This window comes from Pelophylax lessonae (assembly GCF_965119305.1).
Source record: "Pelophylax lessonae genome assembly, chromosome: 1".
NCBI lineage: Eukaryota > Metazoa > Chordata > Amphibia > Anura > Ranidae > Pelophylax > Pelophylax lessonae.
The window spans coordinates 186,499,259-186,643,437 of record NC_138768.1 but is presented as its reverse complement, the minus strand read 5'-3'; positions in this window follow the sequence as shown (position 1 = coordinate 186,643,437).

Below are 144,179 nucleotides of genomic sequence, written 5' to 3'. Positions count from 1 at the left end.
CATCCTGAGCACAATGAGCAGACCTCACTAACAGATCCTGCTCTCTGGTAAGCACAGAACAATATAGGTTTTCCTGCAGCTCCTCTGGTAACCAGACAGAGCTCAAACTATACTTTCTCACTGATGGATGTTATATGAACTTTTCCATGGACTAATCATTTCTTAAACAAATGCACTTTATACATGCATATTTTTGCACATATGTTTGCACAATTTTGATACATTTTTCCTATTTTTTAACACATATGCACTTTATACATGTATATTTTTGCACGTGTTTGCGCAAAAAAAAAATTATATATACACATGATGCACGTTACTTACATAGTTTTGCATATGCACTCACTTATCATTGCAAAGTGTATATTGGTTTGCTTTTCACCCATGCGTATTTGCATAATTTTTGCATTTGTTTGCACAATTTACTGGGTTTGCTTTTATGTAAGCATTGATTCGCACTTTATATTGTTTTATCAGCGCTGCATTGATTTATTCATTTCTTTTCACAAATTGTCGTTTGTTTTTGTTGGCTGCAGTTTTTAAGTGTTTGGCGCGGTATACATTTCCAAAAAATATACTTTCTCACAAGCATCTACCTGCTTTACTGGTAATGGATCAGTGCTGGAGTCTCCTGGTCTGAAGAAGGATCTTTTTGTCCCTTGAGGATCTCCTGTGGAAGGTGAATGGTACACAGCTCCTGTGACACTGTGAGTAGGACTCAGTTTGGGACTTTCGTGTGTGAGGATTTAGTGTGAAGATTTTCTACTTGTTGATTGCTATTAGGGCTGCTTTTAGAAATCACAAGGCCACATACACCCTAACTGACAGCCCCCGCCCCCCCTTAATCAGTTAATCATTAATCAGTCTCTTTCTTTGCAGCTTCAGCAGCACAGATTAATGATAATGAAAAAGCTCTGAGGCTTCCTGCTCATTCACAAACTGAAGCATAGTAAGCGCAGTTTATTATGCTTTAGTGATGAATGGACTCATGAGTGATTGGTACTGATCACTCACTGTGTTCATTCAGGAAAAGAAGTGGCCAATAAATTACATACTTGCCAGCCCCTCCCACAACTCTGTATTCTGAAATATCTCCCTTTGTGGGAGAGGAGAGGAGGTAAGACGGAAGTGCTGCGGGGGAAAGGGGTAAATGGGGGTAGGTCTGGAAAGCAGGTGGAAAGGGCGCATGTGTTAGGACAAATGCAGCCCGAGGGAGAAAGAGAAGCTGGTAGCACTGCAGGGGGAGGCAGAAGAGGAACGGTGGCTGCAATAAGAAAGTACAGCAGGCCCTCCTGCTCAGCAGATGCCTTGGCCCCCCTATTTGAACTGATGGTGCCTGGGCCCAGTACAGGAGGGCTGGCTGTACTGCCTTATCAGCGGCCCTGAATGCTATTATCATGTTTAAGTATCCTGGGACCCTAATCTTGTCCTGTTCAAGTTATTCCGCAATCAGTTTTAAAAATACATTCCCTAGAGTCGACTGAGCTTGTATTGTCTGTGTGCATGGAGCTGTGTCTGTGGCAGGCAGCCTTTGAACTACTTTGGGAGAACCTGGGTATATTTTCAGTGACTCCTGCAGGGGTGAGCACTAGATAAGAATTTCTGGACTGTCTCCACACATACTGGAGACTCAAATGAGCGATCCCTCATTAACATACAATGCAAGAGGGTGGGTTTCAAAAATGTTAACCCTTAGTTAGGACTGTAAGTGTTCACATCTAGCTTACAGCTAGAAATGAAGAACTGTGGACACAGTACAGACAGGGTTATTTTATTACCATTTCTCCACAGCCCCCTCCTAATTTTTACAAAGTACAGAGAGCATGTAGACATTTTTCAGTAAGTAAAAAGCACTTAACAAGGTAACCTGCAATTTTTTTTTTTTTTTTTATTCTTAGGTTATGCCATGTTAATGGGGACATTTACCAAACATAAAGTAGGTTTTATCCTTATATGGCTGCAAAAGTGGAAATATACTTTAAAATACCAGCTGTAACCTTGGCTAGCCTGCAATCTAAAAAAAAAAAAAAAAAAAAAGAAAAAAATCCTCCTAATGGCAGTGATGGGGAGAAAGAGAGGAGATGTCAGAGATGATTCTTCCAACCATCATCTAACCATTATTCTGCTTCTTTTTTTACAGGTACCAAGAGCCAGGACCATTGCAGGTATGAGGTCAACAACTGATACACGAGTAGCATCACAGGGTGAAGGTACAATATTAACAAGTAAGTGAATGGAGGAAATATAAAAAAAGAGGGGCTAGAAACAGAACAAATGCAAATGGCAAAGGATGCTGTAATCCCATGATGGGAGTATTGCATTTTCTTTTGCACCTATTTCAAGGTATTATAGCCATAAATATTTAACCACTTGCCGTCGCTGCACTGCCTATTTACGTCGGCAGTGTGACTCTCCCAGGCAAAATCAGGTTAATAGGCGTCATCTGCCTGGGAGGCCACTAGGGGGTGAGTGCGCGCCGCCGCCGGCGCGCTCCCGCCCCCGATCGTCAGCGGGGAAGCCAGTGCGGGTGTCAGGTGGCTCCGATTGCCGCCTGGCACCCTCGATCTCTCCCCACTGACAGAGAAGGATGGACGGCTGATCTAAACACAGCCGTCCGTACTTCTCCCTGCAATGATCACAGAGACCATGCAATCCTGCTATATAGGATCGCATGTCTTTATGATCATTTCAAAAGCCCAACCCCCCCACAGTTAGAATCACTCCCCTAGGCTTACATTTAACACCTTGTTCACCAATAGTATTAACCCCTTCCCTGCCAATGTCATTATTACAGTAGCAGTGCATATTTTTAGCACCGATTAGTGTAGTAATGTCACTGGTACCCCCAAAAGTGTCAAAAATGTCAGTTAGGGGTCCAATCTGCCTGCTGCAATGTCGCAGTTCTGCAAAAAATCGCAGATCGCCGCCATTACTAGTAAAAAAAAAAAAAAAAACAATAAAAATGACATAAATCTTTCCCGTAGTTAGTAAACGCAATAACTTTTGCACAAACCAATCAAAATACGCTTATTGCCATTTTGTTTCACCAGAAATATGTAGCAGAAAACAAATTGGCCTAAAATGGTAAAAAATTTTGATTTATAATTTTTTTTTTTGGGGGAATGTTATGAAGCAGAATGTGAAAAATATTGTTTTTTTTTTAAATTGTCACTCGTTTTTTTGTTTATAGGGCAAAAAATAAAAATCGCACAGGTGATCAAATACCACCAAAAGGAAGCTCTATTTGCGGGAAAAAAAGGACGTCAATTTCGTTTGGGTACAGCTTAGCATGACTGCGCAATTGTCCGTTAAATGAACGCAGCGCCGAATCGCAAAATAGGGCCTTGTCATTAAGCAGGAAAATCTTCCGGTCTTAAAGTGGTTAAATAAAGATTGGAAATATAGATCAGAAATTAACTGGCCACAACCTTTATTATTGGTTTGATAGTTTATTTATATTAATATTTTATTTAACTAACTACATTTATCATTATACTGTATTTTCTTCAACATCAAAAACCTATGAATAACCAATGTAAAATTAAACAAACAGAAGTTTAGTCACTATTATTCAAGTTTAAAATAATCACATATAACCTAAACTAGTCAACTAGCCAGTATCATTAATAACCAATACTGGAACCCACCCTGATCATGGGCAGTTCAATATAAGTCTGCAAACCAAGATTTAAAATGTCAAGGCTAATATTCCACAAATTTATGCAAACAGTCAAATAGAGGCATGGCAAACCTTCTTCCATGTCTACATGACTAAATCATAAGCAATTTATTTTGGACATAAACTTAAAAAGTCAATGACTCAACCTCTTTCTTATCTTTTCCAGATGTTTCATCGGTGGAAACTCCAGCCAGAGCAAACAAGGATTAATTTCGGAAAGTGCAAGCAATAAGGTAAGGAATGTTAAATTGAAATAATGTATGTAAATGTCAAAATAAAATATCTAAGATTTTTCCTCCTGAATGAAGTATTGAATTGGCCAGCCCCATAACAGCTCGCAATAAGGAAGAAACGAAGCTCCAACATGTCCCGTTTTTCCAAACCATAAAGCACTGTAACAGTAAAGGTAAAACCCCATGTTCTCTGTGTACATCCTCCATAGTTACATAGTTAGTGAGGTTGAATAAAGACATCAATCCATCCAGTTCAACCTATAATGCATGTGTGTGCGTTTGCTGTTAACCGTACATTGTATACCCCTGTATATTGTGGTCTTTAGGGTGCCCATCTAATAGTTTTTTGAAATTATTGATGCTCCCTGCTGATACCACTGCTTGTGGAAGAGAATTACACATCCTTACCACTCTGACAGTAAAGAACCCCTTACGCAGTTTAAGGTTAAACCGCTTTTCTTCTTCGGGAGCCGACAATACATTACAGCAGCGAGCAAGTTTAAATGTCATAAGAATAAGCCCTACACTACACTGCACTGCTTGATATATAACCGATAAATATGTATATATATATATATATATATATATAACCTACCCTGCCTGATCTATTACTGGATACAATGCACAATCCACTAACTACCTGCCTAATCTCACGCCTATCTCGCCTAACACACTATACACGGCTGCAGTTTTATAAAGTGTGAGGCGTGGACTTAGCCCCTGAACTATAATTGGCTAAAGGCACCCTGCCTTTGCCAATCACGGACATTGTGCTGTGATTGGCCAAAGCATTCAAGTCATGTGCATGCTTTGGCCAATCATTAGACAATCACTAATTTATTCACTGCACCAGCGCAGTGCATTATGGGATGCTCATCGGTGGGCAAACTTCGTGCCGAGCGCCCCATTTGTTCATGTGTTCAGCGAACACATGAACGCTCAATGTTCGAGTCAAACTTACATTTGACTTGAACTCAAAGCTCATCCCTAGTTACCACATCCTGCATAGAAGATATTGGCCTGCTTAGCTTAGTATCCGTCCGCAATTACCGAGATTGTGCTAGATATCCCCTTCTCTAGGTCGTTTATGAAAAAACTAAACAGAATTGGTCCCAGGACAGATCCTTGGGGGACCCCACTTTCCACACCCGACCAATCCGAGTACTCGCCATTTATTATCACCCTCTGGACTTGCCTCTGGAGCCAGTTTTCAATCCAGGTACTCACCCTATGGTCCATACCTACGTACCTTAGTTTGTACAATAGGCGTTTGTGGGGAACTGTGTCAAACACCTTTGCAAAGTCCAGACACACCACATCCACAAGCCTTCCTTTATCTGGATGGCAACTCACTTTTTCATAGAAGGTTAATAGATTGGTCTGGCAGGAATGATTTTTCATGAATCCATGCTGATTACTACTAATAATACCGTTTTCATTACTAAAGTCTTGTATGTAGTCCCTTATCATCCCCTCCAAAATCATGCATACTACTGATGTTAGGCTAACCAGTCTATAGTTCCCTGGGATATATCTCGGCCCTTTTTAAATATTGGTAACACGTTGGCTTTTTCCAATCAGCTGGGACCATTCCATCAGTAGACTATCCATAAAGACTAAGAACAATGATCTCGCTATCACCTGGCTGAGTTCTTTAAGGACCCTTGGGTGTAAGCCATCCAGTCCTGGTGATTTATTTATGTTAAGTTTTTCAAGTTTAGTTCTAAATCTGTCTTCTGTTAACCATGACGGTGCTTCCTGTGTTTTTATTTTTTTATTTTAACATTACAAGCTGGGTTAGTGTAGCCCCCAACTTTAGTTAGTCTGTTTGTGAACCAATATACAGGAGCTGCTAAAAATCCGCACCACAACTCTGTAACCTAAAATAACCAAAATCATTCACACAAGTTAGGGTAAATGTATGACTTAAAACAACTAGATTACCAACCCCCAACATTGGGAATAGTATCTTCAAGGTGACCAAATTTAGCTGCTTTAGGAGCCACTCCAATTCTGAAGAAGTGAGAAGATATAAAAACAGACTAAGCCATGTGATTATCACATTTCCATATTATAAAAAACAAACGGAATGGGGACACTGTACTGCTCTGGGAAGGTGATCAGGATTTTATTTTCACTATGATTGCTTATTGATCTGATCACTGTTATAAGCAACCAATTTTGTGAATGGCATCCATTCATGTGCCATTGAGTACTATTGTAAAAGCTGTGTTTGGCCACAGCTATCACATGGTACAGGTCCACTGTGATTGGCCCCTGTACCATGCTAAGTTGTAGATACTTCAGAACGAAATACTAGAAGAACTGAATTCTGTAATTCCTAAATTGTGCACATCAATGTTTAAGTAGCTACTACTATTGAAAAGAGTTTCAACAAAACATTTTTTGTAAACTCTTTACTGACCTAATAAGGACACTATTGGCCACAACACCAGTGTCCTTGCCAAAAAAAAAACAGAAAATTTAAAAGCAGCATTAGTAGATAAGCTGAAATTTATATTCAAAACAATTTTTTTTTGCCAGTTAGTGACTACTGATGAAGCTCATGGATGAAAAACCCACTTTATAAACAAAAGACAGGTGAAGGTGAGCATGAGAAAAATACAGTATAAACCAGAACTAGCTATAAAAAAAAACTATTGGAAAAATATGACCCATCAGAATTACACAGATGACAAAGGCCAAGGGACCAATAACAATTGCATCTCCTGGCATGTGCAGCACCAAAAACCTTAGCTTATTAATTGTGTCCAAAGGAAGTCTAATTTCATGAGTATCCTGTTGATGAAGAGGGAAAATGCAATGATTTATAAAAAAAAAAAAAAAAAAAAGTAATTTAAAAAAAAAAATCTGATAATCAAACACTTTAGAAAGACTACGTAAGTGCTGATTGATCAGCTTTGATTAAAAACTTAAAGTGCAAAAATCTATCAGCGCAATAATATAGTGAAATATAGTGACACAGTAACCACAAGGTGTCCGGCTGCTAACACTACTTGTGTTCTTACTTCACAATAACAAATCAATAAATAACCAAAAAGTGTAGCGCCAGAATCAATATGTGCAATAAATCAAGAAATCCGAGGAAATAATTCCAAACAAACTACTCAAATATTAAGTACAATAATATCATCAAAGGACAGGCTTATTAATACAGAAAAGATATTATAATGTGTACCAAATTATATCCATACTGAATTATATATGTACATATAAAATCAAAGTGCTCTAGGTATCCAAATAATGTGGATGGTGAAAGCAAAACAAAGTCCTATTAATCTCAGAACAGTCCAACATTGCACCTCCGTGAATGTGCTCCAGTGAGCCACCACCAAAAGATGCCAAGCCTCTCACCTTAATTTTTGACCCAACGGTCACCCCGGGTCAAATACAGCTATGCCCCACTGGGGTCAGTAGATGGTAGGAGGGATTGTATAAGGGCTCCAACGGCCGAGTTTCCCTGGACCAGGTAACACTTACCCACATGGAAGGATCCCAGGCATGGAAGGAACAAAAAGAGATCTAAGAGTCCCTGCTAGATGCTAACAAACCATTTATTTAAAATCTTTGCACTTACAAACATAGCACTCGATAGTGCATGTAAAATCCCAGTTCCGTACTAGGCTCGAGAGGATTTGACGTCCAGAAGGCAGGCCCTGCCCCCTATACGCGTTACGTCATCGCGCTAGGCGAGGACTTCTTCAGTAGAGGCCTCTAGGGGTGTACTTATTATTTGAGTAGTTTGTTTGGAATTATTTTTCTCGGATTTCTTGATTTATTGCACATATTGATTCTGGCGCTACACTTTTTGGTTATTTATTGATTAAAAACTTGCCTTTTCACCAGGGGTCGATTTTTTTCTAGAACATCTTATAAGAGTAAGAAACTGAACTTAGATCAGTGACAATATTATCATTGAGTGAACCAACTATGTGGAAAGATAGATGGTGAGTGACCCAAAAGGAATAATGTGTTTTTCTGGGCACAAGGCCCAGAGGAGGAATTCTAAAACTGGCAAAAGTTGGAGCTGAAAATAGACCTGCTGTTCTAACCAAAGAAAGTTCTTGAAAACTTTTATCTACAGTACAATCCATGTTCTATAAACCATGATTGGAACTTAGCCGCTTTAGCCTGAAGGATTTGGCTGCTCAATGACCAGGCCCCTATTTCAACTTGGCACTGCGTGACTTTAACTGAAAATTGCGCTGTCATGCAAGGCTGTACCCAAACAAAATTTATGTCCTTTTTTTTCCCACAAACAGAGATTTCTTTTGGTGGTATTTGATCACCTCTGCGCTTTTTATTTTTTGCGATATTATTAAAAAAAGAGCAAAAATTTTGAGAAAAGATGGCATTTTCAACTTTGTTTTTTTTAAAAATATCCAATATACTCAATTTATGTCATATATTTTGGCCAAAATTTATTTAGCTACATGTCTTTGACAAAAAAAATCTCAATGAGAGTATTTTTATTGGTTTGCGCAAAAGTTATAGCATCTACAAACTATGGTGTAAATACTGGAAATTTTGTAGCTTTTACTTTCTGATTGCCTATCTCATTTCATGAAGTGCTAAAATGGCAGGGCAGTACAAAACCCCCCAAATTACCACTTTTTGGAAAGTAGACATCCTAAGGAATGTCCTGAGAGGCATGTTGAGCTCATTGAATATTTAATTTTTTTGTCACAGGTGTTTGAAAAATGACTAAAAAAACAAATTTTTTTTACACAAAGTTGTCATTGAAATGATATATTGCTCACGCATGCTATGGGTATATGTGTAATTAAACCCCAAAATATATTCTGCTGCTTCTCCTGAGTACAGGGATACCACATGTGTGAGACTTTTTGGGAGCCTAGCTGTGTACGGGACCCTGAAAACCAATCACCACCTTCAGGTTTTCTAATGGCGTAAATTTTGATTTCACTCCTCACTACCTATCACAGTTTCGGAGGCCCTGAAATTTCAAGATAGCACAAAACCCCCCCAAATGACCCAATTTTGGAAAGTAGACACTCCAAGCTATTTGCTGAGAGGCATGGTGAGTCCATGGAATATTTAATATTTTGCCACAAGTTCCGGAAAAATTACATCTTTTTTTATTTTTTTGTAACACAAAGTTGTCACTAAAAGATAAATTGCTCACACATGCCATGGGTATATGTGGAATGACACCCCAAAATACATTCTGCTGCTTCTCCTGAGTACAAGGATACCACATGTGTGAGACTTTTTGGGAGCCTAGCTGTGTACGGGACCCCGAAAACCAATCACCACCTTCAGGTTTTCTAATGCTGTAAATTGTGCATTTTACTTGTCACAGTTTCAGAGGCCCTGAAATTTCAAGATAGCACAAAACCCCCCCCAAATGACACCATTTTGCAAAGTAGACACTCCAAGCTATTTGCTGAGAGGCATGGTGAGTCCATGGAATATTTTATATTTTGCCACAAGTTCCAGGAGAATTATTATCGTCAGAACCAGGGCTTTTTTGTCAGTGGCAATGTGGTGATGCAGTGATGGCACCACCAGCACTGAATGTCTATACTTTAAAGGAGTGTTTTTGCATGCAAAATACCTCTTAGCACACCCAAACAGCAGCCTGCAGTGCCTTGAAAAAGTATTCACACCCCTTGAAATTTTCCACATTTTGTCATGTTACAATCAAATACGTAAATTTATTTTATTGGGATTTTATGTGATAGACCAACACAAAGTGGCACATAATTGTGAAGTGGAAGGAAAATGATAAATGTTTTTTTACAAATAAATATCTGAAAAGTGTGGCATGCATTTGTTCCAAGTCCCTCAGTCAGTACTTTGTAGAACCACCTTTCCCTGCAATTACAGCTGCAAGTCTTTTTGGGGATGCCTCTACCAGCTTTGCACATCTAGAGGGTGACATGGTGGTGGTGGTGTTTTGAGCAACTTGAAACCAATCCGGCGGTCAGTTTAAAGGCGGCACTCTTGGGGTCTTTTTCTGAACTCAGCAATCTGGTCTATAGGGGTCCCAGGTCCAATTCTAACCATAACTCTCCCTATGAAGACCACTATATTTGTTTGGAGACAGGTGACCAGGGCTCTGGGCGAGCCCCAAACTGCTTCACCCCATACTCCGCTATGGGGTAACCCCAACTTACCCCACTTAAGAACTGTCTCGGATCCACAGATGTGGGCTGGGCAGGGCATCAGGACTTTGCGCCATATTATACCTGAGGGTCATCTTTTATCTTTTGATGAGATGAAACACCATTTCAAATTACCCTCCTTGATATTCTTCAGGTTCTTACAACTAAGACATGCAATTCAGATGCAGTTTCTGTGTTCGGTTGGCCTGACCTCGCACTCAGTGGAAAAATTGATTGATAGACCGTTGTCTTCCATTTATCTCAGACTCGTTGTTTCTACAGACCTATAACACAACCAACTATATTAGAAGTGGCATAGGGACCTCCCTTCTTTAACCAGAGAGGACTGGGATTTTGGCATCCAGCAATACCTGCCTCTGATGGTTTCGGCCGGAGATCAATTAGCACAAGTAAAGTTTCTCCACATGGTCTATTATACTCCTCAGAGATTGTCTACCATCTACAATACATCACAAGCCAACTGCCCCAAATGCGAAACAGAAGTGGGTAGTTTTATTCATATGGTCTGGTCCTGTGCACATATTCAAGACTTCTGGGAGAGGGTGGTAGCTGACATAAATAAACTTGTTGAGGTACGGATTACGTTAGACCCTTTAATTCATATTGCTGGGCATAACTGAAAACTTGCAGGCCTCCACACACCAAAAACGGTTTGTATTGCACACAGCTTACTATGCAAAGAAAACAATCCTTTCCAAGTGGAAACTAGCTGATCCTCCTATAATTTGCTATTTGCCCTATCGGATGTTGCAAGTGTACTGCTGTAATTCCATTGTAGCTCTGGCTGTATGTTTAGTGTCATTGTACATTAAATCAGGGGGCCCTGAAGGAGCCCAGAATCTTGTCCAGAAAAAGGTTCATAGACCTTGAGTGCAGGTGCAGAAAGTGCAACTGTTGCTGCCACAACCGTTGTGGGACCAATGGCATACTCTGCAGCGGTAGATGTGAGGGCGGGGCCTACTTGCTCTGTGGATGGGGACCTCTCTGTAAATGTGCTCACTAATGCACTGGACCAGGCGGGGTCACGGTCATAGGAGAATCAGCTTTAAGGCGGCACCCCATGTTTAGAAGTGAGATATTCACCTTGCACAGATACACATTGAACTTTAAGCTCTTCATTGTGAAACACCTTTTACATTACACACCTTATCTTTCAAGTGCAGCATTTTGGGGGAACACTACAGAGCCTGTGTCCCGCTCTACCTGCTCAGCTTTCCTGTCACCTCACTCCTAGGGGCAAATTAGAGATCCGACCAATGCACTGAGAACAGATCTCTTTATGTGTAGTTTAACTCTTTTATTCTCCTTTTTAGGTATTGAAACTTTACTAAGCATTCAGTAACACAAATATCCAGCGAATATCCGATTGCCTCTTTGTGGTTCAGGAAGGAAATTATTTCCCCTGCTGTAGCAAATTGGATCATGCTTTGCTGGGGTTTTTCGCCTTTCTCGCCTTGCTCTGGATCAACTGCGGGTATAGGATTGTGTATATGGGATTGTATGGTTGGGTTTTCTTTACTGTTTTTTGTTTTAATTGGTTGACCCAGATGGGCTTGTGTCTTTTTTCAACCTGACTAACTATGTAACTATGTAACAGTCCAACAGCACAATGTACATAAGGCCCAACCCTAATTAACTAATGCAGGCTGCCCAACTCATATCTTTCCCCCTAAAAGAGTCCATTTAGCTAAAGTGCAATATTGGTATGTTCCTGGTTCCAAGGAGAATCCCAGCAGGGTGACCCAGAAAGAGAAACCCGTAAGGGGAAGGGGTTAACTGTGTCTTTGATATTTTTCCCTGCTGAGGACAGCAGGGGGCAGGACTCAAGAAAACCTGGGAAAGATTTGAGACACAGTTAACCCCTTCCCCTCCTGGGCAGCCTGATGTAACTACATAAAAACAAGTACCATAGCAGAAATAAGTTAAGAGGTACCCTGTAAGTACCTGTGTACATATGAACCCATGGTGCTAGGGGCTGCACAAGCTCCCTGAACCTTTTCAACTGAAGAGTAACAGGTCTCTGTTAATTTTTAGCAATCTTAGATGGGAACAGAAAACTAAAGTGAAGCATCCACTTCCCTCAGCAACCATTGATTGCCAATGAGATCTCTAAATGGTAGTGACCAGGGCTTTTTTTATCATAGAAAAGGTGCAGGAACTCCCCTTTCAAGTCACCCCTTGTCTCCGCCCCTACCCACCTCTGAGCACCATCCTTTGATTCCTCCCTCTATTCACCTCCCAGTTCCACCAAGTATAATTTTGTATAATTTTATGGAATTTGTTATTGATAAGCCATAAAATATATCCACTGCATCCAGCAACAATATACCCCCCTTTCAACAATAGTTTCCCCCAGCAACAAAGGACCCCCCCACAACAAAGTATCCCTCCAGCAACAATAGATATCCTAGCAGCCAGCTTCAATAGACCCTCCAGCAGCCAAAAGTAGACCTCTCCCTCAATAGTAGATACCTCCCAGCAACAAATGTATCCCTGCAACAATAGATTCTCCGGCACACCTCAACACCCCTTGCCATTTCATGCATTCAGTGCTAGAGGTGCCGGAACTGCGTTCCCCCGCGTTCCCGCTGAAAAAAAGCCCTGGTAGTGACCCTTCTAATGATACAGACCCATAACACGGCAGAACTGACACCATCACATCCTACTTCCCAATGTCCTGCTGGGTCTGTTTAGGCAGAGCCCACCTATATGGCCAACAAAGTCTGCTCATCTAACAGGGCCAACAATATTCCCATGGGCATGGGACAAGCAAAACCCAGCAGTGGGAGGGCAGGATTGGGAAGGAAATGATAGCCTGGCTAGAGTGCACAGCCATTCCAGGCAGCTCAAGAGCCATTCCAGATGAGTGGCAGCATCTAAAGCATGGGTGTCCAACCTTTTGGCTTCTCTGGGCCACATTGAGTGTAGTGAAATTTTCTCGGGCCGCATATAAAATATATACTATAGTTAAGGTATATAAGTAATAAAATGCCACCGCGCCCTCCCGTGCTGTCGCCCCCCCCCCCAGCACTAATTTAACACAACTAGTGGATGATCCCCTCCGAGGTAGCCTCTGTGGCCGTGCCCCCGACTCGACTTCCTTCCTCCCGAGCAAAAAAAAAAAAAATTGTCAGGGGGCAGTGGGCCGCATTGCCTGCGGTTCCGGGCCGCATGTGGCCCCCGGGCCGCAGGTTGGACATGCCTGATCTAAAGCAAAGTGGAGCGAGTCTTAGATTTTTTAGCCAGGCTTTCCTGCCCAGCTCAACCTTTCATTCAATAAGTCTGTGAAGAAGAGACTTCAAAGGACTTCAGTCTTTAGAATAGTTTAAAAAGCTGTAAAGGGACCCTGCCATCCTCTGTCTATCATAAAAATATTGGGAGCTCTAACACAAAACACAGGATGGTTCCATTACTTTAATTATAGTCATTAATGTGAGCATTCCTTTCCAGAGTACAGCTGTTTGTCCTTTGCCAACTATGCAAAAGTCTGCCTGATAATCCATTTATAGCAGAACCACTAAGGCCCTGCCACTGACTTTTATTCCTACTGCTTGGAGGTCAAAATCCGTTAATATTGTGTACTTTTGTACAACAAAGAAAGTGGTCAACATGCAAATGAAATAGGCTTATATTAAAGCTTAATTAAACTTTCAGTTGAAATCAGCTTAATACATTCCAAAGAACATCAAAACAAAAGGTGTTTAAAGTCCTACAGTTTGTGCTCTTTAAAAAATCAGCCACAGCCTGAGTAGAAAAGCATGCACAACATTGCTTCTTTGTTATTAGCCTTTTACAGCCAAAGTTTAACCTGCTTATATTTTGTCTTGCTTGGTTCCCCACATCAATTTGCCAATTACATTACAAAACAAAACCTTCTCTCTTTTATTACATACATTATTTTAGACCTAGTGTTGTCATCACTAAATCTTTGTGCTTCTCTATGCAATACAGGCAGATTAGTGTCGGTCCTGACCAGTAATGGGACAAGATCTGCTGGTGCCCAAGGCAAAAATGCCATACTGCCCCCCATACCAGTTTATTGCAAATTAGTCAAGAGCATATTTTGAACATAATATTTGAAATTAAGTTTATGGCCGGGTAACACCTGAATCGCACAGATACACTCTGGATTACTGTGCAACTCATTGCAGTGCAATTTTCAGCTCATTCATTTAAATGGGCTGAAATCACACTGGATCTCACAAAAATGTAATGCATGTGCTACCTTTTAAAAAACGTATTGCACCAAATTGTATGGAACTGCGGTACCATGAGATCCAGGGCAGGCAAACGCACTGCGATTGTGTTCTGCATTAGAGGTGTCCTTAGAAAAATGTATATACACCCGCAGGAGATCACACACCCAGTGCGTTTTAAACGCAGTGTGGGAAACGCACACGGAATGTGGATTTCCCGCTCCACCTTCAGGTATGAATGAGGCCTTAATTTATATCAGATATCACTCACAAATTATAACAATATTTATTTTAGTAGTTCCAATGCTCCCATAATTTTCTTGTATTCCTTTTCTATGGATGCATAGAACACTGTAAATGTAATTTTTTTTGCAGCAAGGCACATACAGAAATGAAAGCAGGAGTAAAATAAGCCCGTTTGGTAATAACCTTCAGCAATAATGTCAGTGGATGCAATATTACCTCCAGAGTTGGTGCCAGTGGATGCAATATTACCCCCAGCATTGTTCTCAGTGGAAGCAATAATAAGCCCTAGCATTGGTGTCAGTGGATGCAATATTACCCCCAGCATTGGTGTCAATAGGAGCTGTATAATGTAAAGGGGTCCAGAGGTGCGGAGGCTGTATAATGTAAAGGGGTCCAGAGGTATGGAGGCTGTGTAATGTAAAGGGGTCCAGAGGTGTGGGGGCTGTGTAATGTAAAGGGGCCCAGAGGTGTGGGGGCTGTGTAATGTAAAGGGGTCCAGAGGTGTGGGGGATGTATAATGTAAAGGGGTCCAGAGGTGCAGGGGCTGTGTAATGTCAAGGGGTCCAGAGGTACAGGGGCTGTGTAATGTAAAGGGGGTCTTCCTACATTTGCGCAGAGGAACTACACGTCAACGTCAGCGCATCGACGTGTGGTGCACGACACTGCCGTCTGGGGGGTGCCAGATATAGGATCGGCCCTGGGTGCCAAATTCTCTAGGTACGCCCCGGAATGCAAGCAGTTGGGGGGCTCTTGGGAGGAGTTATGCAGATATTCAAATGTGTTGATAGGAGCATGTCAGTCTAAAGAAGGGTATTGCTAGGCAGGCTACATTTACAGGTTACATTTTGAATACTGCCTTAGGTAACACCTACTTATGGTGCTAAGCCTCCATGATTAAAGAATAGTGATAGGCTCAGGCGTGTTCGGGATCGTAGTCCCAACCCACCTAAGCAATCCTGCTAGGAAGCCGACACTGCACACCGCTAATCATAGGGCAGTGAGGCATTTCCAGGTCTATGCAGCTGCGAACCAGGAAATGCCTCACTGCCTTTGATTGGTGGTGTGCAGTGTTGGCTCCTGGCAGGAATGCTCAGGTAGGTTGAGACTTCGATCCCAAACACATCTGAGCCTATCAATATTAAAGAACTGAAATGCAATTAATTAGGGGGTGGAACAGAGACAGTAAGGTTGGGGAGGAAAGCTGGACATGATGCTGGACATGTTCAAGCCAGGAAATGTAAAGTATAATATATTGTGCAGCTCTATACTCGTAGAAAAAAGTCAACAGATACAGGGCACACAAACTCCAAAAGGTACAAGAGATGTGCATTAAAAACAGCCACTCTGTGGGTCAATCCATGTGCAGGCTCCACCACATACACTTACAGCCACTCACCTCAATAATTGGACCCCTGAGTCAACAGGTAGGTCGTAAAGGCATGCCCATAGAGGGTATTAATCCTTACGATGCAGCAAGGGATGCTATCCTAATCCAGCTATACCATCCAGAAGCATGTGGTTACTTGCTAATCAGATGTAAGTCTCATACAGACGTACCCAGGAATAACCTCCTTGTAACCAGCAGTAACCAGCACGGAAGATAACTCCATAGATAGATAATCCGGTATGCAAAGACAAATAAGAGCAATATCGTGCTCTCTGCTAAAAGTACATTTATTGTGATAAAAAGTAAAAGACTTACAAAGCCGGCACTTCAACCAAGTGCAAAATAAAGAGCGCTCTATACATAAAATCCAGACAAGATGGCCGCGGGTGATGTCACAAGGCTACTGACAAAGTCCCGCCCCTGGGACGTAACCCATATGTTGTACCCTCTCAAGTGCCATATTTGTAAGTCTTTTACACTTTACCCCAATAAATGAACTTTTAGCAGAGAGTACTATATTTCTCTCATTTGTCTTTGCATACTGGATTATCTATCTATGGAGATATCTTCCGTGCTGGTTACAAGGCGGTTATTGTAAACAAAAAAGGGGTGGATATTGCGCTCAGCAATCAAAACTCACAATAAAGTGCTTATGTGCATAATCAAGCCGATATTGTAACCATATTTAGCAACAACTGCAATATTAGGTAGAAAACACAAATCAGCTGGTATTTAAATAAATAGATAAATACATATAATAAATAAATAAATAAAGTCCTTCTTAAGGTGATTATCGTGAGTGAATAAATAGATAAACAGTCCTTAAAGTGCTCAATGCAGAGTGATGTCTCAGCAATTAGGTAGACTTGGACTTGATGGAAAAGCCTTCACCACTAAAACTCCACCCAGTGCTCTGATTAGATACTTCTTACCAGAGAAATATGACCCCTTAATTATAGGGGGTCGTAATCAGCATTGATCTCCAAAGGGGCTCCAGGCCGTCCTTAACGCTGTCTCCTCATCAGCAAGATATCAAGACCAATTGCTTTCTCTCTTTTGCCCTTAACCACTTGCCTACTTTGCACTTAAACCCCCTTCCCATCCAGACCAATTTTTAGCTTTCAGTGCTCTCACACTTTGAATGACAATTGCGCGGTCATGCAACACTCAACCCATATAAATTTTCCGTCCTTTTTTTCATAGAAATAGAGCTTTCTTTTGATGGTATTTATTCACCGCTGGGCTTTTTATTTTGTGCGCTATAAATGAAAAAAGACCGCAAATTTAAAAAAAAAACGTTTTTTTTTTAGTTTCTGTTATAAAATTTTGCAAATTAGTAATTTTTCTTCATAAATTTTGGCCAAAATGTATACTTCTACATATCTTTGGTAAAAATAGCCCAAATAAGTGTACATTATTTGGTCTGCGTGAAAGTTAGAGAGTCTACAAGTTATGGTGCTAATCATTGAAAATTGATCACACCTAATGTACTGACAGCCTATCTCACTTCTTGAGACCCTAACAAGCCAGGAAAGTACAAATGACCCCCAAATGACCCCTTTTTGGAAAGTAGACATTCCAAGGTATTTAATAAGAGGCATGGTGAGTTTTTTGAAGTTGTCATTTTTTCCCACAATTCTTTGCAAAATTAATTTTTTTTTTTTTTTACAAAATTGTCATATTCAACAGGTTATTTCTCTCACATGGCATATGCATACTTACAACTACACCCCAAAACACATTCTGCTACTCCTCCTGAGTATGGCGATACCACATGTGTGAGACTTTTTTACAGCCTGGCCACATACAGAGGTCCAACATTGAAGTAGCACCTCCAGGCGTTCTCGGAGCATAAAATACACTTTTCATTTCTCAACCACCTATTACACTTTTGAAGGCCCTGGAGCACCAGCACAATGGAAAAGCCCACTAAATGACCCCATTTTGGAAAGCAAACACCCCAACGTATAATCTATGAGGCATAATGAGTCTTTTGAACATGTCATTTTTTTCCGGAATCTTTCGGAAAATGTGGAAAAAAAATGAAAACGCATTTTTTTTACACAAAGTTGTCAATTTATAAGATATTTCCAACACATAGCATGTACATAGCAAAAATGACACCCCAAAATACATTCTGCTACTCCTCCTGAGTATGGCGATACCACATGTGTGAGACTTTTTTACAGCCAGGCCACATACAGAAGTCCAACATTGAAGTAGCACCTCCAGGCGTTCTCGGAGCATAAAATACACTTTTCATTTCTCAACCACCTATTACACTTTTGAAGGCCCTGGAGCACCAGCACAATGAAAAAGCCCACTAAATGACCCCATTTTGGAAAGCAAACACCCCAACGTATAATCTATGAGGCATAATGAGTCTTTTGAACATGTCATTTTTTTCCAGAATCTTTCGGAAAATGTGGAAAAAAAATGAAAACGCATTTTTTTTACACAAAGTTGTCCATTTATAAGATATTTCCAACACATAGCATGTACATAGCAAAAATGACCCCCCAAAATACATTCTGCTACTCCTCCTGAGTATGGCGATACCACATGTGTGAGACTTTTTTACAGCCAGGCCACATACAGAGGTCCAACATTGAAGTAGCACCTCCAGGCGTTCTCGGAGCATAAAATACACTTTTCATTTCTCAACCACCTATTACACTTTTGAAGGCCCTGGAGCACCAGCACAATGAAAAAGCCCACTAAATGACCCCATTTTGGAAAGCAAACACCCCAACGTATATTCTATGAGGCATAATGAGTCTTTTGAACATGTCATTTTTTTCCAGAATCTTTCGGAAAATGTGGAAAAAAAATGAAAACGCATTTTTTTTACACAAAGTTGTCCATTTATAAGATATTTCCAACACATAGCATGTACATAGCAAAAATGACACCCCAAAATACATTCTGCTACTCCTCCTGAGTATGGCGATACCACATGTGTGAGACTTTTACGCAGTCAGGTCACATACAGAGGCCCAACATGCAAAGACACATAGCATGCACATACCATGAATTACCATGAATTACACCCCACAATACATTCTGCTGAGCAAAGGGTAAACAAAAGCTTACCTGTAGTTTTAGAAGCGCAGTTGTCCACAGGAGTTGAGTCCAGGCAGCAGGCAGGGACTTGGTCAGCAACAGTGCATGCAATTCTCCAGGCAAGGATACCAGTCCAGTGTCAGTGCATGCGGCAGGCAGAGGCATGATGGCAGTAAGTCCTGCAGGCAGAAGTAGGGCCTCTGTCGGGATAGAATGGGGACAGGGGTAGAGGCTTCTCCCACCCAAATCGCTTTGAAGCCTCCGGGATCCAGACCCTAATCTGAGAAGAAGAAAAACAAAAAAAATTGTTTTCTTCATCCAGAAAAACATTTCTGGTCCCCTCACATATGCGAGACCCCTGTGGTATGAATCCCACTACTTCCAGAGGCAGGCAAAAATCGTGGTCAAACAGTCCAGGGTCAGTTCCAGAGCAGGCAGAGGTAGGTACAAAATCGGCAGGCAAAGGCGTGGTCAAATAACAGTCCAGGGTCAGTTCCAGATCAGGCAGAGGTATGAACAGAATCAGCAGGCAGAAGCATGGTCAAAAAACAGGCCAGGGTCAGTTCCGGAGCAGGCAGACATAGGTACAAAATCAGCAGGCAAAGGCGTCGTTGTATAACAGTCCAGGGTCATTTCAGGAGCATACAGTGGCATAAGGGGTGAAAGCGGAGGACTACGTTTACCATACTAATAATTTAGACAAGTATGGTAACGGCGGAAACAGTCGTCTACACAGAGGCCTGGTTGGGAAGGACACTGGGGACAATAATAGCGGGTGTCTTTTCGAATTCCTGCCTTGGTACACACCCTACATTTTTTCTGCCGTTTTTGGTCTCTTTGTGTGGGAGGGATTTTACTTGGAAAATGGCGTTCAGACAGTCTGCTTATTACGTCAGATCTAATGTTTTCTGGTGGGCCGTTTGGAAATATGAGGGTTGTGAAGATTTCCTCCAGGTAATAAAGGAAGGGTTGGGGGCTTTCGGTGGATTTGCGGTATAAAATGTAGGAATTGTATATGGCCAAATGAAAAATATAAATTGCTACTTTTTTGTACCAATGATAGGTACGTCTTGTGGGTAGATAGGGTTCCATCATTTGGTCGTTGAAATCCACTCCCCCCATGAATAAGTTGTACTCATGTACACATGTTGGCTTTCGGACTGGGCCATTCCTTCGTCGGGATTCCACATAGTTGTCATTGTGGATCGAAGACAACATGTACACGTCTCTTCTGTCCCTCCACTTCACAGCCAGAACTTCCTCATTTCTCAGACTCGCCGTCTCCCCTCTTCTCAGCTTGGTGTTTACTAGCCTTTGAGGAAAGCCTTTCCGGTTTTTTCGGACCGTGCCACATGCAGGAGTCTTCTTTCTGTGAAGGTTTCGGAACAGGGGCAAACTGGTGTAGAAATTGTCTACGTACAGGTGGTAGCCTTTTTCAAGGAGGGGGTAAATGAGGTCCCAAACGACTTTCCCGCTTGATCCCATGTAGTCCGGACATTCAGGGGGATGCAGCTGGGTGTCCTTCCCTTCGTACACCCTGAAGGCATAGGTGTACCCTGTGGCTCGGTCACATAGTTTGTAAAGCTTCACCCCATAGCGGGCCCGTTTGCTGGGAATGAATTGTTTGATGCCCAGCCTGCCAGTAAATTTCACAAGGGACTCATCCACACATATATTTTGGTCTGGGGTAAATAATTGAGGGAATATTTCTGAAAAATAATTTAGAAGTGGCCGAATTTTGAACAGCTTGTCAAATGCTGGGGAATTTCGGGGAGGGCACTGGGTATTGTCGTTGAAATGGAGGAACCTCATGATCATCAGATACCTGGCCCTGGGCATTACTGCAGAGTAGATGGGCATATGGTAGATTGGTTTGGTTGACCAATATGCTTGCAGTTCGTTTTTTTTATTGAGTCCCATGTTGAAGGTGAGGCCTAAAAATATCTTGAACTCCTCCACCGTTAGGTCTCTCCACTCAAAGGGATGGGAATAAAAAGATGTGGGGTTACTCTGGATAAATTGATGTGCATACAGGTTGCACTGGGCCACAATGGACGTCAGCAGGTCCTCCGTAAAAATTAAACGGAAGTAGTCAATTGGGGAAAAGTTCTCAGTGTTGACCTGGACTCCTGGCTGGGCAGTGAAAGGGGGGATCATGGCTTCTCCTGAGTTGGGAGGAAGCCACAGGGGGTTCAGAAGGGCATAGGGAAGGCTGGCGTTGGTCCTAACCCTTTGGGGGCGAGGTGACACCCCACTTGAGCTTGGCCTTTCTTGCCGAGGCACTGTGGTGCTGGTGGATGGCACTGCGGAGCTGGTGGATGGCACTGCGGAGCTGGTGGATGGCACTGCGAAGCTGGTGGATGGCACCGCGGAGCTGGTGGATGGCACTGCCTCCTCCTCACCAGAACGCCTTCGTTTGGCAGGCGGGCAGTATTCCTCCTCGTCGGAGTCGGTCTGCGTCCCGCTGCTAATGACCGGCTCGTAATTTACTTCGGAGTCAGACTCTGACTCCGAAGATTCCGAAGCAGAAAGCTCCCTGTCCATGTCCTCACTGATTATATTGAAGGCCTCCTCGGCTGAGAAAATTTTTTTTGCCATCGTTGGTGACACTGATGGGCACGGTGACACTGATGGGCACGGTTAAACTGGCTCACTGATGGGCACTGTGATGGGCACACTGATGGGCTCTGTGGGCACACTGATGAGCACACTTATGAGCACTGATGAGCGCTGTGGGCACACTGAGCACTGGGCACACTGATGAGCACTGGGCGGCACTGATGAGCACTGGGCGGCACTGATGAGCACTGGGCGGCACTGATGAGCACTGGGCGGGCACTGATGGGCACACTGGTGGGCACTGGGCGGCACTGGTGGGCACTGGGCGGCACTGATGAGCACTGGGCGGCACTGATGAGCACTGGGCGGCACTGATGGGCACACTGGTGGGCACTGGTGGGCACTGGGCACACTTATGAGCACTGGGCGGCACTGATGAGCACTGGGCGGCACTGATGAGCACTGGACGGCACTGATGAGCACTGGACGGCACTGATGGGCACACTGGTGGGCACTGGGCGGCACTGGTGGGCACTGGGCGGCACTGATGAGCACTGGGCGGCACTGATGAGCACTGGACGGGCACTGATGGGCACACTGGTGGGCACTGGGCGGCACTGATGAGCACTGGGCGGCAGTGATGAGCACTGGGCGGCACTGATGAGCACTGGGCAGGCACTGATGGGCACAGGTGGGCACACTGGTGGGCACTGGTGGGCACACTGGTGGGCACTGATGAGACTGGGCACACTGATGGCACACTGATGGCACACTGGTGGGCACACAGATGGCACACTGGTGGGCACACTGGTGGGCACTGGTGATCACTGGTGGGCAATGGTGGGCACTTTTTTTGCACTTACAATCTCTCCTCTCCTCACACTGCAGTCTGTGTGTGAGGAGGGAGAGCTGGCAATGAGTGATGATCTCAAATGTTTACATTTGAGATCATCTCTCATTGGATGCCTCGATCGTGACGAATGGCCGCTGTGATTGGCCATTCGTCACGATCTGTGATTGGCTGTGTCCAAGGGACACGGCCAACACAGATTATCCCCGGTGCGCGCTCGCGGGAGCGCGCGGGGAGTCTGTTACTACCGAGGCAATGACAGATGATCTCATATGTTTACATATGAGATCATCTCTCATTGGATGCCTCGATCGTGACGAATGGCCGCTGTGATTGGCCATTCGTCTCGATCTGTGATTGGCTGTGTCCAAGGGACACGGCCAACACAGCTTCTGCCCGATGCGCGCTCGCGGGAGCGCGCGGCGGGCATGTTTATGGGAGGCCGTTTAAAAACGGCCTCCCGAAAATTCAAGTCCGCGCTGCAGCCGTATATAGGCTGTAGCGCGGATGTGAGAAGGTTAAGTAGGGTTTTGCCCAGTAAGGGCAAAAGAGAGAAAAGCAATTGGCGCCGCACCGGAAGTGACGAGAGGGGCCGGTGCAGGCGCATTCTGGGAGAAGAAGACACGGAAGAGGACGCAGAAGAGGATCGCGCTGGCTTCAGCTGCCCACAACAGAGATGGCAATGCTGGAGAAGAAATTTTAAAAGTGAGTATTTCTTCTTGCAGGTAAGTGCGAACGGGGACAGATCAGAGGCTAGCCATTGTGGAATGTACTAGCCCTGACTGTCCAGGGTGTATGCTCATTGAAATTTTGTTTTTGTGGCCGGAACTCCGCTTTTAGTCGGATAGCAATCTATGCAGTGAAGTAGTCTCCTCGAATTGCATCAGTCTTGTTTTTGAAGTGATTGGCAATCTCATGAGTAGTGAGTGAGTTACTGGGTGGAGGTGGTGGTGGAGAAAGTAGAGAGTTAAAAATAAAAAATTAAAAGTAATAAAAGCATTCAGTCACATCCTGATCTCCAGCAGTGCTATCTTTAGTGAATATAAGTACCCATCTTATTTTTGTCCAGATTTTCTCTGAATTGTCAAAGTTTTCAGGATCAAACTGTGACTGGATTACAAGCTGATATATTATAAACCAAATATTGCAGTGTTTGAGTTGACTAGTATGTGTTCGCATTCCAGCCACATACACAGCTGTAATACGCAGATGTAGTTCTTACATGTGGACTTTTTAATTTGTCATAAGGATCTATATTTCTGTTAAGCCAGTCTTGTGATCCATATACTCCTGGCAGATAGTACAGCAGGATCATGGACCTCTTTACAGGATACACTGCAGTTAAGCAAAAGAGCCTGCTTGGGGAAATACCCAGCCTGTGAATGCTAGTGAAGCAAAAGAAGGCTATCTCTGTCATTTTCTCTCCTCTAAATATGTTTGGTGTATTAGACCGACAGCATTGTGCAAAGCAATTGAGCCCTGATTGGCTAACAAGGGTAATATCAAAACTGATTAGATATCTATGGTAATTCAATGTAAAAATTTGTGTAATGATTTTTAAACAAGAATTCATAACTAGATTGTGTGGTGTTTTTCACCTTTACAAGGATTTTGGTGAATTTAGCAATATTAAATGTTGGTGGCTTGGGAAGTATGTCCTATATTAGAGAAACTAAAAGTACACAAAAACATATGAAATATTGGCCTGCTTAGCAAAAAGAAAAGCATAATATGCTCAGCTACAAAGCAAGCATGTGAACTGGTCACACAGGAGGTCTATTTATAACATACTGTGTAAAAAATATTTAAAATATAATACAAGATAATTATATAAATTTTACTATGAATTCTTTACAATTTGCACAGGAATAATCCCCATAATATGTCCAATATGTGTATTTCCTATGATCATCAGCTCCATCTAGTGGCCATAATGTGGTAGTTTTCTGATTGCAGCATTTTATAAAAATATGCCTCAATATGGCCACTAGAGGGAGCCACAGTCATAGAAATACACATATTTGACACATTACAGGGATTATTCATGATGGCTGTGCAAATGCCTCAGCTACTGTAAATTTTGTTATAAATTGAGCCTGTAGTATTAAATTATCAAAGGTGTTGTAGAGTATTAAAACCAGTAAAATAAAACTATAACACTAGCAGCGTTAAAAAATAGAACTGTTGTGTAAAACAAAGTCCTTAACAGCCCATGTGATATACAGGCATAGAGTCCATACAGTGATTAATCAAGCAAAATCCATCAACCAGGGTAGGGGAGTGAAGGGTCTTGACTGTTCACCAAGCTTCCACCACACTTCGGTGCTCCCCCCCTTATATGGAACACTCACCAGAAAGCGGTGAACAAAGAGCCTTCAGATATATCCACCAATCAACGGGTATAGGAATCACTGCTGGACATCACCTAGCTCCTTCCTCCTCCAATTTTCCTCCGTTCAAATCACATGCAATTGAACAAAGTGGGGGCAACCATAGTGTAATTCCGCAAAATATTTATTTAAAAGAAAAACTCAATTCCAGCCCCTCTCCCCTCCAGATGTCTACTTACAGGAGGGCAATGGAGTGAAGGCATAAAGCTAAAAATATGCACACCGGATGGCCACCATAAGTAATTCCTGCAGCTTGTTAGGAATCCTAGAGGACGTCCTGTGTGAAGTATTGAGCGACCGCGCACATCAGCTCTGACGTTTCGTCTTCTCGACTTCTTCATGGTGCTGTTAAGGACTTTGTTTTACACAACAGTTCTGTTTTTTAGCGCTGCTAGTGTTATAGTTTTATTTTACTGGTTTTAATACTCTACAACACCTTTGATAATATCTGTTTCTGTATAGCAGCTGCTTTGAGACTTTAGGTCTTCCTAACATTTTTCTATCTCAGTTGCCATCAATTCAATTCAGTGTTGTGCGCGGGGTGAGTTATTACATGAGAATGGTACTCTTGTCAAACATATTTTGACTCTTTGTGTTTGTGTAGTATTAAATTGGTTATGAATAGGGTTGAGCGGACACCTAGATGTCCGTGTTCGACGGGTTCGGCCGAACTTTAAAAAAAAGTCCGGGTCCGTGTCCCGGACTTTTACCGAACTTTTCCCGGACACCGAACCCCATTGAAGTCAATGGGGACCCGAACTTTAAGGCACTAAAATGGCTCTAAAACACAAAAGGAAAGGGCTAGAGTGCTGCAAATGGCAGCAAAACGTAATTAAGAGCATGGCGAAAAGACGGGGATCCTCCCTGTAAGGGGCGTGGCTGAGGATATGGCGCCGTGAGACAACTCGTGGCGGGGCTCCGTGTGCGCTGGTGAGCGGCCGCTCTGGGGAAAGAAGCCGGCGTTCCCTACAGGACACAGCAGTTGCTCAATCCAGAGGAGTGAGGGGAGAGAACGGGAGTCAGACAGCCTGGTGAGCCAAAGGAGCAACCCGGGATCCGTATCGCCCTGCTGTTAAACACAGAGCCGAATCGATCCCTGGAGGTCCGCAGCGAGCCGTACCTAGTTAGAGGAGAGTCTGATGCCAAGGTGATCAGAAGCAGCCCCAGACATCACTTCGGAACTGTAAGTGAATTTCCTTAAAATAATATTTCTCTAAAAGGGGGAACTGACTCCTGAGAAAACAGCCGAAGCAATACACTGGGTGGACAAAAGCTGTATTCTGGTCTATGAGTGGGGAAGGGGAGAGAGCGGCTGTTAACACGCCGGTGAGACATACAGACATTTCTCAGTACTTTATTCGAACCCCCCCCACACAAGAAGAAAGTGTTTCTTATTCCAAAATGGCACAGACACGCTCGGGGTCGGCTAATATAAATGCCTCAAAAAAAACTGGCAGTAATCAACGGGAACCTGCTGAAATCCCATTAGGGAATCTCAATCAGCAAGGGACGGACAAAAACACGCAGAGAACTGACTCCCCTACCCCCCAAAACTCCCGAACACAGGACAGTTTAAACGTGGAGTTGAAAGACTTATTGGCAGCTATACCCACAAAACAGGACATGTCGGAAATGGCATCCTCAATTGTCCTGGCATTGACACAAGAAATCAATTCTCTTAAAGGACAGATGGATGCAATGTCTAAAAAAATAGAAACGGTGGAAGTGGAGACAAACGCTTTAAATGCTAGAGTGGTTCATATGGAAGACACACATAAAAATTTAGCTAGGCAATTACTGATCTTGAAACTCCAACAAGACGATGGGGAGAACAGAAACAGAAGGAACAATATACGCCTTCGGGGGTTAACGGACGCAGTGCAAGGCCCAGATTTAAAAACTAAAGTAATGGCTATATTAAATATATTCTTAGAAATCACTCAAAATGAGGAGATAGAAATAGACCGAGTCCATCGGGTTAAAGCCCCCAGAAGCATGGGAATAGACTTTCCCCAGGACGTCCTTATAAGGATCCATTACTTTTCAATTAAGGAAAGAATTATGAAAAACGCATGGAGAAAAGGCCCACTTGATTATGAAGGTTCAACAATACGGCTGTTACCGGACCTATCAAGACAGACACTTAGGATGAGAGCAACCTTAAAACCAGTTTTGGAAACCATACAGAACGCTGGGGCCAAATACTATTGGGGCCACCCTTTCCATTTAATTGTGGTTAAAAAAGATAGTTCTTACATTCTACGGTGGCCGGATCAACTACCGGGTCTTTTTACATTTCTCGGAACCCCCCCTGTAGTGGTGCCGGACTGGCTGGAGTTGCAGGGATACAAAGACTCCCTGGGGCTCCATATGCCCGGGAAGGGCCTATAAGAAGGGGCTAACACCCCGAAAGGGGTGAGACCCCACATTGGGCCGTGGAAATGAAGTACACACCGAGGGGGATTCACCCCCGAATAGAGGGACCTAAAATGTTGTGTTTTCTGTTTTTGATTTCCCTTTTTAGCCTAGAGGGAACAGGTAATATGGCTTGGGGAGCAGGAATAGCACGAAACAGACTAGAATTGGGTATTTTGTACCGACCATAAGGGGGGGATAGACCTTTAATTGGCCAGATAAACAATTGGATAATTCCCCCTCAATGAGGGACCATACGTATTGGGCTTAAATCAATCTTTTTAGACATCTTTCGTGCTGTCCTGCTCTTCATAAATAAGTAAAGTCGGAGCGGCTGCTCGCCGGTCCTCAGGGAGCAACGCTTATAGTTTGAAGTGGGAAGACTATTGTATTGGGTTGTTTTTTCCTGTGATTTTTTTTTCATTTTTTTCTTTTGTCTTCTCGCTTCCTATAAATAGTATAGGTCCCACGGAACGACCTTCTCACTCGCCCCGAGAGTAGATAAGTGCATAGTTGCGCTTCGGTCAAGGTTTGACAATTAGGGAAAACAGGAGATTAACAGTGAGGATCGAGCATTGATATATCCCATCCCTCCATTTTTTTTTTTTTTTTTTTTTTTTTTTTTTTTTTTTTTCTTTTCTTTCTCTCTCTCCCTCCCCTCTTTCCCCCCCCCCCCCCGCCCCCTTATATTGAAAAGGTGGAATAAGTTAAAGTTACTGGGGATTGAGGAGGGGGAGGTAAAATGGCCAGGGCGGGCAGAGCAGGTTTAAAGATGACCTCATTAAATGTAAGGGGTCTATCTACCCCCGAAAAACGCATGCGGGTATTGAATGACATAAGAAAGGGCCATACGCAGGTAGCCTTCTTCCAGGAGACATACTTTAAAACTGATAATATACCTAAACTGTGCAATAGATTTTATCCATGGGCATACCACGCCCCCTCACCAATATCAAAATCAAAAGGGGTCAGTATGGTTATAGCGAAGGAAGTAGACTGGATACACCGGGAATCAAAGATAGATCCACAGGGAAGATACCTTATGATAAAGGGTACAGTGGGACAAAAGGTAATAACACTGATCAATGTATACTTCCCAAATGTGAATCAATTAACATTTTTACAGCAGCTATTACCGATGATCCTTGATTTTCGGGAAGGAATACTGATAATGGGCGGAGACTGGAATTATGTGGCAGAACCCCTACTAGACACTTCACGAGGCTCCTCCCACCTGTCTTATGCAAAACTCAATGGTCTGAGAAAAGAACTTTCTCTTCTCGATTTGATTGATCCGTGGAGGATTATGCATGCAGGTGAAAAGGACTTCTCGTATTTCTCCGCATCGCATAACATGTATTCAAGGTTAGATAGATTCATGATCCCTCAGAGTGAACTGGGAAGGGTTAAAGCTACTGCAATTGGAACGCCTATTATGTCGGACCATGCTCCAGTACACATAGTACTGGATTTGCACTCTGTACCATCAAAACCCCCCACATGGAGATTAAATGAATCCCTTTTACAATCCACGGAAATAAGAACAGAAGTAGAACTCGCTTTGACAAATTACTTCAAAGAAAATAATGGAACGCAGATGTCACCGTCTATGACGTGGGAAGCACATAAATGTGTTATTAGGGGGACGTTAATGATGTTAGGATCACGGCGTAAAAAAGAATATGAAAAGAGAATATCGGAATTGTTGACACAGCTAGGAAAACTTAGTTCAATGCATAAAAAATCATTAGCGCAGGTACATTTGCATGATCTTACTAAAACTAGAGAAGAACTAAATACCCTTCTATATCAAAAAACAATCAGAAGTTTAACACTCATGAGGAGGCAAATATATGAATTCTCCAATAAACCGGGGGCCATGTTGGCAAGGGCGCTACGTGGACCTCAAAAAAAAACAACAATTGCTCAGATACAAACAAAAAAGGGTGAGAAAGTTGTAAGGAAAGAAGAAATTGTGAAGGAGTTTGGTAATTTTTACCAATCTCTTTACAATATAAACACAGGGGGAGAAGTAGATAAAGGAGACAGAGATCAAGTTATAAGAGCAAGGGAATATGTGGAATCTTCTGGGATGCCCTCACTAAAGAAAGAACAAATAGAGGCAATGGAAGGAGACATTTCAGAGGAAGAATTAGATTATGCTATAAATCAAAATAAACCCCACAAAGCTCCGGGCCCGGACGGTTTAACCTTACCATACTATAAACAGTTCTGGTCCCAGTTAAAACCCCCCTTATTAGCTCACTTCAATAACATTTCTAAAGGAAATCAGGTCCCTAGAGACAGCCTTCGAGCATACATTTCCTTAATACATAAAGAGGGTAAAGATCCCTCCTTATGTGGAAATTACCGCCCTATTGCGTTATTAAATCTGGACACAAAACTTTTTGCTAAGATCATTGCAAATAGAATTATAACATATATCCCACAGCTAGTGCAATTCGACCAAGTGGGATTTATCCCCTCAAGAGAAGCAAGGGACAACACAACCAGAGTAATCGATCTCATATCTTACGCCCAGCGCACACATAGGCCCCTAATGCTCCTATCGGTGGATGCCGAGAAGGCCTTTGACAGGGTGGCCTGGGATTTTATCGAGGCCACCCTGTCACATATTGGGCTGGGAGAGGGAATGAGAACAAATATCATGGCATTGTATTCTGGACCTACAGCTGCAGTGAATGTAAACGGATGGAGATCAGATTTTTTCGAAATCAAAAACGGAACAAGGCAAGGCTGCCCGCTGTCGCCGTTAATCTTCATCCTGACGCTAGAGCCTCTTTTGTGCTTAATCCGCAAAAACACAGAGATCAAGGGGTTACACATGGGGGGAGGGTACCATAAATTAGCGGCCTATGCGGATGACCTAATTTTCTTTACAACAAACCCAGTACAGGAGCTGCCTTTAATTTTAGAAACAATGCAGAAATATGGGAAATTTTCACAATTTAAAGTAAACCTAGCAAAATCAGTGGCAATGAATATTACAATTCCAACGGAGATTTGGAGGGAACTGCAGCCCTCTCTTTCCCTTCAATGGACAACAAAGTCATTTATATATCTAGGAGTGCATATCACACCCCGAACAGAAGATCTATTTGAGGCTAACTTTCCCCCTTTCTTGAGAACACTTAAAAAAGATATTTTGAAGTGGCAGACCCTGGCTTTGACGTGGTTTGGTAGAAGCAGCTCTTGGAAGATGAATATACTCCCAAGAGTGCTCTATTTATTACAAGCTCTGCCAATAGAAATTCCAGAATATTTTTTTATGCAAATGAATACCTTGATGAGAACTTTTGTCTGGGCTAATAAAACTCCAAGAATAGGAATAAACATTCTTACCCGGCCTAAAATCCAAGGGGGGATAGGTCTGCCGGATTTGAAACGCTATCACAGGGCAATACATCTTACAAGGGTGCTTGACTGGCATTGCAATGAGAAAGCTAAACAATGGGTAAGCTTGGAAAATGCGTTGACAGAAAGCCCAGTTCCCTGGGGCCCTTGGGTACCGATATCTTCTGGCGACCCTATCTTCTCGCACCCGACGATAGGGACTACAATGAAGGTATGCAGAAGTATACAAAAAAAAGTACAGATTGCACCTCCAATATCCCCTATGTTACCATTAGTAGGAAATAGAGAGTTCCTGCCGGGTCATAATAAGGGCATGATCAGAATCCTATCACAGAGAGGGAAAACACGACTGGTAGATATATGGACGCAAGAGAATCCCCCTACGGTGAGAGAGATTATGACCGGGTCAGAGGAAACGATGGATATATTTTCTGCGTTCCAAATTAGACATTATTTGGTGAAATTACAGAAACAGGGATATTCCCCTCGGCCCCTGACATCTTTCGAAACTCTATGTAAAGGAGGTAATACAATTCCACATGCTCTATCGTTCTTTTACTCCCTTCTGACCAAGGAACAGGACGAACAAGCATTACCCTTTATGGTCAAATGGGAAAGAGAACTAGGAACTAATTTTAACCCGCAACAAATAAAAAAAATATTAGCACTCGCACATAAGGCCTCTATAGCTAATAGATACCAGGAGATTAGTTATAAAATTATGACGAGATGGTACAGAGTCCCAGTAGTATTGCATAAGATGGACAAAAAAAAAAACCCTGACAATTGTTGGAGATGCGGAGAAACGGGGGGATCAATGCTTCATATCTTCTGGTCTTGTCCCCGGATCAGAGGCTATTGGTCAGAGATAGCGAGAGTGATTAAGGATCTCACTACAATCGAGGTGGGAGAAGATCCGGCTTTATGCCTATTGCACTTGACAAAGTTATCAACCAGGAAATATAGAAATTCCCTGTTGATCCATTTGCTTAATGCGGCCAAGGCGTGCATCCCTGGGGTATGGAGACAAATTACACCTCCATTATTACAAACTTGGTTCGCTAAGGTAAACGAAATATACCGGATGGAGACATTAATAGCAGCACGTAACAGTAGGGAGGAAAAAGCCCGCATCTGCTGGCAGCCCTGGACCATTTATACAGCCTCGGAAGAGTACCTGAGACTGCGAGAAGAGGAGATGGGAAACGGAGGGTAGGGGGGAATGTCGTTTTTCTTCTTTTTTTTTTTTTTTTTTTTTTTTTTTTCTCTCTTCTTGCAGGATGGGATATATCAAGTGTATCAATTATTTTAATTAGGAGAATAGTTATGGAGGATAGGAGATTCAAAGTGTCTGGGGGAATATGAAGGTGGAGTTTTTTTTTTTTTTTTTTTTTTTTTTTTTTTTTTTTTTTCCTAAACACTTGGGGTAACTGAATAGTAATATACTGAAGGGGAAGAGATAGTATATTTGATTTATGGTTTTAATATGTAATCACGTTTATGTTCTGTTAGATTTGTATTTTCCACTGGGTGGAATGTGGTAAGGATGAAGTGTATCACTAATAATTGATGTGCAGGGAGGGGGGGTGGAACAAATGGGTAGGTGCTTGTTTGACCTACCCCCCCCCCCCCTTTTTTTTTTTTTTTTTTTTTTTTTTTTTTTTTTTTTTTTGCTCACTTTTTGAGCACTAGGGGTAACTAAATAACAAACATATGGAAGAGAAAGAGAGAGCACATTTTGACTTATGGTTTAACATGTAACCACATCTATGTTTTGTTAAGATTTGTAATCTTCACCGGGTGGATTGCGTTTTGAAAGTAGGGTATCACTACTCACTGAAGTGAAGGGGAGAAAGAACAAAGGGGTAGGATTTTGTTCAATCCTACCCCTTTTTTTTTTTTTTTTTTTTTTTTTTTTTTTTTCTCTTCTCTCTCCCCCTCTCTCTCTCCCCCACTTCTGTAGAAACTTGGGAGAATCTCCTTTAGGGATTTATATGTTGATCAGAATGGACATTTATGCAGTAAGCTTTCTGAATATTATGAACATCAGATATTGTTTGTATGTGAACGTGTTGTGTGGAAAAATAATAAAATATTGGAATTAAAAAAAAATTAAGAGCATGGCAAGTGCTCTGCAAACAAATGTGGATAGGGAAATAACTTAAAACAACAAAAAAAAACCAGAAAAATAAAACAATGTTCTTCTTCATCTCTGAAGGACGAGGCCCATATGGAGTAGGAGGGAGGTTGAGGTGGTGGTGGATGTGGCGGTGACATAGGCATGCGCACAGGGTGTGCCGGGTGTGCCTGGGCACACCCTAATCACCTAGGGCACATAGCGTTGCCAGTGAGGAGATGGGAAAGATCTCCCTCGGACCTGCTCTGCTCTATTTCTCTTTGCCTACAGGTACATGGCCCCGATACATTACTCTCCCTGCTGGCAAACACATGCATGTGTATTTCAACTTTGGGGTGCACACCTTAATGCAATAGGCTGCGCACACCTATGGGTGGTGTAGGTGGAAGCGGCGGTGGAGGAGGACCAGGGCCGGATTAAGAGCATCATGGGCTTGGTGCTGAGGATTTTGAAGGGCCTTAAGGGCCGTGCCTTGCCATGCACCCAGAGGAGGAAGGGTGCAGCCATGCATGCCTAATTCAACATGGGATGCTGTCTCTGAAGCCCATAAACACATCCATGCATCGGCAACTGTCCCTCCTTGTCCGGCCTTCGCGCTGTGTGGGGAGGTTCTGAGGGTGCTGCCTGGGGAAGCGAGCATAGAAGCCAGACTTCTGTGTTTACAAGTGACAGAAGAGCGGTAACAGTGAATATGGCCAACCCGGGGCCTATATAAAAGGTAGGGGCCTGGAGCTGCAGCTCCAATAGCCCCTACGTTAATCTGGCCCTGAGGAGGAGGACGAGGTAGCCAACACTGCTTCTTTTCACAAATTTTAAATGAGGGTACACCCCAAAAGAGTGAGAAAGAGCAAAAATGGAACAATGGGTGGGTAAGGTCGGTATCCATTGCTATTCTGCACAAGGTACGGAAAAGTCCCGTGGGATCCATGCCTGGTTCATTTTAATGAACGTGAGCTTGTCCACATTGTCTCTGGACAGGCGGCTGCGCTAGTCTGTTATAACGCCCCCAGCCGTGCTAAATACCCGTTCAGATAATACACTGGCTGCAGGGCACGCCAGCACCTCCAAGGCGTAAAGGGCAAGCTCAGGCCATGTGCCCAATTTGGAGACCCAGAAGTTGAAGGGGGCAGACCCCTCATTCACTACATGTAGGCGTGTGCACACATACTGCTCCACCATGTTGGTAAAATGCTGCCTCCTGCTAAGACGTTCCATCTGAGCTGCTGGTGCTGCTGTTTGTTGTGGCGTGCTGACAAAGCTTTTCCACATTTCGGCCATGCTAACCCTGCCTTCTGAGGTGCTGGCGGTGCCCTGGTTGCGTTGGCGACCTCCTCCTCCTCCTCCTCCTCTGCCTTGTGCTTCCACTGCGGCCCCGCTGTCAGATGGGAATGCCAGCAGCATGGCGTCTACCAGCGTGCGCTTGTACTCGCACATCTTGCGATCGCGCTCCAGTGAGTGAATTAAGGACGGTACGTTGTCCTTGTAACGGGGATCCAGCAGCGTGGCCACCCAGTAATCAGCACAAGTTAGAATGTGGGCAACTCGGCGGTCGTTGTGGAGACACTGCAGCATGTAATCGCTCATGTGTGCCAGGCTGCCCAGAGGCAACGAAAGGCTGTCCTCTGTGGGAGGTGTATCGTCCGTGTCCTCTGTATCCCCCCAGCCACGCACCAGTGATGGCCATGAGCTGGCCTGGGTGCCACCCTGCTGTGAACATGGTTCCATCTCCTCCTCCAGCTCCTCCTCCTCCTCATCCTCCTCATCCTCCAGAACTGTGCCCCTGCTGGACAATTGTGTCCCTGGCATTTGTGTGTGCAGGAACCCACCCTCGGAGCCCCTTGCGAATGACTGCCCTGAAAGCCTTGGAAATGTTACCTCTTCATCCTCCTCCTCCTCCTCCTCATCCTGTGCCACATCCTCTTCCATCATCGCCCGAATTGTTTTTTCAAGGAGGCATAGAAGTGGGATAGTTAAGCTGAGAACGGCGTCATTGCCACTGGCCATGTTGGTGGAGTACTCAAAACAGCGCAACAAGGCACACAGGTCTCGCATGGAGGCCCAGTTATTGGTGGTGAAGTGGTGCTGTTCCGCAGAGCGACTCACGCGTGCGTGCTGCAGCTGAAACTCCACTATGGCCTGCTGCTGCTCGCACAGTCTTTCCAGCATGTGCAAGGTGGAGTTCCACCTTGTGGGCACGTCACATATGAGGCGGTGAGCGGGAAGGCCGAAGTTACGCTGCAGCGCTGCCAGGCGAGCAGCAGCAGGGTGAGAACGCCGAAAGTGCGCACAAACGGCCCGCACTTTCTGTAGCAGCTCTGACATATCGGGGTAGTTTTTAAGGAACCTCTGCACCACCAAATTCAGCACATGCGCCAGGCAAGGGATGTGCGTCAAACCGGCTAGGCCCAGAGCTGCTATGAGATTTCTCCCGTTATCGTACACCACCAGGCCGGGCTTGAGGCTCGCTGGCAGCAACCACTCATTTGTCTGCTGTTCCATGTTCCTCCACAACTCCTGCGCGGTGTGTGGTTTGTCCCCCAAACAGGCAAGTTGTAAAACTGCCTGCTGTCGTTTACCCCTGGACGTGCTGAAGTTGGTGGTGAAGGTGTTACGCTGTCCGGATGAGGAGGCGGTAGAGGATGAGGAAGCGGAGTAGGAGGAGTTAGGAACAGGAGGCAAACTGAAGCGCCCTGCAATCCTCGGTGGTGGAAGGACATGCGCCAAATTGCTATCCGCCTCAGGCCCATCCGCCACTGCATTTACCCAGTGTGCCGTTAGGGAGATATAACGCCCCTGACCGTGCTTACTGGTCCACGTATCGGTAGTTAGGTGGACCTTGGCACAGATGGCGTTGCGCAGTGCACACCTGATTTTTTCCCCCACTTGGTTGTGCAGGGAAGGGATGGCTTGCCTGGAAAAGTAGTGGCGGCTGGGCACGACGTACTGTGGGACAGCCACCGACATAAGGTTTTTAAAACTGTGCGTCTCCACCAGACGGAATGACAGCATTTCAAAGGCCAATAATTTTGAAATGCTGGCATTCAGGGCCAGGGATCGCGGGTGGGTAGGGGGGTACTTCCTCTTCCTCTCAAGTGTTTGGGAGATGGAAAGCTGAACGCTTCCACGGGACATTGTGGAGATGGTTGTTGGTGACCCAGGTGGTGGTGTTGCTGACAGATCGTCTGTTTGCGGGGTGGCAGGTGCCGGTATCACTACAGATGTGGCTGGAGCGGCCGAGACTGCAGCAGAAGAGGAAGCAGGATGAGCCAGAGACGTTTCTTGGTTTTGAAGGTGTGTACTCCACTGCAGCTCGTGCTTTGCACTTAGATGCCTGATCATGCAGGTTGTGCTCAGGTTGAGAAGGTTTATGCCTCGCTTCAAGCTCTGATTGCACAGGGTGCAAACCACTCGTGTCCTGTCATCAGCACATTTTCTAAAGAACTTCCACGCTAGAGAACTCCTTTGAGCTGACTTTAGTGCGCTCGTTCCCTTGCTGCGTTGGGCAGTAGCGGGCGTAGTGTCTAGGGCACGGCCGCTCCGCTTCTGCACCCTGCTCCCTCTTCTGCTGTGCTGGTGGCTCTGTGCGACCACCGCCTCTTCCTCCAAACTACTCAGGTCACCTGCATGACGTTCATTCCATGTGGGGTCGAGGACCTCATCGTCCTCCACATCATCTTCCACCCAGTCTTCACCCCTGCCCTCCTCACACTTGAGGAAGGTGTTTCACTTGTGCGTGTAGCTGGCACAGATCGACCACGTCCTCTCCTTGCAACAGGAGCTCTACCAGCAGCACCACGACCCAGGCCACGGCCCTTATTTGACGGTCTCCTCATATTTCTGTAATTTAAGATCTTGCCCTAGAAAGGTTTTTATTGAATAGCGGAATAGGAAATATGATCCAAAAAAGTGTATGTATCTCGCACGTACAAAACCACACTAGGCCCCAATTACTATTGTTTCTACCCCTAAAAGGATGGATGAGGAGTAGGAGGAGTATGGAACAGACAGCACCCTCAAATCTTCAGAAGTATGAGATGAACCTCAAAAACTTGGAAAGGTGGATCTCACACGTACCGACACAGACTATCCCGCAATTCAATTGATCCTCAAAGGTTTTTATTGAATAGCGGAATAGGAAATATGATCAAAAAAAGTGTATGTATCTCGCACGTACACCACCACACTAGGCCCCAATTACTATTGTTTGTACCCCTAAAAGGATGGTTGAGCAGTAGGAGGAGGAGTATGGAACAGGCAGCACCCTCAAATCTTCAGAAGTATGAGATGAACCCCAAAAACTTGGAAAGGTGGATCTCACACGTACCGACACAGACTATCACGCAATTTAATTGATCCCCAAAGGTTTTAATTGAATAGCGGAATAGAAAATATGATCAAAAAGAAGGTGTATGTATCTCACACGTACACCACCACACTAGGCCCCAATTACTATTGTTTGTACCCCTAAAAGGATGGTTGAGCAGTAGGAGGAGGAGTATGGAACAGGCAGCACCCTCAAATCTTCAGAAGTATGAGATGAACCCCAAAAACTTGGAAAGGTGGATCTCACACGTACCGACACAGACTATCACGCAATCTAATTGATCCCCAAAGGTTTTAATTGAATAGCGGAATAGAAAATATGATCAAAAAGAAAGTGTATGTATCTCACACGTACACCACCACACTAGGCCCCAATTACTATTGTTTGTACCCCTAAAAGGATGGTTGAGGAGTAGGAGGAGGAGTATGGAACAGGCAGCACCCTCAAATCTTCAGAAGTATGAGATGAACCCCAAAAACTTGGAAAGGTGGATCTCACACGTACCGACACAGACTATCACGCAATTTAATTGATCCCCAAAGGTTTTAATTGAATAGCGGAATAGAAAATATGATCAAAAAGAAAGTGTATGTATCTCACACGTACACCACCACACTAGGCCCCAATTACTATTGTTTGTACCCCTAAAAGGATGGTTGAGCAGTAGGAGGAGGAGTATGGAACAGGCAGCACCCTCAAATCTTCAGAAGTATGAGATGAACCCCAAAAACTTGGAAAGGTGGATCTCACACGTACCGACACAGACTATCACGCAATTTAATTGATCCCCAAAGGTTTTAATTGAATAGCGGAATAGAAAATATGATCAAAAAGAAAGTGTATGTATCTCACACGTACACCACCACACTAGGCCCCAATTACTATTGTTTGTACCCCTAAAAGGATGGTTGAGGAGTAGGAGGAGGAGTATGGAACAGGCAGCACCCTCAAATCTTCAGAAGTATGAGATGAACCCCAAAAACTTGGAAAGGTGGATCTCACACGTACCGACACAGACTATCACGCAATTTAATTGATCCCCAAAGGTTTTAATTGAATAGCGGAATAGAAAATATGATCAAAAAGAAAGTGTATGTATCTCACACGTACACCACCACACTAGGCCCCAATTACTATTGTTTGTACCCCTAAAAGGATGGTTGAGCAGTAGGAGGAGGAGTATGGAACAGGCAGCACCCTCAAATCTTCAGAAGTATGAGATGAACCCCAAAAACTTGGAAAGGTGGATCTCACACGTACCGACACAGACTATCACGCAATCTAATTGATCCCCAAAGGTTTTAATTGAATAGCGGAATAGAAAATATGATCAAAAAGAAAGTGTATGTATCTCACACGTACACCACCACACTAGGCCCCAATTACTATTGTTTGTACCCCTAAAAGGATGGTTGAGGAGTAGGAGGAGGAGTATGGAACAGGCAGCACCCTCAAATCTTCAGAAGTATGAGATGAACCCCAAAAACTTGGAAAGGTGGATCTCACACGTACCGACACAGACTATCACGCAATTTAATTGATCCCCAAAGGTTTTAATTGAATAGCGGAATAGAAAATATGATCAAAAAGAAAGTGTATGTATCTCACACGTACACCACCACACTAGGCCCCAATTACTATTGTTTGTACCCCTAAAAGGATGGTTGAGCAGTAGGAGGAGGAGTATGGAACAGGCAGCACCCTCAAATCTTCAGAAGTATGAGATGAACCCCAAAAACTTGGAAAGGTGGATCTCACACGTACCGACACAGACTATCACGCAATTTAATTGATCCCCAAAGGTTTAATTGAATAGCGGAATAGAAAATATGATCAAAAAGAAAGTGTATGTATCTCACACGTACACCACCACACTAGGCCCCAATTACTATTGTTTGTACCCCTAAAAGGATGGTTGAGGAGTAGGAGGAGGAGTATGGAACAGGCAGCACCCTCAAATCTTCAGAAGTATGAGATGAACCCCAAAAACTTGGAAAGGTGGATCTCACACGTACCGACACAGACTATCACGCAATTTAATTGATCCCCAAAGGTTTTAATTGAATAGCGGAATAGAAAATATGATCAAAAAGAAAGTGTATGTATCTCACACGTACACCACCACACTAGGCCCCAATTACTATTGTTTGTACCCCTAAAAGGATGGTTGAGGAGTAGGAGGAGGAGTATGGAACAGGCAGCACCCTCAAATCTTCAGAAGTATGAGATGAACCCCAAAAACTTGGAAAGGTGGATCTCACACGTACCGACACAGACTATCACGCAATTTAATTGATCCCCAAAGGTTTTAATTGAATAGCGGAATAGAAAATATGATCAAAAAGAAAGTGTATGTATCTCACACGTACACCACCACACTAGGCCCCAATTACTATTGTTTGTACCCCTAAAAGGATGGTTGAGGAGTAGGAGGAGGAGTATGGAACAGGCAGCACCCTCAAATCTTCAGAAGTATGAGATGAACCCCAAAAACTGGGAAAGGTGGATCTCACACGTACCGACACAGACTATCACGCAATTTAATTGATCCCCAAAGGTTTTAATTGAATAGCGGAATAGAAAATATGATCAAAAAGAAAGTGTATGTATCTCACACGTACACCACCACACTAGGCCCCAATTACTATTGTTTGTACCCCTAAAAGGATGGTTGAGCAGTAGGAGGAGGAGTATGGAACAGGCAGCACCCTCAAATCTTCAGAAGTATGAGATGAACCCCAAAAACTTGGAAAGGTGGATCTCACACGTACCGACACAGACTATCACGCAATTTAATTGATCCCCAAAGGATTTAATTGAATAGCGGAATAGAAAATATGATCAAAAAGAAAGTGTATGTATCTCACACGTACACCACCACACTAGGCCCCAATTACTATTGTTTGTACCCCTAAAAGGATGGTTGAGCAGTAGGAGGAGGAGTATGGAACAGGCAGCACCCTCAAATCTTCAGAAGTATGAGATGAACCCCAAAAACTTGGAAAGGTGGATCTCACACGTACCGACACAGACTATCACGCAATTTAATTGATCCCCAAAGGTTTTAATTGAATAGCGGAATAGAAAATATGATCAAAAAGAAAGTGTATGTATCTCACACGTACACCACCACACTAGGCCCCAATTACTATTGTTTGTACCCCTAAAAGGATGGTTGAGCAGTAGGAGGAGGAGTATGGAACAGGCAGCACCCTCAAATCTTCAGAAGTATGAGATTGTGTTCACTGTACCCCACAAAGATTGTGTTCACTGCACCCCACAAAGATTGTGTTCACTGCACCTCAAAAAGGATTTTGTTCACTGCACCCCACAAAGATTGTGTTCACTGCACCCTAAAAGGATTTTGTTCACTGCACCCCAAAAAGATTGTGTTCACTGTACCCCCAAAGATTGTGTTCACTGCACCCCACAAAGATTCTGTTCCCTGTACCCCACAAAGATTGTGTTCACTGCACCCCACAAAGGATTTTGTTCACTGCACCCCAAAAAGATTGTGTTCACTGCACTCCAAAAAGGATGTTGTTCACTGCACCCCAAAAAGGATTTTGTTCACTGCACCCCAAAAAAATTGTGTTCACTGCACCCCACAAAGATTGTGTTCACTGCACCCCACAAAGGATTTTGTTCACTGCACCCCAAAAAGATTGTGTTCACTGTACCCCCCAAAGATTGTGTTCACTGCACCCCACAAAGGATTTTGTTCACTGCACCCCAAAAAGATTGTGTTCACTGTACCCCCCAAAGATTGTGTTCACTGCACCCCACAAAGATTCTGTTCACTGTACCCCACAAAGATTGTGTTCACTGCACCCCACAAAGGATTTTGTTCACTGCACCCCAAAAAGATTGTGTTCACTGCACCCCAAAAAGGATGTTGTTCACTGCACCCCAAAAAGGATTTTGTTCACTGCACCCCAAAAAGATTGTGTTCACTGCACCCCACAAAGATTGTGTTCACTGCACCCCACAAAGGATTTTGTTCACTGCACCCCAAAAAGATTGTGTTCACTGTACCCCCCAAAGATTGTGTTCACTGCAACCCACAAAGGATTTTGTTCACTGCACCCCAAAAAGATTGTGTTCACTGTACCCCCCAAAGATTGTGTTCACTGCACCCCACAAAGATTCTGTTCACTGTACCCCACAAAGATTGTGTTCACTGCACCCCACAAAGGATTTTGTTCACTGCACCCCAAAAAGGATTTTGTTCACTGCACCCCAAAAAGGATGTTGTTCACTGCACCCCAAAAAGGATTTTGTTCACTGCACCCCAAAAAGATTGTGTTCACTGCACCCCACAAAGATTGTGTTCACTGCACCCCACAAAGGATTTTGTTCACTGCACCCCAAAAAGATTGTGTTCACTGCACCCCAAAAAGGATTTTGTTCACTGCACCCCAAAAAGGATGTTGTTCACTGCACCCCAAAAAGGATTTTGTTCACTCCACCCCAAAAAGATTGTGTTCACTGCACCCCACAAAGATTGTATTCACTGCACCCCAAAAAGGATTTTGTTCACTGCACCCCAAAAAGATTGTGTTCACTGTAACCCCAAAGATTGTGTTCACTGCACCCCACAAAGATTCTGTTCACTGTACCCCACAAAGATTGTGTTCACTGCACCCCACAAAGGATTTTGTTCACTGCACCCCAAAAAGATTGTGTTCACTGCACCCCAAAAAGGATTTTGTTCACTGCACCCCAAAAAGGATGTTGTTCACTGCACCCCAAAAAGGATTTTGTTCACTGCACCCCACAAAGATTGTGTTCACTGCACCCCACAAAGGATTTTGTTCACTGCACCCCAAAAAGATTGTGTTCACTGCACCCCAAAAAGGATGTTCACTGCACCCCAAAAAGGATTTTGTTCACTCCACCCCAAAAAGATTGTGTTCACTGCACCCCACAAAGATTGTGTTCACTGCACCCCAAAAAGGATTTTGTTCACTGCACCCCAAAAAGATTGTGTTCACTGCACCCCACAAAGATTGTGTTCACTGCACCCCAAAAAGGATGTTGTTCACTGCACCCCAAAAAGATTGTGTTCACTGCACCCCACAAAGATTGTGTTCACTGCACCCCACAAAGGATTTTGTTCACTGCACCCCAAAAAGATTGTGTTCACTGCACCCCAAAAAGGATGTTGTTCACTGCACCCCAAAAAGGATTTTGTTCACTGCACCCCAAAAAGATTTTGTTCACTGCACCCCAAAAAGGACCTTGTTCACTGCACCCCAAAAAGATTGTGTTCACCGCAGCCCAAAAAGATTGTGTTCACTGCAGCTCACACGCAGAAAAATGGATGTGGATCACTGACACCTGCCTATCTCCTATCCCACACCACACAGCAATATCGATTGTAGTTTGTAGAACACAGTTTCCCTAAAATTCAGCAGCAGCCTCTCCCTAACAGGATTGAGAAGAGATCATAGATCGGGACTAAGTGCAGACCCCACACAGCAATATCGATTGTAGTTTGTAGAACACTCTGACCCTAAAATTCAGCAGCAGCCTCTCCCTAACAGGATTGAGAAGAGATCGTAGATCAGGATTGAGTGCAGACCCCACCCCCCACACAGCAATATCGATTGTAGTTTGTAGAAGACACTGACCCTATAATTCAGCAGACTCTATCCCTAAAATGCCTACAACTCGCCCTGCCTAAACACTCCGACCTGTCCCTCAATTCTATCCGGACACAAATGTTTTTTTCCTGCCTGTCTTTCCCTAATCAGCAGCCAGCACGTTGATGTGTGCTCTGTCCCTGATCTAAGCAGCAGAATGAAGACGCTGCGGCTGCCTGGAACTTATAAAGACTTGGTCACATGCTTCAGACGGCCAATCACAGCTACTGAGACATTTGCAGGCATGGCTGGGATGGCTTAAGGCACACCAGTTAAACGATTGTTGATTGGCTGTTGAAAGCCCGCCATGAAAAGAGCGCCAAAGCATGCAAAACCCGGAAATAAAACGACCGAACACGGATTTTTACCCGAACATACAGTAAAGTGTCCGTGTCCGTGTTCGGGTACAAAAAATCCAATTATTCGGTACGAACACGAATAATACAGTCCGTGTTCGCTCAACACTAGTTATGAAGGCAGAGGAATTCTTACCTTAATGCATTCTCTACAGTTAAGATCAAAAAAACCTTCTGTGATTACCTTCTTCCCAGCCCCCCACCCAATGCCTATTGGCAGGGACCAGCCGAATTTTGATCAATGTATAACTAGCTGGTTGTACACAAGTCAATCTAGCAATCGACTTATGTACAACCAGCCTGTCAGGTTTTTCCCAAGTGATCAGTGCAGCTGATCACTCACAGAGGAAGGCAGAATACAATAGTTTAGTGAAAGTGATTCCCCCATCCACATCGAATTGAATGGTTCATGTATGGCCTGCCTTAGGAAGAATTATAAACCCTGTCAAATTTTGTGTTTGTTTTTGTCATTTGAGTCCCATTGTGGAGGAAGTGAGAGGAAATCCTTTCAAAGTGAGGTGTAAGAATATTTAATAATAAATATCTCGAGCTCGTACTTTATTATGTCAGAAATTTATACTGCTCTGAATATAACAGTTTCTATTCATGGTTAATAAGCAAAGATCTATGAGAAAGGAGAGTCTTCACCTATTGCCACAAATAATATGTCGAGAATTCTTTTTAATTGATTAATTTCTTTTTAAAAGCATATACCAATCTTAGTGAGTACAGTCTACAGCATGGAATATATATAAAAATATTTATTCACCAGACACGTAATCACGATATATGATCAAACAAGAAATGACACAAAAAGATAACTCTAAATAAACTACTAACTTCAAACAATCAATGCAATGTGATGTTTAGCTCAATAATGAAAGTGAAAGTGAAACAAAATGAAAGTGAAAGCAAAGCAAGATTACCATTTCTTCCCAGGTATAGCATAAGCCATAAATAAATGTTCTATATAAACAGACTACAATGGTCTGCGCAATGCATAGCCGAAAGTCACTTCACTGCAGATGAGTGAGAATAAGCCATGCAAAACGGAAGACTTAAAATTGCAAATAATGCACTAAATCTGATATTAATAAAAATGTATAAAAACAAAAAACAGCTTTTTAGAGAAAAATCTACCATGGTTTATACGGCTGGGATTGTAATCTCATTACCCTTAAATATGCAATATAAAACATATAAGGAAAGAATAAACAATTGTTGAATAAAATCAAATAACATAGCAAGGCATATTTACCACACTTAAGATGGCCGCTAGCTTCAAATGGGCGTTACCAGAGTCCTAAGATGGATGCCTTTCTTAAGATGGTGGCTTCCCTTCAAGTTTCAGATGAATGATGGACAAATAGAGTATGTCTGGATGAGTCTATCGAGGAATGTAATAGCGTGTGTGGTGTAAGTGTGAGGTGTGTTGTCAGTAGTGTAAATTGATGTGTCCTATCTCTCATCTGGGTTGGTCTTTTATACAGTAAGAACAAAGAGCTATAAAAATTACCATAAGTAAAACCCAGAGGGATGAAACATTATCCCAATTGGTCGGGATATTCTATACCTAAACTGGTGAGGTCAGAGACACACCTCTTTCGATAATTAACCCAATACTTGGTATAATAAAATTAAAGGATGATTTCTCTATATGTAAGAGTAATCATAAAACACATATAAAACTTTGTCCAGACTCCCAGTACATAAATACATAAATGTCCATCTGTATCTCCATCATTCTCTTTGGCAAGTAATGCCATTTCAATAATTATATTATTTAATACAATATAATATTTCTTACATTGGAATATCTCAACTATCCCAAAACTGCATTTGGTATTTCGTCTATAGAGGGCAGCATCGTACCGTTCATTAGATTTTGTATGTAACAATAATAGAATATATTGTTATCTGATGACCTCTGACCTGTCGGCTAGTGAAAAGCCATTACTTATTTGACCATGCCATAGGGCTGTCAGACATAGTCTAGGTTGGTAGAATTTACGACACCTTGAGCACTAAACTAGTCCAAAGCAATTCTTATATAAACACTCCTACCACATGCCTTAAAATGAAGTAATTAGTATTCACTCTAGTTTTAAGTTTAAGTAAGATTACTACTATAAGGATATAAACCCAAAAGGTAATATAACATTCCTAAATATATATGTATATGCCTTACATAATATAACGACATAATTATGGCTAATATCTTCTCACATATATAATAATGTATCTATAAAAACATATATATTTCATCTTTAAATGTCGAGTATACTGGGGTATTGTCCATTGTTATATACTTATAGACAGACTGAGATATCACCCCCTTAACATAGCGCCAGACTGACTGAGTCTTATCTGATAGAGATGTCAAAAGGGCTCTTATTTACGATTACATAGATACCAAGACCTCTGTTTAAATTCTATTCTGTTTTGTAAGCTTGTAAGAGACATTTTGTTTAAAAAGTACGTATGTGAACTTTGTTTCACCCTGAAAACAAGATGGAAGCCATGCCATTCAGAATCTTATATGCATAATATGACTGAATATACATGGCTTCTAAAATCATTTTTTTTACCTATTATTATTTGAATCAATCACCCCCAATAATCCCGACAGAGGGAATGCCTGGTTGTCACCAGAACTAGTGTCATCATTGGAAAACACAAATTTAGGGTCTAATGGACTGCCTGGTACCCAGCCTGGGTGCCTCCATCAAGATACTGCTTTCTCCACGCTGGAACCAGGAACCAGGTAATTTAACTGAATATTGCGCCCACAAACTAGACGACACTAGCTCAGATGCAAACTGGAACTGACTCTTTATTGTAAATTCACAAAGAATATATACGTACCACACAAAATCAGGTAAGAGCTTGACCACATTATCCTAAACAATGCAAACTTTGAACATGAACAATATCAGTACATCTAATGAACAGCTAACATAAACATAAACAGTAATCTAATTAAACAAATAAGCTATTTAACAACTAGTCACCTAGACAAACCTAGGTGATTCAAGCCAGTGACCACCCAGACAGTTTGGCACCAGTGTTCAAGAAGACCCAGGGCTGTCCATGTTTCATTAACCAGCTTTCTTTTCACATGCATCTTCTCACTGAGTTGTCTGTTAAATGTGGTAATGTAATCTTGCATTATATAACAGGACATCTTCCTGAATGCTTGTAGCTCCCTCTCAAATAGAGAAAATAAATCTCTCCAACAGGGATACAGGCAGCAATAAAAACTGACAGCTGTTCTAATCCCTCTCCACTCTATCCAAAAAAAAGTTTTCACTTTAGTTATACCTTAATCCACAGTGAAATATGTGTGATCCCCTTCACAGCATAAGCAACCTGCAAACCACTCAGTGCTTGTAGTGCAGCTCACTCACCACGACCCCTTAAGGTCATAGAAGGATTAGGTAAAAAAGTAATTGATTTTCCTCTTTACACCTCTCTCCTCCAGTGTGGACTATTATTCCACAGTGTAGCCCCATATACTGTATATTAATCACTTGGCGACCTGCCACAGTACATTTACATGCACAAGCGCACCTGAAAGCTTTAGCTGGCATTCGCTGCAGCACAAGCCGACCGGTGGGTCCCGGCCATTGATTTATGGCTGGCACCTGCTGATCAGCTGAGTGAATGACAGAAGAGAGTTCTGTGTTGGTAAACAACACAGAGCTCTCTACAGACAGTAGTGGTGTGCCGTTTCTTTTCTCCCTGCAAAACAGAGATTAATAGTCGCACATTGCTTAGTAAAAACAGCACATATTGCACACATTTACACCTGTTAACCCCTTGATCTACCTAGAAGTTAACCCCTTTCCAGACAGTGTCATTAGTACAGTGACACTGTATATTTTTAGCACTAATCCCTGTATTAGTGTCACTGAAGATGTCAGTGGCAGTTAGTCAGTTTCCACAAAGTGTGAGTTAGTGTCAGATTGACTGCCGCACTATCGCAGTCCCATTTTATAAGTCAGTGATCACTGCCATTACTAATATAAAAAAAAATAAATGAATACAAATTCCAATATCTATACCATAGTTTGTAAATGCTATAACTTTCACACAAACCAACCAATATACACTTATTGGAATTTATTTTTAGACATGTAGCAGAATACATTTTTGCCTAAATTTATGTAGAAATTTGATTTTTTTTTTTATTGGATATTTCTTATAGCAGAAAGTAGAAAGAAATCAGGTTTTTCGAAAAAAAAATTTTAATACAAATTTTTTTGGTCTTTTCTTATGTAGCACCCTACAGGTAGGTGCTAGGTAAATGTATAGTGGGCATTGTCTGCCTAACAGCATGGCCATGATTTCTTTGGTTAGGGTGTCATGGTTTCCAGGTGTGCCTGCTGAAGGGGAAGTCTCCCCACTGGCTCCTGTGAGAGGCTTCTCATAGGGCAATGGAGGAAGCCCAATCAGGAGACACATTCAGCCTTGTAACTACCCCAGATGGCAGATTATGCTGCAAAGGATTCTGGGAGTGGGTATAAGTTTGGGGGAAGCGCGTGACCCAGCGTCTTTGGCGGTAGCAGAGTCACAGGAGAGAGAGAACGGCTGTCTCTCCTCCTGTTTGAGGAAGAGGATGTCTCGGGGTGTCGCTCGAGGATCCAGAGAGTGCTGAGTTGAGCAGAGGGGATCCGATGTGCCGAAAACCAGCATAGAGCGAGTGGGGTTCAGTCCCAGGAAAGCCTACACAGGTCGTGAGTACTGAGGATTGCCCCTGGGGGGTCTACCTGGAGAGTTAGAGGAGACCACTCCGGAGGTGGTTCTGGGATCCAGTGTCAGCTAGCTGTAAAGAGGGTACCTAGGTTGAGGACTCTGAAGTAGCAAAGGGGGTGCATAGTCAGTGGAACATGAAGAGCTAAAGTGTAAAGGGGGCGCCTGCGGTTTGGGCCCTGAATTGTGCAGAGTGCCAGTTGAGAGTTGCAGCTGTACAGTAATTCACAGTGAGCTACCTCAAGACAGTGCCAGGCTGGAGAGTGTGGTCAGTGACTTTGCAGAGCAGCAGTGTCAGTAGTTCTATGCTTCACAGTCTTGAGTCTTCTAGATACAGTGTGTTCTAAGCATCAGTGAGCGCTGGCTAGAGTTGGCTGGCGTCAAGGCAGCGTTAACAGACATTTTCTAGATAAAGTCCCGAATTGTACTTAGTTAAGCCTAAAGGAGTATCCCACTCATTCCTTCTCCAATCCCCTTTATCTACAATAAAACCACAAAACCCAAGATGCCAGAGTTGTCAATGTCTCAGTTCTCACACCCAGGGTCGCAGCTCCTATGGGCTGGAGAGGTAACCGGTAACAATGGCAGACCCACATCAGGCCCAATGCCTGGAAAACCTGCTACATTTGGGGGCTCGTCCGGGATTTTGCCATTAGTTACTGGGGCAGTTGCCCTTGGCAACGGCAACAAGAAAAGTCCAAAAAATCCCTTTTTGTGTCCAGAACTGTTATTCAATGCCAGGCCGGGTGTGAGCTTGCAACCATGGGAGGCAGGGAGAGTGGGTTGAAGTTAGAAACCCACATGGAAGGATGTTTGTGGCAACGTAAACGTTCTAAGAAGAATTGTGATGTGACAAAGACTTTTCATGTGGATTATGAGATGTATTCTGCTTATAGAAAATGGAGAGCAGGAGGCAAAGGTGTCCAAGTGTATGAATGTTGCAACTGCTTAACAGTGAGGAGCCACAGGGTGGCAGTGAAGATGGCGTCAGGGGTCCCAGGGAGGACAGAGAAGTCACCCAGGTTTCATCTTCCAGCACCAGCAGTGAGGGTGGGAGATGCCCTGTTAGAGTTGATTCCCCATCATTTTACATGAAATACGGATCATTTGAGGATGGCATGGATGAGTGGGGATCAATGGACGAGACCGAGTGGCAATGGGGTTCAGAGGCTGGGAGCAGCTCCCCAGGTCCCGAAGTGACTGTGCCCCTAGACCCGGAAGCCATGGAAGCTATTGAGAGGGGAGAATTGGCCCATAAATTGGGGTTCTGCGACGCCTATGTTGCAAGAGTCCCAGACCTTACCACACCGGGGAACATTGCCAGGGCCAGAGACCAGAACACAGCCTATGAAGAAATGATTCAGAGGATATACACCCCTTTTTCTCCACCTGGGAGAGGAAACCGGAGGACCCTTTCCCGGTTATCTAGAATGAAGCGGTGGATGCAGAAAAAGGTTGCATTGGAATACAGGTATGACTACCCTTATGCACCAAGGGAAAGGATGTTGTTAGTAGAAAAGTACAGGGACTTTTGGTGCGATGAACTCATATGGGATTACCGTATATACTCAAGTATAAGCCGAGATTTTCAGCATGTTTTTTCATGCTGAAAATGCCCCCCTCGGCGGCGCGATTTTTAAATCGAAGGCGCCTCACCGAAAGGTAAGGGAGACTCCTCCGCAGCCCCTGCATTTCTTTATGCAGTGCTGCGGGCATGGTACAGGACATTCTCCTGTACCATGCGCGCAGCACTGCATCTCCTGTGCCATGCCTGTACATACTGTGCCATGCCTGTACCTACTGTGCCATGCCTATACCTACTGTGCCATGCCTGCACATACTGTGCCATGCCTGTACATACTGTGCCATGCCTATACCATGACCTGTGCTATGCCTATACCATCTCCTGTACCATGACCTGTGCTATGCCTGTACCATGACTTGTGCCATGCCTGTACCATGACCTGTGCCATGCCTGTACCATGACCTGTGCCATGCCTGTACCATGCCTGTACCATGACCTGTGCCATGCCTGTACCATGACATGTGCCATGCCCTTACCATGACCTGTGCCATGCCTATACCATGACCTGTGCCATGCCTATACCATGACCTGCGCCATCTCCTGTACCATGCCCGCAGTCCCTGTTTTGTGTCTCCTGGTGGTCCAGTTGGGTCCAGTAGCTGCTGCATTTCCCACCCTGGACTTATACTGGAGTCAATAAGTTTTCCCACTTTTTTGTGGTAAAATTAGGGGCCTCAGATTATATTCGGGTTGACTTATACTCGAGTATATACGGTACCTGTATGTCCCAAAATCCTACTGGGACTCTCCAGAGGAAGGACTAAAAGAGAAGTTTAAAAAAGTAAAAGTCCAGTGGTATTACGGGCGCTCCATCTACATTGATAGGGTGGAAATCCGCCGCCCGGATGGGTCCAGACATGCATGGTCCATCCGGGTCAAGAATGAACAAGAGGAGTATGTCAAAGTTCCCCACCCTGAGTAATACATCTGAGGACTGCCAATGTATTCAAAAGGAGGAGATTCAGAAGCAGAGGAGGATTGTGTGGCCGGCTGGCTATCACAACTGACCAAGGAAACTTTTAAAGTGATGTAATGATGGAAATTCAAGTTTACAAGTGATTGAAGTTTAAGACTGACCCCTTGGAACATCGGGCCAGGGTCCTTGGAAAAAGTCACGTGTTGTAATATCAGACCTTTGGGACCATCAGGTCCGGGTCTTCTGGGAGATTAGTTTGTGTGCTAGGTCCCTTGGGCCATCGGGGCAAGGACCTTTTGTGGATTACAAATGGCTTTGTGGGACTTCATCCACAGTTTGTACAGATGAAGATGTTGCCACAAAGTTCACGTGTTCAAGAACTTTGGTGTGGGGTGTCCCGCCGGACCCCTGTGATGTTTCTCTGATTCAGCAGGACTGTAGGTCATGAGAGACTGCGACCTGCCCTGTTTCCTCACTGAAGTGCTCAAAAGGACAGCAGAGGGCACTGTAATTTACTTCAACAAAAGAGGACTCTGTCTAGACAGCTAGTGTTAGGGGACAAGCTCTTCCAGTTAAAGGAGGACCCCGACGTGTCAAGACACCGGTCAGCAGAGGCAGTCAGGGAGGGAGAGGAAAGGTCGCCCTTACATCTAATGGAGGAGGATCTTTCAACTCAACTGTTCATATAGTTAGGCTTGTATTTCATATGTGATGCAGTTGACTAACTTTTGCTTCCTTTTTCTCTATACAGGTGGGACCACCTTAGAGATAGACAGTCAGGATGTTTGCATTGTATTTTTCTTTGTTGTTATCCACCAGGTGAGTTCATTTGGTGGGGGGTGCATCCGTTACCATGCACCTTAAATTGTATATCATACATGTATAGCAGAGTGTAAAGATATATTTTTTCATGTTAACTTATTTGTAAATTTGTTCTTCCCTTCTCCCCCTTTCCAGGTTTGTGGGATACTCCTGATTTTTTTTGGCAGAGTTTTGATAGGAGGCGGCTGCCTCGGAGTCAGAGGGACCTGACTCATTTTGGTGTGGGGTGGGTGTAGCACCCTACAGGTAGGTGCTAGGTAAATGTATAGTGGGCCTTGTCTGCCTAACAGCAGGGCCATGATTTCTTTGATTAGGGTGTCATGGTTTCCAGGTGTGCCTGCTGAAGGGGAAGTCTCCCCACTGGCTCCTGTGAGAGGCTTCTCATAGGGCAGTGGAGGAAGCCCAATCAGGGGACACATTCAGGCTTGTAACTACCCCAGAAGGCAGATTATGCTGCAAAGGATTCTGGGAGTGGGTATAAGTTTGGGGGAAGCGCGTGCCCCGGCGTCTTTGGTGGGAGCAGAGTCCCAGGAGAGAGAGAACGGCTGTCTCTCCTCCTGTTTGAGGAAGAGGATGTCTCGGGGTATCGCTCGAGGATCCAGAGTTGAGCTGATGGGGTATGGGAGATGATTACAGCCACACATGCCAACACAGGTTGAACTGGATGGACTATTGTCTTTATTCAACCTCACCTACTATGTAACTATGTATGTAACTATGATACGGTGTGCCGAGAACCAGCGTAGAACGAGAGGGGTTCAGTCCTAGGAAAGCCTACACAGGTCGTGAGTACTAAGGATTGCCCCTGGGGGTCTGCCTGGAGAGTTAGAGGCGACCACTCCAGAGGAGGTTCTGAGATCCAGTGTCAGCTAGCTGTAAAAGGGGTACCTAGGTTGAGGACCCTGAAGAGCTAAAGTGTAAAGGGGATGCCTGCGGTTTGGGCCCTGAATTGTGCAGAGTGCCAGTTGAGAGTTGCAGCTTTACAGTAATTCACAGTGAGCTACCTCAAACCAGTGCCAGGCTGGAGAGGGTGGTCAGTGACTTTGCAGAGCAGCAGTGTCAGTAGTTCTATGCTTCACTTTCTTGAGTCTTCTGGACCTAAAGTCAAGGATTCAGCACTTCAGTCAAGATACAGTGTGTTCTAAGCGTCAGTGAGCGCTGGCTAGCGTCAGCTGGCGTCAAGGCAGCGTTAACAGACATTTTCTAGATAAAGTCCTGAATTGTACTTAGTTAAGCCTAAGGGAGTATCCCACTCATTCCCTTCTCCCATCCCCTTTATCCACAATAAAACTACAAAACCCAAGATGCCGGAGTTGTCAATGTCTCAGCTCTCACAACCAGGGTCGCAGCTCACATGGGCTGGAGAGGTAACCGGTAACAATGACAGACCCACATCAGGCCCAATGCATGGAAAACCTGCTACACCTATTTATATCGCAAAAAAAAAAATCTGTGATCACCGAGTCCATGGGACTCGGCTTATCACAGATCAGAGTAAAGGGCCTGATCCCGGCCCTTTACCACGTGATCAGCTGTCAGCCAATGAAAGATACTCACACGATGTAAACAGAAGCTGGTAATCTGCTTTTTTTTTGCATATGGAGAAAAAAATAAGTTGATTACCAGCTTCTGTAAAAGGGACATCAGTCCCACACAGTGGCCACCAGTGCTGCTAACCAGTGCCTGTCAGTGCTCCTAGCCAGTGCCACCTACCAGTGCCCATCAGTACTGCTAACCAGTGCCCACCAGTTCCACCAATCAGTGCTGCCAATCAGTGTCCAACATTACCTCAACATCAGTGCCACCTATCAGTGCAGCCTCATCAGTGCCTCCTGATCAGTAGCCACCAGTGCCACCTCATCAGTGCCGCCTCATCAGTGCCACTTATCAGTGCCCATCATTGCCACCTTATCAGTGCCACCTTATCAGTGCCCATCAGTGCAGCCTATCAGTGCCCATCAGTGCAGCCTCTCAGTGCCCATCAGTGCAGCCTCATCAGCGAACATCAACGAAGGAGAAAAATTACCTGTTTGCGAAATTTAATAGCAAACTATGAAAACTGTTTCAAAATGTTCAGGTTTTTTTTTGTTTGTTTAGCGAAAAATAAAAAAACCCAGTGGTGATTAAATATCACCAAAAGAAAGCTCTATTTGTGTAGAAAAAATATAAAAGTGTCATATGTGTACAGTGTAGCATGACCGTGCAATTGTTATTTAAAGAGTGACAGCGCTGAAATCTAAAAATTGGCCTTGGCAGGAAGAGGGTATATGTGCCCTGTAAGGAAGTGGCTAAAAACCATATTTTGGCTGCTATTAGTATCCAGTCAGGTACTCCTGAATGTCACAACCTCTTGACATGCTCTCAAACCTAGGAGTACCTGATTGGATACTAAAAGCGGCAAGTATATGGTCTCAGCAGAATTCCTCTTTTCCTAATAGCAGTTGTAAAGGAAGTGTTTCATAATAAATGATCTCTTTAAATATTGAGAATGAGGTCTAGAATCCTAATGAAATGACTTTCATTTATGATCCTGGGTGAATATATACTCCAAAACAGCAGTATGAATTTAGGGCAGCCTTTCTCAACATTTTCAAACACAGAGGAACCTTTGAAATAACCTTGTGGTCTCAGGGAACCCGTGCTAAAAAAGACTATATTTATAACTCATGATACCCGCGATGATCAGTGGGAAGATTGCTGCTTACACTTGTGGTCATTGGTAAGAATTATGTAAAAGGATGGGATGCGCCAACTCAAATTGGGGAGCAGCAACTAGAACTCCCTGAACTTGGGGAGAAGAAAATGGAATGTATATGTGCTAGTGCGCTCTAAATATTGTTCACATCTTAACATATAATTAAAAAAAAAAACTAGAAGGGAATGCAAGAACATTCGATTTCAGTGAATCAAATAAAAATAAAAATAAATATGGCATTACAAAAAAAAAAAAAAAAAAGAAAAAGCAAGTGCTGAGTGCTAAAGTGCTTGTGCACCAGTGCACAAGCACTTTAGCACTCAGCACTTTTTTTTTTGTACTTTTGCACAAAGTCTGAACACTGATGCAAAAAATTCTGAACACTGATTACAGCTGCTGTTAGGAAAACAGGAACTTGCCGCTATTAGTTTCCAATCAGGTACTCCTAGGTTTTTATTTAAAAAAAAAAACAGTAGGGAATGCAAGAACATTCGACTACAGTGAAATAAATAAAAATAAAAATAAAAATGGCATTGCATCAGTGTTCAGACTTTGTGCAAAAGTACAAAAAAAAAAAAAAAAGAAAAGAAAAACAAGTGCTGAGTGTTAAAGTGCTTTTGCCCCAGTGCACAAGCACTTTAGCACTCAGCACTTTTTTTTTGTACTTTTGCACAAAGTCTGAACACTGATGCAAAAAAGTCCAAACACTGATTACAACTGCTGTTAGGAAAACAGGAACTTGCCGCTATTAGTATCCAATCAGGTACTCCTAGGTTTTTATTAAAAAAAAAAAAAAAAGAATAGTAAGGAATGCAAGAACATTCGATTACAGTGAAATAAATAAAAATAAAAATGGCATTGCATCAGTGTTCAGACTTTGTGCAAAAGTACACAAAAAAAAGTGCTGAGTGCTAAAGTGCTTGTGCACTGGTACAAAGCACTTTAGCACTCAGCACTTGTTTTTTTTTGTTTTTTTTTCGTACTTTTGTACGAAGTCTGAACACTGATGCAATGCCATTTTTATTTTTATTTATTTCACAGTAATCTAATGTTCTTGCATTCCCTACTGTTTTTTTTTAAATTACAAGTTAAGTTGTGAACATTTTTTAGAGTGCACTAGCACATATACATTCCATTGGGAAGAATTATCCCCCCTAACAGATAGCTAAAAAGATCAATGGTGTCATTAGGAACTCATCTGAGAGGCAGAAATTGCTTGTTGCTCAAGGAACCTCTAGTAACCTCTGGAGGAACCCTGGTTGAGGAATCCTAATTTAGGGGCTACCTTCTACTGTACATTGTTTCCAAGCTGCAGTCGTGCCTTGTACAGTATGTAGCAGATTTACTTTCAGTATCCACGTTCCCTTTAGTATATCAGCTTCACACCATAAAGAATTTATATATCCCTTAACGGATACACATTTTTGTAGAAATTTTTAGTCTCCCACTACAGCGTTGATGTAGTTAAAGGCTCGCCATACAACAGCTGTAGAATGATCTGTGCACCCTATTGAGGATGGATATGTTCTTTTTCTTCTTAGAAAACATTTCCTTCCACAAAACGAATGTTCTAAAGCCAGACCCAGGAGGACAATATCCTCCTCCGGATGCTCAGCACCTTCACTGCAGCTGTTTATCATAGAGAAAACCTTTCACAAGCTCACACGCTGAAATATTGTTCGCTGTATCTAAGTCTTGGATAAACAAGAGAAGGGCTTTTATCATTTATATACACAAATTCCTTTGCACACATGTAATATGTCATGCTTCTGTTTTTGTTTTGGTTTTATCGCACAATGGATCCAATTAAAACATAGCGTGATTAAAGAACTATTGAGGTCTAATGTAAAAAAAAAAAACAAAAAACAGCATTTTTCTTAAAATGGGGAGTTGTTGAAATCATTAAATATTTTACAGGAAGATGTTATACCAAGGTTATGTTCCAGGACATGTGTGCGTAATTCAGATTAGTCGAAATTTAAGCAATCATTTCCCATTAAATAATGCCAACTGTTATTGTTGTGAATTCTGTTCATCATTTTGGCCATAATTGCTCCTTAAGGCTGTGCATAATGTGATGCATATACTAGATACCTTCACATCATCAGCTTACTATTAAACTTTAATACAAATACAGAATTCAGTAATACCTTGGATTCATAGTAACTTGGTCTGAGAGTGTTTTGCAAGACAAGCACATTTTTTTTTACAAAATTTTGAATTGATAACTTGATTTCTTGGTATTAGATGTTTGCATCTTTACTGGTCTCACGATTCGATTCGACTTACGATTATCCTGTCAACGATTTGATTTGATTCTGCGATGCATCACGATTACTGCCCATGGATTTCATTAAAAAAAATCAAGCAGTCAAAAGAACTAGACTCTTTAAAAAAAAAAAAAAAAAGATGACATTCCCTGCATGTACCAAAGTCTGAACACAGCAGACAACAACTTAAAGAGGAGCTCCAGGCTCCCCCCAAGAGCTGGTCAGAGACTGCAGACATGATGCAAAAAATGGTCAGAGACTGCAGATATGATACAAGAGATGGTCAGAGACTGCAGACATATTGCAAGAGGTGTTCAGAAACTATATACATAATACAATAGATGGTCAGAGACTGCGGACATGATACAGGAGATGGTCAGAGACTGCAGACATGATACAAGAGATGTTCAGAGACTGCAGATACGATACAAGAGATGGTCAGAGACTGCAGACATATTGCAAGAGGTGTTCAGAAACTATAGACATGATACAATAGATGGTCAGAGACTGCAGACATGATACAAGAGATGGTCATAGACTGCAGATATGATACATGAGATGGTCAGAGACTGCAGACATATTGCAAGAGGTGTTCAGAAACTATAGACATGATACAAGAGCTGGTCAGAGTTTGCAGTCATGATACAAGAGATAGCCAGAGACTGCAGACATAATACAAGAGATGGTCAGACACGGCAGACAAAATACAAAAGGTGTTCAGAGACTGGAGACATGATACAAGAGTTGGTCAGAGACTACAGCCATGATATAAGAGATGGTCAGAGACTGCAGACATGATACAAGAGATGGTCAGAGACTGCAGACATATTACAAGAGGTGTTCAGAAACTACAGACATGATACAAGAGATGGTCAGAGACTGCAGACATAATACAAGAGGTGTTCAGAGACTGAAGACATGATAAAAGAGAGGGTCAGAGACTGCAGACATGATACAGGAGAAGATCAGAGACTGCAGACATGATACAGGAGAAGATCAGAGACTGCAGACATGATATAGGAGATGGCCAGAGGCTGCAGACATGATATAGGAGATGGTCAGAGACTGCAGGCATGATACAGGAGATGGTCAGAGACTGTGCATATGATACAGGAGATGATCAGAGACTGCAAACATGATACAAGAGGTGGTCAGAGACTGCAGACATGATACAAGAGGTGTTCAGAGACTGCAGACATAATGCAAGAGGTGTTCAGAGACTGCAGACATGATACAAGAGAGGGTCAGTGACTACAGACAAGATATAAGAGATGGTCAGAGACTGCAGACATGATACAAGAGCTGGTCAGAGACTGCAGACATGATACAAAAGAGGGTCAGAGACTGCAGACAGGATACAAGAGATGGTCAGAAACTGCAGACATAATACAAGAGGTGTTCAGAGACTGCAGATATGATACAAGTGAGGGTCAGAGACTGGAGACATGATACAAGAAAGGGTCAGAGATTGCGGACAGGATACAGGCGATGGTCAGAGACTGCAGACATGATAAAGGAAATGGTCAGAGACTGTACACATGATACAAGAAATGGTCAGAGACTGCAGACATGATACAAGAGACGGTCATAGACTGCAGAGATGATACAGGAGATGGTCAGAGACTGCACAGATGATACAAAAGATGGTCAGAGACTGCAGACATGTTACATGTGATGATCAGAGACTGCAGACATGATACAAGAGAGGGTCAGTGACTGCAGACATGGAACAAGAGAGGGTCAGAGACTGCAGACACAGACATGATAAAAGAGAGGGTCAGAGACTGCAGACATGATACAGGAGATGGACAGAGACTGCGGACATGATTCAGGAGATGGTTAGAGACTGCAGACATGATACAAGAGATGGTCCGAGACTTCAGACATGATACAAGAGAGGGTCAGAGACTTCAGACATGATACAGGAGATGGTCAGAGACTGGGCACATGATACAAGACATGGTCGAAGACTGCAGACATGGTACAAGAGATGGTCAGAGACTGTAGACATGATACAGGAGATGGTCAGAGACTGTGCATATGATACAGGGGATGGTCAGAGACTGCGGACATGATAAAGGAAATGGTCAGAGACTGTACACATGATACAAGAAATGGTCAGAGACTGCAGACATGATACAAGAGACGGTCATAGACTGCAGAGATGATACAGGAGATGGTCAGAGACTGCACAGATGATACAAAAGATGGTCAGAGACTGCAGACATGTTACATGTGATGATCAGAGACTGCAGACATGATACAAGAGAGGGTCAGTGACTGCAGACATGGAACAAGAGAGGGTCAGAGACTGCAGACACAGACATGATAAAAGAGAGGGTCAGAGACTGCAGACATGATACAGGAGATGGACAGAGACTGCGGACATGATTCAGGAGATGGTTAGAGACTGCAGACATGATACAAGAGATGGTCCGAGACTTCAGACATGATACAAGAGAGGGTCAGAGACTTCAGACATGATACAGGAGATGGTCAGAGACTGGGCACATGATACAAGACATGGTCGAAGACTGCAGACATGGTACAAGAGATGGTCAGAGACTGTAGACATGATACAGGAGATGGTCAGAGACTGTGCATATGATACAGGGGATGGTCAGAGACTGCGGACATGATACAGGAGATGGTCAGAGACTGCAGCCATGATACAAGAGGTGTTCAGAGACTGCAGACATGATACAAGAGATGGTCAGAGACTGCAGACATACTGCAGTAGATGGTCAGAGACTGCAGAAATACTACAGGAGATGGTCAGAGACTGCAGACATACTACAGTAGATGGTCAGAGACTGCAGACATACTACAGGAGATGGTCAGAGACTGCAGACATACTACAGGAGATGGTCAGAGACTGCAGACATACTACAGGGGATGGTTAGAGACCGCAGACATGATACAGAGATGGTCAGGAGGTAAGTATTAGATCTTTTTTAATTTGAAAGAAAAACTATTAATACCCTTTAGAGTCACTTTAACAAATCATTGATCAGTCTTTTGGCAGCAACTTGGATAGACAACAGGTCAACATCACTGCAAAAAAAAGGCATTCTAGTTCATTGAGGGAACTATGAATGCCAACATGTACTGTGACATACTGAAGCAGAGCATGATCCCCTCCCTTCGGAGACTGGGCCACAGGGCAGTATTCCAACATGATAATGACCCCAAACACACCTCCAAGACGACCACTGCCTTGCTAAAGAAGCTGAGGGTAAAGATGATGGATGGCCAAGCATGTCTCTAGACCTAAACCCTATTAAGCATCTGTGGAGCATCCTAAAACGGAAGGTGGAGGAGCGCAAGGTGACTAACTACCACCAGCTCCGTGATGTCATCATGGAGGAGTGGAAGAGGACTCCAGTGGCAATCTGTGAAGCTCTGGTGAACTGCATGTCCAAGAGGGTTAAAGGGGAGTTACGGCCTCAAACTATTTTTTCCGATAAAAATACCCCCGGGACAGTCAGGGCTAGTGCATTTCAGCAATGATAGCCTCTGAACTGTCCCCGAGTTCAATTACCTTTTAGAAGAAATGCCTACCTTGAAAATGTCTTGTCCAGCGCTGCCATCTCAGGTGTGGGCAGCTGAAGCCAGAGGGTCCTCTTCGGTGTCCTCTTCGGTGACGTCGGAGTCCCTGAATGCCCTGCACCGACCCTGCTCGTCACTTCTGGTGCAGGCACGTCATCCCTGCACAGCTTCTGGGCATGCCCAGAAACTGTTTAGCAGGGAATGATGCGCCTGCACTGGAAGTGACGAGCAGGGCCGCTGCAGGCGCATTGACTCCTGGGAGCGAGGACGTTTGGCTCCCAGGAGTCAATGCAAGCAGGAAGTCACGGCGCGGGCCACGGCCGCAGAGGGAGGAAGTGGAAGGATGGTAAGTATATTTTCTCTAAAAACAAGGTAAGTAAAGCAAAAGAAAAATTGTGATTATCCAATTCTTTTTCAAGTTACTTAGAGCAAGTGGATGTCAAATTTCCTTTTGAGGCTGGATCTCCACTTTCAGGCATTGCTGGAAAACAATGGTGGCCACACAAAATATTGACATTTTGGGCCCAAATTGTACATTTTCACTTAGGGGTGTACTCACGTTTGTTGCCAGTGGTATAGACATAATTGGCTATGTGGTGAGTTATTTTGAGGGGACAGCAAATTTACACTGTTATACAAGCTGTACACTCACTACTTTACATTGTAGCGAAGTGTCATTTCTTCAGTGTTGTCCCATGAAACAATATAATAAAACATTTACAAAAATGTGAGGGGTGTACTCACTTTTGTGAGATACTGTATACGTGATCCTGTGCACAGCTGCCGCCCTGTAGCAGTAAAAGTGATTAAACATTAATTTCCAGCTAACCTTCCTGTCCTCAATAACTCACCAATCTTTTTTCAGGATCTCATATCTCTAGGCCTTAGTGGTTGGTGTAAACCCCAAACCCTTTAACTTCTTACAGCACACGTGTCAAACACAAGGCCGAATGCAGCCCCCCAGGCAATTTCAAGTGGCCCTCGTACCTCTCCTGCAGCTGCGGCACACCCCTTGTCTCTGCCCCCACCTTGTCTCTGTAGTCAGCAGCAAAGGACGGAACTCATTTGCCAGATCCTGCAGTCCTCTGCGCAGCTGCAGAAAGGCTCGTCTCTGCCCAATAAGTGTATATTGATAAGTTTACGCAAAATCTATAGCGTCTACAAACTATGGGATACATTTTATGGACTTTTCTTTTTTTTTTTTTTTATTGTTTTTACTTGTAATGGCGGTGATCAGCTATTTTTAGCGGGACTGAGACATTGCAGCCAACAAATTTGACACTTTTTAGGAACCAGTGACACCAGTACAGTGATCAATGGTAAAAAAATGCACTGTTACTGTATAAATGACACTGGCAGGGAAGGGGTTAACACCAGGGGTGATCAAGGGGTTAAGTGGGCTCCTAGGGAGAGCTTTCTAACTGTGGGGGGGGGGGAGTGGATGCACTAGAGGAAAAGAGAGATCTGAAACACAAGACTCTGTGACAAAACAGAGGACTGCCTTGTTTACATAGACAGACCACAGTTCTGTCATTCCATCGCGGCCGCCAGACACACTGATTGGCTCCTGCTGTGTCCAATCAGAGTGGGTGCGGCACTCTGGCCGTGCATGCGCGCACCCAACATCTCATGCGCAAAATCATGTACATGCAGGTGATTTTGCGTAGCCGGGCCGCCCTGCTGCAGTATATATGTGGCAGATGGTCTGGAAGTGGTTAATGTGGTAATACACACACTGAGCTAATTTGGATACGAGCAATAAAGCTTATACCTTCCATATTAAAATAAAATCTGACATTTTGGTATGGACCCATCATTTTTGTTTATTTTCAACAATGGGTGTCATTTTTAGAAAGACAATGAACTTGCTGGTATGGAATGAATTGATTAAATCCTTTCAATGAGGGGCAGGTCAGGACATACTGGGGTGTGAAGGAGCAAGATGACATTGGATGTATCTGAGCCAAGCGATGAGGTGGGCTCTCTCTATCTGACATGTTGCAACTTCTAATGCACACTGTGAGAAGCTCAGTGCATGCCATGCAATTGGAATAATTTCAGGACAGAAGAGGAGCATGTTCTTTTTTTGCCTTGCTTTAGAAGGCAGAGTTATGCTTTAAGAATGTCTTTTGGCTGGCATTTAGTGAGATGAAGGGTAACCGTTCAGAGTATAGTGGTCATCAAGCACCCAGAAACAGTGGTGTCAAAAGCAATGTACACAGCTAAATGCATATATCCAATCTTCTAAGTTTACAAAGAGTTGTGAAGGACCTTTTTTGACCTTAGGAAATGTTGGTTTATATAACCTCTCCGTTTAAATCTTGCTTTATGTGCATGCACCCAGATTTTAGGTCTTCCTGCATTGTATACGACATATTCTTTTAACGTTGCCTTTATCTAGAGGCTATCTTGTCACAAGGCAGGTCACATTGGACGTTCAGTAGTCCATAGTCTAATACACCTAAAAGGCAAGAGTCAGAATGAATCAGAAAACAGCTTGTGCCTTTAAGTAAATTTGGCTTTGCAACCTACAAAATACTATCAGTTAAAGTTTATTTATTCACCTTAGTTGGAACAAATTCATGAATTCTTTTGATTAGCCATGCAATACTGGGTTACCAGTGTCAATCCATTGTTGCTGTAACTGTATGGATTTTTCAATCCTGACGACTGTATGTTTCATGCATCATATACATTCCATCCGGAAAGTATTCAAAGCGCTTCACTTTTCCCACATTTTTTTTTTTTAAAGGGTAAATGTATTGATATTCAATAAAAAGACAATTATAACAGTATCCACAATGCAGAAAGTGTAGTATAGAATACAGGTACTAGTACATTCAATCACATAGTCTTGCAGTATCAAAATTTACAACAGTAGTACATCTTTCATGTTACAGATATAGGAGACAGGTATAAGAAAGTCTGCGCATTCTTAGGACGTAGCCCTTTGATTACTGTAGGAGCATATAGAACTTAACATAGAAAAACAAAAAAACAGTAAAACTAAATTATAGCAATTGTTTCCACACCGAGTGAATATTTATAGGTTGTATCAATTTTCCATAAAATGGTCCATTTTTCCATATATTTCCACTTTAATATATACCACATCTACACATCTTTTAGACATTAACATCCCTAGAGCTTGAAGTGAGCCAACCTGCCCAAATTTTCGCAAACTTTTTGGGGCATCCCCTAGAAATCTACATTAATTTATACATAGGTAGTGCTTTGTTAACCAGGTCAATCCAGAATTTAAGTGTTGGGGGGGGTAGGTTCTTTCCACTCAAGTGCCAGGGCTTTTTTAGCGTAAAAAAATATTATCCTAAATAAAGCCTTTTTAGAGCTGGTAAGATCCTCTTCCCCAAAGTCCCCCAAGAGACATCTAGCTGGGAAACAAATATTTGGAAGAGCTAATTTGGCTTCTAGGAACCCAAGGATTGCCTTTCAAAATCTCTCAGTATAAGCACACATCCAAATCATGTGGTAGTAGTCACCCACCTCAACATGACATTGATGGCGTTCTGGTGTGGTTGCTTTACCCATTTTATATAAATGTGCCGAAGTATAATAGACTCTGTGTAGGAAATGGAATTGTATAAGCTTGTCTCTTGCTGATATTACAGAGGGCAGCATAGACTCCACTACCCCCGCCCAGGATTCCTCCATTAGTCAGGGCATGTCAGATTTCCATTGATCAGCTATCCTATCCATACTAGAAGAAGAGGAGCTCAGAAGGAGTAGATAGTATCTGAAAATAGGTTTTGAATGGTCATCCTCAAATAGGAGCTTCTTTAACCACTTAAGCCCCGGAGGATTTGGCTGCTCAAAGACCAGGGCCTATTTTGCGATTCGGCACTGCGTGAATTTAACAGACAATTGCGCGGTCTTGCAATGCTGTACCCAAAGAAAATTGACGTCCTTTTTTTCCCACAAACAGAGCTTTCTTTTGGTGGTATTTGATCACCTGTGTGATTTTTACTTTTTGCGCTATAAACAAAAAAAGAGCAACAATTTTGAAAACAATAACAATATTTTTCAAATTTTTTTATATGACATTCCCCCAAAAAAATGTAAAAATCACATTTTTTTAACATTTTAGGCCAATTTGTTTTGTGCTACATATGTTTGGTAAAAAAAATCGCAATAAGCGAATTTTGATTGGTTTGCGCAAAAGTTATTGCAGCTACTAACTATGGGAAAGATGTATGTCATTTTTATTGTTTTTTTTTTTTTAACTAGTAATGGCAGCGATCTGCAATTTTTTTTTTTTTTTGTGGGACTGGGACATTACGGCGGACAGATCGGACCCCTGACTAACACTTTTGACACTTTTGGGGGTACCAGTGACATTACTACAGTAATCAGTGCTATACATATGCACTCTTACTGTAAAAATGACACTGGCAGGGAAAGGGTTAACTTTATTAGTGATCAAGGGGTTAAGTGTATCCCTAGGGGCGTGATTCTAACTGTAAAGGGGCGTGGCTAGTGATGTAACCACAGAGACATACGATCCTACATAGCAGGATCGTATGATCTCTGTTCTTACATCAGGGAGAATGACAGGCGGTTTTCTTTACATTAGTCACCTGCCTTTCTCCCTCTCCACCGGGAGTTCGCAGGTGACCGACGGACATCGGAGCCACCGGTCACTTGCGCGGACATGTCAAGGAACGAGGGGGGGCGGGAGCGCGGCTCCGGCAGTGCGCGCTAGCCCCCAAGAGGCTCATAGGCGAGCGACGTAGCCCTACGTCGCTTTGCCTGTACGGGGCTGACTGCCGCAGTAAATAGTCGGCAAGCAGTTAATGTAATCTCTGTTAGCCCAAATTCTGCAGCTACCGCATGACCTAGTTGCAAGTATCGGAAAAAATATTGATTAGGGATCTTATACTTGATCTGGAGGGCCCTAAATGTTCTGGTATCTTGTATATTTCAGTTAGTTGGGGATTATGCCATAGAGGAGCATTTTCTTTTTTTTTTTAAAGCCCGTGGTGTGTGAACTCACTCAGACTAACACCCGGTGCATAAAAAAGTGCACACACGCAAACGTGAGCAACACAAAAAGTGCACAGGGTGTGCGAATGGTCCACCACTGAAGAGGATGGACCCTTACCTTGATCCCCCCGGGGCGCAAGACTCATGACAGGGACTGAGGTACTCACTGGTTCACCTGGCTGAAACCAGGCAAACCCCTTCTCTGGGAGGACTGCCGAAGCACCCCACCCCAAGTATTAGGTGGGGCTCCCCCAAATGGGAGAGGGTGAACTAAGCTTGAAGGCCATATCCACCCCCTCCCAAGACTTTCAAGGTAGACCCGAGGACCCACACCCTACTAATCATGAAAAAGTGAGATAGAAAGTGAAAAAACTACAGAGAAAAAAACACACAAACAAAAGAGTGGGGAAGGGGAAGTGGAGAAGTGCTTAGTGTCAAGGTGCAAGTCCTTGCCAGGCCCATCGGCCAGGGATAAAAAAAATTCCTCTGATTCCAGCCAAAAGGCCCATCCCTAGAGGCAGGTGTGAAAAAAGTGTGTAAGTGCAGTGACCAAGGTGCCAAAACACTCAAGATGAGCTCCCCCCACCTGTGAGAATTAAGGCACCTCTGGGCTGCCACCCCAGAGGCACATACACCACAGGCTTCTTTTGGGTCCCAGCCTGCAGCCAGACCAGGGAAGCCCTATCCCTACCAGGAGGCATCAGAACTTAGACAGCTTAGGGAGAGCCTGCCTTCAACTGGGGGCAAGCATTTTTCAAGGCCAGATTCAACCCAGGAGGAAAAGGCCCTCCCACCGCCATCACCATTCCTTTACCAATTACATCCAGGAGCAGTACTAACTGGCTCAGGATGGCTTTCTCGCTCCCTTCAGACTGATAAGAACCGATACTACATTTGATCTTAGCCAAAAGGCTGAGAAGCGATAGAGGAGCATTAGGTGAGTTGCTCAGAGGAGTACCCACTATTCTGTTATTACATACATGAAATATTTTGTGTGATAGTATAAAAATATTGTCCTCGACTTAGGGGTAGGAGCCGTTTCTATATAAAACATTATTTAATGCCTCATAAGAGTGAACCACAGTGACTTGAGTAGCTACAGAGGCAATCTGTAGATTAGGAAAGAACCACTGATGTATATGTGTTAATTGAGATGCCAAGTAATAGCATTGCAGATTCGTCAAAGCCAAACCTCCAGCCGTAGTGGGCAAATGCAACGTGTCAAGGGAGACTCTAGGTGGTTTAGGACCCCATAGAACTAGGAAAGTATATTGTTTATCTCCTCCGAACAGTTTTTTGACATTTTGTGACATGTGACAACACTGAAGAAATTACACTTTGCTACAATGTAAAGTAGAGGGTGTACAGCTTGTATAACAGTGTAAATTTGCTGTCCCTTCAAAATAACTCAACACACAGCTATTAATGTCTAAATTGCTGGCAACAAAAGTGAGTACACCCCTAAGTTAAAATGTCCAAATTGGGCCAAATTAGCCATTTTCCTTTCCCTGTTTCATGTGACTTGTTAGTGTTACAAGGTCTCAGGTGTGAATGGGGAGCAGGTGTGTAAAATTTGGTGTTATCGCTCTCACTCTCTCACACTGGTCCCTTGAAGTTCATCATGGCACCTCATGGCAAAGAACTCTCTGAAGATCTGAAAAGAATTGTTGCTCTACATAAAGATGAACTAGGCTATAAGAAGATTGCCAAGACCCTGAAATTGAAGCACAGTGGCCAAAACCATACAGCGGTTTAACAGGACAGGTTCCACTAAGAACAGGCCTCCCCATGGTCGACCAAAGAAGTTAAATGCACGTGCTCAGCATCATATCCAGGGTTTTTTTTTGTAAACAGACATATGAGTGCTGCAAGCATTGCTGCAGAGGTTGAAGGGGTGGGGGTCAGCCTGTCAGTGCTCAGACCATGCTCCGCACACTGCATCAAATTGGTCTGCATGGCTGTCGTCCCAGAAGGAAGCCTCTTCTGAAGATGATGCACAAGAAAGCCCACAAAAAGTTTTTGCTGAAGACAAGCAGACTGAGGACATGGATTACTGAAACCATGTCCTGTGGTCTGATGAGACCAACATAAACTTATTTGGTTCAGATGGTGTCAAGCATGTGTGGCGGCAACCAGGTGAGGAGTACAAAGACAAGTGTTGTCTTGCCTATAGTCAAGCATGGTGGTGGGAGTGTCATGATCTGGAGCTGCATGAGTGCTGCCAGCACTGGGGAGCTACAGTTCATTGAGGGAACTATGAATGCCAACATGTACTGTGACATACTGAAGCAGAGCATAAACCCCTCCCTTCGGACACTGGGCCACAGGGCAGTATCCCAACATAATAACGACCCCAAACACACCTCCAAGACAACCACTGCCTTGCTAAAGAAGCTGAGGGTAAAGGTGATGGACTGGCCAAGCATTTCTCCAGACCTAAACCCTATTGAGCATCTGTGGGGCATCCTCAAATGGAAGGTGGAAGAGCGCAAGGTTTCTAACAGCCACCAGCTTCCTGATGTTGTCATGGAGGAGCGGAAGAGAACTCCAGTGGCAACTTGTAAAGCTCTGGTGAACTTCATGCCCAAGAGGGTTAAGGCAGTGCTGGAAAATAATGGTGGCCACACAAAATATTGACACTTTGATCCCAATTTGGTCATTTTCACTTAGGGGTGTACTCACTTTTGTTGCCAGTGGCTTAGACATTAATGGCTGTGTGTTGAGTTATTTTGAGGGGACAGCACATTTTCACTGTTCTACAAGCTGTACACTCACTACTTTACATTGTAGCAAAGTGTCATATCTTCAGTGTTGTCACATGAAAAGATATAATAAAATATTTACAAAAATGTGAGGGGTGTACTTACTTTTGAGAGATACTGTAAGTATTCACAGCCTTTGCCATGACACTCAAAACTAAGCTCAGGTGCATTCTGTTTCCACTGATCATCCTCGAGATGTTTCTACAGCTTAATTGGAGTCCACACATGGTAAATTCAGTTGATTGGACATGATTTGGAAAGGCACATTCTGGTCCATAAAGGGTCCTACAGTTAAAAGTGCACGTCAGAGCACAAACCAAGCCATGAAGTCCAAGGAATTGTCTGTAGAACTCTACGACGGGATTGTATTGAGGCACAGATCTGGGGATAGGTACAGAAAAAATTCTGCAGCATTGAAAGTCCCAATGAGCACAGTGGCCTCCATCATCCATAAATGGAAGAAGTTTGGAACCACCAAGACTCTTCCAAGAGCAGACTGAGCGATCGGTGAAGAAGGGCCTTAGTCAGGGAGGTGACCAAGAACCCGATAGTTGCTCTGACGGAGCTCCAGCATTTCTTTGTGAAGAGAGGAGAACCTTCCAGAAGAACAACCATCTCTGCAGCACTACACCAATCAGGCCTGTATGGTAGAGTGGTCAGTCGAAAGCCACTCCTCAGTTAAAGGCACATGACAGCCCACCTGGTGTTTGCCAAAAGCCACCTGAAGGGCTCTCAGACCATGAGAAACAACATTTTCTGGACTGATGAAACAAAGATTTAACTCTTTGGCCTGAATGGCAAGCGTCATGTCTGGAGGAAACCATATGCTCATCACCTGCCAAATACCATCCCTACAGTCAAGCATGGTAGTGGCAGCGGCATACTGTGGGCATGTTTTTCAGTGGTAGGAACTGAGAGACTAGTCAGGATCAAGAGAAAGATGAACGCAGCAATGTATAGAGAAAACAGTTAAGAAAACATGCTCTATAGAGCTCTGGACCTCAGACTGGGGCAAAGGTTTATCTTCCAACAGGACAATGACCCTAAGCACACAGCCAAGATAACAAAGGAGTGGCCATGGGACAACTCTGTGAATGTCCTCGAGTAGCCCAGCCAGAGCCCAGAATTGAACCCGATTAAACATCTCTGGAAAGATCTGAAAATGGCTGTGCACCGATGCTCCCCATCCAGACTGATAGAGCTTGAGAGATCCTGCAAAGAAGAATGGGAGAAACTGCCCAAAAATAGGTGTGCCAAGCTTGTAGCATCATACTCAAAAAGACTTAAAGCTGTAATGGGTGCCAAAGGTGATAATGTATATTTTTAATATTTGGATACTAGTACCTCAGGAGTCCTGCAATCTCCTTTTATGCAAATACAGTGGTGATCAAAAGTTTGAGCACCCAAGGTAAAAATTTGTATTAATATGCATAAAGAAGCCAAGGAAAGATGGAAAAATCTCCAAAAGGCATCAAATTACAGATTAGACATTCTGATAATATATCAACAAAAGTTAGATTTTATTTTCATCATTTACACTTTCAAAATAACAGAAAATAAAAAAATGAGATCTGCAAAAGTTTGGGCACCCTGCAGAGTTAATATCTTGTATTGCCCCCTTTGGCAAGAATCACAGATTGTAAACGCTTTTTGTAGCCAGCCAAGAGTCTTTCAATTCTTGTTTGAGGTATTTTTGCCCATTCTTCCTTAACCACCCCCCGTCCGCGCTACAGCCCATATATACGGCTGCAGCGCGGACTCGAATTTTCGGGAGGCCGTTTTTAAATGGCCTCCCAGTGACACGCCCCCAGCGCGCTCCCGCGAGCGCGCTGCGGGGAAAATCTGTGTCGGCCGTGTCCCTTGGACACGGCCGATCACAGATCGTGGTGAATGGCCAATCACAGCGGCCATTCACCACGTGATCTGGCCGTCCAATGAGCGATGATCTCATATGTAAACATATGAGATCATCTCTCATCGCCGGCGCTCCTTCCTCACACGGAGCCTGCAGTGTGAGGAAGGAGGGGGAGCCTCACAGCGCCGGGGACACAGGAGAATGTAATCAGGGCACCGATCACCAGTGCCCTGATTACACAAGGTAAAAACACACAGTGCCCACAGTGCCCGCCATCAGTGCCCCCCATCAATGCCCACAATCAGTGCCCATAGTGCTGCTAGTCAGTGCCCATCAGTGCCTGCTCATCTAGGCACTGATGAGCACTGACTGGCAGCACTATGGGCACTGAGTGTGGGCACTGATGGTGCTGCCCATCAGTGCCGCTCATCAGTGCCACCCGTCAGTGTCCAGTGCCATCCGCCAGTGCCCATCAGTGCCGCTTATCAGTGCCCATCAGTGCCGCCTCTCAGTGCCGCCTCTCAGTGCCCAGCAGTGCCACCTGTCAGTGCCCAGCAGTGCCACCTCTCAGTGCCCAGCAGTGCCGCCTCTCAGTGCCCAGCAGTGCCGCCTATCAGTGCCCAGCAGTGCCGCCTATCAGTGCTCATCAGTGCCGCCTCTCAGTGCCGCCTATCAGTGCTCATCAGTGCGGCATATTAGTACCTCCTCATCAGTGCCCATAAGTGCCACCTCATCAGTGCCCATAAGTGCCACCTCATCAGTGCCCATCAGTGCAGCCTATCAGTGCCCATCAGTGCCGCCTCATCAGCGCACATCAGTGAAGGAGAAAAATTTATTTTCAAAATTTACTCGCAGAAAATAAGAAAAACTTTTTTTTTTTCCCAAATTTTTTGTCTTTATTCTTTTTTTTTGTAAAAAATAAAAAACCCAGAGATGATTAAATACCACCAAAAGAAAGCTCTATTTGTGTGAAAAAAATGATAAAAATTTCAAATGGGTACAGTGTAGCATGACCGCGCAATTGTCATTCAAAGTGTGACAGCGCTGAAAGCTGAAAATTGGCCATGGAAGGGAAGGGTGTTTAAGTGCACAGAAGGCAAGTGGTTAAAAGACTTAAAAGTCTTCCAGTTCTTTAAGATTTCTGGGCTGTCTGTCACGCACTGCTCTTTTAAGGTCTATCCATAGATTTTCAATTATGTTGAGGTCAGGAGATTGTGAAGGCCATGGCAAAACCTTCAGTTTACACCTCTTGATGTAATCCCCCGTGGATTTTGAGGTGTGTTTAGGATCATTAGAAGCTATCCTCTCTTTAACTTCAGCTTTTTGACAGATGGCATCAAGTTACCATCCAAAATTTGCTGAAATTTCCTTCTACTCGTGAGATGTTCCCTGTGCCACTGGCTGCCTGTAATACAACCCCAAAGCATGATTGATCCCCCCCCCCCCCCCAATGCTTAACAGTTGGACAGAGATTCTTTTCATTAAATTCTGTGCCCCTTCTTCTCCAAATGTACCTTTACTCATTCCGGCCAAAAAGTTAAATTTTGACCTCATCGGTTAACAGAACTTGTTTCCAAAATGCATCAGGCTTGTCTATATGTTCATTTGCAAAGTTCAAACGCTGATTTTTGTGGTGAGGACGTAGAAGAGGTTTTCTTCTGATGACTCTTGAAGACCATATTTGTACAAGTATCTCTTTATAGTGGAATAGTGTATCACAACTCCAGTGTCTGCCAGATCTTTCTGCAGAGATCGTGCAGTCAAATGTGGGTTTTGAATTGTTTTTATCACAATCCTGCGAGCTGTTCTGTCTGATATTTTTCTTGGTCTTCCAAATCTTGCTTTAACTTCCACTGTTCCTGATAACATTTCTGAATTACATTCCGAACAGAGGATATTGACATCTGAAAATGCTTTGCTATCTTCTTATAGCCTTCTCCAGATTTGTGAGCGTCAACTATTTTCAGTTTCAGTTTTCTAGACAACTGCTTAGAAGATCCCATGGTGCTGATTGTTGGGGCAAGGTCAGATGAGTCTGGGCATTTAAAACCTTTGAGATTGACATCACCTGGTCTTCCCAGATGATGATTGAGAACAATCCATGACACTGGCAGGTCTTAGCCTTGCAAAGGGGGCAGTGCATGCTATAAATTCCTGCAGGGTGCCCAAACTTTTGCAGATGCCATTTTTTTGTTTTCTGTAATTTTGAAAGTGTCAGTGATCTAAATAAAATCTAACTTTTGTTGACATATTATAAGAATGTCTAATCTGTAATTTGATGCCTTTTGGAAAATTTTCCATCTTTCCTTGGCTTCTTTATGCACAATAATACACATTGTATTGTGTGAGGAAAGACGGTTAGTGTGCTGCTGTGATTCAGGGATGCTGCTTGTTGTCAGAGTTCACCGCAGTGTCGGAGTGGGACTTTGATGCCTCAGTTGCTCAGATGCCGCTGTCGTCAGAGGGACCCAGTAAGCTGGAGGAGAGGGGTGTCACTGGCTTCATTAGAGACTGTCACTACCGGGTCCAAAGCTGTCACCAACACCACAGGTTCCATGGGAAGAACCCCCTGATCGTCCAGGGTTGCAGAGACGGGAGAGCAGGAGGAGGCTTGATGTTACCAGAACCTGGAAGTCCACTGACCTGGAACACATAGAAGGGACTTTGGTTGGGGGGCCCGTGGAACCCAGCTTACCTTACCTCCCTGTCTCAGCTCCCCAGGTCCCTCTTATGTGTAAGTCACCCTGTGTCTATTAGGGGCTCAGGGTCACTGAGAAAATGATGGACAACTGCTTAATGGACACTGAGAATATGGTTTGGATTACTTCAAATGGGATAGTACTATTTATCCACAATATCCCTCAATAAATCTACAAAACATTAATTCCACTGTATATCAAAATGATGGAACATTTTATGAGCTTTGCCTCATAGACTATTGTAGGTAGGAGCCGGACAGTCTGCTACTGGGGTCTCCTGCTATTGTCTGTTTATTGTCTATTGTCTGTTTAATAAGGTGTTCTGTGTTTATACTTAGGATAATGTGTAATGTGCTTTGTTTTAGCCTTGTTTCCGGACAGTCTGGTCACCCAGGCTGGTTTAAGTGCTGAGTTAATTAGCATGTTAATTAAATCACTGACAGCTATTAGTTGCTAGTGGGGAAGTTGAATACTGTTTGTGGAAAAATTATATGAGTATTAGATACTCACGTGATCATGCCTGGGTATTTGACCAATATAAATACAAACGTGAGAAAAAAGGCAAAAATAAGCTGCTAGTCAAAAACAACAGTGGGTTGTGGGAAATGTGATGATGGGGAGACAGCGCTCAAATTGTTGTTACAAATATTAATTATGTGAATCAATTCAATCACTTCAGGTGAATAAAATAAATATTGAAACAAAATTACTTAATAAACATGCCTAAAACACGATCTGGTGAACCAGTGGGTTACCCCCTAAAGTGCTCAAATCTTAAGGTGATTGTGCTTATAACAAGAAATTATAATACATATACAGTCCTTACAGCTTTAAAGGTGCAGGTGCAAAGGTGCAACAAACAATTCTTAATGATTGTTTATAAGGTGCTTGGTGCTCAGTAGAGATGGATTTCCACATGCAAGATGAGGGAAGGGAATCCACCACCGAATGTTCAGCCCACTTACCAGATGACCCCTTGGGTAAATGGTCTCTTTAGTATGGTTCCCGGTATTTCTATAGGGCCTGTATCTCCCCGCTGGAAGTGTATCCGGGAATGTGTTCCACTAGCTTGGAGAAGAGCTGAGTAGGATTCCAATGTATGTCCTGTTCGAGGATGTGGTGGTCTCAATAGGACATAAATGAAGAAGGGAAACTTATGGTGCAGTATGTATATGTGAGGTTTTTAATAAGTAAATAGTCACATTTCAGTATAATAGGAACAGCTGAATTGTGGAACGGCGCTGTTGTTGGATTGCATTCCAGCTGCGTTCCAGAAGCCGGAAGTGACATAGGGCGTAGCACGGGACCCGACGTGTTTCGTCATCCAGCGTATGACGTCATCAGGGAATACTGTTTGTGTTGGTTGTTCCTTAGTTATGTTAATTATATTTCTGTATACAATTTCATCTGCATACAATAATGTAATCAGGCTCACCTGACCTGGTGGGTTATATATTCTGTGTGAGTTTGTTAAAAAAAATCCAGATTTTCAGCTAAAATTAGTTCTGCCTAGTTCTTGGTTGCAATAAGCGGCTATAATATCTGATATCTATGTTCATGACTGGAGGAAGCGGTATACTGATGGAAGCACTCAAGCACATTGTGGGTCGGTTCCATCACTTTGATGGAAAGCGGTGGGATGCTTCCTGCAGTCAGGGACATCCAAACCTCCACCGGAATCCAAGGTCCAGATAGCAGGGGAGGAGAGGTACAGATACCAGCCGCCATGGAATAGGAATTCAGAAGGAGGTTGCGATAGATGTGGCACAGGGGACCAGTGTCAGAGCAGGTCCTACTGGAATGGTATGATTCAATCCACTGGAAACTCTGGAAAGAAGCACTAGCCCGTGAGCAGCGACACCAGGGAAGAATTCTCCCCTCCATCCAGGAAAGGTACGGGTCGCAGTACAAAGTGTGAATGGTGTTTTTGCAGAGACAGCTGCACAAGGAATGCGGAAAGCTGAGTTAAGCAGGCTGGTCCAGGCAGAGATGCCATTGGACTAGAGCTAAAGAGCCCTCCGCTGGTATGTAACCCAAGTGTGCCCATGGACAGCTGACGACAGCCCAATGGAAGGCTTTGGCTATGGCGGGCTGGGGCTGTTATTAGAGAGGCTGTTCAAGGACCCCGACTTTGGGAGCGATTTGGAGTGGCGTTTGGAGGAAATCTTGGAATACAGAGAACAGATGCTGAATGTCTTGGAAGTGCACTGGGCACTGGAAGATTTGGAGTTCCTAGCCAGTCAGGAATGGGAGTTGGAGATCGCCTACAGACGGCTGCTAGACACTATCAGCAGCAGGTCCAGGCTCCCTTTGCATGGGACTATCCAGAAGTACCAGCTGACAGCTCTGGAATCCTGGCTGAAGAGTCCGCCATGTGGCAGAGAAACAATGTGCTTTGCTCACCTGCACCCGCAACTATGGATGCAGAGGTCTTATGGCGAATGCAGCAAGTGATGACTGACCTTGATGATCCTGTCTCTGCACAGGGCGAGCTTGGATGGAGGAATGCATCTGTCCATCAGCTGGACAAAGGTACTAAAGATGGAGCAGCCGGCTCATCTTTCCAGCTGCAGTTCAAGGGCTCGGGAGAAGAGGAAGCCATCCTCATTCCCCAGCCACAGATCACAGAAAACAGGGATTTATTTGATTTTTCATCAGAGGATGTTATGGATAATGAATCACCCGCCAAAATGTTGGCACTGATCCCATGTGCCACCAGCCCGTGCCCTGGATTTTCAGCAATTCCAGAGACTGGGGATTTAATATACTTTTCTCCTGAGGAAGAATAACCTGGTGAGCCTCCAAGAGAAGAGCTGGCATCAGGGCCAAACATCACTGAGCTCTGCCCAACATCATCAGCAGGTTCAGCCTCCCTAAGTGTCACAATCAGGGGTCAGGCTTGAAGACCAGTAGCTATAGCAGCTTACACAGGAACCAGCAGGATAGGAACACAGGCAGGTCACTCTGGCAGATGACGAAGGCTCATCTGAGGTGCGGAATCTAAGTACTAACCAGTGTTCACCAGTGCTTCTCATGGTGGAGATGGATTTTGCTGCGTGTTAGTACCAGGTTGCGGTTCTCAGTATTGCCCCACCAGGAGGTGAGCAAGCCAGGGTCCAGTCCAGTAGAAGATGTTACAGGTTGGGATCAAGCAGAAGCGTAGTCTAGGAGTAGCCAAAGGTCGGTAACGAGTAGTTGCAGGTTGGGATTTAGCAGAAGCGTAGTCGAGGAACAAGCCGATAATTATAATGTCGATAACAAATGGTAGCGAAGATACAGACGGCAGGAGGAGAGACAAGCAAGATATTGGCTGATGAAGGCACAATATTCTGGCAACCAGGAAGTGCAGAGACATGGCTTAAATCAGAAAGTTCATGGGAGGAGCAAAGGATTCAAGGTTCAAGGCAATTAAAATTCACGACAGGATCATTCAAGGATTTGTCCAGGGGGCTGTCCAACATTCCAGGTGGCTCAGTAAGTAACGTCATTGCCAGGCACAGTGGGAGGTCCCAAGTTCAAGTCTAGGTCCTGACAGTACTCCCCTCCTCACTGGACATCTTAGGACCAGGTTTAAGAGGAAACCTCTGGTGGAATTCCCTTGTTAATCTAGGGGCATGAACATTTTCTTCAGGCTCCCAAGAATTTTCTTTTGGACCATATCCTTCCCATTGAACCAGATACTGTAATTTGTTCCTAAAGATCCTGGAGTCAAGAATTCTCTCTACCACAAATTCTTCTTCACCCTGTACATCAAGGGGTGGAGGAGGTGGAAGAATTCTTCCAGAAAAAGTATTTTCCTTAAATGGTTTGAGTAGCGATATGGGAAAAACTGGGTGAATCTTCATAATGTCAGGAAGTTTTAAATGGAAAGTGACTGGGTTGATCTGAGTTTAAGCTGGTCACATGACCACTTGCCCCAGGTTTCCTGTATTAGGGTGGCTCCTTTCCATGTAGAATCTATGGAACCACCCTTGCTGTCAGGGACTAGAGCTGTTTCCCCCTACACTGTGTGCATCAGAAGAAAGGCACAGCCCTGTAGCTTAGGATGGTTTGGCACTCCCTTTGCTCCACCCTCCTCCAAGCTAACAGAATAGCTTGAGACTGCACTCTTTCCTGTGAAGACCAAAAGTTCAGCACTGAAAGAGCAGGAACCAGCAGCACTGAACATTGTAAAGTGCAAATGCTTTATTGTTTTATTAATGTTTAGTTTATTGTGCTTAATGTGTTAAAGTGTTACTAAACCTAAAAATGTTTTTTACCCTAATGCATTGTTTGCATTAAGGTAAAAAACTTTTTTGATTTCTCCTGTGCCCCCCTTCCCCTGTATGAAGTGTAAAGGCCCGTACACACGATAAGAAAATCTGTAGGGAAAATTCGTCTGACGACCGATCTGCTGATTTTCGGATTGTTAGTATGGTGCTTTTGACAGCCAACTACGACTTTTCGGCTGACAAAATCCTGATGTGCAGGCTATAAAATTTTTGTTGTCCGTAATTTCGACAGAAAAAAATCTTAAGAGCAAGACTAGGCATGCTCAGAGACGAAAGAACACATACAAAACAATCCAACACATGACATCACTTCTGAAGTAGAATTCTGTCATACGGGAAAATTTGCATGAAAATAACCTCTTCACTTTCCACATCAGACTAGCATGCCACAAAAAATGGACGACAGATCATGTTTCTCCTCATAGCACATGGCTGGCTATTGTGGACATAAAAAGAGGAGGAGCCAAGATCGCCGCCAAGGACCACAGAAGAGGAGGACCGGGCCACTCTGTGCATAACCACTATACAACAGATAAGTATGACATGTTTGTTATTTTAATTTTAAAAAAATCTGACTTAAGTAACACTTTAAGCTAAAAAAAAAGGGGCTAAATGTTACTTTAATGTAGCACATCAGTTGCCAAACAACAGGAGAGGAATATCGAATCTTTGATATCGAAGGAATCTGTCATAACACAAAATTGTCAGCTGCAGCCACAGCAGCCATTTTCGACACATAGGATACGAGATCTAGTGAAGTCAAGCTGATCCTTCTGCTTCACAACAGGCTGCTCGCTTAGAAGGACTGTACAGCTTAGGAGTTGGTTACAGCTGTGCATCTTGAACTTGTTAAATGCAAAGGGCTGGAGAATGTGTGCTATCTCCAGTGCCTAATATAGAGCTTTTCTTTCCTGTGATATACTCCCTTTCAAAAGAACCTATCATGACTAGGCTTATGCACTCCGTACAGTGACATAAAACAATATAATCCATACACATCCACTACTTAGTCCCCATGCACACAGGGCATCAGAAAAAACGAGCTACAGAGCCACTTTTAACGCTTTTTCCATTGACGTCATTGCACGTTTGGCCACGTTGCTTTTAGCAGTGTTTTTTCTGCCTTCATTTAGAATCAATGGTTCTCTATTGGAGCCTATTGATTTAAATGGAAGGCGCATCGCAAGTCGGATCAGGATGATCCGACTTGCGATGCGACTTGCGCTCTGAGAATCTTGAGGGGGAACTCCACACCAAAATGGGAAAAAAACGGTGTGGGGGTCCCCCCAGGTTCCAAACCAGGCCCTTTGGGTTTGGTATGGATTTTGAGGGGAGCCCCACGCCGAAAAAAAAGGCGTGGGGTCCCCCCCAAAATCCATACTAGACCCTTATCCGAGCATGCAGCCTGGCAGGCCAGGAAAGGGGAGGGGGTGATCAGCGGCCCCACCCCCCTTGGACCATACCAGGCCACACACCCTCAACATTTGGGGGGTGTTGGTGCTTGGGGGCAGGGGGGGCTCTGCACCCTCCCACCCCAAAGCACCTTGTCCCCATGTTGATGAGGACAAGGGCCTCTTCCCGACAACCCTGGCCGGTGGTTGTGGGGGTCTGAGGGCAGGGGGCTTATCGTAATCTGGAAGCCCCCTTTAACAAGGGGGCCCCCCAGATCCTGGACCCCCTCCCTATGTGAATGGGTATGGGGTACATTGTCCCTTTACCCATTCACCCCATAAAAGGCATTGTTTATAAATAACGTCAGGAGACGTTTTGAAAAGTTTCTTAAAAATCTTCATCCGGTCTTCTCCGCTCATGTCTTCTTCCCTCCGCTCTTCTGCTCTTTTGCCTTCCGCTCTTCTGCTCTTTTGCCTTCCGCTCTTCTCCCCTCTGCTATTCTTCTTCCTCTGGTCTTCTTCTTCCTCCGGTCCTCCTCCGATTATGTCTCCGGTGATTATGCCGGCTCCGGGTCTGCGCAGCTTGTTATATAGCTATTAGGGGCGGTCATCAGGAGACCCCGTCCATTTATGTGACAGATGACATCACTCAACCGTTACACCACCCCCAAGGACCCCTTTGGAGTTACTGCATGAGGATTGATTCCACCACTGGATGTGCACAATAATGCACTATTTTTGAATACCCCATCCATCACTTATTGCACATAGTTACTGAAATATTGCTCTGGAGTTATAACCATTGTATATTAGTATTTCATTCATCTTTAGATCTTACTGGGTTCAAATATTAACCTGCTCAACATCACTGGTCACGCTGCACAGTATTTACGTGTATATTACATCTATTAATTGTCTTTTTGTGGGCCGACCAGCCCCCTGTTCAAGATATATCTTATGTGTGTTATCTTGGAAACCTAGCCACTATTCCCAGGACACATATCCGAGTGCACTTTCTTGGCACTAAGTCACTTTATGTTATTTCTTTAGATTTAGTCCACCCTTATTATTTAAGTTATTTTTTTATTCTGTGCTAAGTTTTGTCACTTCATCACCATCACTGAGTCCACTCTCTGGTTGCCCAGACCGCTGCACTATACTAGCACCAGTCACTTTATCTTTGATGTCATTTTTTACATCAGTTTATTTAATATTCAATTGTGATACTTTGCATTGTTATGTTTTAATATTGCTTTGATATTTATTTCTCCATAACACTATAGCATTTTATTTACCCTCAGTTGCTTACCTCTTACTCATCCCCCTCCTTAGGCAGCACCATTTCCCTCCCCCTCCCCTCTTGTCATACTTATCGATATAACCTTTGGGTTATATCAGAGGGAGGCTGCAGCCTTCTTCCCCTTTCCTCAGCGCGGAACCCATTCTGTTCAGAGATACAAAATAAATAGTGTTTCTTTAAATGTATTATTCCTTTAAAAATATATATATATATATATATAAATGTGCCATTCATGAACACTTATCAAAATGTAGTGCTGCAATATGAAACAGAAGACAAGACAAAACATATAAACATAAATTACAAGAACTGGCCGTTACACTGATGCCTATTGCCTAGGGTGTTCAAAAATTCACTCACTATTAGGCTATTGTTTATACGTCTATAACCAAATTTACTTCTTTTCCGTTATTAATGTTCCTCATGATAAGAAATGCAGACGTTGACTATAAATGAATGACCCTTCTCCTTAAATTTCTTTTAAATGAACATCAAGAATTGCCTTTGTCAACCCTTCTTGTATAATCACACTAAGAAAAAAGATTTGTATGAAGATTTCCCCCATTTTTTATAATGTTGTCTGATGTCTGGTCACCCGAAGAGACAGATATAAAAGAGATCAGCTGTAAGGCATCTAACATTCAGACGAAGCTACGCAATTGCGAAACCCGCTGACGTCACTAACGGCCATGTCACTGCACTCGGACTCCCTTTGGATGGCTGACCGCGACTAGAGTTAAAACAACTTACTCAAAGATATGGATACTTAACCTCCTTAGCGGTATTCCTGAGTGTGGCTCAGTACCAAAAGCGGTAGCCCGGAGCTACACTCGGGATTACAATGCAATGTTACTCGCCTTCCCTGCGCTCCCCCGCCGTCCTCCCCGCCGTCCTCACACTCTCTCCCCGCTCTGTGCAAGGCCGATTGCCAGCACTTGCCTTCCGGTTCCCTTCCCTGTGAGCGTTGCGATGCGGGGGGGGGGGGGTAAGGCAAATTCAAAAGTGTAAATGCACAAATGACATGATACAAAGCTGTGATCCTAATGGATTACACTGTATCATGCCATTTCACCACAGAATTGCACCTGGTAACTTTTCCAGTGCCCTGCCTGTGCTTTTCCAGTGCTTTGTGTCTGGAAAATTTTGAACGACCATGGCGTCCAAAAAGCGTTCTTTTTGTGCAAAAGCACTTTTAGACGAACTGGAAAACAGCGACAGCAGCCTCAAAATGCCTTCTTCTCCACTTCTCCCTCCTGCAGGCTTTCAGAGGATGCAAAAGGAAATGTAGAGCTTGATTCTACCAAATGCAGCCGCCCCGTCGTTCCTCCTATCCAGGCTCATAGGGGGATCGGCGGCCACACTTACGTTCTCTCTAATTTGGCTCTGTGGTGTCTGCAACAGCTGCCTCCTCTAGCTCCTCCCACCTTCATTGCTACGCCCCCCGACACCGACAGCTGAACTTTTGACACCCCCAGCGATTCGCATATGGCAGTGGGAACTGCCTGCGAGTTGAGTGCGATGCGGGGACCTGCAGTGGATTTGCAGGGTTCCCGCATCGCATATATGTGAACCAACACTGAGTGTGAGGTCAGACAGTTGGCAGGCCAGCAACTATCTGACTTCAGGTAACATCTGACATATTGCCTGCATCAGCATTGGCAGACCCTATAGTTCTATCCTGACAGGGTCCTTTTAAAGTCATTTCTGGACAAGGAAATAGATGTACTATACCAGTATAAAAGTATTTTATGCTTTCATGTAGTTATAATAATTGTTGTTCCTTCTTTTTTCTAATAACAATACATATGTCTGTGCTACGTGCCCTCTGTTCTTTCTCCATAATCACAAAAGAAAAAGCAATGGTTGGCTGAAGCAATGACAGGACATACTTTTCCTTTTCTACAGCAATATAAAAGATTTAGATGAAAAGAAATGATGGTGAATTTTAACATTTTTGCCAATTACATTACTCACGATTATTATCACACCCTCAATTCCATTGGCTCTATAGGAACATGAAAAATAAAGGCCACCTGAATTTCTTGCCCCAGGTTTAGCTTTGATTTAGAGCAGTCACCGGGCTATAACAGTGCAGTGCTAGCTACACAAACTACCTTCATTATTTTGTACAATTGAAAAAACACCAGCCAAGAAGCTTTTGAATTCCTAAATCCCTTCAATCTGGTAAAGTGCTACTTTAGAAAAGATATTCCTATATGTCGTGCAAGTTGCTGTACTTTTCCCAGTAAGTTACAAGCCTGTTTTGTGGAGTTTACTGAATGCATATGCTTTTTTTTGTTGTCATGTATTTAATCTTCACAAATACTAGCAGAGAAGTAAATCATGTGGTCTACACATTGCTTCTTACGTTCAGGTGGCTTTTAAGTTCAATGCCTACATGGTCACATCAAAGCCATTATTTAATGGGATACAAATGGCATGTGTATTTTTGTATGACTCTGCATGCCAGGCCTTTAGTGAATGCAGCTGCTTTTTGTGCTTGCTGGTGGCAATGTGGTGTGATTCCAGTAACTCTTCATTGTAAGCAATAGGAGCTATGGGGTAATTAGAGGAAGGTGATTGCATAATCACTTTGTGCAGCTTTGTTGCCTAAAATGAATGCATGTGCATTGTGTATATACTTTTTTTTTTATTTTCATAACTAAAAAATGCAGTTGTCAAAATATGTAACGACAAACAGTACTGTCTGTGATACTTTTTTTATTTGCACTAACATACAATTTTTTAGGACAAGTTTTCGGGGTATGTCCCCTTCTTCAAGGTCCCATCAGTACTAATTCACAAAAGTTTTAGCAGAATGTTAAAAAAGACAAAAAAGGAAAAACATAACACACACAAACAAAAAAAATCTGTCAGCTCCGGTGGGAACTATGCAAAGTTAATATAGCAATCCCCCCCACTGAGCTACTGTGTTCTGGCAGGGGGGCAGCCCCCCCCCCACCATAGAACTCCGATCAGCACTCTCCGCCATTGGCAGAGAGCGCTGATTGGGAGTCAGTAGGCTGCTTGTTTTCTAGCATGCACATCCCACAGAAGCTGGCCAAACGGACCGACATACACACGGGCCGAATGTCAGACATTTTTTTTTTTTTTGAACCGATAAATGTCTTTTGACGTTCAGCCTATGTGTCCCTGGCTTTAGAAAACCCATATCTAAATTTAGGCCATTATCTTTTGTGTAAAAGAGAATAATTCTTAGTGCAAACGTTTTCCTTTCCTGAATAGTTTTGAAATTTCCTTTAGGAACTAAGACATTGAGGTCTTCCATAGTGTGGTCTGGTTGTGAAAAATTATGCACAGGTGTGCAGAAACTATCTTCTCAGTACTGGCTTCCAGACAATCACCCAACCTCAAACACAAACTAATTAACAGGAAACTTTATTCTGAATATGAAGTCACAAATAATAAAAGCAAACCCTGCAATAAAGAAAAAAAAAAAGTTGCAAACTGTGTAAAAGTGTCCCACACCCAAAAGGGACCTTCAATATCACAGGGTCATACAACTGCACCTCCAGTAATGTTGTGTACCTCACCCAATACAAATGATGTAGCAAAGGATCTTACATTGGCAAAACAGGACAGATGTTGCGAACAAGGATGAATTTGAACAGACACACTATCAGGAAATACAAAGAAGATAGTTTCTGCACACTTGTGGGACATCATTTCTCACAACCCTGCTCATCTTCTTTCCACTCCCGCAGCCAGTTTGAAAAGTGCTCGGCCATGTGGGACTCTGCCCACACCGCTCCCTCATTCATTCACAGAGTTCCCTGAATAGACTACAAGTATCGATAGCCTTTGGGGCTGACGGCTTGTAGTTCCCAATTAACTACGAGGGAGCATCCTCAGAGTTCATTGAATCTTCCTTGACTGAGGTAACTGCTTGCCTGTATCGGAAGTACGGGCAGACAGCTAAACTGACAGTCTTCAGGAGCCTGACATTGCAACCGCAATCTGCTGATCACGTGTGCAATGCTTTACAGGCTCCTAAGAAAAAAATTAATAGGAAGGCACATTTTTTTACCTACAAAAAAATGTGCATTTACTGTATTTCCTTATTTATTTTTAAGGTGAACTTATCCTTTAACTCACAAGAGCCTGCCCACACTCTGTAAATAGGAAAAGTGTTCTTGGGATGTGTAGTTCTGGTGCTTGTATGCAACCACTATATTGATGTCTACATTGTCTTGTTCTACATTAAAAATGCATATACCTCCTCACACTCTCTAGGCTAAATGGGTTCTTCTGCTGTGTCCACTCTCTGAGGGAGGGCCAGGGGTGTGATATAACTGTACTAAATTAGGCAGGGGAATCTACGCAGGCCTTATAACACTCAACCCACAAAAATTAATCCTTAGTTAGAAGTTGAGTGCATTGCTGGCAGGTATTTTGCTGTACTTGCAGGGTCTTCAAAGACATAAAACATAGGGCATTTGCATATATTGCAGACATGTGCTGCATATATTTTTTATTATTGCCTTGACATACACTATAACCCCAATTTCTGGTACTAAACCTGATTTTTACCTACTTAATGAATTAACGGGAGCTTCACTGAGTGCCAACATGCGAAGGAAATAAAGGAAACCTTCTATTTGAGTACACTGCCTTCAGCATGTACAGTCCTGGCAATGGCCTCTATAGCAGCCTTTATATTTTTCCTGGTATAGGTTTCCTTTAATAGAGCAAATAGTCTGTAGTCTTCAAATATGACTCACAGTTCAAAAAATACATTTTGCGAGATCACTTGTGAGCAATCAGCAGTGGATCATTGGCTCCCAAAAAAAAACCCTTGATAAGCATACAACTTTGTTCTGGCAAGGCCCTGAGTGGAATCCATAAATGACAAAGAACTGTTTTCCTTGGAAGCATAAAATCAGGTGCTTGAATAGCAATACAAAGTTATACTTTTACTTGAAAGATCCCCTGTTGTAAACTGTAAAACTTAATTATTGGCTTCTGCTACAAGTTTCCAGCAGAGAAAAGAATATTATCTCTGTTACAGGCATGTGGCGAAAGACAGGAAATGAAAATCATACCAGACCCTAGTGTTACGTAACACCAGAGGTGGCATCTGCCAAGAGAGACTAAAAAAGAAGAAGCAAAGAGATGTTCCACCGGAATCGTTTTTCTTGGAATTTTAACACGAAACACATCTTTTTTAAGAACTTTTGCACGTGTCTTTGTGTAATTCATTTTAACAAATATAAGAAGAAAAACCAAGGAAAAGCCATGCTTATACAAAAAGACTAGAATGAAAAGATTTATTTATTACAAAAAAAAAAACAAAAACATATTAATTAGATTCCATGCATGGTTTTCCCAGGAAATAAAGGCAAAAACAGAAGCAAAAGAGGCTAGTTTTTGTAAAGGCAGAAATTAGTCATTTGAAGAAAGGCATGGCATGCTCAATGTAATTTTAAATTAAGTAGGGTATAATAATAGGATAGTCCATTGTGTTGCTCAGGTGTTTTTTGTATGATTAAAGCTAGGGTAAGCAGTTTCCTATAATTGGGGAAAGTGGCCAAAGAATAATAGTTACCTGTTTATTGATACAGAACAGGTTAACTCTGTTGATCATTTTGGATAGAGAAACAATTTACTTGTTCCAGTGGATATAAGGTACTGCGGATATTCTACCAAGCATTTTGTTCATTCTCTGATTGTAATAATCCAAGATTTATTTATACGCTATTACTGTTCTAGGCCCCCACACTGTGTTATAAGAGGTAACAGATATCGTTTTTATCCTTTTTGAGGTGTGCTGGCTTGCTTATGTCAGATTTCCTATTGTCTTAATTTAAAAAAAAAAAAATTGTTTGCAATGGCAAGGAGGAACAATTTTGCAAAACATAGCTTTATTGGACAGATTACACCTTCTCTTCTAGCTAGGTCTGGGGTCAGGCTTGGAGACCATTAGCTATCTATAGCAGTAGGGGGACTCCTACCGACCAGCAGGATTGGTGTACAAGCAGATCAACCTGGAAGATCACGCATTCTCACCTGAGGTGCAAAGTATAAGTACTAACTGGTGTTCACTAGAGCTCCTGATGGTGGAGATAGGTTTAGCTGTGTGTTAGTACCAGGTCGCAGTCCTCAGGATCACCTCACCAGGAGGTTAGCAAGCTGGAGTCCAGTAGTGGATATAGCAGGTAAGGATGAAACCGAAGCATAGTCAGTAAACAAGTCAAAGGTCCGTAACAAGAAGTTGCAGGTTGGGATCAAGCTGAACCGTAGTCGAGGAACAAGCCAAGGGTCAGTAACGAGTGGTATCAAAGATATGGACAGCAGCAGGAAAGACAAAAGTGAGATAATGGCTGAGGAGAGCACAATAATCTGGCAAACAGGAAGTGCAGAGACATGGCTTAAATTAGGAAGTGTATGGGAGGAGCAAAGAGTTCCAGGTTTAAGACAAACAATGTTTAAGGCAGGATCATACAAGGAATTGTCCATAACGCTGTTCAGCATTCCTGGTGGCTCAATAAGAAGAGCCTTTTTCTGACACAGCGGAGGTTCCAGGTTCAAATGCAGGCCCAGACACTAGGTTTGTAAAAGAAAAATGAAACAACTATGAAATGGAGAAAACACTAAAAAAAAAACAATAGAATAAATATATTCAGCTATCCTAAAATAAACATTTTTCCAATATCTTGCGGGTGCCATGGGACTAGCGGTTAAGGCTTTAACAGATTTAATGTACTTTTGAGTTTACAATATACATTTGTTAATCCATGCAGTATAAGAGAGATAAGATAAACCAGCTGCACATATGATGAATTTTATGGAACAAAGCATTCCCATTATCATATAACTTCAAACAACATGGGCAGGATGTATGGTCATACCACAGCAGAATTTTAATCTGTGGACTTTCTTATCCAATAAATTATCTTACACTAAAGCTTGTTTTAATTAAATACCATTTTATCAAGCTAACATATACAAATACTGAAGAAGCGTAATTAGAATATACCTTTTATTTTTGGAATATTTTTCAATTAGAATCACAGTACTGTAATAAAGATAATTTCCTTTTTTTGTGCTATCTGCCGTCATTGTTATTCTTATATATTTTGAACTTTCAGTTTTCTTGACAGTCTTATAATTGCATACATTAAGTGTACAATACAGCCCAACACCAGAAATTTTTGTATGTGTGTATATATATATATATATATATATATATATATATATACACATATATACACATATATATCACCAAAACAAGAAGGAAACAACAAGAAGGAAATCTTCACAACTGGATGGTATAGGGTGGTTAATAGTGTAGGACAATGTGAGCATGGTACTATTTAAATTACACTATATTGTCAAAAGCATTGCCTGCCTTTACACACACATGAACTTAAATGGCATTCCAGTATTAGTCTGTAGGGTTCAATATTGACACGGCACCCTGTTTTATCTGCAGATCTGCAAAAATTACATGTACCCATTTTTTTTTAGACAATTTATTCTAAAATATATATAAAACAGAAAGGACAAGCGTGCCTATTGTGCAGAATACCGCCCATTTATAACACCTTTCCCTCTGATGCCCTTTATAGAGTATTTAATGTAGCAGCAATCACAAAATACATATTAAACACAGAAAACAGTTTGTTATCAATCCCCCCTTCTCATCCTGCTCATAAAATCATCCAATTTTTTGGCAACATACTGTCTGTCATCTCTTTCACAAAAGTTAATAATAATAATATTAAGAACAGGCTAACTGAGTAGCAACAGCTATTCATAGTACCTACTAGTCCAATGAAAACAGTGTTACTTCTTTTAAGCAAGTTCTTCCCCGGTACGACGGACCGATGCTGGAGGTGTCAGGGTGACGTGGGTACGATACTCCATGTCTTCTGGTCCTGTCCTCGGATACGACCCTTCTGGCGTGACGTCCGGGCCCTTTTGGAGGAATTATCGGACCAGGAAATCCCGGATACCCCGGAGTTCTTTTTGCTCCAGGTTTCCTCAGTACCTGTCTCACGATGTAAAAAGTCAATTGTCCCTCACGTTTTGAGCGCTGCGAGGGCTTGCATCCCAGTGCTCTGGAAGACAACTAGAGTACCGTCTATTGGGGACTGTATGCGCAGGATGGAAGACATTAACAGAATGGAGAACCTCACCCTCACGAGGCAGCATCGCAAGGAACGATACGATAGGATTTGGGGTTACTGGAATGTCTTTGTATTATCCGATAAGGGCAAGTCTCTGATGTGTGGCTGATTACTACACCGGGTGTGCCCGTGGGTCTGTCCATGCCGGGATCTGCCCCATCTGGTTCTTTCCCCCCCCCCCTCCCCCATCCTGTCCCATCCTTTCCGTCATCCCTTCTTGTTGTTCTTGTTTGTCGCCCTGTCTAGGGCTCTGCTTTCAATTCCCTTTTCTCTTTCTGTGAAAAAATTTGGGAGCAACGGTCGGGAAAAATATTTCCCTCCTATACGTTCCAGCTCCTCTACCTGTTTACATAGGGCCTGGTTATCCGTGACTTTGGGCAGAGGTGTTCGCACTTTACCCGACTCTGGGGCTGGATTCTTGGCCTAGGCCAGGTCCGTCTTTTTTGTTCAATGTGATGTTATGGTTTAAAGTTTCTATATTATATTGATCCTGCTTTGGATACGTGTGCATAATGTTTTACAGATTGTCTCTCAGCTGTTGTTCCTTTTCTAAAATAAAATATTTGGAAAACAGTGTTACTTTCTGCCGTTTGAGTCTTCTTTCCCCAATATGTTAGTTGAGTACGTTTTGTAACATTCCATAATCCTCTTCACAGGCCTTGTATTAAAATTAAAACAAAGTGTAAATTGCTACATCCATAATTAAACCTGTTTGGGAAGTCCCTGTTATATTTTGTTGTATCAAGTTCTCCCAGCTCCCTCCTTCGTTGACCTTACTGGTTTCCATAGCTCTTTGCCAGAATTTCTAGATTACCAGGTTGAAACACCTAGAAACACAAATCTGTTTATTAAAATTGCACTTACAGTATTAATATCCTTTTATATGGCATCTTTCATATAAAACAATGACGACAGCAGTTTTTCTCAAGTGTAGGTTTTTCCTGGACAGGCAGCACCCGCTAGCTTGTTCTATTGCTGAAGGCAACCCCCACTGAGGTTTGATGCATAAAACATATTCAAAAGGTGCTCATAGACAACCTTTACCCATATTTCATTGCGCACTGCAACCTTTTTTAACCACTTTAGCCCCGGAGGATTTGGTTGCTCAAAGACCAGGCCCTATTTTGCGATTCGGCACTGCGTGAATTTAACGGACAATTGCGTGGTCATGCAATGCTGTACCCAAACTAAATTGACATCCTTTTTTTCCCACAAACAGAGCTTTTAGTGCTATTTGATCACCTGTGCGATTTTTATTTTTTGCGCTATAAACAAAAAAAGAATGACAATTGTGAAAAAATAACAATATTTCTCACATTTTTTTATATGAAATTCTCAAAAAAAAAAAGTAAAAATCTAAATTTAACATCTTAGGCCAATTTATTTTCTGGTACATATTTTTGGTTAAAAAAAATCACAATAAGCGTATTTTGATTGGTTTGTGCAAAAGGTATTGCGTTTACTAACTACGGTAAAGATTTATGTCATTTTTATTGTTTTTTTTTTTTAACTAGTAATGGCGGCGATCTGCGATTTTTTTTGCGGGACTGCGACATTGCGGAGGACAGATCGGACCCCTGACTGACATTTTCGACACTTTTATGACATTACTACAGTAATCAGTGCTAAAAATATGCACTGTTACTGTAAAAATGACACTGGAAGGGAAGGGCTTAACATTACTAGTGATCAAGGGGTTAAGTGTGTCCCTAGGGGCATGATTCTAACTGTCAGGTGGCGTGGCTTGTGAAGTAATCACAGAGACATGCAATCCTATACAGCAAGATCACATAGCCTCTGTGAATACTTCAGTGAGAATGACAGACGGCTGTGTTAACATCAGCCATCTGTCTTTCTCCCTCAGCTGCGGGAGATTGTGAGTGGCCGGCGGCCATCGGAGCCGCCGGTCACACGCAATGGCTCCCCAGGGAACGAGTGGGGGCGCGGGCTCACCCCCTAGAGTAGTACTACGTCGCTTTGCCCAGGAGCGGCTGCCTGCCGCAGTAAAACTGCGGCAGACGGTCGTTATGTGGTTAAGAGTGATTGGTCTATGAGGTAACAATTCCCCACTCATCTACTATCTAAAAGGATCCTTTCCCTCACAGGAAACCATCAAACAGGCTAAAAGCTATCCATTTTACTGTATATATCTACTCTCCTTTTTTGATTATAGCTCACACAATATCACCTTCTCTCCAATTTTTATTCATGTGCTCAATGCCAATAAATTTCAAATCTGCCCAATTAAATTTAGCAGCAAAATAGGCAAAGACATAAAATTTCAGTGCTTTCCATATGTTTCTAGAATGTTACATAGTTACATAGTTATTCTGGTTGAAAAAAGACACAAGTTCACCGAGTTCAACCCACAGAGCAAAAAAAAAAAGAGATAAAGAAACCAAAACTTCTGCATGCAAAATCCTATGTATACTCACAGTTGATCCAGAGGAAGGCAAAAAAATCCACAATAGAGCATGCTCCAATTTTCTCCAGTGGGAGAAAATAATTCCTTCCTCATCCCCCAAGAGGCAATTGGATATTCCCTGGATCAACTTTACCTGTAAATATAAGAATCCAGTTTTAATATTAGTATCCAGTTCTTCAACATGGCTGTCGTGGCCATGGGTCAGGCTAGGAGACAATAGTATCTATAGCAGTAGAGAGGCTCCCATCGACCAGCAGGATAAGTATACAAGCAGGTCACCCTGGCAGATTACACTGGCTTACCCAAGGTGCTGGGTCTAAGCACTAACCAGTGTTCACCAGAGCTACTGGTGGAGATGGGTTTTGCTGCCTGTTAGTACCAGGTCACAGTCCCCAGGATCCCCCACTAGGAGGTGCACAAGCCGAGGTCCAGTAGCAGATATAGCAGGTAGGGATCAAGCAGAAGTGTAGTCAGTAAATAAGCCAAAGGTCAATAACAAGTGGTTGCAGGTTGAGATCTAGTAGAAGCGTAGTCAAGGAACAAGCAAAAAGTCAGTAATGAGTGGTAGCGAAGATATGGACAATAGCAGGAGAGACAGGAGCAAGATATTGGGAGAGCACAATAATCTGGCAAACAGGAAGTGCAGAGACATGGCTTAAATAGGAAGTTTAAGGGAGGAGCAAAGAGTTTAGGTTTCACCAGAAACAAAATTCAAGCCATGATTGCACAAGGAGCTGTCCAGCATCTCAGGTGGCTCAGCAAGCAGCAATACTGCCAGACAAAGCAGAGATTGCAGGTTCAGATCCCAGTCCTGACCATGGCTGTGTCGGAGGTAAACCACCCTCCCTGGGATACAGGTTATGCATGGATTCAGTTAAAAATATTTTCTAGTTACTTATTAAGGTTTTAGTCATTGTTTCCCCCTTTACACTGTAAAAAAGCTATTTCTTTTTTTATTTTATTTTATTTATTTACTGTCTATTTTTTGCATTCCTAAAGGAAAATTAGGAAAAATGTGGGGTCATGTTTAGTTACCATTGTAAGGTGGAGAGTTGAAAAGCATTGGGTAACACTCAGGGGTGTTTTTAAGCAGTAGTAAATCACAAAAAATAAAAATATAAATAAATAAATCTTCTCCCTGCAAGTTAATAACATATTGTGCTAGTGTGCATTGCATACAAGTACATTAAAAAAAAACATACCTGAAAACAAAGCCCTCCAACGTGGCGCTGTCACCGATGACAGGGCTTCTATCTTCACCTGGTCTTCCTTCTGGGTTCGTGGGCTGCGGCCATCAGATTATCCGAACTGCGATGTCGTCATTCCCATGCATGGACACTCCTGTGTCCTTTAATCACTGAAGCATAGTAAACTGTGCATACTGTGCTTCAGTTTGTGAATGAGCAGGAATCCTCCGAGCGTTTTCCTATTCATTCCTCTGTGCTGCTGAGGCTGCAAAGAAAGGGACTGATAAATCTATGTCCCCCAATAAATCCTGGCCTGAAAGTCTGGATTATTGAAGCAGTTCCCGGTAGTCTCCCAGAGGCAGAAAGATTCTAGCGTCTCTGCCAAAGAAAGTCATATTGGATATATGCCCTTGATGTGTTATATTCAGGGGTTATGAATGGGGAGTTGGAGATTAGCACGATATTATAACTCCTTTATAGCCATATATAGCTATTTACACCTATAACATTATGACCGTCTATTAATAATCCTTGATGTCTACTCCTTACAGGCTTTCCCTATGGTGTAAGAGGCACCCAGTTAACCTGTTTTTGACACATCACCAGTAAGTAATATAAACTAGTATAAATTTGTATATACATATATATCCATATACGTATATCCGTTCCTCAGCACCAAGGTACCATAGCGACTGTTGGGACTATCCCACACTACCCAGTGGTATGAGTACTGATATATCCAAGTATCTCAAGCAATACGAACTTGACACTGGGTAACAAATATGTCTGTATCATTGTTCACACAGTCATTATCCTCTTTTTGACTCCTTCTCACTACAAGGCCAAGTTACTAGCCCTTTAAATACCTGGGTACATATAATCCTTTGGATACATTTCTTTAGGCTCAGTATAACTTTGCCTGCATGTATATTAAGTCGCATATATGCATTTGATGCACAGTCTTACACCCCCCCCCCCCCCCCATATATTGTCTAGTTGTATTCTCTCATTTAATCCATTCCCTTTTCCTTACTGTGTGAATACACTGGCTTTTAATATTTGGGGGTATCTGCAATCCTTTGGATTCATCTATGCCTGAATATATTAAAAACAAAAGGGAGGTTGGGACTTTAAATGAAACCGCATGTGCAATCAGGGAAAGTTGGTCAGATAAATAAATAATATCATGAATATGGTTGGTGTGTCCATGTGTAAAATCATAGCTCAACAAGAATATTTTAAAGAGTATTACATTGAGTTGATGACAAAACAAAAAATACAGATAATAAGTATAAAATGTTGCATTTAATTCATGGGCAAATAAAAATATACAGAATATACAATGAAGTAGTATTGTATTCAAGTAACAGTTCCTTACATGTAGTATATAAACGCACATAATACATATCATAGCACGATTGCACATGTATAAGTCAGTATGGACCTAGGTGTTTACCTGGGAAAATAGCAGCACAAAAAATAAATGGGTAGTAAAAATAAGGTAAAATAAATATATAATGAGATAGCATGGCATCTATAATATCTCTACGTGTTTCGTGAATATATTCACTCGTCAGGAGCAGATGCGATGCGTACAATTGTACATATCTGAAAATGTATACAAATTGGGTAAATAATTAAATGGGCCAGGGAGAACGAAGAAGGGGGGGGGGGAAGGAGAGGAGGCAACAAGAGGGGGGAGGGAAAGGGCAAAAGGCATAAGGCTAACCCCCAATAATACTCACGGAACTACTGAGGTTAGTAAGGGTAAGTAAAAACGTAAGAAAATGAATGGTACATGGAGATCGTGTGCCTGAATATATGTTAAGTCACATTAATGCAACTAATACATAATAGCACAACCCCATATAATTTAAACATATTACCATCACTTTATCTATCCAGGTGTATTTTATTATAAGAACAATGTAGCGCTAATCATCAGTAAAAAGTTCTCAGAAAGATTAAAAAGTCCATGTAAAGTCCCAATATGATCAGATGAAAAATGTAGCGAATCCGTGATACCACCACCAGACACCCAGTTCACACTGACCCTTACCACATAACGATGATCCCCATGACAGAGATCCCAAATGCCAAAACTAGACTCAGTAGGACTCGATATGTATCCTGGATAATATACGTCCTTCTCTGGAAGTCTCAGGTCAGTAGTCACAGGTATGTAGGGAATGAAGCACAAAGCAGTATCATAGCGCAAACCATTTATTAACCAGATCAAAATAATAGATTAAAAACACTTACAAGGATCCAATCATAACGAGCATGTAAAGCAGTCCAAATTGTTTCCAAGCATGTTCCGCCACGGCATTCCACCAAAATGATGGCCGCCACGTCTCCTCACTGTGGGCGAGCGTGTCCACTGTGACCGCCCGACGTACGTTTCGTTACACTGAACGTCTTCAAGGGGCGCGGTCCGGCAGTCGTCACAGCTCTAAATACCAATGGGGAGAGAGCGGATATGGACGGTGACCCGGAAACCGGAAGTCGACCCCGAAACCGGAAGTGACCCGGAAACCGGAAGTTGACCCCGGAACCGGAAGTGACCCGGAAACCGGAAGTCGACCCCGAAAACCGGAAGTTAACCCGGAGACAGGAAGTCACCTGCGTTCCACAACCAGGAAGTGAGCAGGATGTGCAACTAATAGTATATATGAAGGGAATAAACCCATCTTTTATTCGCATTATATGCCAGATCCAAAATATTCATGCGGCCATATATATTACAATAGGCATAACGAACAGAATATAAGATTAACATTAATACTGTCAGTAGAACCGTCCACTAGTAGAGAAAACGACGCCATCTAGTGGGCATATAGCGGAACATGCTGCAAACATTACAATTAAAAGCCATACACACACATATTAAACAATAAGAGAAATAAAAATAAATAATACAACGTATAAGCTGCAATATATTAAGACTATGGGAATAAGCGGAATTAAAAAGGTAAAAAATGTGGAATTAAGAAATGTGTCAGGAATTTTTAATAAAGGCATTGAGGTCCCACTCAATATTCAACCCCCTAGGGGTATGGCACCTCATCTTAAAAATCCAATTAGTCTCAAGTTTCGAAACTCCACGTGTCATATTACTGCCTCTCCAATTCCCAACGTATCTGTCTATCCCCAAAAACAAAGTCCCAGTAGGGTCTCTGTTATGGAACTTGTCATAATGACGCGATACGTTGTGCTTGGGGCAGCCCTTGACTATGCTGGCCACATGCTCCTTGAGCCTCACTTGGAGCTCTCGGATGGTGCGGCCAACATAGTCAAGGCCACATGGGCAACGAATCAAGTAAACCACGTGTGTGGTGGAGCACGAAATAAAAGGTTTAATCTTAAATTCCTCTCCTGTGGAGCCCGAAGTAAAACTCTCAACACATCTTCTCCTTTCTTTATTGAGTTGACAAATCGCACATTTTCTGCATCTATAGAAACCCCCCTTCTGCTGGAAGAAGGACACCTTCTTTGGGGGGTCCCTAATGTTCGGGGCTACCTGAAGTTTTAGGGGTGGGACTCCCCTGTAAATGACCTGAGGTTGTTGTGGTATTAATGAACCCAATACATTGTCATTCTGCAGAATGTGCCAATGTCGACGCAAGATTTTTTTCACAGAGAAATATTGCGTAGAGAATGAGGAGAAAAAAGCAAAATCAAATGCCTTTCCACCACCGTCTCTAACTCTGGGCTGTAACAAGTCATCTCTGACCCTCCTATCAGCTCGAGTGATGGCGTCATTCAAAACCGCCTCTCCATAGCCTTTCTCCAGAAATTTATTCTTTAGCACCTCTGCTTCGCCTAAAAAATCCTCACGGCGTGAGCAGTTGCGTTTCAAACGTAGAAACTGACTGACAGGAACGGACTCCAACCACGCCTTATGATGGCAACTTGTGGTGTCTATGAATCCGTTCCTGTCAGTCGGCTTAAAAAATGTTGAGGTGAGAATCTGTCCTTCCTCCACACGAATACGCAGATCCAAAAAATGAATCTCGGTATTACTGGACTCAAACTGAAGGCTAATACCCCTCTCGTTTGCATTAAGATCTGCCATAAAGCACGACAATGAGTCCGGGCTACCGTTCCATAGGAAGAGGATGTCGTCTATGTACCTACGCCAGAGCACAAGCTCCGGCCTAGGCACACCTAAGACAACATCCTCCTCCCACTTGCCCATAAAAAGGTTAGCCATACTGGGGGCAAACTTAGCCCCCATGGCCACCCCTCTATTCTGCAAGTAGAACTGGCTGCCGTACCAGAAGTAGTTCCGGGTCATAGCAAAGTCAAGGAGTGTAAGAATGAATTCTCTTTGCAGGCTCAACAAGCTACCCCTTTCCAAGAAGAAAGAGACAGCTTCTTTTCCATGTTGATGAGAAATAATGGTGTATAGAGACGAAACGTCCGCTGTAACCATTATATAACCCTCACTCCAAGTAATATTTTGAAGATCATTAATCATCTGCATCGAGTCGCGCAAATAAGAGGGCAACTTCGTGACCACTGGCTGCAGAAAATGATCAATATATCGGCCCACCCGGGAGGTGATGGAATCTATCCCACTGATGATAGGCCGCCCGGGTGGGCAAACAGGATCCTTGTGCACTTTCGGCAGAAAGTAAATTACAGGGATCCTGGGAGCTGAGGGTACTAAAAATTCCCTTTCTTTCTTGGTCAATAACCTTCTATCAAAACCCGTTTGGACCAAATCTACAAGTTCCCGCTTATATCGCTTGGTAGGATCACCCCTTAAAGGGATATAGGTTTCCCTATCGGACAGAAGCCTCTGCATCTCTGTATCATAGGCGGTGGAGTCCATTATGACAATCCCACCGCCCTTATCGGCTGGTCTAACCATAATGTCCGTTCTTTCCTTAAGCGATTTGAGTCCTCGATTAAATGCCGAGTCCATACCACACTTCTTAATTGGGAGGTCTTCAATATCCTTAGTAACAAGATCCCTAAACACCGACAAAGTCGGTGGTAGGGATCCTGGGGGATTGAACGTAGAGGCGTTACTAAGATTCGTACTCTTAATCCCCATATTGTATTCCTCTCTGGTGGTTATTGGGTTAGTGGCAAAATGCCTTTTGATATTGACCTTCCTAATAAATTTTTGAAGGTCAATAAAAGTCCCAAATTTATCAAAAGGCTTGGGGGGGGCATATTTGAGGCCTTTATTGAGAACATGTTTCTCATCATTAGTGATGATTGCTGAACTCAAATTAAAGAGTCCTCCATCTTTCAGAGCCGCCTCTTTTTTGTGACGGAGCCTCTTCCCCCCTCTTGTCCCCCTTTTCCTTGATTTTTTCTTCTTTTTGTTTTCGGGGTGGCCCCGGGAAAAAAACGCTGATCCGACTCCCACCCCTAAAACTTCAGGTAGCCCCGAACATTAGGGACCCCCCAAAGAAGGTGTCCTTCTTCCAGCAGAAGGGGGGTTTCTATAGATGCAGAAAATGTGCGATTTGTCAACTCAATAAAGAAAGGAGAAGATGTGTTGAGAGTTTTACTTCGGGCTCCACAGGAGAGGAATTTAAGATTAAACCTTTTATTTCGTGCTCCACCACACACGTGGTTTACTTGATTCGTTGCCCATGTGGCCTTGACTATGTTGGCCGCACCATCCGAGAGCTCCAAGTGAGGCTCAAGGAGCATGTGGCCAGCATAGTCAAGGGCTGCCCCAAGCACAACGTATCGCGTCATTATGACAAGTTCCATAACAGAGACCCTACTGGGACTTTGTTTTTGGGGATAGACAGATACGTTGGGAATTGGAGAGGCAGTAATATGACACGTGGAGTTTCGAAACTTGAGACTAATTGGATTTTTAAGATGAGGTGCCATACCCCTAGGGGGTTGAATATTGAGTGGGACCTCAATGCCTTTATTAAAAATTCCTGACACATTTCTTAATTCCACATTTTTTACCTTTTTAATTCCGCTTATTCCCATAGTCTTAATATATTGCAGCTTATACGTTGTATTATTTATTTTTATTTCTCTTATTGTTTAATATGTGTGTGTATGGCTTTTAATTGTAATGTTTGCAGCATGTTCCGCTATATGCCCACTAGATGGCGTCGTTTTCTCTACTAGTGGACGGTTCTACTGACAGTATTAATGTTAATCTTATATTCTGTTCGTTATGCCTATTGTAATATATATGGCCGCATGAATATTTTGGATCTGGCATATAATGCGAATAAAAGATGGGTTTATTCCCTTCATATATACTATTAGTTGCACATCCTGCTCACTTCCTGGTTGTGGAACGCAGGTGACTTTCTGTCTCCGGGTTAACTTCCGGTTTTCGGGGTCGACTTCCGGTTTCCGGGTCACTTCCGGTTCCGGGGTCAACTTCCGGTTTCCGGGTCACTTCCGGTTTCGGGGTCGACTTCCGGTTTCCGGGTCACCGTCCATATCCGCTCTCTCCCCATTGGTATTTAGAGCTGTGACGACTGCCGGACCGCGCCCCTTGAAGACGTTCAGTGTAACGAAACGTACGTCGGGCGGTCACAGTGGACACGCTCGCCCACAGTGAGGAGACGTGGCGGCCATCATTTTGGTGGAATGCCGTGGCGGAACATGCTTGGAAACAATTTGGACTGCTTTACATGCTCGTTATGATTGGATCCTTGTAAGTGTTTTTAATCTATTATTTTGATCTGGTTAATAAATGGTTTGCGCTATGATACTGCTTTGTGCTTCATTCCCTACATACCTGTGACTACTGACCTGAGACTTCCAGAGAAGGACGTATATTATCCAGGATACATATCGAGTCCTACTGAGTCTAGTTTTGGCATTTGGGATCTCTGTCATGGGGATCATCGTTATGTGGTAAGGGTCAGTGTGAACTGGGTGTCTGGTGGTGGTATCACGGATTCGCTACATTTTTCATCTGATCATATTGGGACTTTACATGGACTTTTTAATCTTTCTGAGAACTTTTTACTGATGATTAGCGCTACATTGTTCTTATATTGCTTTTAGATCTGTTTTTTATTCCAGATTCTGTGTAGCAGCTTTTCTATTTGGATTTTATTACCAACTTCTGAAGTTTGTATGTTTGAAGCTTTGAATTTCAGTTAGCGCAGCAATTTTCTTTATTATCGATTGTTTGAATTTTATTCGTGCTGCTGCTTTTATTCAAATATTTAATTATATTTATACATACATTTTAGACGCTTTTTACCTATCATTTATGGATATTTTTGAGTTTCGCACCTCTCATATCATAGATGTTACGGGTACTTTTTCCTCGTCTGATACCGCCTCAGATGATCTAGGGGGGCTCTTCATGAGATTGAAAAACCTGATGACAGCTGAGCTCCATGCCAACTGGGATGTGGCTTTTTTTGAAAAATATTTGGCCGTTGGCATGGTCCCCAGAAGCCTGAGGTGGGAAGTCTTCCCACAGACAGACATAACAGACTTTGAAGAATGGCATCTATTCTTTAACAAGGCTGGTCTCAGCTTGCTGAGCTTTATGCTCACCAAGAAGAGACAGAAGCTTGTTAAATTAGACGAGGATATTAATATCATTAAAGGAAAATTAGAAACCTTTAAAGATAAAGAGGAGTATAAGAAGAAATCAGAACTCTTAAAAAAACATCTGGAAAAAGAGGATTTAGAACAAAAAAATAAGAAACGGAAAAAATATGCTAGGGATTTGGGGGACTACAATGCCCATAAAGTTTTTAAGTGGGAAGCTGTCAAAACTGCCACAGCGGATAATGTAGAATCTGAACAAATGGAGGTATCAGCTAGTCTTCCCTCCCAAGTTGGGTTTCAAGTGGAGCAGGCTGTTAGACCACCTTATACACCTCTCCCCCAACCAGCCCAATGGCAACAACAGGGGTGGGGAAGGGGTAGAGGAAGAGGAAAAGGTAGGGGTAGAGGACGTAGTACCTACTCACGAGTACAAGAGGGTATGGTACGCACCTCAAACAGCTTTGCTCCATTGGCTAATGTACCAACAGAACCCCCAAGATATATGACCAATCACCCATCTGGGAATAGTCGACCTCCAAATAGTCAAGAGGCGTGGTCGAATGCTCCTAATGGGGGTCCTTGGGGATCGGCACCCCACCACTTTAGTCAGTCTCAGGGTGGTGGAGGGGGACATAATCAAGACCGACAATGGGAGTCGGATCAGCGTTTTTTTCCCGGGGCCACCCCGAAAACAAAAAGAAGAAAAAATCAAGGAAAAGGGGGACAAGAGGGGGGAAGAGGCTCCGTCACAAAAAAGAGGCGGCTCTGAAAGATGGAGGACTCTTTAATTTGAGTTCAGCAATCATCACTAATGATGAGAAACATGTTTTCAATAAAGGCCTCAAATATGCCCCCCCCAAGCCTTTTGATAAATTTGGGACTTTTATTGACCTTCAAAAATTTATTAGGAAGGTCAATATCAAAAGGCATTTTGCCACTAACCCAATAACCACCAGAGAGGAATACAATATGGGGATTAAGAGTACGAATCTTAGTAACGCCTCTACGTTCAATCCCCCAGGATCCCTACCACCGACTTTGTCGGTGTTTAGGGATCTTGTTACTAAGGATATTGAAGACCTCCCAATTAAGAAGTGTGGTATGGACTCGGCATTTAATCGAGGACTCAAATCGCTTAAGGAAAGAACGGACATTATGGTTAGACCAGCCGATAAGGGCGGTGGGATTGTCATAATGGACTCCACCGCCTATGATACAGAGATGCAGAGGCTTCTGTCCGATAGGGAAACCTATATCCCTTTAAGGGGTGATCCTACCAAGCGATATAAGCGGGAACTTGTAGATTTGGTCCAAACGGGTTTTGATAGAAGGTTATTGACCAAGAAAGAAAGGGAATTTTTAGTACCCTCGGCTCCCAGGATCCCTGTAATTTACTTTCTGCCGAAAGTGCACAAGGATCCTGTTTGCCCACCCGGGCGGCCTATCATCAGTGGGATAGATTCCATCACCTCCCGGGTGGGCCGATATATTGATCATTTTCTGCAGCCAGTGGTCACGAAGTTGCCCTCTTATTTGCGCGACTCGATGCAGATGATTAATGATCTTCAAAATATTACTTGGAGTGAGGGTTATATAATGGTTACAGCGGACGTTTCGTCTCTATACACCATTATTTCTCATCAACATGGAAAAGAAGCTGTCTCTTTCTTCTTGGAAAGGGGTAGCTTGTTGAGCCTGCAAAGAGAATTCATTCTTACACTCCTTGACTTTGCTATGACCCGGAACTACTTCTGGTACGGCAGCCAGTTCTACTTGCAGAATAGAGGGGTGGCCATGGGGGCTAAGTTTGCCCCCAGTATGGCTAACCTTTTTATGGGCAAGTGGGAGGAGGATGTTGTCTTAGGTGTGCCTAGGCCGGAGCTTGTGCTCTGGCGTAGGTACATAGACGACATCCTCTTCCTATGGAACGGTAGCCCGGACTCATTGTCGTGCTTTATGGCAGATCTTAATGCAAACGAGAGGGGTATTAGCCTTCAGTTTGAGTCCAGTAATACCGAGATTCATTTTTTGGATCTGCGTATTCGTGTGGAGGAAGGACAGATTCTCACCTCAACATTTTTTAAGCCGACTGACAGGAACGGATTCATAGACACCACAAGTTGCCATCATAAGGCGTGGTTGGAGTCCGTTCCTGTCAGTCAGTTTCTACGTTTGAAACGCAACTGCTCACGCCGTGAGGATTTTTTAGGCGAAGCAGAGGTGCTAAAGAATAAATTTCTGGAGAAAGGCTATGGAGAGGCGGTTTTGAATGACGCCATCACTCGAGCTGATAGGAGGGTCAGAGATGACTTGTTACAGCCCAGAGTTAGAGACGGTGGTGGAAAGGCATTTGATTTTGCTTTTTTCTCCTCATTCTCTACGCAATATTTCTCTGTGAAAAAAATCTTGCGTCGACATTGGCACATTCTGCAGAATGACAATGTATTGGGTTCATTAATACCACAACAACCTCAGGTCATTTACAGGGGAGTCCCACCCCTAAAACTTCAGGTAGCCCCGAACATTAGGGACCCCCCAAAGAAGGTGTCCTTCTTCCAGCAGAAGGGGGGTTTCTATAGATGCAGAAAATGTGCGATTTGTCAACTCAATAAAGAAAGGAGAAGATGTGTTGAGAGTTTTACTTCGGGCTCCACAGGAGAGGAATTTAAGATTAAACCTTTTATTTCGTGCTCCACCACACACGTGGTTTACTTGATTCGTTGCCCATGTGGCCTTGACTATGTTGGCCGCACCATCCGAGAGCTCCAAGTGAGGCTCAAGGAGCATGTGGCCAGCATAGTCAAGGGCTGCCCCAAGCACAACGTATCGCGTCATTATGACAAGTTCCATAACAGAGACCCTACTGGGACTTTGTTTTTGGGGATAGACAGATACGTTGGGAATTGGAGAGGCAGTAATATGACACGTGGAGTTTCGAAACTTGAGACTAATTGGATTTTTAAGATGAGGTGCCATACCCCTAGGGGGTTGAATATTGAGTGGGACCTCAATGCCTTTATTAAAAATTCCTGACACATTTCTTAATTCCACATTTTTTACCTTTTTAATTCCGCTTATTCCCATAGTCTTAATATATTGCAGCTTATACGTTGTATTATTTATTTTTATTTCTCTTATTGTTTAATATGTGTGTGTATGGCTTTTAATTGTAATGTTTGCAGCATGTTCCGCTATATGCCCACTAGATGGCGTCGTTTTCTCTACTAGTGGACGGTTCTACTGACAGTATTAATGTTAATCTTATATTCTGTTCGTTATGCCTATTGTAATATATATGGCCGCATGAATTTTTTGGATCTGGCATATAATGCGAATAAAAGATGGGTTTATTCCCTTCATATATACTATTAGTTGCACATCCTGCTCACTTCCTGGTTGTGGAACGCAGGTGACTTCCTGTCTCCGGGTTAACTTCCGGTTTTCGGGGTCGACTTCCGGTTTCCGGGTCACTTCCGGTTCCGGGGTCAACTTCCGGTTTCCGGGTCACTTCCGGTTTCGGGGTCGACTTCCGGTTTCCGGGTCACCGTCCATATCCGCTCTCTCCCCATTGGTATTTAGAGCTGTGACGACTGCCGGACCGCGCCCCTTGAAGACGTTCAGTGTAACGAAACGTACGTCGGGCGGTCACAGTGGACACGCTCGCCCACAGTGAGGAGACGTGGCGGCCATCATTTTGGTGGAATGCCGTGGCGGAACATGCTTGGAAACAATTTGGACTGCTTTACATGCTCGTTATGATTGGATCCTTGTAAGTGTTTTTAATCTATTATTTTGATCTGGTTAATAAATGGTTTGCGCTATGATACTGCTTTGTGCTTCATTCCCTACATACCTGTGACTACTGACCTGAGACTTCCAGAGAAGGACGTATATTATCCAGGATACATATCGAGTCCTACTGAGTCTAGTTTTGGCATTTGGGATCTCTGTCATGGGGATCATCGTTATGTGGTAAGGGTCAGTGTGAACTGGGTGTCTGGTGGTGGTATCACGGATTCGCTACATTTTTCATCTGATCATATTGGGACTTTACATGGACTTTTTAATCTTTCTGAGAACTTTTTACTGATGATTAGCGCTACATTGTTCTTATATTGCTTTTAGATCTGTTTTTTATTCCAGATTCTGTGTAGCAGCTTTTCTATTTGGATTTTATTACCAACTTCTGAAGTTTGTATGTTTGAAGCTTTGAATTTCAGTTAGCGCAGCAATTTTCTTTATTATCAGGTGTATTTTATTGTTGAATTTTTCTTGTTCCGTAAATTGTGCATAATGTTAAAACATATCCCTATATATATTTATGTGTAACTATACCAGTGGACACGCTTCCTACTCAGGTTTTACATACAGTTATTTTTATTATTATTTTATATCAACACCCGCTTTTATTTTCATTACCACTGACACCTCAGCTAATAATAAACAAATTCCTTTCCTCTTTTGGTATAATGTTATATAATTAAATCTAACAATGTATTCAGACTGCTGGCTTTGTAATATATGCAATAAGATCCATTGCTGGCTCTGTGACACATAGACTGGTGGAGCTTACTAATTAGACCTCCCGATAAGTCCATCCCCCTCCTCCCCTCCCTCTGGCTGCATAAATACCAGTTCCACACACAGGGGCATAGGTCTGAAGAAGGAACGAATTTCTCATGCTCCGAAACGCGTTACCGCCCCATTGATGTCAGCTGCGGTCTATGCGTTCCAGCGTGGTTCCGGAAGTCCATCAGCCATCTTGCTCCCTCGCTTCTCCCTCTCCTGTCACAGCTGTGGGCCAGCTCACCCTCCCCCTAGAGGCAAAGGGCTCTACAGGATGCCTATTATGCTGGCTGATATGCTCATGTGATCTACTACATTGTAAGTGTTTTTAATCATTTTTTATGAATAAATACTCTTTAATACTGCATTTAGAAGCGCCTTCTGCTTTTCCTTTAGTTTCTGCTAGAGTTGCTTCCTCTATCTGAAGTACTGCTGCAAGTGCTCCCCCAGTCTCTCCTCCTTCCCTTAACCCTGATGTTGAAGCTGATGCTGATGTGATAATAATCTAATACAGTTCACTGGAGGACATTTCCTGACAGAAGCACCCTATTCATCTTCCTTTTTTTAAAAGTAAGTGACGGTGTGCTTTAAAATACTTATCTTTGTGTAAAGTTTTGTGACTTGAGCCTACTGTCACCCAGAAAAGCAGCATTGCTTTGGCAGTGGCACTGAGAAATTCTCGTAACACCTTCACAGGTTATTGAGCGTAGCAGCAGTAGAAGCAGCAGGGACTAATCTCTCCAGTACTGGAAGTACTGAAAGACCGCTTTATCCCTGCTAATCATCAGAAATTGAGGGATTAGTAATGCTATTTATATGCCATTTGACTCAGGAATAGGTGACGATCATTTTAAAGCATTGGATGGGATGTGGGAATTTGTTCATTTTGATGAAGAAAAGACATCAGAGTGAGATGCAATTATGTATCATCAAAAACCAACTCCATTATCTGGAAGCATATCTATATTAGTATACAGCGCACGGGGAATCTACTTAGCTGGGGCACGGATAATAAAAACTTGACAGGGATTCTAACTTTTCCTAACTCTGTCCAAAACTAAAAAAAGTATGTTTTCGCTTTACATGCATGTTAAATGTTTCGAGCCCATCTCTACCCAAAACATTGTTAGTTTTGAATAGGGCAAGATAGCATTGGAAAATCTGTTTTAATGACTCCAGTGGGGAGATTTCCCTTCACTTTTTATCTGTGCACAAGAAATCAAAAGAATAAATATTACCTGGGCGGCAAGGCACCATCAAACCTGACAAAGGTTCTAAGCTCTACCCAGCCTGGTACAAAAAAGTGTTTCAGTTTCTGTCTCCAGATTTCCAGTCACGTACCTGGTGATGGGGTCTATGGTGGAGAAGAAGGTGATCTTTTACACCTCTGGCTCAGTACCCCTGATAAGGTAACTGGAGGTACAAAAGCCTGTAGTGGCACGAGTGTCTGGTAAGTCTGGTGATGGCGGTTGCAAATGGGAGGTCTGTGTGCACTTGGATGCAGCCTGGATCATGACACAGGGCAGCAGGCGCAGTAGGCTGAAAGACTGTCAGCAGGCACTTGGGGACTGGCAGGTCATGGGCAGCAAGCACTCGGCAGGCTGGCAGGTACTTGGAAGGCAGCAGGGGTAGGGATGGCCTCCATGGGCTGATCAGAGTCAGGCAAACTGGGTCAGTAACTAGCAGGCACCTTGGGTACAGGGTAGCAAGCAGGAGAATAGTGAGGCTCAGGCTGGAGTTTGCAATGGTAAGCAGATAGGCAGAAGGATCAGGCAGGGACGTGGTCAAAGAGCAAGCAAGGGTCAGTTCAGGCAGAGTTCAAGTGTGGTCAGAAGAATAGCAGAACAGCAACAGGAGATTAAGCACAGGAACAGGTAGCAGAACGTTGAAGACTATAAGGCAAGGTCCTAGTGCAGCAGAGCTGTTTAAATAGCCCACTCGGCACCAGAGTGCAGCTCTGGCTAATAGGAATTTGTTGTTCATGCATATTTATGCGCCTATGCACATTTGGTCTTTGACAATAGGTTTGGTAATAAGAATTCTCCGCCTGCGCATAAATATGCGCCTGGGTATATTTTGTCTTTCCTGACATTTTTCTTGTGTTTACCATGACTTTATGACAGATAATGTTGTTGTGTTTGACTTCAGAAATCAGTAGACAGAGAGTTGATGCGATCTGACAAAGTTATGTTAAAAATGTGCAAGTGCGTGTGTGGCGGGTCAGAATCACTGCCCAAACGTAATGCCCCTTTTTTAGTCAATGATGGATAAATCATGACACAGGAGCACAGGAGCAAAGACCTTATTCAAACAGTCCCTGTCTGTCTATAATAAAGAATTACAACAATTGTTCCCATACTTTGCTTAGATGTATTCCATTAGAATGATCTTCACAGTGTGAACGTGCCATCTGTACAAATTAAAGTGGTTCAAAAGGCTGAACGTCTTTTAACTCAATGCATTCTTTGCAATAAGGTAAAAAAAACCTTCTGAGTGCAGCCCTGCCCCCCCCCATATACTAACCGTATACTGACCTTAGCCCGATCTCTATCCAGGTATGTGCATGAAAGCAGAGGATCTCTCAGCTCTCTCCCTTATCATTGGCTCAGAGACAGCAGTGGGAGCCATTGCTTTAAATCATAGCCAGTGAGAAGGGAGCTGGGGGCAAGGCAGTGCCGTGCTCTGTGTGTCTAATGGACACACAGAGCCAGCTCAGGAGCGAACCTGCACAAGTGCCCCTATAGCAAGTGGATTGCTTTGGTGGGCACTCAGCAGGGGGGAGGAGCCTAGAGTATTTGTGGGGACCCCAGAAGAGGATGATTAGGGCTGCTCTTTGCAAAACTATTGCACAGAGCAGGTAAGTATAACATGTTTGTTATTTTTAAAAAAAAAGTAATTGGTTTACAATGGCTGTAATTTTCAGCTACATGACTGCAAATTCAAGTCTCATTGGACTGAAAATAACTGTCACTTAAAAAAAAAATGAATATCCTTAATCAAGTGTTTTAGCTTTGTAAATTGAGGCTATTTTTATTGTACATGTCTGGCTCTTTGCCAACAAAATCAGCTGAAGATCGTCTGAAAATGGTAGTCAGTGATCCTGCCAAATTTTCCAAGAAATCAAATATGGTGAAGCTGTTTTTGCTGTTGAATGAAACAACACTATCCAGGTCCAGATACCAGCCCCAATCAATTGGTTCATCAGTCTCTAGTCATGTTTAACTTGACAGCTATTTGCAATTTTGGACAAGACTCCTTCATATGTTATTCCTAACTAACAATTCCATGAAATTGGAGCTTATGTAAGTACAGTTTTTTTAAATAACTATAAAAATATATATTTTTGGAATATTTAGGTTTTTGTACATCTAAATCATTCTATAAAATCCTTCATTGAGCAAACATTATGTGGCATGCAAGATGTTCTGAAAATTCTAGGTATAATTTTATAAATGATTAATTTGTGTGAAATGAATGAACTCTATCATTGCAAACTGAAGATGTTTACAGTACAGTAGAAACTGGGAAATGGTCTGATGCTGTCTATTACATCCACTTCCACCCCTAAATCAAGCAGGAAGGAGAGAAATGGCCCAGATGGGACTTTAATTGAAGTGGATGCATGATTCACTAATGCATAAAAATAGATTTTAATAAGTAAAAAACATATAAGCAATGACATGCATTGACCAACAGATGGAGTACAGAATATGGCATGGTAAGATTTAAATATTGATATAAAAGGTCATATATCATGTAATGAACAGAATACACACAAAATTGTCTTATACTGTATATAATCTACAACATAGTAGAAAACTTGACGCGTTTCGTGGGTCTGTAGCCCACTCATTAAGAGTATATACAGGTAGACCTGTCAAGGGAATAAAATACTTGTATGTAATGTCAAGACCAATAGATGTTGGGAATAAATCAGCAAGTATGGATTTTCAACAATTGTGTGGGGAAACCATACTTACATAGAGCCATATTTATCTTTCCGCCTACAAACTAGCAGCCTATATCCTCATAGAGCCAGGTTCTGGGTGCTACTAGCTGTGAATCCACCACCATAATGATTGTATAAAACAAGAAGCCCAGTAAATAGTAAAAGCTCAACTGTGCTGCTGTTGGGTAACATTGGATTGGATGCTTGGAAATTGGGAGCAACAAAGGCTGACAGCACTCAGTGACTTGGTATAAACTCAACATTGAAATAGCTATAGTGACACACAGTCATTGATTGATAAAAACACAAGTAGTTTATTTAAAGTGTTTAAAAATATTGTATATGAAGTTTGGTAATGTGCCACGCTGACTTTGGCTGGCTCGGGCACGGATGGGTCACTGTGTCCTAGGTAAGGAGAGCCATGTGGAAGCGCCAACTGCCATTGCTGTAAAGATGAAAGGGGCTGTTTGAGAATCCAACCTGGACCTCACCGGCGCAAGTGGATAACATCACTCGATCACCTCGGCGGAGGAGCGGTACCTGGAAGGGAGAAGCCACTGTGACCAGTGTAGAATGCATGCGTCCCTGTTCCTGTGACAATACGTTTTGCACGCACACAGAATGCTATACTTAGCCAGTTGGGAAATGCAAGCAGGATAATTTCAATGTAATTTGTATATTTTTTATGGTGTTTTAGGCTGATATGAAATAAACTATTGTATCATTTTATATGGTTGTAGCTTCTCTCTATTGGGGTTATACATGGCACCGTTAAATCCTTTACATTCTTGTTCTTCTTCTTCTAGTGTTAATGTGAATTTAAAGGGTTAAGTGTGAGCCTAGGGGAGAGTTTTCTAACTGTGGGGGGGATGGGCCTGTGAAATGACCAAAGAGACCTGTGATCCTATATAGAAGGATCACAGGCGCTCTGTGATCATTTCAGAGAGAAGACCGGTCAGCTGTCTTTACAACAGCTGACCGTCATTCTCTCTCAGCGGGGAGCGACCAAGGGTGCCCGGCGGAATTCGCGGCCACCGGCCCCGTGGATTGGCATCCCCGCTGCCTAGCGGGGGCAGAAGCACGCCACCGGGGGCATGCGCTCGCCCCCAGCACCACGCACACGACCGATGTAGGGCTATGTCGGTTCGCGCAGGAGAGCCAGCCTGCCACAGTAATTTTGCAGCGGGCGGCCGGGAACCGGTTAATTGCTTGGTAACATAAATTGCTAATTAGCCAATCACATGGCAGCAACTCAATGCATTTAGGCATCTAGACATGGTGAGGACAACTTGCTGAAGTTTAAACCAAGCATCAGAATGGGGAAGAAAGGGGATTTAAGTGACTTTGAACTTGGCATGGATGTTGGTGCCAGGTGGGCTGGTCTGAGTGTTTCAAAAACTGCTGATCTACTGGAATTTTCACACCCAACCATCTCTAGGGTTTACAGAGAATGGTCCAAAAAGGAGAAAATATCCAGTGAGCGGCAGTTGTGTGAACGAAAATGCCTTGTTGATGTCAGAGGTTAGAGGAAAATGGGCAGACGGTTTCCAGATGAAAGAAAGGCAACAGTAACTCAAATAACACATTACAACCAAGGAATGCAGAATAACATCTCTTGAAGCAGATGGGCTACAGCAGCAGAAGACCACACCAGGTGCCACTCCTGTCAGCTAAGAACAGGAAACCGAGGCTACATTTTGCAAAGACTCACCAAAATTGGACAATAGAAGACTGGAAAAACGTTGCCTGTTCTGATAAGTCTCGATCAGTGTTAATTTTGGCTTTAAATTTCGATTTCGTTTTAGTCATACTGCAGTCTTTTGACTAAAATGCCAATTTAGTTTTAGTCCTATATTAGTCATCTGCAATTGTTTTAGTTTTAGCCGTATTTAGTCAACTAAAATCTCCAGTAAATTTTAGTCGACTAAAATAGTTTAGTTAAATTTGAATGTGTTATTTAGGCATTTCTCTAGAATTTCCAAATTCAATATATACTCCTGGGGTAAAAATCTAATATCATGTTATTATTTATGGTATTGAGGTTTGAACAAACTCACAGATACAGCCGCTCTGGATGGTCTGAGGAGGCCTGTAATGCACAGTGCTCTGGATGGTGGACTGAGGAGGCCTGTAATGCACACAGTGCTCTGGACAGTGGTCTGAGGAGGCCTGTAATGCACACAGTGCCCCGGACAACGGTCTCATGAGGCCTGTAAAGCACAGTGCTCTAGACAAGGGTCTGAGGAAGCGTGTAATGTTGCACAGTACTCTGGACAGTTGTCTGAAGAGGCCTGTAATGCACACAGTGCTTAGGACATGGACAGTCTAAGAAGGAGGCCTGAAATGCATTGCACACAGTGCCCTGGATGGTCTAAGGAGGCTTGTAAGGCACACAGTGCTCTGTACAATCGTCTGAGGAGGCCTGTAATGCACACAGTGCTCTGTACAATCGTCTGTGGAGGCCTGTAATGCTGCACAGTACTAACTGCTAAGCACGCTATGGACATATTTGCTTGCTGGCAGTGGAAGCACTCACAGGCTCCACACAGGCAGAGGGAAGTTCACGTGGGTAAACGTCCTTCCCTTACATTTTTATTTTGTTTTCATTCGTTGACGAAAACGGAATGGATTTTCGTCATAGCTTTCATTAGTAGACGAAAATGTGCTTTACTTTTCGTTTCGTTTTTGTCACTGTGAAAAGGCCACTGACGAACTTTTTGACAAAAATGTTTTCGTTGGCGAAATTAACACTGGTCTCGATTTCAGCTGCCACATTCAGATGGTAGGGTCAGAATTTGGTGTAAACAACATGAGAGCATGGATCCATCCTGCCTTGCATCAACAGTTTAGGCTGGTGGTGTAATGATGTGGGGGATATTTTCTTAGTACCCCTTAGTACCAATAGAGCAATGTTTAAACACCACGGTCTGTCTGAGTATTGTTGCTGACCATGTCCATCCCTTTATGACTACAGTGTACCCATCTTCTGATGGCTCCTTCCAGCAGGGTAATGCACCACGTCACAAAACTCAAATAATCTCAACTGGTTTTTTGATTTTTTGAACATGGCAGTGAGGTCACTGTACTCCAATGACTTCTCAGTCACCAGATCATAATCCAATAGAGCACATTTGGGATGTGGCGGATTTGCATAATGGATGTACAGCCGACAAATCTATAGCAACTGCGTGATGCAATCAATTTGGACCAAAATCTTTGAGGAATGTTTCTAACGCCTTGTTAAATCTATACCATGAAGAATTAAGGCAGTTCTGAAGGCAAAAGGGGGTCCAGCCCAGTACCTAAAAAAGTGGCCAGTGTATGTATATTTGAAATTAAATCTTTATTATGTTTTAGCAATAACATGGTGTGGGCGAATTTCTGCCAGTCACAGGCTATGTCCCACCCCTCCAGCCGGTGTCTTAGAATAAAAGAGAGGTGAAACCATCATCAATCAAGATGTAATATCTCACCCCGATTGTGTTTAGCTGGTGGACATAAAGGAGGAGGGAGGGAGTGGGCTGTCATTTACCACTGTGTATACGCCCATGTGTGTGACTCTATAGTCACTTGGGCTGCTCAGATGTGGTAGGGTGGAAATGCTCAGCATAGAAACTCACTGAAAACTGAGCATGTGCAGAGTTGCCACCACAGCTGCAAAATCCCTAGAATTGGGGACATGAACAGAAGGCGGAGATAGAGAACAACAGGATTAACCAGTTTTTTTTGCAGAATACAGAAAATGAATCTCATAGTTTTTTATGATGTGAGTTTAGTGACACTTTAATCGGTCAAATTTCTTAGCAAGTTCAAAGACACATTAAAAGTCGATACAAAATTATTTATGGAAAGGGAAAACACTGCAAACAAACATTTAAAATAGATTTTCTGTGTTTTTATATTTAAGGTTGGTGACAGGCTGTTTTAAAAAAAAAAAAAATTGGGGGAATATTATATGAGAATTGTAGCTGCTTTCCATAGTGGGCATTCAAGTGTCAGCCTTCAGACAGTAGCATCTGTAATAGCTGCCAAGGTGCCTGTGGGGTTCCAGCTGTGACTCTGAACCTATAGTGCTTAAAATATAATCTTGTGTGTATTAGCTGAAAACGGTTTTGGTGCTCAGAACTATACTAGTTCACATTTTGCATCAAGGCCCAGAGGAGGGTGAGCTACCAGTTCTTTCAAATGGAACAAAGAATCAAATTGGTGGCTACTGGCTAAAAAAAAAAAAACAGCTCCACTTTTTCTCCATTGTTTTTAAATCATCCCCACTGTAACCTGCAGAAATATTAATAGACAGAGTTCATCTCTTTTATTCCCAACTACCTTTTCTTCCTTTTAGTACTATTGTGATCTGATAATAGCAATAACAAGAGCTAACAATTACGTTGTATTCCACAGACATGCATGCATTATTATTTGCGTTCACTACTTTAAAATCCTAAAATGCTTTTCAAAGAGGTAGTTATCTCTGCAGAACCAGTTATAAGTTAATTTAAAACAACATAAATAGATATATTTGCTTTTGTTAGATTATACAGCATCTCCTTTATTTCTAACTACTCTTGTAGTACTTTTAGTATTATTGCGATTGGATAATAGCAACAAGAAAAGCAAACAATTATTCCACAGACCCATATGCATTATCATTTGTTTTCACCACTTTACAGTCTGAACATTTTGCATTGAGGAGGCCCTTTTTGAAGAACCTGTTAATAGTTGTTTTATCATTGATGTGTTTTTATCTTCAATAAATGATACATAATAATCACCATGGAATACAATAGACAAATACACATTAGGCCAACAGATAGCAAGGAGAAACATTTTCTTCTTTATATTCAAATGTCTGGATCTGGAAGAATTTAAATATTTGTATTCATATGTTTCTTGCATTGTTTTTTAATTCTTTATTTATATGTACCGACAGCATAAAAGTGTTGACTTACATTCCAGAATGTTGGTACAAAATCGGCAATATAAGGACATTTGGTCACAATGGTTTAACCCCTTGGAGCCTAAGCCTTTTTTCTGACACTTGTTGCTTACATGTTAAAATCAGTATTTTTTGCTAGAAAATTACTTTTTTTTTTTTAGCAGAGACCCTAGAAAATACAAATGGCGGCCTGTGCAATATTTTATTTCACACTGTATTTGTGCAGAGGTCTTACACAAATCCACTCAATTTTTCACGCAATTGTTTTGAAAGAAATGCACTTTCATGAATTAAAAAAAAACAAATAAAAAAACAGTAGTTAGAAGTTAAGCCAATTCTTTTGATTAATGTGAAATATGGTGTTACGTCGAGTAAATAGATACCTAGCATGTCATGCTTTAAAATTGCGCACGCTTGTTAAATGGCAACAAACGACGGTACTTTAAAATCTCTATAGGTGACGCTTTAAAAATGTTTAACGGTTACCAGTTTAGAGTTAACGAAGAAGTCTAGTGCTAGAATTATTGCTCTTGCTCTAATAATTGCAGCAATACCTCACATGTGGTTTACTTTTGCCGGCACAGTATATCACAAAAGTGCATACACCCCTCACATTTTTGTAAATCTTTTATTATATCTTTTCATGTGACAACACTGAAGAAATTACACTTTGCTAAAATGTAAAGTAGTGAGTGTACAGCTTGTATAACAGTGTAAATTTGCTGTCCCCTCAAAATAACTCAACACATAGCCATTAATGTCTAAACCGCTGGCAACAAAAGTGAGTACACCCATAAGTAAAAATGTCGAAATTGGGCCATATTAGCCATTTTTTCCTTCCCGGTGTCATGTGACTCATTAGTGTTACAAGGTCTCAGGTGTGAATGGGGAGCAGGTGTGTTAAATTTGGTGTTATCGCTCTCACTCTCTCATACTGGTCACTGTTCAACATGGCACTTCATGGCAAAGAACTCTCTGAGGATCTGAAAAAAAAATTGTTGCTGTACATAAAGATGGCCTAGGCTATAAGAAGATTGCCAAGACCCTGAAATGGATCTGCAGCACGATTGCCAAGACCATACAGCGGTTTAACAGGACAGGTTCCACTCAGAACAAGCCTCGCCATGGTTGACCAAAAAAGTTGATTGCACATGCTCAGCGTCATATACAGAGGTTGTCTTTGGGAAATAGACGTATTCCAGAAGGAAGCCTCTTCTAAAGACGATGCACAAGAAAACCCGCAAACAGTTTGCTGAAGAAAAGCAGACTAAAGACATGGATTACTGAAACCATGTCATGTGGTCTGATGACACCAAGATAAACTTATTTGGTTAAGAGTGTGTGACAGCAACCAGGTGGGGAGTACAAAGACAAGTGTGTCTTACCTACAGTCAAGCATGGTGATGGGAGTGTCATGGTCTGGGGCTGTATGAGTGCTGCCGGCACTGGGGAGCTACAGTTCATTGAGGGAACCATGAATGCCAACATGTACTGTGACATACTGAAGCAGAGCATGATCCCCTCCCTTCAGAGACTGGGCCGCAGGCCAGTATTCCATCATGATAATGACCCCAAACACACCTCCAAGACAACCACTGCCTTGCTAAAGAAGCTGAGGGTAAAGGTGATGGACTGGCCAAGCATGTCTCCAGACCTAAACCCTATTAAGCATCTGTGGGGCATCCTCAAACAGAAGGTGGAGGAGCGCAAGGTCTCTAACATCCCCCAGCTCGGTGATGTCGTCATGGAGGAGTGTAAGAGGACTCCAGTGGCAACCTGTGAAGCTCTGGTGAACTCCATGCCCAAGAGGGTAAAGGCAGTGCTGGAAAATAATGGTGGCCCCACAAAATATTGACACTTTGGTCCCAACTTGGATATTTTAACTTAGGGGTGTACTCACTTTTGTTGCCAGCGGTTTAGACACAAATGGCTGTGTGTTGAGTTATTTTGAGGGGACAGCAAATTTAGACTGTTATACAAGCTGTACACTCACTACTTTGCATTGTAGCAAAGTGTCATTTCTTCAGTGTTGTCACATGAAAAGTTATAATAAAATACTTACAAAAATGTGAGGGGTGTACTCACTTTTGTGAGATACTGTATGTATGCGTTAACTTCTGCGTGCAAACACGAAGGAATAGGGTGCTTGAGTTTTTTTTGTTCTTATTTATTTTTAACACTGTCCCTTTAATGTTTTTATCGCTTTTATTGCTGTCACAAGGTATATAAACATCCCTTTTGGCAGTAATAGGCAGTGACAGGTACTCTTTATGGAGGGATCGGGGGTCTGTGTAGGTGCTAGGAGTATAAATAGGGGCAAAGTAACCTTTGCTAGATAGACGCAAGCAAAACAGTTGGGGGCTCGTCCGGGATTGCGCTATAAATTCAACTGAAGCAGACCTGTTTTCTGTGGTGTATTGTGTAGCTTGTGCTGGGTAAAAATGCTGTGTAAGCTGTTTAGGAAAAGCAAGGCTGCAGAGAGGTCTGGTGTCCAGAAGGGAGTGTGCAGCTTACCTATCTGGGCCAGAAACAATGAGTGGGAGCCTCTTGCTAAAGTATTTGCAAAGTATGCTTCTTCCTTGAATAAGACTTGGGGTGATAAAGTCTCAGATCATTTTGTAGATTTTAGCCTTAAGGGGTTTGGTTTAAGTAAAGCAGAGAAGAGGACAGTGTCCACAGTGGGTTGGTATTTTCTACATGCTCTCTATATAGAATCACAGAGAAGGGAGAAGGCAGAGGATGAACTTAGGGTATTAAAAGGCCAACTAGCAGTTGCTTCAGAGTGTGTGCGTTCAACTGCTAGTCGGGCTAATGATTTGCAAGAGCGGTGTGCAGCCCTCATGACCAAATCAATTAATGCCTTAAGGGAAAGGAAGGGCCGAAAACCTGTTAGTAAAGCCAGGGTACGTGCCATTGTCACATCCCAAAACTGGGATTGTGAGGATGTCTCCTCCAATGAGGATGAGGAGATAGAGTTTGATGTTTCAGATGATGACTATGTGTCTTATTCTGATGATAGTGATGATCTGAATGAGTTTCATGCAAGTCCAATAATGCGGAATAGTGCTTGTGATTAACTGAATGGAGTGGAAAAGGAGCCTACCCAAATTGAGCCCAAGGAACAGCTTGCAGTGGTGACCAAAGAAACTGCAAGCGAGGTAAAGTATTTAGGTAAAGTTAAACCTGCAGTGGCTTTGAAGTGTGTTCAAACTCCTGTAGGCAGAGCTGAAGATTTGAATGAGCGGTGTGCAGCCCTCATAAGCATTTCTAATGATGTCACAAAGGACAAAGGCCCTAAGCCTGCAAGGCAGACAAGGCCTATGGTCTCCAGAAGAAACATGTGGACTGATTTACTTAATGCAGGGGTCCCTAGAGAGGAAATAGATGGGCTCCCTACACCAGCTTTGTTTAATAAATGGGAACAAGTAAATGGGAATGGTTTATTCAGCCACATTAAATGTTTCTGCTGTCATAGAATGGGGTATTTTGCTAGATACTGCCATGCTGTGACGATTGGACAACAGTAGGCTAGTATTCACAGGACAGCACGGAGAGACATGCAAGTTTATTCCTTTCGTTGGAAGTCAAAGCCTTTCAGTGAAAATGTAACCAGGCAACAGTGGGCACCCTATAACAGTTTTGCAGTTAAATGTGAGCAGTGAGCTATGTTTTTTGGCACAGGTGGAAGGAACATATAATCCGCTTTGTCTCTAATTCTATTAAGGTACCGAGCATCGAGAGGTGGACCAGGCAGGGCAGATGACCAAACCGGATGGGATGGGACAGACCAGAAGATGAGAGCCTGAGGAAGATGCAGATGATTTCCTGATGGTGGCTTAATTGGAGTGGACTTACATCTGAGCATTTACCAGGAGGAGAACAAAGAACTTTCATCATTTAGGATTTTCTTTCCACAGACTGCCAAGGACATTGCTAACCCTGTTAAAAGTAATGTTGTAGCTGCCAGGGGCTTAGTCTGACCACTCAGATGATACGGGGGTCGAAAGGGAATTTTACAATAGCTTGTGCATGTTGTAGGTATATATATTTTTTTTGTAAAGAAGTAGTAATGTTTGTAATGTTGGTAATTATTGCCAATGTATGGGATCATAGAGGTGGATTGTATCAGTTGTGGATTTTTTACAAATGTTCCCATTACATGTGTAATAATTTCTCTCACCCACAGGTGGTTTTAAAATGGTGGTTTTAAAATGGCTGCTGCATATTTAATGAGCTATGTGTTTGTGGGGGATGTGCAGCCATTTGTTGCTGCAAAGTGACCTAGGAGTGGTCAAAAGATATGACCACATCCTGTGGGTGGTGTTTTTGTATACAGGGCTATAAAAGGAGAATTTGCATGAGAAAAGGCCCTTCTCTCTCTCTCCTTGGATTCAGCTGTGGGGACAGCCATGATGGAGCCAGGATTACGCAATGCCTTGTTTATTTGTTCCAGAAATCCATTGGAAGCTGACCAGAGCTAAGTATTTATTTGATATTCTTGGGACAAGGGTTTTATTTTTAAAAAGCGTATTTCTGCTGTTTACAGACCATAGGCTGTTCATGTGTTAGGTATTGTTATAGCTGCCAGTCTTGTGATATGTTCCTAATATTGTAATAGTTTGTATGTACAGCATGCTTTTGTTTAGTAAAAGTACATTTATACTCTGCAGAGGTCTGAGCTTCCTTGTTTATACCGCAAAGTAACCTTTGCTAGATAGACGCAAGCAAAACACTAATGCAGCTTTGCCAAAGGTGAGTGTGACTGAAAAGTGGATGTTTCTTCACAGTCTATCCCCTTTATTTATACAAATTGGGCCTTGAGGCACACAAATACATAATTATTGGAGTAAACCAAGCCCAAATGGGACCAGCAATAATAACACCCAGCAATTGTCCAGGTCAGCAATAACCCCCAGAAAATATAAGGGCCAGTAATAATAATCCACAGTACATATCAAAGCCAGCCATAACACCCAGCACAGCATAATAACTAATCCCAGGCACAGGACAAAAATAACCCCCCACCCCCGCACGGCACAATAATTGACAGCAAGCATGGCACAATAATAAACCGCAAGCATGGCACAATAATGAACCACATAGCATTGCACAACAATTAAATCCCAGCATGGCACAATATTGTGGGGGGAGGCAGTGAGCAGTATACAGTGGGATGCAGTGTACAGTTTACAGTGGGTTGGGGGGGGGCAGTGAACAGTATACAATGCAGAACAGGAGTGACCCCTTAGAGTGCCCAGATTAGGAGTGACCCTTTGGAGTGCCCAGATCAGGAGTGCCCCCTTAGGGTGCCCAGAGCAGTAGTGACCCCTTAGAGTGCCCAGATCAGGAGTGCCCCCTTAGAGTGCTCAGAGCAGGAGTGCTCCAGAGCTGGAGTGCCCCCTTAGAGGGCCCAGAGCAGAAGTGATCCCCTAAGATTACAGTGCCCATATAGACCAGGCTTTCCAATTAGTGTGCCAAGATTAGGAGTGCCCCTTTAGAGTGCCCAGAGCAAGAGTGACCCCCTAGAGTGCCCAGAGTTGCATCAGGGATACAACAAAACATAATATAATATCAATATATTTAAACATATTGGACTAGGTGGGACTTTATATGAGACCCAAGCTGGTGTTGCCCGGCGTCTCCATCCCTATAACAAAACACAAAATGAGGTTGAAGGATTGTAAGAGGTGCATGAAAGTCAGCCGGCCCCCAGTCTGATGTACTCACCCTCCAGTCTGTCACCAACCAAATATAACCTGTCTCTTGGTACAAAGAACAGGGGTTTAGTTGACACACATTTGCAAACGCATGTGAAAGCTGCAGAGCCACTTCACGGCACCCTGTTATATCTGCAGTCCTACACTCTTAATTTAGTGTCCTCACACTGGAGGCACATGGCCGCTAATGGGTGGATGGGGGACAGGTGAGAGGGAGACAGCCCAACCTCCCCCAACCCATCCTCATGCACGACTGGCTGTTGTCTCAAAGACTCAAATAATTAGGTTTATAACCATGGTGCAAACTGGAAAAGACCAGCTGAAAAGCATTACACCTCCATCCCCTTGGTGGATGCAGCAAATAGATAGGAAGGGATTTTATGTATGGGGCATGGCCTGTAAAGCTCACTGCCTTTGAAATCCCTAATTTCCTTTGGGACTTTATATGAGACAAGCAGGTCATGCTATTGGTCTCCATCCCTGTATACGGAAAACACTAAAGTCAAATCAAAAACTGCATCCACCAAAAACGCACGAAAATCGCACGGTGGGACTTTATATGAGGCACCAAGCTGTAAGCAAGGCGTCTCCATCCCTGGTTGCTTAAACATATTGGACTAGGTGGGACTTTATATGAGACCCAAGCTGGTGTTGCCCGGCGTCTCCATCCCTATAACAAAACACAAAATGAGGTTGAAGGATTGTAAGAGGTGCATGAAAGTCAGCCAGCCCCCCAGTCTGATGTACTCACCCTCCAGTCTGTCACCAACCAAATATAACCTGTCTCTTGGTACAAAGAACAGGGGTTTAGTTGACACACATTTGCAAACGCATGTGAAAGCTGCAGAGCCACTTCACGGCAAGTGGCTCTGCAGCTTTCACATGCGTTTGCAAATGTGTGTCAACTAAACCCCTGTTCTTTGTACCAAGAGACAGGTTATATTTGGTTGGTGACAGACTGGAGGGTGAGTACATCAGACTGGGGGCCGGCTGACTTTCATGCACCTCTTACAATCCTTCAACCTCATTTTGTATAATATCAATATAATTGTGACTGGTAAAATCATGAGCCTAACAATCATAAATCATCATGGATAACATACATATACATGTGTGTACACACATGTATGTTATCCATGACATTTTTTTTTTCTGTGTACAGAGTGTTGGTAAAAGAAGAGGGGATGCTACATTGTGGTTACTTAAAATGGCCCTGTCCCAACTGTTTTTGAGATGTGTTGCTGCCATCAATTGCAAAGTTCCTTTTGTTTTCTTTAACTGCTACATTTTCTAAGTTTAAACATTTGACATGTTTTCTATTTTCTATTTTGAATAAAATATAGGTTTTTGAGATTTGCAAATCATTGCATTCTGTTTTTATGTTGATTTTACACAGCTTCCCAACTTTTTTGGAATTGGGGTTGTATTTGTCTGTAACAGGAGGCAGATTGTTTGCAGAAGAGCTGGAGAGCAGTACAACGAGGGTTTCAGGCAACAGTGAAGCATAATGGGGGTTCCTTGCAAGTTTGTGGCTGCATTTCTGCAAGTGGAGTTTGAGATTTGGTCAGGAACAATGATGCCCTCAATGCAGAGTTTTTGAAAAAAGAGCTATTGCGCATGCTCTGAAATGCATCACCGCCCCCGTTTACATTACTTCTGGTTTCTTGCCTCCCACGCTAACTCCAGAGGTGCGCCGGTCCACTTATCTTCTAGAATCACTGCTACACACCACTTGCCAGATGTGAGACATGTCACAGGACTGTGAAACGAGTCCAGACGAATGTCTGCTTTTTGGGATTGATGAGCCTATTAATTTCATGCCTCCTGTAAGTGTTTTTAACCGTTTTTTTTTTTTTTTAATAATAAATTTCTTGTCATACTGCAACTTCTTTGTTTTATATTTTCCCAAATGTATTCTGCAGCAGGGCAACAACCCTAAACATTCAGCCAACGTTATTAGGATCTATCTTTAGTGTAAAGAAGAACAAGGAGTCCTAGAATTGATGGTTTGGCCCCCACGGAGCCCTGATCTCAACATCATTGAGTCTGTCTGGAATTATATGAAGAGACATAGGAATTTGAGGCAGCCTACATCCACAGAAGATTTGTGGTTAGTTCTCCAAGATGTTTGTAACAACCTATCTGCTGAGTTCCTTCAAAAAATGTGTGTACAGCACTACCTGTACTTAGAAGAATCGATGCTGATTTTAAACCAAAGGGTGATCACACCAAATATTAATTAGGTTTCTCTGCTGTTCATTTAGTTTTCATTTTGTTAACTGATAAAAATGAATTATTAACACTTCTTATCTGAAAGCATTCTTAATTTACAGCATGCTTTCACACCTGCCTAAAACTTTTGCACAGTACTGATTTTATCTTTGCCTTTCTCCAATGGAATTTGCCAAAATGGCAAAAATATGCTCAACATTTTCACATACGCTTCTGGGAAATAAATATTCTCCATTCCATAAACCAGTAATAGTTACATACTGTACAGCTTACCATGAAATGCATACCAATGAAATGCATGCACACCATTACACTTGTTTACAACTCTCATACAGGTAACAAGTAATTTTGAATGTTTCCTATTGGACCCAATAGAGACTTCAATAATCTTTATAGGAGTAAAAAAGCGCAATAAATGGTTACAGTATATGACATGCTTCTTTATAAAAATCAAATCTGCCAGAACTGAAGTGGAGTTAAGCTTTGAAGAGATAATAAACTCAAAACGAAAATGTAATATATTGCTGCTTACCAATCATTCACGGTGGTGGTTGCATTCGTTTTCTTTTTTTTTAGGCTTTTTTTTCCTCTGTTTTCACCTGGTGATCTACCCAGTGACACACCTTATGCATTACAGTGCCTCCACTCTGGATGAAGGAACACAAGAGAACCTTTGGACAGCAGCATTTTCAGTCTAGCGGGGGGGGGGATGTTAAATTTACTAGCAGATTAAGATACACTAACACATTTATATGTACCATGTTCCAGCTCCTGCAACCTCTCCCCTGCTCCCCGCCTAGGTGTCGCAGGGGGCAGGGGATTTTAAGAAACAGTGCCATGTCCCCCCGGGACTTTTCCCATGCAGCTGCATCATTTATTCAGTTTCCTGTGAATGAATAGACTACAACTACCATCAGCCACCACAGATAATGGGTTTAGACTGTGAGGGGGCGGCTGATGAGCGTTCTCATAGTTCATTCACAAGCCCTGCAGCTTGTAAACAGTCAGCCTGTAAAAAAAGGTAAAAGTTAAAAAATGTAGGTCAGTTTGCAGAAGCCTGACATAGCACCCCTGATCCACTGATCACGGGTGCAATGCTTTCCAGGCTCCTGCAGGAAAAAATAATAAATGCACTTTTTTTTCTGCAAACAAAATGTACATTTTTTACTTTTTCTTTAAAGGTAAACCTATCCTTTAATCTCTCCAGGACACCTGGGCAGAGATCCATGTGCCTGTGTGCAACTTTTAGAAGTGGTCTAATATAAAAGAAGCCAGCAATTGATTTGGCCGACCATCATCTACCCATTTCTAGAACATTTGTTTTTGGTAGGCTGACTATTTAAACATAGGACACAACAAAATTTGCTGTGCACTACTGAAAACATTAGAGAAGAATTTAAAAAAATATAAATTCTGAGTAATGTATAAATAGTTATTGGTTCTCTTAGGAAAAAAAAAAATATTTTTTTATTCTTTCATTCTTTCATTCCTGCCTGTCAGCTCCTCCCCTGCCAGAAGCCCAATTTGTGGTAATTCCTATTGTTAAGCACATGCAGAGCTTGGTTCCCACCACCCCTGTTTACTAAAGGGCGCCTGTCAAAAACACAGAGATTTGGCGTTGCGATAACACAGCTGTTTGTCTAGCTTCTGCTGGGCACCCTACATTTTTCAGAATCTCACACTGAAAAACTTGGGTATAGTAAACTATAAGCTACAAAATAAAATGTCACATAAATCTTGATCTAGTAATGAAAGTGCTACATGAATTTGGTTCCCCGGGGGACACAATGATAATAAAATGTTTATAGTGAGACTTATTTTTTATGTATAATACATCAATTTCTAGTTGCAACAACATCTCTTGCTACACTAAAACATATGGTACAATGCAACAACATCACTTGCTACACTGAAAAATATGGTACAATGCAACAACATCACTTGCTACACTGAAACATATGGTACAATGCAACAACATCGCTTGCTACACTGAAACATATGGTACAATGCAACAACATCACTTGCTACACTGAAACATATGGTACAATGCAACAACATCGCTTGCTACAATGAAACATATGGTACAATGCAACAACATCACTTGCTACACTGAAAAATATGGTACAATGCAACAACATCACTTGCTACACTGAAACATATGGTACAATGCAACAACATCACTTGCTACACTGAAAAATATGGTACAATGCAACAACATCACTTGCTACACTGAAACATATGGTACAATGCAACAACATCGCTTGCTACAATGAAACATATGGTACAATGCAACAACATCACTTGCTACACTGAAAAATATGGTACAATGCAACAACATCACTTGCTACACTGAAAAATATGGTACAATGCAACAACATCGCTTGCTACACTGAAACATATGGTACAATGCAACAACATCGCTTGCTACAATGAAACATATGGTACAATGCAACAACATCACTTGCTACACTGAAAAATATGGTACAATGCAACAACATCACTTGCTACACTGAAACATATGGTACAATGCAACAACATCACTTGCTACACTGAAGCATATGGACCAAATTGCCAGCTTCATACTTCAGAATAGTGTTGTCAGTATATGTAGAATTGGTAGAAAAATGTAAGGGTATTTAGAGGGAATATAGTTGGTGTGCGTATGTGTATTTGTGTTTGCCGCAGACAATTCCTGCATCTTGGAATAGTAAAAGAAAAAAAAAATTGAGTTAGGTCAAAACTGCCTAAATTACGTTTTCTTTATTTTTCGGGAAATGTAATGTCATAATAAATTAGCATTAATAGAAATACGTGTAGCTCTAGTATATTTTGCTTGGTCTGGCTTTTAGAAAATAATTTAATTATATTATTAACACTTAACACATGTGTTAATTAAAGCACCTAGTTGTTAAATGAGGCAGATTTAACAACTGTATTAAAGCACACAGTGTAAAACTAGGTAATAATAAATTAGGTGCTTTAATTATCCACCACTTTTATTTGATAAGTGTGAGTGATTCAAATATTTTCTTATATGGTTTTAACAGATGTGTTTAACCATACTGCAGAGGAAATATGCCTTCATACTGTATCTAGTGCCGTGGAGAAAGTACTCTGAATTAGCTAACGCACTGTGAATTTTATGTCGTGCACAGCCACAAATTGTAGCAATAGACATATTGTAAGTGCATGGATTAGAGTCAGAGTAAACAACCTACAAAATAATACATAAGTATATTTAGGGAATGTTACAAAATTTTACATTGGCCAAAAGCATATACATCTGAACTGGAAATGTCCTTAAATTGAACATGAGCAGAATCCCTAGTCTAGACGATAGCCTCATTCACAGACTTATTACAGTGGTCATCTTCTGAAAGTTTGAATAATAACTGCCCTAACAAGGGTGCTTGCATGGTCAGCTATAATTCATTTATGAAAAACCATTATCTCAAAAGGAATAAAAAATGATGCTGTCTCTGCTTAAAAATATTTTTAGCTGGAGTTTGGTGCTAATTTGTTTGTCAAGTCCATCTAAATCTGCTAGTGCATCTAACACAACCTCCCCAGATTGGGGGGGGGGGGGGGGAAGCCAGGACTGAGCATCGGTCAGTTTGTGTTGTGAATGATTGCACCCGGAGGGCTTATATTCACTAAAATACAACAACACAGGCCAGGTACTACACTAGGCTGTCTTGAACAAGTGTTGTAGCCACTGTGTGCTATTGTCAGTTTGTGTTTTTGTGAATGAAAGCGCTCTTCTTCAGTTACAATCATTACCGGTATCTGTGCCCTAAATAGCAGGATGCAGTCCTGGACTCTGTGTAAACGAAACAGGAGAGATAAGGAGTCAAGCCTCGCACAACACAGCAGAGTTCTGCAGGTAGCTTTGCAGGAATCGAGGGGCAGAGGCTGTGCGGGCTCTGTGTGCCCTGCCTGCCATGTTCCTCTCCTGCTGAGATATCACTTAGAAACCCATCTCTTTAAATGTGTGTTGTCGGATAGCTAAGCGGGTGGGTGGGGCTAGCTATCTGACACCGCAGCTCAGCAACCCTTGTCCCCTTTAGGTGGGGACAAATGCTATGTGCATAGGATCCCCCGGGTAGGTTTAAAATGGTTTATGTTCTGGTGATAGATCTTCTTTAACCACTTAAGGACCAAGCCTTATTTACAAGTTAAAATCAGTATTTTTTACTAGAAAATAATTTAGAACCCCCAAACAATATATATATTTTTAGCAAAAACTCTGGAGAATAAAATGGCAGTTATTGCAATATTTTTTGTCATGCGATATTTGCACAACAGTCTTTCAAACGCAATTTTTTGGGAAAAAATACACTTCACTGAATTTAATAAAAACGAAACAGTAATATTAGTCCAAATTGTTTGTATATTGTAAAAGATGATGGATGTCACGCCAAGTAAATAGATACCTAATATGCTATAGTTTAAAATTGCGCACACTCGTGGAATGGTGACAAACTACAGTACTTAAAAATCTACATAGGTGATGCTTTAAAATTTTTTAACCATTACCAGTTTAGAGTTACAGAGGAGGTCTATTGCTAGAATTGTTGCTCTTACTCTGATGATCATGGCGATACCTCATATGTGTGATTTGAACACTATATACATTTGCAGGTGCGACTTACTTATGCGTTTCCTTTGGTGCATGAGCTTACAGGGATGGGGGCGTTTTAAAAATGTTTTAATTTTTTTTTCCTATTTATTTTATTTATTTATTGTTAACAATGTTTTTAAAAAAAAAAAAAAAAAAAAATCTGATCACTTTTATTGCTTTCACAAGGGATGTAAACATCCCTTGTGACAGTAATAGGCTGTGACAGGTACTATTTATTGTGGGATCTGGGGTCTAAAAGACCCCAGACCCCTCCACTGCACTTCAAAGTATTCAAAACACTGAAATCGGCATTTTTGAATACTGACAGTTTTTTTAAATTGGCGCCGTTGGCAGCCAAGTACACCGGAAGTGCGTCATGACGCCGCTTCTGGGTTACATGATCGGAGACCCAAACGAAGCCGGCTAGTTGGTTGGGTCTCCCAGTGGGAAGGGAGACCCGGGCAGAGCCCTGGAAGGCGGTGAGAGGGGGGGAATGTCCCCTCCCGCTCGCTGGGATAAAGGCCGAGCGGCTGCTAAGCCGCTTCGGTTGTTATCACCATAAAGTCGACCGCCGGCTCTAAAAAACGGTGCAGGCATAACCCCGGTACAACGACTTCTTCAAGCGACGTACAGGTACGTCAGTTTGCGGGAAGTGGTTAAGTAAACCAACCCCACAATATTTTAGTCATTATTTTAGGCAGGATGATTCATCCTGGCAAGGCCGTGTAAGCTAAGTCACTCTGTATGTGTCAGAGATGTGCTGGCCATAGTGCTATTAACCACTTGTAGGGCTACGTCGCTAGCCTGTGAGGGTCTAGGGAGCGAGCACGCGCCGCTGGAGGCGCGCTCCCACTCCCGCGTGGTCACAGACCTCCCCCCCCGCGTGTGTGCCCGTCACTCGCGATCGTCCGTTAGAGCGGGAGAAAGGCAGGCGGCTAATGTAAACAAGCCACCTGTCATTCTCCCCTGTGTATGAATAGTGATCATACGGTTCTACTATGTAGGACCGTTGATCACTGTTCCTACACCTCAAGCCACAGCCAATCACAGTTAGAATCACGCCCCTAGGGACACACATAACCCCTCCCTCTCAAAAAAAGTTAACCCCTTCACTGCCAGCGTCATTTTACAGTAACAGTGCATATATATAGCACTGATTACTGTAGTAATGTCACTGGTAACTCCAAAAGTGTCAAAAATGTCAGTCAAGGGTCCGATCTGTCCGCTACAATGTCGCAGTCCCGCAAACAAAATCCCAGATCGCCGCCATTACGTGTTAAAAAAAAACAACAAAAATTACAAAAATCTTTCCCTTTGTTAGTAAACGCAATAACTTTTGCGCAAACCAATCAAAATATGCTTTTTGCGATTTTTTTTACCAAACATATGGTAAAATAAAAAATTGGCCCAAAATGTTAAAAAATTTAGATTTTTACTTTTTTTTTGTGGAATTTCATAGAAAAAAATGTGAAAATATTGTTATTTTTGCAAAATTGACGCTGTTTTTTTGTTTATAGCGCAAAAAGTAAAAATCGCACAGGTGATCAAATACCACCAAAAGAAAGCTCTGTTTGTGGGAAAAAGAGGACGTCAAATTTGTTTAGGTACAGCATCACACGACCGCGCAATTGTCCGTTAAAGTCACACAGTGCCGAATCGCAAAATAGGCCCTGGTCAGGAAGGGGGTAAAATCTTCCGGGGCTTAAGTGGTTAATGCTCAAAGGCTGACACAAATGCGCATGCGTGATCCCGCATGTGCCATTGTGCCAGGCACACGAATGTGCGCACATGCGCCAATAAACTTTGGAAACAAGTGCCATTCATAAGTGGAGCAGTTGCACTAATGCTTTGCTGTCTGATCTGCAGCAGATAGCGCAAATGACACTTATGCAATTGCGCACAGGATTGACAATTCAAATAAAATAAATATATAATAAATAGAATAAATATAATAAAAATTATATATAATGATAAATAGTGTGTAATATATTAGAACAACCTTTCCAAAAGCGAATAGCTTAAATATACAAAAGAAAAAGGTAGACCGCGCTCATAAAATGTATCAAAAAATTAATTGTATCACAAAATAAACGTGCAAAGTGAAAATTGTCCCCAAAGAAAGTCCTATAAAAGTTCATTGAAACTTTGCCTTGATAAATATCAAAGAAACAACCACCCGTGTCCGTGGAATAATCCTCTCCTTCACCAAACTCTGCGGGCACATTACACTTACCAGATGAACTTGACCCCCATTACAGGTAGTCAAAAAAACTGTGGATCAAGGATAGATGCGCTGTCCTGATGGATAAGGTTTCCACTTAGGCCTCCGCCTTCTCGATCCGCTATATACACCTCTGGACTGCAAAATGAACCACTCATTTTGAAGTCCAGAGGTGTATATTGCAGATCGAGCAGGCATTGTGAGATGACTGCTCCCACTGTGAACTTAATACATCCTGTAGCCTTTTTGTCTCGTAGACTTTCTCCAGCAGAGAGAAATTATGATGTCGGAGATAGAGAATTACTTGCTATAAAAGCGGCTCTGGAAGAGTGGAGGTATCTTCTGGAATGGGGAGCGCATCCCATATTAATCTATACTGACCACAAGAATCTTGAATATCTGAGGACTGCCAAGCGCCTAAGGCTGCGTCAAGCACGTTGGGCCCTGTTCTTTTCAAGATTCGTGTTCCATATTATCTATCGGTTGGGCACAAAGAATGTGAAACCAGACACGCTTTCCCGTATGTTTAATGACCCAAAGGAACCACCCGTGCCAGATACCAACCTGTCTGAAGGTAACTTCTTACTTTTACAGAATGATCTTGAAATTCGAATGAAGCAGGCTTCTGTAGATGTTCCTAGTCCTCCAGGGGTAACATTGATGTTCTGGCAAGGATTACTATGGAAGGTAGACAAGGTATTTGTACCAGAAAGCATATGTGTAACTATTTTGGGTCTGTGTCATGATCATCTTTTAGCAGGTTATTTTGGAGTCCACAAGAAGCTCAATCTTCTGCAACGCATGTTCTGGTGGCCAGACCTAGAAGGAAGTTGCAAGAGGTACGTAAAAGTCATGTGCCATCTGCACCCTGAGTAAGAGTACTAAGAACCGAGCTTGGGGCCTACTCCAACCACGACCAGTTCCTGACAGACCATGGAAAATTATAGCTATGGACTTTATAGTAGAACTTCCTCTATCAGAAGGTTGCACAGCTATCTTTGTAGTAGTAGAATGCCTGTCCAAAATGGCAAATTTTCTACCTCTGAAGAACACACCTTCAGCCATGGAAATGGTTTGGGTATTCATGAGGGAAATTGTAGGAATTCATGGGGTCCCCACGAACATCGTCTCCGATCGGGGGGGGGGGGGGTCCAATTTACTTCTGAATTCTGGAAGACTCTATGTGAAGTTCTTAAGATTGAGCGATCCTTGTCATCTGCCTATCACCCCCCCAAGCCAACAGGCAATAAGAGAGGACCAATCAGACGCTTGAGCAGTGCATACGAAGTTTCACTACCTTTGTTCAGGAGGATTGGGTATCGCTACTGCCATTGGCCAAATTTGCCTACAATAATGCTAGCCACTCTGTTGCAGGTCAGTCTCCATTTTTTGCCAATTACGGTTTTCACCCATCCTTCTTACCTGACTTTGTTCCTGAGGCCACGGTTCATGCTGTCTAAAGAACGGTTGATTTCCTTACCCGCAACAGTAAACTACTGCAGGAAACAATTACTAAGGCACAAGCAGCTAACAAGAAGGCCTTTGACAAGGGGAGAACTAATTCTTCAACCTGGAGATCAAGTATGGCTATCTACAGCGAAGTTTAGGTTAGCATGCTCTTAAAAGAAGCTTGCACCTAAGTTTGTGGGACCATTTCCAGTCAAAAAGAAACTAAATTACTATCCTGTATTTCACGTTTCACTTTTGAAACCTGCAGTACCTGATTCTTTTCCAGATAGGGGTCCGGCTAATCTGAACCTGTGATCAATAACTGAGACGAGGAATATGAGGTGGAAGCCGTTGTGGACTGTAGGAAAAGAAGAAACCAGGTACAGTACTTGAATAAATGTAAGGGCTACGGTCCGGAAGAAAATTCTTGGGAATCTGAACAAGATGTCCATGCCAAGGAACTAATCAATGCCTTTTTCCGCAGTCACCTACAAAAGGAGAGCCAATTGGGCATCCAGAGGTAGCCCGTAAGGACGGGGCAATGTCAGGGATGAGCTGGCCATACAGCTATTAATGCTCAAAGGTGGACGTGCATGCGCAGGTGATCCCGCAAATGCCCATCATACCAGGCACATAAATATTTGCATACGCGCACACGCCAATGCGCCAATAAATATTGGCCTTTAAGTGCCATATATAAGTGCAGCAGTTGCACTAATGCTTTGCTGTCTGATCTACAGCTGTAGCTGTGTTCCTGAAACCTGATTCTGTTTTTCCTGTGTTTGACAAGGTTTGCCGTTTACTCTGTTGAATCTCTCCCACCCTGACCTTGGCCTGTATCTGGACTTTGCTTTAGTCTTTTGCTCATCTGCCTGAACTTAGGTTGCCTATCTCTGCTTGTACCCTGACTATTCTTTGCCTACCATCTATGCTTCGCATGCACCTGCCTGATCCCTGCTGCCACTAGCCTGGAATCTGCTGGCCAGCCAACGCCTGATGTTTAACCTGCTGGTCCACCCTAGTAAAACATTCACCACCCAGAAGACGATCCAGGCACCCATACACCACAACGCTCTCGCAGCCACTGTTACAACATCCGTGGTCCCTGAGCCAGGGCTGTATGAGAGGCCTTCCCTCTGCACGTCAGGCTCAGCCATCAGTTATGTGAAAGTATGATTACATATATACAAAAGCCTGTAATACTGATAACACTTAACTGCAAAAATGAACTTTATGAGGATGTGCTTCCCTGCGCACTAAAGGGCCACTTATCTAAAAACGTAACCTTTATTGTAAATCATAAAAAGGTATGTAAATGACCATAACAGGTATACCTATAGGGTGAGGTCAATGCCATTCTATACAGAGGGGGTGCCAGGTGGGTGTTTGAGGGGTGCTATAGCCCCCAAAAATATTGCTTTTACCCCCATTGTTTTGACCATGGCCACCCATAGGCAGTCCTCCTCTCTAACGGGTTGCAAGGGGGACCGGCAAGAGCTGCCTCTGTCTTTGTTCCCGGCTGCAGTGCCTGGCAATGAGCCTCCTAGCCCATAAGGACTCTCATATGCCTGTAGAAAAGTAGATTCTGACTGGACGATCAAGCTGGTCAGCGGGGTGGGGGTGTGACTGACTTACACGTTTGCGCTCTCTACATACTTCGCTAGGCCCCCACTACATACTGGCCCACTACATACTGCTACATACTGCTCATTGCCCCCACTCCATACTGCCCCCACTGCATTCTGCCCAGCAACATACTGCATACTGCTCACTGCTCCACTACATACTGAAGGGGACACACTGTCTGCTATACTCCTGGAGGTTAATCATTGTGTAGTTCTGGGGATTAATAATGCACAATCCTGTGGTTGATTGCAGTGCTGGGAGTTACTATGCCTTTCCTGGGTTTATTATTGTGCCTTGCTAGGAGGTAGTTGTTGTGCTATGCTAAGGGGTTAATTATTGTGCATTGTTGGAGGTAAATTGTTGTGCAGTGCTGTGGGTATATTATTTTGCCATGCTGATGGTTAAGTGTCGTGCTGTGCTGAAAGCTAATTATTGTTGTGTGTTTGGGGCTAATTATTGTGCTAGGCTGAGAATGTATTTTACTTTTGTTCCATGCCAGGGGTTATTTATGCCGTTCTGGCTTTTATGCTTACTGGGATTATTGCTGACACTTGTGGGGGGGGGGTCACAGGGGTATCATCGCTGGACCCATTTGGGTTTATTTTAGTCCACAAATCTTTTTAGTCTGCTCCAAGGCCCTATATTGTCTATACAATGGGATAATCCATGAAAAAAGACCCAGATTTGGCCATGCCCACTACTGTCCACACCCACATTTTGGCCATGCCCATAAGAGTGCTACGTTAGCTCCCCCACATATACCTTTAGAACCCTCACTGCACCCCCAAAATATTGTGTCTGGAGCTGCTTCTGGCTGTATAGGAACCGAAGTTCTATCTCTACGTGATAATATTTACATCTGCCAAGTTTATTTGAAAATTAATTGAAATTGATATACAACATATAGACAATATGAGGGCTATTATCCCCTCTTATACCTCCACACCTCCTTCCTCCTGTCGGGTGCAGGGGAGTGCTGGATGGCTCAGCCGCTGTCCTCCTCCAGCCACCGTGTGTCTTCTGCCTCTTCCATGTCCACTGGCCAGTAAGATCGCTTCTCTTTTCAGCCACTCAGGAAAGGAGTCTCACAACCCTCTTCCTGATTGGCTGGGAGAAGAGTCAGTGTGACAATGGCGAATATTCATTCGCTATTGTCACACAACTGGGTGGGCTCGGGCGCAGTGCTCTGCGCCCCAAGTCCACCCTTTTCTAAAGCCTATTAGAGCCTCTGGCTCTAATCATGTGCTTCAAAAAAAAATCCCCTATTGGAATCAATTGTTGGAGGAGATGAGTTAGTGAGAACGCTTACCGATTGTAAGCCTGTATTAGACTAAAACAGCTGATAGTTAGGAATAATATTCTGCAAAGTAACAAACTATATCACACATCTTTTCTGCACAGATTCTGATACTTACATATTTATGAATGTTACAGCTGTTTTACATGAAGTTACTATTTTTATTTTACATTTACAGATGTTTTATGGAATTCCAGATGGTGATATGTAGGTGGACTGAAGAAACACTTTTCTTGGTTTTCAGGCTTAAAGATGGTATTTCTGTTTACTGAGATGCAATAAAATTTCCAACTGCATTCCGATTAACATGCCAAAATGTACAGAGATATCTGAAAATCAAGAGTTCCTACACCGATAACATTACATTTAGGAAAAGGTTATGCTGTGTAATACTTTATGCAGGTAATTTTGTATGTAAATCATCTTGCTTAATTACTAAATTATTTCTAATCAATCAATTTAGGACACCACAGTGGCTAATCTTCACCTGCCACTATTTACAGTACGTTCCAGGGAATTAATTCCATATTCACAAAAGCCTAATGTAGGCCATACATGGGTCTAATTCTGAACTCATTTTCTTTGAAAATCAGAAATTTTGTGTGTTTTGTAACATGATGGTGCCACCATTGATTTTGAAATTTGACCAATGAAGCCTTTCATTTTAGCTCATGTTGCTACAGAAAAGAGTATTCGTGGCCAGGAATTTTCTTTTCTTTCCAGGTCACAGCTCATGTGCATTTCCTTTTTTGATTAGATTTCTTGCATAATTCTCACATCATTGATTAGAAATTAATTCATTTTTAAAAAAATTTCCAACATGCCGATCACTTGAATTCGATGGCAGCATGAAAATCGGCTATTGTTGCTGCCCACTAATGGTTCGAAATTCGAACGAAAATTCTTAGTTAAGATTTTAGAAAGAAAATTATTCCGGAATTCGACCCATGTATTGCCGGCCTAACATGGATCCAGAGGGAACTGTATACATTAGCAGCTGTGCAAATTTTTTCTTGGCACCAGTGTGAATCTAGAATACTGAATGGACCTAGTAATTGATTTTGCTGATTATGTCTGCTACTGAGCATAATATCTAAAGACATATTACCTGTCTATACCACATGTGTCAAACACAAGGCCTGTGGGCCAAATCTGACCCACCTGGCCATCTCATATGGCCCTCGTACCTCTCCTGCAGCTGCAGCCCCCCTCCCCATCTGTGACCCCACCTTGTCTCAGCAGTCAGCAACAGAGAGACGGACAGAACTCCTCCTACAGATCCTGCACCTCTCTGTGCAGCCGCAACACCCTCTCGTCTCCTCCCTTGGTCTCAACATTCAGCAGATCCTGGCACTCCTCTGGTCCTCCTCCAGACCCTGTACTTTCTGCTTCCCAGCTCCACCTCCAGATTCTTCCCAGCAGTAGCACAGGGTAAGAAGGGTGCCCTGTGATACAAGGGAGGGTTGACTTCTTTTTGTGGGGTGCTCATGACATGTAATGTAAGGGCAGGTGGGGTGCTCTGGACATCTGCTATAATTAATTATGAGAATAATACAATTCTATGCCGGTTGAAAAGGAGACTTGCGCACCACTGGTATTATCCACACTAAACTGTATTGGAGACTGCTCAGACAGAACACCATGGCAGAACCATGTTCTGTCTGAACAGTATCCAATAAAGTTTCTTGTGGATGATACCAGCAGTGTGCGACCCTCCTTTTTAGACCTGCATCATCTTCTACAGGAGTGTGAGTGGGCTCCTTTGCCAGTCTGTACCTTCCCTTCACAGCTTAATTCCTAAGTTATTACAAATAAGTATAAATCAAATGTAGAGGCAATTATTTAATATGATAAAGAGTAGATACATTCATATAGTCTTACAGATACGACGGGCCCTTTGAGGGCAACCATAATGCTGATGCAGCTCACAATGAAATTGGGTTTGATACCCCTGGTCTATACCATGAGCTAATGGTGGCCAGATATGGTGGACCTTGAGCAAATGTGCTTGAGGTCTTTTTTTTTGTAAAATGATCCGAGAGTTGAGATAATGGATCAGTTCAGCAGAAAGCAGTGTTATTAGATTTTAAAGTGATTGTAAAGTCTCGTTTTTTTTTTTTTTTTTTTTTTTTTACAAAAAAATAACAAACATGTTATACTTACCTCCTCTGTGCAGTTGGATTTGCACAGAGCAGCCCAGATCCTCCTCTTCTCCGGTCCCTTTTCGATGCTCCTGGCCTCTCCCTCCTGTTGAGTGCCCCCACAGCAAGCAGCTTGCTATGGGGGCACCCGAGCCGAGCTGCTGCTCCGTGTGTCCATTCAGACAAGGAGCTGCCATTCGACCCCATCTCCTCTCTCTCCTGATTGGCTCACTGACTTTAAATGACATCTGCGGGAGCCAATGGTGCTGTGCCTGTATCTCAGTCAATCAGGAGGGAGAATCCCAGACGGCCGAGGGACTCGTGGACAGAAAGGGGGCACAGGTACGTATTAGAGGGGCTCAGGGAGGCTGCTACACACAGAAGGCTTTTTATCTTAACCACTTGCCGACTGCCTAACGCCGATCTATGTCGGCAGTCAGTCCCTCACAGGCAAAGTGACGTAGGGCTACGTCACTAGCTTGTGAGGGTCTAGGGAGCGAGCGCGCGCCCTCGGAGGCGCGCTCCCGCTCCCGCGTGGTCACGGACCCCCCCGCGCGTGTGACCAGCGGACCCGATGTCCGCCGGTCACTCTGCGATCGGCGGGGGAGAGGGAGAGGGAGAAAGGCAGGCAGCTTGTGTAAACAAGCCACCTGTCATTCTCCTCGGTGTAAAGACACTGATCACACGGATCTACTATGTAGATCCGTTGATCAGTGTCCTTACAGCTGAAGCCACAGCCAATCACAGTAGAAAGCACGCCCCTAGGGACACACACAGCCCCTCCCTCCCAAATAAAGTTAACCCCTTCACTACCAGTGTATTTTTACAGTAACAGTGCATATGTATAGCATTGATTACTGTAGAAATGTCACTGGTAACCCCAAAAGTGTCAAAAATGTCAGTCAAGGGTCCGATCTGTCCGCCCCAATGTCGCAGTACCGCAAAAAAAATCGCAGATCGCCGCCATTACGCGTTAAAAAAAACAACAAAAATGACAAAAATCTTTCCCTTTGTTAGTAAACGCGATAACTTTTGCGCAAACCAATCAAAATACGCTTTTTGCGATTTTTTTTACCAAACATAGGTAGCATAAAACAAATTGGCCGAAAATGTTAAAAAATTTAGATTTTTACATTTTTTTGGGGGGGAATTTCATATAAAAAAATGTGAAAAATATTGCTATTTTTGCAAAATTGTCGCTCTTTTTTTGTTTATAGCGCGTGATCAAAAAATCGCACAGGTGATCAAATACCACCAAAAGAAAGCTCTGTTTGTGGGAAAAAAAGGACGCCAAATTTGTTTAGGTACAGCGTTGCACGACCGCGCAATTGTCCGTTAAAGTCACGCAGTGCCGAATCGCAAAATACCCCCTGGTCGGAATGGGGGTAAAATCTTCCGGGGCTTAAGTGGTTAATGCATAGAATGCATCAAGATAAAAAAAAAAAACCTTCCTGCCTCTACAACTCGTTTAAGTTCAAAGTATTGCTTCATTATACGTAACATCTTCAGCTGTATGGGTTAAATATAACTATGTGCAAGGCTTTTTGCTATCTATGAGTATCTGGAGAAATAATATCTTCTTATGAATATGTTTAAAATTACAAATGTGCTATCCTCACTAATCAAAGCAATTAGGTAACACTAATTAAACAGGTGTAAGATCACAATATCTCATTTTGCTAAGCTTTTGATTATTTTTTCAGAGATTAAATCCAGGTGTTGAAAAAGGTAAACCAAAAGCTGCCAAGCAAATGTTGTTTGCAAATACAATTTACACGGTTAATGTGACTCAGTAACTTTCTCCTGCATTATCCATTTTGGATGCCATTTTACACATACATAGAGAATAACAGAGTAGTGTCATTATTATGTACAATTTTATATCAGGCTTATTCAGTAATGTAAAAAGTAATTTGTGATTTGCAGTAACTCATATCAACCAGTCATAACTCACCTGATCTGACTTCAGCAAAGTAGATGGTTTTATTGTTGTCTCTTTGAGTATATCCTTTATTGGAAGCAGTGGATCAAGGAAATTAATTAACCATCAGGAGTTTTCTAAATACTTTGAAAACTTAAAGGTGTATGGCAGGAGGTAAGTAAAGGCCCGTACACACGTACCGATCGTCGGCATACAAACGTCGGTGGACGAAGGATCTGCCGATTGTACGCGTGTTAGTATGGTGCCTCCGACAGATGTCTGCGCACAATCCGCGGACAAAAGTCTTTCGTGCAAACATGAAAATATTTGTATGCCGACACCAGAACGGACGATTGTTCGCCTGTCAGTACACAATTCGGCCGACAGACCGCAGATTTGCAAGACTGGGCATGCTCAGAAAATAGAAAACACAGGGAAAGTTAACCATTACATGACATCACTTCTGCAGTCGGCGGACAAAATTCTTGTGCTGTCCTTGTGCTGTCTTTGCACTTTTCAGCAGACACCGACATCCCGGGGAGAAAAGAGGAACATTTGTAAGCCGACCATCGGTACGTGTGTACGGGCCTTTACTCAGCACTTTTGTTGATCCCAGTTTAAAAGGGAAAAGCAAGTTTGACATATATATATATAAATATATATATATTTCCACATATGGAGGTGAGCTTCTAGCACATAAGTTGGAGGATTCACATGGTGTATTATAACTTATGTAGCACCCTCCTAGGTAGGTGCTAGAGAGAAAGTATAGTTTTTGGCTCTGTCTGCCTATCAGAGGAGCAGCAGGCAAATTCTATATTGCTTTCTGCTTAACAGAGAGCAGGATCTGTGAGTTATGTCTGCTCATGGTGCTCAGTGGGTGATTCATCTGGTCTAGGGAATGTTTCACACTGGTCCAATAGGGAGGCATATTGGGAAGTGGAGGAAACCGGACCAATGGGTACAAAGGCTTTGATACAGCCCCAGTGATTGGCACAGCTGTCTGTGCATTGTGGGGTGTGCTATAAAAGCCAGATGTGAGAGCCACATGTGCTCGGGGTCTTTGGCTGGTGAGCAGAGTCCCATAGGGAGGGTGACGGCTGTCTCCTCCTCTGCATTGGTGGCATGTGGTCACAGCGGCAGTCAACCTGGTGAACCAGAATGAAGGAGCTGAACCCAGAGGTCCAGGAGAGCTGATTAGAGTGGTTGAGACACAGGATAACCTGGAAAAACAGTATCCTGAGTACAGGGAATTGTGTCTAAGGGCCTGACCTGTAAGGGGGCCACCCCAGAGTAGAGTAGAGGATGGGTTTCAGCTGGTCTAATGAAAGGGGGTGCTAGGCGAGTACCCTGAAGTTAGTTGCTCAATCATGTCTTCACTTCAGAGACTTTACCCTAAATTCATCTAGTGGCAAGGTGAATCTGCAGCTTGGTTGCATCTTCAGATAGGAATCCTCATCAACTGTGAATAGTTCAATTATGGAGTATCCCACTATATCCTTTCTCCCATCCCTATTTAAAATAAAACAACAAAAACAACTACAACCCCTAGACTGATTATTGACTGAGCCAGAAAGTAAAGTGCTAAGTTGTGCACACAGTTGCTAACGGTAACCCAGAGGGATCTTAAAAGGTGAGGAATTCAGCAGTCCTCAAGGGGGCAGTGCTACACTTACGTACATATGCATGGATCGAGATAACATTTTTCACAAGGAGAACTGTATTTGAAAGAAAATTATATATACATATATGGACTGATGTTTTAACACAGAGGTTGCAAGGACTGTATATGCAATGTGAGGGAAGTCCATGTACTGATTATTTTATGGTTTATATGTACATAAATCTTTTTTTTTATACTATTTGCTATAAATAAGCGGCACATTACTATTTGTATTATGCTATCAATTGTTTGAGGCACTATTTATATACGTTTTTTTTTTTTTTATTAATTTGTAGTAGAGTTACACAGGTAATACTATTACCACTCAAGGGAAGATGTTGCTATTATTTTCGCATCATCCTCACATTTATTACATGTAGTGCTGCATTTCTATTTCTCTATTGGTCTTGCAGGTGTTCGAACATGTATCAATGCTGGCTGCTACCCAATAACTTGATGAGTTTGTGTTCTCTAGTGAGGATGTGTGATAGTTTTCTTTAAGACATTTTTTCCTAATGTAAAATCTGAATGGTTGCTAGAAGTTATTGCACTCCTTACGACTTTGCTCTTTTCCCTTTTGCATAAACCTATTGTAAATGCTAACAATAAAAACATAGTACATTTACAGTACTTTTTAATGTTTTTAATAACTATTTCCAAAAGTTAAACAGTTGAAACGTTGAAGGCCAACAGTTTAAAAAATCTGAAAAGTTTTTCACTCTTCTGTATGTGGGTTTGCTGACCCATGTAGCACCTTTTGTGGTCATGACCATCTCTGCATTCTGAACCTCTCTGTAACTAGTATAAACCCAATTCCCCTATTGAAGTATTTGTATTACTTTCAGGTCAGGTGTTCTTTAATGGTAATTAGAAGTGATCAATGTCTACACGACTTCAATTATCAATCTCTTTACTGGAAAGGTATTCTATACACAGTGAAAAGCAGAAGTTCACTATTTGTAAGTTCAATAATAGTCTGACATTACGATTAGAGCTTCCACAGAAGCACTTTCTCTAAGACCGCTAACTCCATATGGATGGCCAGTGACTGAACTCCACAGAAAAAATGCCTTTTAAAATCCACTGAGGAAGCACAGTCAGTAGTGCCATACTCCTTCACCAACTACTTAGGAGAGACTGAAGGAACAACTTCTCAACCTCCAGGTCTCCACAATGCTGCAACACACCAAACCATGCAAGCTAAGATGCTCCAGTGGTTAGCACTTCAGGCTTGTTGCACTGGGGTGCCTGGTTGGAACCCCAGTCAGGGCATTATCTGCATTGAATTTGCATGTTCTCCTTTTGCTTGTGTGAGTTCCGTCCCACACTCCAAAGACATGCTAGTAGGTAATTGGCTCCTATCTAAACTGGTCCTAGCAAGTGTGTGCATGTATATAGCGGGGCAAATAATTATTTGATCCCCTGCAGATTTTATAAGTTTTAGGGTCTATAATTTTTATCATAGGCATATTTTAAATTGTCAGAATATCAACCAAAATTTCAGAAAAAAACACATAAAACAAATGCTATAAATTAAGTTACAGTTCAGTAAGTAAAATAAGTATTTGATCCCGAAGCAAAACATGACTTAGTACTTGGTTGAGCTGTCTTTCTGGCACAAGACCCTGGATGTAAGGCATATTGCCATATCTCTCTCCCTGGCTAGCACTGTTATGTGCTGACTATCTTTACAAATATTATCTCTAGGAATGCTGACCCAATGCCGGCCTGCATTTCTAGGTTATCCTTGTCATGTTTTCCCAGGCACAGATATAGGGACATTTTGTCTCCTCCTGGTATTTGGATGGATGCTGCTGCAAGTATTTTAATCTTTTGGCTATTATCATTTGTATTCTGAACAGTATATCTCTCCTCAGTCCGACATGCTTTATAGATACCCCTGATGAAAGGACGAGATCCTGAAACACATCGGGTGCTTGTAGGGGACTATCACTGGACAAATCAGTTTGATCACATTCCATTATGTATTGACAGTGTACAGTACTGTTCTTTTATACCTTGTTTTTACTGTTCATCCTGTATGAAAATTACCGTATTCTTCTATATACTGTTTTCAATAAAATTTGTACTACTATTTTTTAACATAAGAATCCCTTATTTTTGGTATACTTAGGCCTCTAAAGTACCGTAGTGGGGAACCCCTGTTCCTTTTTTCTAGTACATAATGGAGAAAACATTGTTGGCAAGCACAGAGGTAAGATGTTTCTTGTCACCAAGACTAGGTTTCCACACATCTCAGGAGGGATTTTGGTCCACTCTTCTTTAGAGATTTTCTCTAAATCTTTAAGGTTTCTCTGCTGTTTATTGGCTATTCAAAAGTTTCAGCTCCCTATTTTCTATAGGATTAAGGTTTGGAGACTGACTAGGCCACTCCATGACCTTAACCGCTTGCCGACTGCGCACAGTATATTTACTGCGGCAGTCGGCCCCGGCCAGGCAGAGTGACGTAGGTCTACGTCGCTCGCCTGTCACTCCTTCCAGAGCCAATAGCGGGCGGGCGCGCGCCCGCTGAGGCGCGCGCCCGCCTCGGCTCGTTCACGGAGGAGTGCGGGAGTGTGACTGGCGGACCCGATGTCCGCCGGTCACACTACGATCGCCGGTACAGCGGGAGAAAGACAGAGCGGCTTGTGTAAACAAGCCACCTGTCAGTTCTCCCTGTGTAAAAGTGAAGATCAAACAGTTCTACTATGTAGAACTGTTGATCTTTGTTTTTACACTAGTAGACCTGTCCCTGCACAGTTAGAATCACGCCCCTAGGACACACTTAACCCCTCCCTGTCCAATACTGTTAACCCCTTCCCTGCCAGTGTCATTTTTGCAGTAACAGTGCATATATATAGCACTGATTACTGCAGTAATGTCACTGGTACCCCCAAAAGTGTCAAAAATGTCAGTCAAGGGTCCGATCTGTCCGCCGCAATGTCGCAGTACCGCAAAAAAAATCGCAGATCGCCGCCATTACTCTTTAAAAAAAAAAACACCAAAAATGACAAAAATCTTTCCCTTTGTTAGTAAACGCGATAACTTTTGCGCAAACCAATCAAAATACGTTTTTTGCGATTTTTTCTACCAAACATAGGTAGCGTAAAACAAATTGGCCGAAAATTTTAAAAAATTTTGATTTTTACATTTTTTTTTGGGGAATTTCATATAAAAAAAAGTGAAAAATATTGTTGTTTTTGCAAAAATTACGCTCTTTTTTTGTTTATAGCGCGTGATCAAAAAATCGCACAGGTGATCAAATACCACCAAAAGAAAGCTCTGTTTGTGGGAAAAAAAGGACGTGAAATTCGTTTAGGTACAGCGTCGCACGACCGCGCGATTGTCCGTTAAAGTCACGCAGTAAAAAATCACAAAATAACCCCTGGTCTTTTAGCAGGAAAATCCTCCGGTGGTAAAGTGGTTAATGTGCTTCTACTTGAGAACTCCTTTGTTGCCTTATGTTGCCGGTATGTTTTGGGTCATTGCCATGCTGGAAGACCCATCCATGACCCATCTTCAGGCTGAGGGAATAAGGTTCTCATCCAAGATTTTACAATACATGGCCCCATCCATTGGCCCCTCAATGTGGTGTGGCAAAGTTGGCCTGTACCTTTAGCAGAGAAACAGCCCCAACGGATCCTGTTTCCACCTCTGTGCTTGACTGATGGTGTTCTTGGGGTCATAGTCAGCATTTTTTTTCCTCCAAACACAGAGAGTTGAGTTAATGCCAAAGAGCTAAATTTTGGTCTCATCTGACCACTGCACTTTCTCCCAATCCTTCTCTGAATCATTTAGATGTTCATTGGCATGACTGTAGATGTGCCTTTTTGAGGAGGAGTACTTGCCGTGTTTGGAGGAAGAAAAAGGCTGACTATAACCCTAAGAACACCATCCCTACAATCAAGCACGGAGGTGGAAACAATATTCTTTGACCCAAAACATACCGCCAAGGCAACAAAGGAGTGGCTCAAGAAGAAGCACATTAAATCTGGTCACAAACTACAAGAAACATCTTACCTCTGTGCTTCCAACAGGGGGTTCTCCACCAAGTACTAAGTCATGTTTTTCTTGGGGATCAAAAAATAATTTTCCCCACTTTACTGTATATGCATGTGTGATAGGAACTATAGATTGTAGACTCCTTGAGGGCAGGGAATGATGTGAATGTACAGTATTTATAGCCTTGTGTAAATTGTCAGTGCTATATAAATACCTCTAATAAATAACTGCTTTCAACTACTGTATGTGACATTTTAGAAAATAACTGGCTGCACCAGTGATGAATTATGTCTGTCATATTACTTATGAAGCCAGTTTTCTTTTCAATTGTAATTAATCTAAATCGTTTTGCAAAGGTCTGTCTTCACTTTGGTTATTTCTTTGTGAGAAAAAAAAAATGAAAATGGCTGTGATTTAAGTATATATCACAGTAAAACATGAAAACTTCCAAGGAGGCAAATACTTTTTCAAAGCACTTTACACCGTAATTAGGAACAAGGCTTAAGACATCAGCATATACTGATACATTGCAAAAAAGCTCATTCATTTCAAATGGCAGATGTTTTCTGCAGTTTGAAAGAGTCAAGCATAGTGCTAATTTTATCCTTATTTGTGCACGCCTTGAGATATGTATTGGTGACGCACTTTACTCAGTAAGAACACATATATTTAACATGTCTTGTTTAGTGGTGGAACAAAACAATGTTTTACAATGGGTGGATTTATTAATGTATTATCAACAAGAATCACTTTTTTCCAGTAATGCTCAGGGGGTTTTCTCTCAGGTGCTGGACCTGAGCCAGGTTTCTCTTATTTCTAAAACAAAGTTATCTTAATAGTTTCCTCCACACAGGATACTGAAGTCTTCCCATAAACATCATTTTCCTTTGATGATTCCATTTTGTTTCGATGGATATCCTTTAAAGTGGGTTTCTTCACTCAAATGACGTATCTGTTGGCTTGTACGTTTCCTCCTATTATTTTGGTTATTCTCACTGCTTTTGTAAATTTTTCCTTGTCATTTTTAGTCAAAATGCACTTGTGACAAGAAGGTTGAAATTGTTTCTGGGAAAGTCGTGAATAGGATATACAGTGAATCCGGAAAGTATTCACAGTGCTTCATTTTTTCCACATTTTATTATGTTACAGCCTAATTCCAAAATGGATTAAATTAATTATTTTCCTCAAAAGTCTACAAACAATACCCTATAGTGTCAACATAAAGTAAGTTTGTTTGAAATTTATTAAAAAAAAAAAACCAGAAAGATCCCATGTACATAAGTATTCACAGTCTTTGCCATGACACTCAAATATGAGCTCAGGTGCATCCTGTTTCCACTGATCATCCTTGAGTTGTTTATACAACTTGATTGGAGTCCACCTGTGGTGAATTCAGTTGTTTGGATATGATTTGGAAAGGCACACACCTGTCTGTATAAGGTCCCACAGGTAACAGTGCATGTCAGAGCACATACCAAGCCATGAAGTCCAAGGAATTGTCTGTAGACCTCCGAGACAGGATTGTATGGAGGCACAGATCTGGGGAAGGGTACAGAAACATTTCTGCAGCATTGAAGGTCCCAATGAGCACAATGGCCTCCAACATCCATAAATGGAAGAAGTTTGGAACCACCAGGACTCTTCCAAGAGCCTTAGTCAGGGAGGTGACGAAGAACCCAATGATCAGTCTGACAGAGCTCCAGCGTTTCTCAGTGGAGATAGGAGAACCTTCCAGAAGAACAACCATCTCTGCAGTACTTTTTCAATCGGGCCTCTATGGTAGAGTGGCCAGATGGATCCCACAGCTCAGTAAAAGGCACACGACAGTCCGTTATGAGTTTGCCAAAAGGCATCTGAAGGAAGGAAATAATTCTCTGGACTGAGGAAACAAAGATTTAACTCTTTGGCCTAAATGGCAAGCGTCATGTCTTGAGGAAACTGGGCACCCCTCATCACCTGGCCAGTACCATCCTTTCAGTGAAGCAAGGTGGTGGCAGCATCATGCTGTGGGGATGTTTTTCAGTGGCAGGAATTAGGGGACTAGTCAGGATTGAGGGAAAGATGGATGCATGTATAGAGACATCCTTAATGAAAACCTGCTTCAGAGCGCTCTGGATCTCATACTGGGACAAAGGTTTATCTTCCAACAGGACAATGATCCTAAGCACACAGCCAAGACAGCAAAGGAGTGGCTACAGGACAACTCTGTGAATTTCCTACAGAGCCCAGACTTTAACCTGATTGAACATCTCTGGAGAGATCTGAAATTGGCTGTGCACCGACACTCACCATCCAACCTGATGGAGTTTGAGAGGCCCTGCAAGGAAGAATGAGAGAAACTGCCCAAAAACAGGTGTGCCAAGATTGTAGCATTATACTCAAAAAGACTAGAGGCTGTAATTGGTGCCAAAGGTGCTTAAACAATGTATTGCTGTGAATACTTATGTACATGGTATTTTTTTGCTTTTTATTTTTAAAAAATTTGCAAAGATTTCCAACAAACTTCTTTCATGTTGTCACTATGGGATATTGTTTGTAGAATTTTGAGGAAAATAATGAATTTAATCCATGTTGGAATAAGACCGTAACATAACAAAATGTGGAAAAAGTGAAGCGCTGTGAATACTTTCCGGATTCACTGTACTGTACATATTCCCTGGGTTTTGCTTTATGCCATTTGGATCCCTTAAGCAAGACTGGGTTTTTCTTGGATGGCTCAGCAAATACAAGTGAGCTATTTACGGTTTGAGGTCAGCCTTGGGTGTATTTCTGACCTGAGAATAGGCTTCTTGGTCTGTGGATTCAAGGTAACAGGTAACAACATACAAGGTTTGTCTCTATTTTGTCTGAAGAGAAGGACAGACACCCTGAAAGTAGAACTAAAGGCAACAATTTTTTCACTTTGGATAGAAGAAGAGAGGGTCAGGTGTTTTTCCAATTTGTGTCCCATAGGGAGGGTGTCTCTTCAATTCCTGTCCCATAACCAAACAGGAAGTGAACTCTAAAGTGAGGGAAAGCCTGGTTGTCACCAGGGTCACCAGAACTAATGTCTCAATTGGAAGATTTATCCTCTAATAATGTTCTGGAGACAACTCAAACTGTGGAAAATGTTTTCTCTTTCACTTTCGGTGATAACAGTAAACATGATAAATACAGAGGGTGAATCACCCTAACGGTATCACAGACAGCTATAAAAGCCTGATCCGTGTTGTAATCCCTCTCCACTCTAATGTAATCTTCAATCTAAAACTAAAAAAAAAGAAAATGTATTGCCTTTAGCTATACTTTTACAATGTCAGGTTTGTTCTCATCACATGCACTGGGTTGCCTGGGTCTACACAGTCCCAACACATGGACAAGTCAAAAAGCCTTGTTATCTATTGTGTCAGCTCAAACCAAAAAACTATGTTCATGCATTGAAAATTAATAATAGGAAGCCAAAGGTAAGAACCTGAACTGCTGAGCCTACATCCCCATAATATGGAAAGGAACAAGGAAAAAAATCCTCTGTGGGACTTTAAGGGCTCTGGTATACCAATATCTGAATTGGCTAAAAAATATATACATTTTATTTAACACATAAAATGAAAATGACACGTACAATGTAATACATCATAAAAACAATGTGGTTGTGACAGTGAAGGCGCATACAGTATACTGTTACTTATAAA